Source organism: Peromyscus californicus, unplaced genomic scaffold (genome assembly GCF_007827085.1).
Source record: "Peromyscus californicus insignis strain IS unplaced genomic scaffold, ASM782708v3 Scaffold_6__1_contigs__length_162567912, whole genome shotgun sequence".
Classification (NCBI taxonomy): domain Eukaryota; kingdom Metazoa; phylum Chordata; class Mammalia; order Rodentia; family Cricetidae; genus Peromyscus; species Peromyscus californicus.
Genome location: NW_026294584.1, coordinates 39,253,887 through 39,398,065, shown reverse-complemented (window position 1 = coordinate 39,398,065; position 144,179 = coordinate 39,253,887).

The following is a 144,179-nucleotide window of genomic DNA, read 5'->3' as shown; positions in this document are numbered from 1 at the left end:
TGAGCTGTTAAAAGACCTCTCTAGATTGAATTGACTTAACTTTCCATTGACCTTCAACATAGGTCATGATAATACCAAGAAAAGCACCAAAGAATCTTGTATCATCCATGGATACTCCTTCTTGACTTCTACCAGTAACAGGTATACATGAAAGAACAGAGTAAGATCAACATGAAAATCACAACCACAGATGATTCTTGATTTTAACCTCCTCACTCCATGAACATACTATATAGTTTCATTTTGTCAAAATCTTCACAAGTTGAAATTGTAAATAATAAATAAACATTATTTTATCCTGCCCTAGTTTTGATACTTTCCTGTACAGTGATAGAAAATAAATAAACATAGTGTGATTGTGGCTTACCATCTATTTTATTAAAAAGCAAAAGCAGTTACTCATCAGCTACATTTCTGGATATCACTTGAATTGATAGGCCTAGTTCACTTCCATGCATGTTCCCAGCTGACAGACCAGAGTCCATGAATGAATTAAAAAATGTGTCAAGATTGTCAATTTCTGAACTTAAAGATAAATTTGAAAATGTTAGCACTATAATGCAAAATCTCATAATCCAAAGCCTATGGAAATCAATATGTGAAGTCTATTTTTGAATGGTAGATTATAAAATTAATTTTCTTCTTTATAAATCACAATTCATTTTTTGTTTTATTCTATAGCATTCATTCCTATACTTAGTAGTTCAATTTTTAAAAATCTTTTTCATTAAATTTTTAAATTTTATTTTACATACCAACCACAGTTTCCCCTCCCTCCTCTCCTTCTGTTCCCTCCCCCCACCTCCTTTCTAGACCCCCCAATCCACTCTTCAGAAAGAGTAAGGACTTCAATGGGGTCAACAAAGGATGGCATATTAAGTTGAGGCAGGACCAAGCTCCTTTCGCCTGTATCACAACAACAAAATTGAAAGCAAGGATTAAGCTAATCCAGACATTATAAAGATACAAGGTGGTAATTTTTAATACTAATGTAACAATGTGAATCAATTCACCAGTCAATGACTTTTTGCGGTTTTAGGTACATGAAAGATATGCTCGAAGAAGCTAGAGTTCCTTAAACTGCCTTATCAATAAGATTCTTAAAATTCTTCCAAGAGCTGAAGCGAATGTCTCAGAAGCATATGCTTGTTCCAAAGTCATAGGAAGAAGTAAATGAGCACTGGCAGTTTGCCCCATTAATCCATCAAACAGACTCAGACATGTCAGGATCAAGTGATGAATGCCTAAGGACACACACAGCAGCTCAGTCCTTCAAAGAGAGAAAGTGACTTGAAGGAAAGAGGTCAAAACCCTGAAAATCAGTCCAGCCTTTTTTGAAATTGAGATGTAAAATCAAAGCAAAGCAGATCCATTCTTCCTAACAAGTTCTTATTTATAGAACACAACTCCCTTCCTTAGCACATTCCTCCTATAATTTATTATTTAAGGAAAAGTTCTCAGGGGAATGTTTTTAAGAAACATACCTTTGAGTGAGTTACTATAGGGAATACTTAACCTCAGAACCATCTGCAGGCTTTTTAGGCTTCTGTTTCCAATATCACAAACCACAAAGATTATACAAATCTCTGGCATAACTCTGAGGAGGCTGCATCATGAATATTATGAGTTTGAGGTTGGCCTTAACTACATAGAAAGATCATATCTCAAATGAAAGCAAAACTCTATGAAAAAGCTCTATCAAAAATTGTTCCTGCCCTGCAGTGGTGGCACATGCTTTTAATCGAGGAATTCAGGAGGTAGATGCAGGCAGATCTCTGTGAGTTCAAGGTCAGCCTTGTCTACAATGACCATTCTAAGACAGCCACAGGTACACAGAGAAAGCCTGTGTTAAAAAAAAAAAAAAAAAAAAAAAAAAAAAAGAACAACAACAAATGTTCCTGATTCTTTTCTGGTCCAGTCTATTTGTTATTCTATGTTACTTATACCTTGGTAGACATCCCATTCTTTATTCTAAGAAAATTTTCTTCTATAATTTTGTTGACCTGTGCCTTTGACCTGAGTTTCTACTCCTTTCTCTATCCCTGTTATTCTTAGGTTTGGTCATTTAAATGTGTCTCAGTTTTCCTGCATGTTTTATGCCTGAGTATTTTCTATTATGTCAAAATATCACTTAGTTGACCATATTCCTGAAGCCTTGTCCTGATTGCAGAAGAGTTATCTTGAAATAAAATTGAGTAGGTGATAAGTTTTTATTTAAGAAAGAATAGAAATGAAGTGAAATTGTAGTAAAAGCACAAGTAAATCTATAAAATACATTTTATAGAAGTAGCATCAATGGTAATTTTTCACATGTGATAAGTAACAAAGGAGAAAGAATGTCAGCTCAGACTGCTAAGATTATTCAAGCAAATGGACTTAAGAAACAGGCTAGAGTAGCCACTCTAATATGTAACAAAATAGACTTCAAATCAAAATTAATCAGAAGAGATGTGGAAAAACACTTCATACTCATCAAAGGAAAAATCCACCAAGATGATCTTTCAATTCTTAACCTCTATTCCCCAAATGCAAGATCACTCTCATTTGCAAAGGAAACACTACTAAAGCTTAAATCACATATCAACCATCACACACTAATAGTGGGAGACTTCAGTACCCAACTCTCATCAATGACAATGCCATTCAGACAAAAACTTAACAAAGGAAAAAAAATGGAGCTAACAGATGTTATTAACCAAATGGACCTAAAAGATATCTACAGAACATTTTACCCAAACACAAAAGAATACACCTTACTCTCAGCACCTCACATAACGTTCTCCAAATTGACCACACATTAAGTCAGAAAACAAGTCTCAACAGATACAAGAAAATTGAAATAACCTTCTGCAACTTATCAGACACCACAATGATTTAAAGTTGGATTTCAATAACAACAAAAAGCCTACAGACTCGTGGAAACTGAACAACTCTCTGCTGAATGACTACTTAGTCAAGGCAGAAAGAAATAAGAAGGAAATTAAAGACTTTTAGAATTCAACAATAATTAATATAAAACATACCCAAACTTATGGGATACAGCGAAAGCTGTGCTAAGAGGAAAATTCATAGCACTAAGTGCCTACATAAAGAAATTGGAGAGATCTCCCACTAGCGACTTAAAAGCACATCTAAAAATTCTAAAACAAAAAAGAAGCAAGCTCACACAACAGGAATAGACAGCAAGAAATAATCAAACTTAGGGCTGAAATCAATAAAAATAGAAACAAGAATGATACCCTGTTTAGCCTCTATGCAAGGAGGAGGGGCTTGGTCCTATTTCAACTTGATATGCCAGACATTGCTGACTCTTCATGGGAGCCTTATCCTCTTGAGGACTGGATGGGGGGTTGAGGAAGGGGAAAATAGGGGTGAGAATGAGATGATGAGGGAGTGGGAACTGTGACTGGTATATAAAATGGAAAAAAGAAACTTTTAAAGAATAAAAGAAGAAGCAAAGAGAACAATACAAAAAAAATCAATGAAAGGAAGATTTGTTTCTTTGAGAAAATCAACAAGATAGACAAACCCTTATCCAAATCAACTAAAAGATAGAGAGAGAATACCCAAATTAACAAAATTAGAAATGAAAAAGGGGACATAACAACAGACACCAAGGAAATCCAAATAATCATTAGCTCATATTTCAAAAGCCTGTACTTCAAAGAGTAGGAAAATCTAAAAGAAAAGGAAAATTTTCTTGATAGGTACCACTTATCATAGTTAAATCAAATTCAAATAATATTACTTAAATAGATCTATAAGGCCTAAGGAAATAGCAGTCATTAAAATCTCCCAACCCCCAAATGTCCAGGATCAGACACTTTTAGTGCAGAATTCTACCAGACTTTCAAAGAGCTAATACCAATACTCCTCAATTATCCCAAAAAACAGAAAGAGAAGGAACATTACCAAATTAATTTTATGAGGCTGCAGTCACCCTGATACCCAAACAGCACAAAGATTCAATAAACAATGAGAATTAGAGATGAATTTTTTTCATGAACATAGAGGTAAAAATACTCAATAAAATATAAACTGAATCCAAGAACATATCAAAAAGATCATCCACCATGATCAAGTAGACTTCATCTCAGAGATGTAGGGATGAATCCACATAAAAAAAAAAATCAGTCAACGTAATCCACCACATCCACAAACTGATAAAATAAAAATTTAAAGGTTAATATTTGCAATGTATTTTGGAGATTTGAGTTCAAGTAGGATAAGTTTGGTCCTGTAACCAAACACTGTGTATTGTACAGAGGTTATCTTGATACTTTTGTGGATCAAATCATTATTCAGCAGCTTCAATATTGAATGGATATTTATCAAGAATGTTTGTCTCCAGTTTTCTAAGGTCATTGCAAGCTGTATGCATTTGTTTATTATAGTCAAAATAAGAAGCATCTTTGGTTATCCAACACTGAGTTAATTATTAGATCTACATTTTCATTCTCATTTCATTAATTAGTTGTATAGGTCTACTGAATTCCTTTATAAATTTAAGTATTTAGGGTAGATTTTTCTCTAAGTAAGTTCCATTACAGATAATGTTATATCTTCAATATACTTTTTCTGTGAGCACATAGAAATCTGCCCTTCTCAGGAGTTTTTCACTTGTCCAAACTAGATCATTGCTTTTTCTCAAAAACATCTAGACAAAGGGACCATGTGTTATTTCCAAATGAAAGAGTCAATGTCTGGTGCAGAGGGACCACCTTCTGTGTGTCATGGTGCATAGCAAAATCTTATGAGGAAGGAAGGGGTGAAGGCATAGGTTGCCATGGAAGGTTTATGAGACATATTGTGGACTTGACACAAACTTCAAACACTTTATTCCTGTGTAATATGAATAAATAAATAAATAAATAAATAAATAAATAAATAAATAAATAAATACAATTGCTACTGAAATATTACTCGTGATAAATTGATAAAATCATAGACTGGAAATTTTTGTGATAATATAAGAAATAGGAAGAATTTCAAGTTACTTTAGTTTGACAGCATTGTGTAAAAGTTGTGTTGGGTTTACAGGTAATATTCACCCTTTGCATTTTTTTTCCAGCGTTCCCCATTTCTTTAATAAGTGACATTATCCAGGTCCCATATCAAGAATTTTCTTAAATAATCTGGAAGTAATCATATACACATTCTTAGAAAAGTATTTTACTTTTATACCAAAACCAGTAACAAAGTATGTTTCATTTTAACTTATTTACAAATCATAGTTATGTTTTCACCAGTTACTAACAAAATAGTGTAAAATGGGTAATTAATGAGATTTTAAATGATACTTCCTATCAATTTATATTCAACATTCTTGAAAATAAATTCTGGAAATACTAGTTGCTGAAGTAAACAAAGAAGACATGTCTAGAAAGGTCAAGTATTTTATTTTTATCAAAAATTGCTATGTACACAAGAGAAGCCTTTCCTATACAACAGTGATTGGTGTAAATAGACCTCAATTATGGTGCATTAACTTGCAGTATTTTATGAAAGTTGTTTTCTTTCTCTACATCAGCATCTGCTTCCTTACATCATGATGGCAGATGTGTTGTTTGTATTCTGTGTATTATTTCTGGAACATTCTAGCTAATCAGATAATAATAACAATAATAATAATAATAATAATAATAATAATAATAATACCATCTGTTTTAAAGGAATTACACATACTGAAAATCTGGTGTGCTTTACAACCATTCTATGTGTTAATGCTGTAATAATGTATACCTATCATTTATATCATCTTAAAGCCTATGCTTATTATGCATTTATTTATTTAAATTTGAAACAAGATCTTTCTGTATAATGGAGGCTTTCCTAACTTAGAATCCTCCTGCCTTGGCATCCGGAGTTTCAGGAACACAAGCCTGTACTACTACATCCTGTTCTGTATTTACTTATCTTTTAAAAACAATTTTACCTTATTTTTAATTATGTGTCTATGTTTGCATTTGTGTGTGAGCTTGGGCACATGAGTTCAATGCCCAGAGAAGCCAGAAGAAGGCATTGAGTTTACTGGAACTAGCATTACAGATGGCTGTGATCTGTCAGATTATGGGTGCTGGGAACTGAACGCTGGTCATCTCCATAACCAGAAGTCCAAAATGCTGGGTCATTTGGCCCTAGTTCCCATATCAACTTCTTAAAGGAACTTAAAGTATGACAATCCAGTTGTCTTTAATACAACATACATCCTCCTTAATTGTATTAATTCTTTTTTAAAAATCACGTATATTCATTCCTAACACCGTCACTTATGATGAACAAAATAGAGACTAAATTTTGTAATTTGACGACATTTGCTGCCAAATTTTCTAAAATTTAAGTGCACATGCTAATTCCAGTTTTACTATGTATTTGTAGAACATAGAATTCTTTTACATTAAAAGACGGTATAAATAGGATGGAAAGAGAAATTACAAGTAGGAATAAAACTGTTTGTAGCATGAACCAAAATCATCACTACATAAGATACCTTAAGATACTACAATTTCTATAAATTAATGATTAAAATATCAAAAGTATATCTTCATAATGATAAAAAGACAATAAATGGGTATTATTCAGAAGAGAACCAATATATCAAAATTGGATAAGTATACATTAAAATCATAGTAAAGTAGGATTTTATCTGTCAGTTAATAAAATGAGAAATTCTAAAAATACAATGAGTAAATGAAGAGAAGAAACTGACTTTTCTTTAAATTTAAATCCAAGAAGTCATTGTTATATGATTTAGAATAAATAATTTAAATGTTAAAAAGTAACTGAAACAGTTAAAATAATTAAGAATAATGAATTAAATAGAATAAAAGGTAAACTACAATTAGAGTAATCTGAGACCTTTATTGCCACAATGAATACAGATCACTGTTGTTCTAAAATATTTTGAAGAAAAAAATAAGAAAAATTACTTTGGGTATGCAGTGGTGTAATAAATACACATTCTCAAGCAGCTCAAAACATTTTTTTGTACAGCAAGGAAGAGAAAAGATAATTCAATATACAAAGGGTCTGACCCAGGAAATCAGTGGCCATGAACTCTCCAGCAATGTTCTCCGAAAGGTGTGGAGAACAACCAGCCCCAAGTAGACCACAAAGAAGGATGGGGTGGAGACAGATCATGGACTCCAAGGTAAAATGGTAAACTCTTAAACATAAGTAATAGGTCTTTCGCGTATAAAAATGTGTTATCTAATAAAATCAAAATAATTGAAATTGTTAAGGTGAGGGGAAGAAACACTATGAAAGATAACAAATATGAGACAAATGATCTATCTGAGTCATGGGGTATTGTTGGTTTCGTCTCTAGATTCTGATGCTCACAATGATGGCTCCAGTTTATCTTAATACCAGTGACTAATGAGGTTTTATCTTTCACTATCTCCTCATCAGCATTGTTGACATTTGTTTTCTTAACAATAGCTATTCTCCCTACATCCTGGGGCCTAGAAGGTGATGGGATCTCAATATATTTTAAATTTTATACTACACCTGGTTCTAGACACAAAGAACTCTATACTGTATCACAGGAATACCTATTCGCACACCCATGTTTATTGCTGCTTTATTTACAATTGAAAAGCATGAAATCAGCCCAGATGTCCAACAACAGATGAATGGGTGATGAAAATGTTATAAACACAATGGACTTTTGTTCTTATGTAATAAAAATTAAATTATGAAATTTTCAGGAAAATTGTAGTTATTATATTAAGTAATCCTCAGCTGAGAATTAGAAATGCTATTTGTCCTTATTATGCAGATCCTAGATTCTAACTTTTTTGTATATGCACTAATGTGGAAGTGAGCATGGATATAGGTCATGAATGCAGAAAGGTCACCAAGAGAGGATAAGTAAATTTAAGTAAAAAATGTGTAAATAGTAATAGAGTAGTAGAATACTCAAAACTTGAAGGTAGAAAAGAGAGTACTGTATGCAGAAGGCTACAAGCAGGGCAGAACAAAGATCAGTGACAATGTGTCTAAAAACATTCTTCATTATTCCACTCTGAGTGTGTTAGTAATATGACAGTGGTACTTCAAGAAATATACTGATGTACAAACTGAATATTAGAAATTCTATTCAATAGGGAAACTTCAAAATAATACTTTTCATAATCTTAATCATAAATGTGATTTATTAGTTTTATTACATGTGAACATAACTTCCAACAAATTTGATAATGCTTTTATTCATCCTACTTAGAACTATACATCAATATATAAAAACAATATTACAAAAACATATGAATTATGAGCTGACTATTTTGTGAACACAAGCAAAATACACATATGAGAATACCTACAGAGTTATTAAATAAAGAAAATTCAACAGTGTTCATTGTTCAGTGCAAACAAATAAAATGTCAATATTGGCATATACAGTAGACAAAGAGCTTTCTGAGCCTTATGTTTTGATTATGGACCAACATCACCAATTTCTTCCTCTGATAAGGATACTGAAGTATAGCTCTCCACAGTAGATGGCTACTGGAGGAGTGGGAGTGGGGAAGGATTCACCTTTTTCTAAGGGTCTGGACACCGCGAGTGTGACCATGCTCAACAAGTATAGGGACAGCACAAACTAAACTTTATTTTTAATAATATTTTATTTAAAAAAAAAAGTCTTTCCATTTACATACCAATCCCTGTCCCCCCTCCCCTTCTGCCATTCCCCACCACCTATCCTCATCCCACCCCCATCACCTCCTCATAAAGGGTAAGGTCTCCCTTGGGTAGTCAACACAGGCTGGCATACCAAGTTGGGCCTGGACCTAGCCCCTCCTTGCATCAAGACTGAGTAAGGCATTGCACTATAGGGAATGGGGTCTAAAACGTCAGTTCGTGTACCATGATAAGTTCTAGTCCCACAAACACATCAAGACACATAACTTTCACCCACGTTCAGAGGGCCTACAAACTAGACTTTTTAAAATATCTTTTTGGTAAGGTGAAGGCTACAAGGCTCGGGGCTGACCTGGGACGACTGGGAAGTAAGACTAATCAGGATCCATTATGTGAAATTCCCAAATAATCAGTAAAAAATATTATGTTAAAAAACAAATTCTAGGCCGGGCGGTGGTGGAGCACGCCTTTAATCCCAGCACTCGGGAGGCAGAGTCAGGCGGATCTCTGTGAGTTCAAGGCCAGCCTGGACTACCAAGTGAGTTCCAGGAAAGGCACAAAGCTACACAGAGAAACCCTGTCTCGAAAAACCTGAAGAAAAAACAAAACAAAACAAACAAACAAAAAATTCTAGACATTTTCTCTTGACTAATGCTACTGAGAACTGATTAATTGATAGTTCCTAAACTAACATGATTTTCCATTCTAAGGTTACCTCTAAATTCCTTTTTGTTTTGCACTAGCACACAATAAAAACTCAGACTGAAGAATCATATCTTCCTGCCTCTAACAGTAAATTCCCCATGTCATTCTTTTCCCTCATTTCCTACATCAACTCAGTCTGTCAAACCCATTGATTTCACTGCCTTTATAACCCAAACAATTCATTTTATCCACTGGTAGCTGCTACTCCATTCATATTCTTAGTATTGTCACTTTGTACATTTAGTTTTGAACAAATCCTTTTTTCTGGGAATATCAACAGGACAACTTATTTCTTAGAGACACAAATGGAGAGGATGGAGCTATAACTCACTTGTCAATGTGCAGGCCTTGCAAACACAAGAACCTTATTTCCCTTCCAGAACTCAGTACAAGCAATCCAGACTTGGTGGCAGCACAGGTAATCACATTTTTGGGGAGAGAGAGGCAGGTAGATGTCTGGGGCTCCCTAGCCAATCAGCCTAGCTTACTTAGTCAATTCCAGGCTAAAGAGCTAGACTTTTCAAAATAAAAAAATTTTATTTCAGTAACTCATTGGATGGAAATCAAAACTCCGACGTGGTTTTCTGGCTTCCACATGCACATGCACACACATGCACATGTACCCATACACATGTGCACATGCGTGAAAACAAACATACATGCATGCATTTGCACACATATACATACAAATAATAAAGTATTCAAATGAATGAAAGTAATGATATCATCTTTGTCTGAAACTCTGTGATGATGCCTTGTTTTGCTATAGTCTATTTACCAGATATTAATTCTACTATCCCAAGGCTTAAGCTTTGATCTTCTTTACTCTTTAGGATTTACCTGGTTATCCAAATATTCCATGCTGCATCATTACAGTCATTACTATCTTTGCCCTCAGTTCACAATGACCTCGATTGTCTAACTCCTGGTTAACATTTCCTCTTCTAAAAGAAAGTGTGTGTGTGTGTGTGTGTGTGTGTGTGTGTGTGTGTGTGTGTGTAGTGTGTGTGTGTGGTGTGTATATGTGTGTGTAGTGTGTATGTGTATGTGTGGTGTGTGTATGTGTGTGTAGTGTGTGTGTGTGGTGTGTATATGTGTGTGTAGTGTGTATGTGTATGTGTGGTGTGTGTATGTGTGTGTAGTGTGTGTGTGTGGTGTGTATATGTGTGTGTAGTGTGTATGTGTATGTATGGTGTGTGTATGTGTGTGTAGTGTGTGTGTGTGTGTGTGTGTGGTGTGTATATGTGTGTATAGTGTGTAAGTATGTGTATATGTGGTGTGTGTGTGTGTGTGTGTGTGTGTGTGTGTGTGTGTGTGTGTGTGGTATATCTTACAGGGGGGATCCATTATAATAAATGGTAATGATCACAAAACATCAATTAAATATATTCATTTCCTTGCCCAGTTGTTCAACTTTCAAATTTGAAAGTCTTCAGGGTTGTGCACATTACTTCATATTTATAACTCTCCCCCATGCGGTTTCTTTCCACTGTTAAAAGATTCATTTCTATTTAATTACCTTTCAAAGTAGTTGTTTTGAGAGAACTAAATCCATAGCCCAATTAATTTAAATGAAACATATTCTTCAGATGTTGAGGACTCTAGCTCCAGGTGGTCAGTACATTTTTATAGTACTTTGCAAATAAAAGTCTATAAAAAATCTAAGAAAATATGAAGTTAAGAACAAAGTAACTCTGTTCTCTATAAATATTGATCTGACTGACATAGATAATAAAACCTGAGCCAAGGAAACTTGATAATACCTTGTATTTTTGGCATGTGGCCTTTTATAGGAAAAGTAAAGGAAGTCAGTAACTTGTCAGCCTATGTGACAGGAAACCAAATGTCCATGAGGTGCACAAATTGAAGAACCAAAGCACCCCCATTTCAAGCAAGCCCCTCACCCCAGCTTGAAACAGGCCTGAGTTTCAAAATTCTCAGAGTTGCTGACATAGGTCCCAGGACAAAGTCAGGATGTTTGAAGAGCCATCTGGTAGCAAGTGATTAACCATAGAATGCCCCAATGCCGGAGATGGTCAAAGTACAAAGTCAGGATGTTTGAAGGACTATCCAGTAACAATTGATTAACCACAGAATGCCCAATGCCAGAGGTAATCTATAAAGTTTGACAAACAACCAATTAAAACTACAAAGTAAGATAACACAGAAATTCTGAAAAGTCCCTAAAACTTGAGCCAATCAGAATTGTACCCATACTAGCACCCCTAAATGATGTAACGTTGTGGTTTTTGCCTTTAAAAACTGAACTTGCAGAGGGGCGGGCACCTCCTCCAGCCTCTACTGTGTTGGATGGCTTGACGAGGGCCCTGATGTGGCTTGAACTGCTTCAGCAAACCTTGTTTTTGCATTTTGGTGAGTTCGTGTCTCTGGTGGTCTCTCTGGGGGTCTCTTGCCCAGGGCACAACACAAATAAGTTTCTGTAATCTTTCAAAGTCAGAAGAAAAGATTAGACTATGCTTGTGTCTGAATTTAATTTCTATTGCTGTAATAAACTGCCCAGATGAAAAGCTACTTAGGTAATAAAAGTGTTCATATGACTTATAATTCTAGGTTATTGTTCATTATTGTAGGAAGGCCACATTAGCAGTAACTTGAAATAGCAGGCCCCATCACATTCACAGTTATGAGTAGGAATAGAAAGGAGTGTGTGCGTGTTTACTTGATTGTTTGTGCTCAACCCAAATTCTTTTTTCATAAATCAGGACATCCCTGCCTAGGAAGTGTCACCACCCACACTGGGATAGGTCTTGCCACATCATTTAACTTAAGACAATCCCTCAGAAAAATGCCAATAGGCAAGCATAGTATAGACAATCCTTCAGTGGGACTTACTTCTCCAGGTTGGGTTAAGATAATAATTAAAGTTAATCCTCATCAACTGTCATAAACTTTTACTTTTTTTTATATTTCTCCACATATAATTCAGGGATGTTAATTAAGTGGCCTCATTTATTATTTGAAATTTACTTAAAAGCTATTTGTCATACTTGTTCAGTGACTCTCCAAACAAAAGGTAAATTCACAAATATGTATCATAGGCCCTACCTAGGCATTATATGAAATCCTCCCAAATTTCTTACTTGGGAATCCAGTTATTTGTATTTCCTGTCTAATCATGGCATCTCATCACAACGGACTACTTTAATTCTACTTTAACAAACTTGTGTATTAGGCCACACAAATCAACAATTGTCCTTTGGGCTTTGAAATTCCAAACTCAGTTAATACACACAGAAATCTCCTTGCCGTTTATTTGTTACTGGGCAAAGCTCATGCAGAGCTGTTATTACCCCATATGCTTAGCTGCAAGAGCGTTTAGTAGAATTTGTTTGGCCTTCTTATTTCCTTTCCATTCCTCCTGCACACAGTCAATTTTATTAACCAAATAAGCCTACCTTCATGATGCTTTTCCTTACCATGCTCGCTCACCCAGTAACATCTATCCTTCCTTTCCTGCACCTGTTGACTTTCAGACAAGCTTCTATTCAGAACTCAGAGCTATTTTTGCTTGCAGTTTGTCCCTACTAGTCTTAGAAGTCACACTTGCAGGACTTTTTAACAGAAAAGCACCAAACTGTTCTGTGGAACATACTAGATTTCAAAGACACAGAACACCAGCTCGATCTCAAAGAAAAGGTTAAGAGAAACCATGCATAATTACAGCATGCTAGTAGGCTTGATGTTGGTACATAAGAGGTTTACAGCAGCACCTCATCCTCACTGGGATGTCTGTCACAAAGCCATTCCTAAAGACAATGGCACCTGAAATAAAATCACTATCAACAGTCCTTAAATTAATATGGAGTTTTATAAACTCCAGAAGGAGCAGTTATTTTTGAAAATTTTACCTTTAAGTAGAATATCTCTGAAATAATCACTAACTGTGAATGGTGGCTATGATCTGGTAGGGCTCAGAACAATTGTAATAAAAATATTAACTATATGGACATTTTGTCTTGGAGAAAAATAATTGTAGGTTTTGAATGAGTTAAAGCTAATCTGTGTAATTTAAAGCATACGCTTTTGAAATAGACTCCTCATGTGACACAGTCTTCTAACACTTCATAAAATATAAAAACTCTTCTTGACTTTGCAAATACTGATTTATTTCTATGTTGATTTTTTTCTTACTTGTTTATTCTTTCTTTCAAAGAATAATTATTCCATACACTCTCCCACAGACTCCTCAATTCCCCACCAGACTGCAATGCATCATGACAAAAAGCCTCTAATTAAAACCTCCATGACCCAGATTGATGAGCCACGCCACTTCTCCAAAAGTCTACTGAATCCTGAATCATAACTGTTGTTTGTCATAAAAATGCTGACATGTTGATGAAGCTTGACTAGGTAATTCTATCTCAATTTAAGACAGTGGCAACATGTCAATCTTTGAAATCATTCATTTATTTAGTTTCAACCATGAATATAAACATACACTCAAAATTGTTATATTATTAAAACTGTCTCTAATACTCTTCTGGTAGATTCATCCACTCATGACATGGTTGCATCATTATTTATGTGTTTCTGGGAGTTGCAGTTCACCTTCTCTCCTGGAAGCTCATTGTACATGACTATCTAGTGCACTCAACTTCTATTCTGTTCTACAATGTCCATGAAAATTGCAAAGGAAAGAAGAAAGCACACAGATTAGTGGAGAATGAAAGAGGAACAGTCATTAATTAGCTTTTGACAAGAAAGTAAATAACAATCCTAACACTTGTAGCATACCTGATTTGTCTTCAGAGAAAGGACGTACTTATCTAGAAAGAGCTCTCCTCTGTCTGTCTGTCTGTCTGTCTGTCTCTCTCTCTCTCTCCCCATTCATCCTCTTTCTTTCTGTGATTCATTTAATATTTTGTCATGATTATCTTGTTCTCTACTCAAGGCATGGTCTTTTAGAACATACTGTAAGACACTGGACAATTTTAACTAGAGGTGATTAAATCTCTCCCCTGAGCAGTATACAGGGCCAGCCTCCTTGTTTTCTAAGTGAGAATTCCAGTTATAACTCTTTGCTATTTTGAAGAGAATGTGGGAGAGTACCTATACCAAATTACAAAATATTCTATTGGTTAAGACCTAATCATTACATTTGGGTCTTAAAATAGATTTCTATCATAATGTTTGGAAACAAAATAACATTGAACATAATGTTCTTATTATTAAGGACCATATCCAAAAGCAACATATGCCAATGAAATCTAAATCCTCCAGAAACTCTTACATTGAAACTAGGATAGAAACTCCAAATTACAAGTCAGGAATAGACAGTGAGAGAAAGCTGAGTGGGGCATGATAAACCTGGAGAAGTAAATGGATCATTTTTGTTTCTGTCATTGTAGTCTGGTGTAGAAACAGGATCCTTTCCTCCAGACTCTGTAAATCCCACTCTATAATTTCCAGGAAAGTGTCAAGCAGATGCAGGGAGGACCTGTCTTATCTGTAGTTCTGTGTGGTTTAACACAATGTCTGCCACACAGAAGAACCACAATACAATATGTGCTGAGAAGTCTTCTGCAATAAAATAGAAGGCCAATTCATTATTTCACTGGCATGTTGAATTAAATTTATTTTATCAGTGATTTACTGCTTCGCCTAGTAATTAGGAACTGACTATAATTTTTCAACATTTCTTCAGTATGCCAAGAGGGTACTTTTCATCAAAAACTGGAATGCTTTAGTTCTTTGAAGTATCTTTTTAAGAATTTCAAAGGATTTGATATTATAAGTTCAAGGTAGTAAAAACCATATGTGCTAATCATTAATTATAAAAATTATGTTATGTCTTTATAAAATGTCAAAGCAGTTGCATGAGAAGTATAGCCTATTCTTTGGCAAAGATAGAGAAAAGCATTTTATTAATATTGTAATCCACACAATCATATAAATATTGCTGATCATTATATTCTTATATTTGGTCTGATAATAAAGGACTTCAAATGGTTGAGTCTTTTTGGATACACATCAGTAGGACTACCTTATACAATTATATGGTATATTTTAATTAAATCTAGATAATTTAAAGCTAAATTAATCTTTTTGGGGGGTATTTTAAATTCAGACATGAATGAAATTAGATGGAGGAAGAATGATTTTAAAATATGCTAGAAGCCAGGTTATGGTTGCACAAGCCTATAATCCATGTATTTGATAATCCAGAAGCAAGGTGATCTGGATTCCCAGGCCAGCATGGCCTACACCCTGAGGTGTTGTCTCAAGAAAAATGAAATAATAATTAAAATAAACAACAGTGAATTATATTAGAAAATTCCATACTTTTGTCTCACACACTTTTTTTATAATCACCTGTAGAACTACTGTATTAGTTTAAATTCTCACTGTTGTGACCAAAACAGCTTAAAGAAGAGAGGTTTTATTTGTACTCACTTTGAGGATACAGTATGAGATAATGAGAGCATGGTGGCAGGGTCAGGAAGCACCTGGTCATATCACTTACATAGTCAAGAAGCAGAGAGAAATGCCGGTGATCAGCCTACTCTCTGCTTTTTACTCAGTCCTGTCCCCAACGTTAAGTCTTTGGGACACTTCTCAATTCAGTTAAACTTTTCTGGACATATCTAAAAGGTATATTTTCAAAACATTCTAAATCCATGTGATTTGAAATCCAGTCAATACTCCAAGAAATATGAATTAGGTAAGATTAAAAGTAGAGCCTTATCAAGTATCATTTAGATTAAAATATTTAAAATATTCAATATTGATGATATTTCATTGATAATGAATAAGGAAAATGTTAAAACTAGCTTTTATTCATCAGTGTAATGTTCATTTTCCCTCTCTTTCCCAATCTCTAAAATATTAATACCTTAGTGTATTTTTCTTTTAAAAAAAAATCATTTTTGAACTATCCTTAAAAATTTTTTGAAGAACAATATACACATTCTGATACACAGAAAAATAAGAATTTTAGCTGATGGTTATAGCTGGAGTTTTCCTGTGTCCCTCTCGGTCCACAGCCGATCAGACCCAAGTAAACACATAGAGGCTTATATTAATTAAAACTGTTTGACCATTAGCTTGGGCCTACCACTGACTAGCTCTTACACTTAAACTCGGCCCATTTCTGTTAATCTATATGTCCCCACGGGTTCTGTGGCTTTACTTGTGTGCCATTACATGCTGCTCCCTGGATGGATGGATGGCATCTCCTGACTCAGCCTTCCTCTTCCCAGAATTCTCCTTGTCTGCTTATTCCACCTATACTTCCTGCCTGGCTACTGGCCAATTAGTGTTTTGTTAAACCAGTGTACAAAAGCATTATCCCACAGCAGATGGTGATTCAGGTCCATAAATCTGGGAAATGAAAGTAGAGGTAGCAAGATGTTAGGGGTTTCTTGGCTGCATAAGAAGTTGGATACCAACCTGGAATATACTAGGTACATTTTCAAATGAACAAACAAGCAAAAAAAAAAAAGAGAGAGAACAAGGAAGTTCATATCTTCCCTGTGAGTACCTCTTTATGGTTTGTATTAAGTCCTGTGCTTATCTGTAGGTTTTTTTTTTCTTATACACGTTAAGAAATCTCCTTTTATTTTTTTCAGAATAAATGTTCACATGTTCCATATACTATTAAATACACTTTGCTTTTGTAGTAGCAGAAGGGAGCTTCACATTAACTAGCTGTACTTTAACTTTAATTTCATAGACATGCCGCATTTCAAATAAATTTTTATAAAAATATTCTTTCAAGTTCATCAGAGAAATAGTCAATTCACAATTCTTTGAAAAAGAGAGATAAATATAAGAAAGAAAACAAGAACATTAGAAAATATTTTAAATGGTAATAAGCCTGTTAGTTGTCCCTCATAGAGTTGGAATTTAAAATGGCAAAACCCTTCAGTATCAGCCTCTGTCTGACATAACGAGTTTGATCAAAGGCCTCATAAATCAAGTGGAAGACTCAGAGATTTCTACCATTTTCATAATCTTCTTAATTTGGACTTTCAAAGCCCTCTGAAATATTTCTATCATTGATTGCTCTTGCAACCATGTGTAAATGCATGTTAAAGGCTAATACATGTTTTATTGCTTTCTTCTCAGCCCTTGATAGAGGAATATCTTGTCTTCAGTAATACATGATGACTAAATATAAAGTAAAATCATAGTTTGGAGTGTTTAGAAAAGTAGGTCATATCATTCATTTATATTTATTATATCCTTATGGTAACTTAGTATGGTGTGCTGAGCACATTCCTTTCTGTTCCTGGTCCCATCATTTTAATGTCACCCTAGCTTTGGTGTTTACCTTTGATATTTACCTTTGGATGTTAATGGACCTGATTACAGGATTCTTAAGTACTTGAAAAAGTGTAAATTTTACAAGTGGAGTGGGGACAGATGAGAATGGGAGTGGGAGACATCAGGTGGGAGTTGGGGAGAGTGCAGGGAGAGACAGCTAGAATTAGGGAGCATTGGGGGGGTTGGTAGGAGAATGTCTTTCTGTACACTGTGAATATGTGTTGCTCTGATTGGTTGATAAATAAAGTTTTGGCCTATGGCAAGACAGCTTAGAGGCAGGCAGGAAATTCAAAGAGAGAGACAGGAAAAAGGCTGGGAGAGACACCAGAGAGCTGCCCAAGGAGCTACATGTAATGGAACGTAGGTAAAACCACTGAACCATGTGGTGATACATAGATTAATTGTTATGGGCCAATTTAAGATATAAGAGCTAGTTAGCAAAAGGCTTGAGCCATGGCCATGCAGTTTTAATGAATATAAGCCTCTGTGCATTTACTTGAGACCTTGGGGTCACAAGTAGCTGGGCAGGACCAGAAAAACTTCAGCTACAAATGGCACCCTTGTCCTGCCTATACTTCCTGCCTGGCTACTGGCCAATCAGCACTTTATTTATCAACCGATCAGAGCAACACAGCCACAGAGTACAGAAAGACATTCAGCCATCAGGGTGGTATGAAACTAATGTAATGGAAACTTCCTAGAATCTGTGAGAGAGACCTTAGTGAGGACTCCTAGTAATGGCAGACATAGAGTATGAACTGGCCCTCTTCTGCAGCCAGGGAAAGCTTCCTATGGTGGGTCAGGGTTGCATTACAATGAGTTGTTGGCCAAGGGGGTCCTGAAGAGGTCCCTATTCAACACAGGCTGATACTAGGACAAAGGTAGCTCTGTGAAAACTGACAGCAGGGGTGGGGGTGGGAGATGGGGGGTGTCCTAGAGGACAACACCCACACATTGAGCATAGAGAGGCTGAATCAGAGCCTTCATGGAGTCTTCATCTCTATGTTCTAGTGTCTTTGGTGAGAGAAGGTACTCTGTAGGCTATGGAAAGAGAAAAGTGGACACGAACCTAGCCACAAAACCCTCCACCTACAACCTGTCCTGCTTACAAGATGTGCTGGGGTAATGGTGGCACACAACTTGTGGGAGTAGCAACCAATGTTTGGTATAACTTGAGGCCCAAAAATGACTGGCAAAAAAAAAAAATTCTCAGTGCATGTATGAGAGTATTTCTAAAAGACAAGTGTATGTCTGCGGAATAAACACCATCAAATTGGCCAGGGCAAATGGAGTGGAAAAAAAAAACAAAAGTACCTTCCCTTCTAGTGATGGAAGATGTTTCTCCTGCTCTGGATTGTCAGAACTCTGGATGCTAGGGACTGAGGGGCTTGATGAAGTGGCCAGCCAGGTACCCAGACCTTCATCTTCTAAGGATTACAACCTTTCTTCTCTGTTTCTGGGTCTTCTATCCCCGGTTTGCTGCCATTGTGCCTTTTGTTATCTAGATGTCTTCAAGATATTCTCTGTCTTTGTTTTTCAGTGATGTAACTGTGATGTGCTTAGGGATGCTTTACCTGACCTCACCTATTAATTCATTCATGAATGTCCTGTACTAGAGCTACTAGATATAGCAAAAGAGAATTTATTTTTAAAATAACTCTGACACATATTCTAGAAGCTCTAAGGTAAACATATCCAGCAAAGAGAGGGAAAATATAACAGAATACATAGATTCAAGAAAGAGGGTGTAAATGAAAATGTGGCAACAGATAAGAACAATGTCTTTCCAGCAGAATTAACACAGGGGAAACAAACATTAATAAAGAAAAGCAAAAAAATTCAAAACTAAAATGTCAATAGGGACCTAAAAATAAATCAGAGGCTTGAAATACATGTGTTATGACAAAAATCAAATGCTCTAGCATATTCATTATAGTAATCCTAGGGGAACCGGAAAAGAAGCAGAATAACAATTTTGATGCTTTGTATAGCTTGCACACATGCAGACAGTCACAAGAACTCTTAACTCCTTTACCTTTTTATCTAAAGCATGACATTTATTAAGCTTGACATGACCATTTTCACTGTATGTTGGTTTTCTCAGTTTTTATCCCCCCAGACATTTTGTACTCATTTGCCTATTTTCCCCTTGTTGTTCATTTTTACTGCTGGTCTCCTCTTTCCCTGATTAAGAAGTATGTAACTGTAGCCAAACTTGATTTGTAAACACCTTGTTGAAATCATTTAACATCGTTCTCAAAACCATGCTTTATATTTTTGGCAATAGTTTTGGACGTTTTCCTTCCCATATCTGGCCACAATCACTGCAGACCTGACTGCTATAGAGGATCATTTTCAACAGTCCTGACTTATAATATAGGAAATGTGGGTTAAAGCATTATTTCTGGCAGTGAACTGTGATTATCTGTGGATTGTCTGTTTGAAAGCATGAGATAGATTTTCTCAGCTTTTTCTATTACACTACATAAGACCAAGGTTTCCATCTTAGATATCTGAAGTGTAGAATTGCTACTGATCACATTACTCAAAAGGAAAAAGAAATATTTTCTCCTTTCAAGCCAAAATATTATTAAAGTCACATCCATGAGTACATAAGATTGCTTCTCTGCTTGCTCCTAAGACACTAAGCCAGATAAGAACTTTCTTCATAATACTGCACCATACATTCAGATCCGGGGTTTTTGTTTACATGTTTGTGTCTATAATAACAATTCATTTACATCAAGCTAAGTATTCGTAGTATGCTTCTTTTCAGGTAAAACCTCAGATTTTTGTTGAAGGACTAAAATCCAATTACTATGTATATAAGGGTTTGCTCAAAGAGGGTAAAGAGAACCCCCAGAGATAGCAAATAATTGATTTTTCATGCCTAAAATCACTGAAAATTTATTTACAGTTTAAAACACAAGGACAAAGTATCCTGATTTGTAAATTCACTTTCAAGGATTTAAACAGGATTTTATATCATAGAAGCATTAAAAACAGATTTTTGTAGTGGTATACTCCCACAGTCTCAGCATTCAGGATGTAGAGTAGAGAAGATCAAGTTTAGGACCAGCTTCAACTACACAGTAAGTATAAGGGCAGCCTGGGCTACATGTGTCTCAGAAAGAGTAATCATAAAATAAACAATTAATTAGTAACATTTAACTTGGACTATTTTAATACTATGTAGGATTAGGGTTATATGTAACAAAAGTTACATTGTCTGATCATAAATTATATACCAAGTTTTCCAGACATACAGATACTCATAATTACAAATCTCAACTATTTCTGATATAATTCAATCAATTTATGGAGAAAACGATATTAAAGCATTTACCTGAATATAATTTTTACATATTTTCTTAAATTTGCTCACAGTATTAAATTAAGCATATTTTTATTTTGAAACAATATTAAATATTTATAGTAAACACAGTTCCATATATATAACCTAAGTGTTCAGTAATAATTTTGTGTTGTACATGTAGTTGGACAAGAATATAAATAAAAAATCCTACCATGAACAGGCTTAGGTTTTTCTAGATAAGATGGAATACACAATTTAAAATCCAATAAAACCTTATCCATGGGGAAGCATCCATAAAAATACTCCTAATATGATTAATCACAGTAATGTTATCTTTAAAATTTTGTAATTTGAGGAATAAGTGCTAGTGAAGAGAAACTATCTGTCCTCCAGTTAAAACAGATTAATTGTAAGGGCATGCCTTAGTCACCTGTTGACACAATTATCATGTGTACTGAATCCTTCTAAATTTCTCTGACTTAAAACATCAGACAGCTTCCAAGCTTAGGCATGGAATGGGATCAGGGGTCTAGTTCAGACAACAGGTCGACCATAACACTGTGGCTTCAACACAGGCTCACAAGTTACTGTTATCTAATTCAAGCAACATCTAATTAAGGTGTCTTTCATTCACAATCACAGGAGTCTCAGCAGAGAAGTGGACACTGGGGAAACACTTAATGCCTTTGCCAAGTTACCAGTGACCCTTCTCCCTATTTCCCATTGACAAAATGGAAAAGTGATGTCCTCCTGTGGACAAGCAATATACAAAGATCTAAGGAGCTTGAAGTGAGACAATGACTGACAAATGCCATGCTTTCCTCTACAGTTCTTGATAGAAGTACAATGTGTAAGTAAATGACCCTTTGAATAAGAATGGATTTTGCTAATTGGAAGTGTGATTTCTAAAGAAAATATTTTCTTGAATATTATACTTTATAAGAGCATATCTGAATGTCATCCAGTGCATTTGTTCTAAGATACTCTAGAAAGTGGCCTGTTGGGAGAACAGTCTCTATCTATCTATCTATCTATCTATCTATCTATCTATCTATCTATCTATCTATCTATCTCTGTGTGTTGTGGGTTCTATAATATATGTATTAGCAAAAAGTGGAAGAAATGGAAGATAAAAAAGCTAAATGATCAAATTCTGTTCATGAATTCCCAGGAAACATCAAACATAGATTCTGCAACATTTGGCATTATCCACCGACAATTCATTTTGTACATGTTCTCAATCTGTAAGATATTTCTTTTCTTTACACATAGGTGGTATGTCTAAAACAATGGCAAACCTATTATAAGAGAGACGTTGGTGATTAAATTCACCTGAAACACCAGAAAAAAAATATAAGAGAAAAGGTAGAACATAAAATTAAACAGCACCTATATAACACTTGTGATTTGAACTTGCATAGGATGTTGTACACACACACAAAAAAAGCATAATGATATTAATTTTAAGTAGGAATGTAAAGTTTTTTGAGGAAGAAATGTCTTTTTCTGTGTTCCCTGGTAAAGAAAAATACTGTAATAGAAGTACAGAGCTCATGGAGATGGCTTATATTAATGCACCAATTCAGAATTGCAGCAATTTGAGCTAGTTTGTAAGGCATATCAGAAACACAATCTTTCTCAAAGTCTAACATTAAAAATGACAATAAGTTAGAGTGATAAATAACACTGGCATATGGCCAAGTTCAGGCTTCACATAGGAGAAAGCAGTTTAAAGAAAGGGAAGTGCTCTGCCTTGCTGCATTAACCTTTATCTTTCCCTTCCAGAACCACTTGTCAACACATCCCCCCTGGTGAAATTTGACATTTGAGGACTCATCACAGGATTTTCACATTTGTGAAAATAATTCTCACTGTAGATCAGACAATCAACTTACTCAAATGAATTTGCACAGCCAAGTATACACCAGGGAAAAATTTGCATGCCTATCTATTTCGACTGAAACTTACTAAAAACGTTTTTTTTTTTTTTTCTGAAGTTAGATTATGGATTGCAACATAAGTAGTAAAATGTACGGCTTTGACCACTGAGTCAGTGTAAAAGACTCATGAAAGGAAAGTATCATTCTTTTGAAAGCTAAAGAATAAACATGCTAAAGACGAATGAGTAATAGAAGATTGCCATACCCTCCCTGTGGGACATTCTTGTGGGCTGCAAGAATATATTACAGAGATCCAGCTGTGTGTTAAAGCTATACTTTGACTGACCAAGGGTCTGTCAAATGGGAAGCCATTTATCACAGAATATTTGGTGTTCTACAGCCTTAATATTCAGTTGTGCATTGCTATGAATTTTTTGTGGGCCCATATATTACCAGACCATTTGGCAAACAGTTCAGCTTCTCAGACCTGGGGAATCTCTAGATAACTCACTCCTCTTGAGCCTAGGAGATAAGCAGGCTGCAGATGCATAGCTTTGTTTCTTATGCAAATGAATCTGAGACCATCCCCTTCCTTCAGGCCTAGGGGCATGGAAGAAAGATTGACTGAGAACAATAGGGCTTTTTGCATAACCAGATGCAGTAAGGATGGAAGCAGAATTCCAGAGGTGGCCAGAGAGAAGAGAAGAAAACAGAGATTCAGTAGAGGGCAAAGCAGATCTCATGTAGAGATTTGGAGAGCCAGGAGTTAGGAGCAAGATGGAGGATGAAGGGTCTGAAGATGAAGGGTCAGAGGTCGAAGATGAGGTTAAAAGCATAGGAACTTACTAAAACTATGAGGACAAGAAAAGTGGGCACAGAGAGGAGCTGGATATGAGGATGGAGTTGAAGCTGTATAGATAGAATTTTGTCGCAGAGGAATAAAGTAAATGGACAAAAAAGCATGGTGTATGTAGATTCCTTTCCCCATGCTGGACATAATCCTTCCCAGGACTCTGGGAGGAATTTTCTCAGGGCTGTCCTTGGAAAAATTCCATTATCTTTAGGACATTTTATCCATTTTGCTGAATTATGATCAGGTGCTGAAAAGAACCCTCTGCTTAAGCTTATTTCATCTCTTGATGTTCATTCAGCTCTTGCCTTTCTAGGCTGCACATATAAATTTCTTATGTGGAGAAAAGGCTCTTTCTTTTTAATTCACTCAGTAATAGTGATTTATTAAACTCTTGGATGCAATAAATAAAATAGATAATCACCACCTATGTTTATGTTGCTATAGTCTTATCAGCAGTTGCATGCATGCTTTAACACATTTAATTTTATTCCTTTAATAAGACAGTGAGATGTTTTTATTATGTTGTTTATGAAAGTTGTATAGAGTAAACATGAGCAATGGACAATGATATGAAAATGCCATAATGGAATACATCATTTGAACTATAATAAAACAATTAATAAAATGTAATAGAAAGTTTGATAGAATTATTGATTTTTATCTACACATTGAGAAAGGTTCATAGAATCTTTAGTATTTTTTTTTCTGTCAAGCAAATTAGTTTGGTTTAATTTTTACTGGTCAGGATTTTGCTAGCTCATACGGGTGCAATAAATGGGTTAAGGAGTATTGTATACCCACTAATATTCAAGACAGGGAATTTTTAATGAATTCTTTCATTTGAGGTGTGTGTGTGTGTGTGTGTGTGTGTGTGTGTGTGTGTGTGTGTGTATGCAGAATATGTAAATGTGACTTACATATATTTTATGCTGATCATGTGATTTTTGTCTTTGGTCATTTTACTCTAGCATTGATTGAGGTAGTATAAATCTGTGTTATGACTTTGCACAAGAAATACAAGAATTAGATTCAGCTTAGTGCAGGGTTCTACAATTACCTGTAGTGTTTCAGAGGAGTACCTGAGAATTCATGGCCATTAGACCTGGACTCAGACCAGATTTGAAAGATGAACAACAAAAAAAGAAAGATGAATGAACTGGCATTCACATTGCAAACCATACACCTGGAAGAGAATAAAATTCTAATATTAGAAAACTGGTAACTCCTTCTGATTTTACTTTGTTAAAGGTCTCAGCTCCTGGAAGTCCCTGTGGTATTTGCTAACTTCTTCATCAGCCTCACCTTGCCACAAGAACTTTAAGTATTGGACATTCTGAATCAAGGAGTAGTTTTTATTCTTTTATCCTCTGAGAAACTTTTTTCAGCTGTAGGTTTAGGAAACATTTCCATGAATTTTACTTTCAATAGACATGTCCAAGGTAGCTTCTTGACATCCATGTTTAATTCCTTGTGATTATTCTTAAATGAGTGAGGTTTGCAATCCATGCATGCCTCTGTCTTATTAACAACAGGGAAGAAGCAATGTATATAATACATTCCAAAGGTTTGTTTTATAATAATATTTCCTTAGCTATTCTACTAATTTTTGTACCTTCATGTGAGAAAAGAAAGAAAGAAACATGGCTTTAGAAACTTTTTGTGTCTTTGTTTTAAAGTAATATATTCATTGCAGTGAATATTAGCAAGTGTCTACATTCAATTTCATACTGACAGAGAGATTTTAGATGTGTAAACACTTTTTGAGTGAGCATATATGCTCAAGCTTTCAGTACCCTCTTTTCATCTCTCTTCCTAACATTTTGTTCTTTGTTCACAATTTTTCTGCTTTTATAATAAAAGAACAAAAGTATAAGAAAATGGTTCTAAGTTCAAAGTGATAGTATCAAGTAGATTGTAAGTATATAATATAATTCATACTCATAAAAATTTAATGTCTTTGATTGTAGTGTTTTATTGAAAATAATGTGAACATATTAATGATCTTCTTAAAAAATTTCCTACAGAAAAATAACAGTAGAGAATGTGTCATTTGAACATATGTATGCAGAATATATTATAAATGTGCACACAGAGAATCAATACACATACTCTGTTACACTTATGTACAGAAATGTGTCTGTGTGATCAAAACTAGAATAGTGCTAAGATTTATTTATTTGTTTGAATCTTACTTTATTTTAGGGTTCTTTGTTTGTATGTTTGTTTTGTTTTTTGAGAAAATATTATTTATCCCAGACTATAGATGAATTTCTAAACAGTCTTAACAAATAAAGACACAGAGCCAAATATAGGAGTGACAGCCTTATAGAAAGATCAGAGGAATAGGACAAACCATGAGTTAACCTCACCTCACCAACTCTGCAGCTTCCAAAGAGAGCTTCTTCCTGTATACTCACATGTATATGCCTTTTCTGTTCTGTTCTCTCATTGACTCTCTTAGCCCAGCCACATCACTTCCTCTTCCTATACAGCTCTGTTACTTTCTGTCTGTCTGTACAGATCACCAGACTTTTATGGTTGGTACTCAGATTAAAGGCATGTATCACCACACTTGTTTCTGTTCCCTAGTGTAGCCTTGAACACACAGAGATCCTGCCTGCTACATAATAGGAATAAGGGCATGTGCTACCACTGCCTGACTTCTTTGTTTACTTAAATGGCTTGCTATTTCCTCTGATCTCCAGGCAAGCTTTATTTATTAAAGTACAAATAAAATATCACCATATTTCAGCACAAATAAAATATCACCATACCAGAGTGGCCTTAAACTTCCTATGCTGCAGAGGATGGCCTTAAATTTTTTGATTGCCCTGCCTTTACCTCCAAATGACTAACATTACAGGTTGATGTACTGGGCCTGGTATATGGGATACTGAACATTTTAACACAGAGCACTAAGCAAATATGCTCTCCAACTCATCGGCATTTCCTCACTAAATTTGCATTTGTTTCACAACTTAATGTTAATATATATATATATATATATATATATATATATAAAACTAATATTTTTTAGAATATCCCAAATGAGAACTCAAAAACTTACTGAGATCTATATGTATTTTTCAAAACATTATTGTTTATTAACATTTAATAACATGACTTATATAAATTACTATTTATGTTTGACATGAGGAAGTGTTAAACTTTCCTATGTTTTAATTTTATATATATAAAATGAAGTTAAATGTAACTGCTTCATAGAGTTATGTTAAGGCTAAAGGTGATATCAATATGTTAGAATAGGTTCTGCCCACACTGATAACTGTTTGTAAAGTATCTATTATTAAATTTGTAGATTCTTGTTTAGTACACAGCACTTTTATCAATAATTAATATATTAAACTACTAATATTCTAGTATACCTTACTGTATATTAAACCTTGATTGATGTTTTATTATCTTAGGGCTTCAATAGCAAAATCCAAATCAGGATGATCTGAAGAAAAGCAAAATCCAAATCAGGATGGTCTGAAGAAAAGAAAATATTTTTTCGTAACTCTAGAAGCTAGAATATTGAATCAAGATGATAACAAAGTTGTCCAAATGATAGTCATTTTCAATTGCCAGTGTCTTCATAGGGCCTTCTTTCTGTATTTGTATAATTGTCTCCTAGGCACCAATATCTATCGCCTATCCGTGCTGCTTGGTGTTTACCCCAAGCTTTTCACTATATTCAGCTTGATTTTTCTTATTAGGATGTATTGGATTAAAACTTACCCAACTGTAGCAAGGAGTTGTGGTGTATAGTTTTAGTTCTCAATCAGAAAGCCAAGGTGAAGTCTCAGGCCTAGCTCAGGAGCTACTGGCAATTGATAGCTGCCGCTGCCGGGAGATAACTAGCTTTCATTATTTGTGTGTCCCCTGGTAGTTTACCAGTGGATAGCCACACATTCCGGAGGAAATGGAATTGATTGACTTAAAAAACAAATAAGGACAAAAATTTGGGTGTGTAGGGAAGCAGGTTTGATGTTGGAGGAGTTGGCAAACGGGGTGAATATGTTCAAAATATAGTGTACTAAATTCTTTAAGAATGAATATAATCTAAAAAAAAACCCAAAAGCAAAATCTACCTTAATGTATTTATGTTAATTTAGTTTCCATTAAAAAAAAATCACTCTCCAAATACAGTCACATTCTGAGATACCAAGACTTAGAATTATTTTAAGAATGTAAAATCTAATAATGGGGGAAATATATACAATGGAATTGTATTCAGGTGTAAAGAAAAAGTCAGTTATGGAAGTTGCATGAAAATTAATGGAGCTGCCAAATAGTACACTAAGTGAAGTATCAAAGGCCCAGAAAGACATATGCTGCATGTTCTCTCGCATATGTGAATCATAGCTTTGTATATTTAGATGTATGTGTTTAATTTTGAGTATCTATGGAACTTAGGAAGATAAGAAGGGGGCATGAAAGGAAGAAGAAGATATTTTAAGGGACTAGGGAAATAGAATATATTTGAAAGGAAAGTGGTGCAGGTAGCTCTGGGGGTTAAAGTCTTTATCAGGGATTTGGGCAGGGGAGCGCGAAAAAGGGGTATGTGAGGTTAACCAACACTAAGGATGTGTAAAAAAAAAAAACTCCACAGAAACCCATTATTTGTAAGCTAATTTAAAAAAATATTTAACACAAGTATGCTGCTTAAGTTGAATATGTTTATCCAGGAAGACATGAAAATTTTAAATGAAAATCACAATTCTAGGCATGAGATACTTTCCTAAGAATTATTGCTCAGGGAGACCCACAAGAGCTTCTCCAAACTTCATAGGCTTTTGCCACTGGTTTTGGTTGTCATTCAGAACTAGATGGTAAGATCCTGTAACCAAAGACTCCACATTAATTGCAAGACATGTAGAAATCAACCTGGAACTCACATGAACACTTCCTCCATTCTGGCTTGTTTTCACAGTCCCAGAAGTTGCTACACAGGTTGTTGAGAGAGAAAAAAATATCAATGATTATAACCCATTTGTTAACTCTGCATGTTATAACACCAACTTGTTAAGCAAGATTTATCTACTCATGCAATAAGGGCATGACAATTATGAAGCTATTGGACTTGAGGCCTGCTCCATAGGAGAGAATTCATGCCTGTTACTGGAAATCATGGCTATGGAGGGTGTAGGTTCTGGGGGAAAACCTACTACTGTTTTCTTCTTACATACTGGTGTTGTCAACCACTTTCTAAATCTTTATGTTTTTACACACAGATTAATGCTGCCATTAGCCTTTGGCAGAGGAGCTTCTTTCTGTAATGTCAGCAGTTAATTCATAATGGGTCAAAGCATGGAGAATAACTGACTAATATATACTAAGCCTGAAATGAGACATTTATATCACCACCACCCCAAACCAAGGTTCAGGGAAAATTATGAAATAGAAGTTACCTTCACAAGATGAAGCAGAGAAGATCAGTCAATATTCCAAAAAAGTAACACTCAGTGGACTTTCAGTTGATTACCAATAAATAAAGGGAAAGATATGAATGGGAAGGGGAAGATGCTTTGTCACCTCCGGGAAATAGGATGGGGAACTAGGGTTACATATGATCAAAGTGCATTGTTTACATGTATGAAAATTATCAAAGTATTCATGAAAGTTATTTTTCAAAAGTGTACAAATTACAAGAATTATGACTGAAGAGAAAAAAGAATGTTGGAGGCTCCAGTTTAGTGCTTAAGAAGTCATGTTTCGAATCTTTATTATATCTTTTGGTAAAGTGCTATTCTTAATAATTTTAAACCATTGGGGATGATCACCACGCTCCATTTGATTGTCTTTAATGATCCTGAAGAGACCGGTCTTTGAAATTAATTTTTGCAAGTAAAACTGATTGGACAAAAGGGTATACTATGTGACTCACCATGGCTCTCAATGCCACCAGGATAAATGAAGAAGAATTGGAGAGACAAGAAAGATGGAGAAGCAAAGAAGTTCTTTTGCTTGTTTGGTTGGTTTGGTTTGGTTTTATTTGTTGTTTTTTGTTTGTTTTTGTTTGCTTGTTGGTTTTGTTTGGATTTTTTAAACTTTCTTTTGGGGATGCTCTATAGGGGAGAGGGAAGGATATTGAGGGACTGGGAGGTGAGCCGAATTAGACTACATGGTGTGAAAATTCCCAAAGGTTCTATAAAGAAATTATGTTAAATAAATAAACATATTTTTTTATTTATATACTAAGCCTGAAATGAGACATTTATATCACCACCACTCCAAACCAAAGTTCAGGGAAAATTATGAAATAGAATAATATTTGTATGTAATATAAAATTATATACATATGTGTGTGTGTGTGCCCTGAGCAATGGGCCACTTCATAAGAAATGTTATTAGACCTTTTTTTTTTCACTGTGAGGCCATCCTAGGACATATTTAGAGAAATGTAGATGGTATATACCAATCATTTGATTACATCAGAAGGGGTGATAATTGCAAAAACACAGTTGCTGCCTGTGTCATAAGGAATATTTTTAAATGGTGAATTTTATATATATATATAAGCAGGAATATACTCTAAAACAATGATTATGATTATAATAGTAAATGTATAGCCCAGATATACCACACTTGTCACCATTATCAGGCATCATGAACTATATGTAATTCCATGCCTGTACTTTCATGTGTCTGGAAGTGCAGCAGCTTTATGCCAAGACATTGTGATCACCAGGTTAATGGAATTGTCCATATCCTTTTCAGTCTTCTGAGAAGAAAACCATATATACTGTTTGTTGTTGAATGAAACACAGTTATGCATCATGGTCATGTTTCTCAAAAGATTTTATTTGCTTTTCCACAAATAAGAAAGAAGAGGAATCAATGTTTTCAATCCTGAAATATGCAAGAGTAGGAGAAAGCTAAGGATGAGGCCAAACAGCTCATCGCTATTCCAAACAACAGTGAAATTGTTATTGCCTTGCTATTGGTTAGGCATAAGACAACGGCTTCTATAGAATATATTATTATTTATATATATAATGTTATTATATAATAGTATGCTATATATTATACCATTGTCATATCACATATCATATTATCAAATGTATTTCCACTTCAACAGAAATGTGCCTTTGTTTTTGTGGTTGATTTTGGTTTTTATGTTTTTGTTGATATTGTTGCTGTTTAAGACAGATCAGTCCTGACTCGCAATATATCTCAAGTGGTCTTATAAGTCATTACTCCTCTAACTCAACCTTTCTACTTTGGAGATAAAAGGTATACGCCAGGCCCGGAGCTCCCATCTGGACCAGAGGTGAGTGCATGGGGTCATACCCAGAGAGGCCTGCTCCTAGGTCCCATCCCTGGTCACTAGCCATTCCGGGGAAGACCTGCCCAACTTGGCCCCAGGTGCTTGCCATCGGGCAGGATCACTTCCACCGCGCCCCAAGAGGCTCCCCTTCTCCAAGACCCCCACAGAACCTGCAATCTCCACGCCATGTCCCCATGCCCATCTGCCTGAGAACCCATCCACTTCCTGAGACTTAGAGACCAGCCCCAGCTCCCATCCTGCCCCGAACCTCCCATCTGGACAAGAGCTCCCATTCTGCCCTGGAGCTCCCATCTGGACAAGAGAGAGAGACTTCCTGAAGCTATCAGCTCTGTCTGGACCAAGTGCACTGATAAGACCAAGAACAAAACCACAAGGAGATGGGCAGACGTCTAGGCAGAAGTATATACAACAAAATTGAAGAGCAATACAGCATCACCAGAACCTAGCCCTCCTCCAACATCTAGACATGAACATCAAAAAATGTAAGAAGTAGAAGAAACAGCTTTATGAATAACATCATGGGGAAGGTAGAGGCTTATATAGAAGGAATCACAAATGAAATTGAGGAAAAGACAAACAAAAAATGGGAAGAATGCTATAAAAAAAACTAGAGGAAAGGACAAATAAAGCAGAAGAAAACAATAAAGCCCTGGAAGAAAACAATAAAGCCCTGAAAGGAAAATCATGAAAAAGCAATGAAACAGATGAAGGAAACAGTCTAAGACCTGAAAAGGGAAGTAGAAAAAATGAAGAAGACACAAACAGAGGGAATGCTGGAAATAGAAAATCTGAGTAAATGAACGGGAACTTCAGATGCAAGTATAACCAAGAGAATGCAAGAGATGGAAGAGAGGATCTCTGGCGTTGAAGGTACGGTAGAAGAAATAGATTCATCAGTCAAAGAAAACACTAAAGCCAACAGAGTCATGACCCAAAATGTCCAAGAAATTTGGGACACACCATGAAAAGACCAAACCTACGAATAATAGGGATAGAGGAAGGAGAAGAATACCCAACTCAAAGGCACAGAAAATATATTCAACAAGATCATAAAAGAAAACTTATCCAACTTAAAGAAGAAAATGCCTATGAAGATACAAGAAGCCTATAGAACACCAAACAGGACTAGACCCCCAAAAAGTCCCCTCGCCACATAATAATTAAACAACTAAACGTACAGAATAAATAAAGAATATTAAGAGCAGCAAAAGAAAAAGGCCAAGTGACTTATAAAGGCAAAACCCATCAGAATAACACCCGATTTCTCAATGGAGACTTTGAAATCCAGAAGGACCTGGACAGATGTAATGTAGACACTAAGAGACCATGGATGCCAGCCTAGACTAATATACCCAGCGAAACTTTCAATCATCATAAATGGAAGTGAACAAGACATTCCAAGACAAAGCCAGATTTAAACAATACTTATCCACAAACCCAGTCCTACAGAAAGCACTAGAAAGAAAATTTCAACCTAAGGAAGTCAGATACACCCTTGAAAACACAGGCAATTGATAACAACACAGCAGTAAACCCCAAAGAAGAGAAGAACACACACACCTACCTACCACAAAAAATAATAGGAATGAACAATCACTGGTCATTAATATCCCTTAATATCAATGGGACTTAATTCAACTATAAAAAAAGACACAGGTTAACAGAATGGATCATGAAAGCAGGACCCATCTTTCAATGCTGCATACAAGAAACACACCTCAAATTAAAGATAGACACTACAAAGAATAAAAGGCTGGGAAAAGACTTTTCAATCAAATGGTCTTAAGAAGCAAGCAGGTGTAGCCATCCTAATATCCAGCAAAATAGATTTCAAACTAAAATCAATCAAAAGAGATCAAGAAGGTCATTAGATACTCATCAGAGGAAAGATCCACCAAGATGAAGTTTCAATTCTGAACATTTATGCCCCAAACACAAGAACACCCACATATGTAAAAGAAACATTACTAAAGCTTAAATCACATATAAAACCCCCACACATTAATAATGGGAGACTTTAACAACCCACTTTCACCACTGGATAGATCAGCCAAATCAAAACTTAACAGAGAAATAAAGGGACTTAACTGATGTTATGACTCAAATGGGCTTAATCGCTATCTACAGAACATTACATCCTAACAAAAAAAGAGTTTACCTTCTTCTCAGCATCCCATGGAACCTTCTCTAAAATTGACCACATACTAGACCACAAAGCAAATCTCAACAGATACAAAAAAATTGGAATAACGTCTGCATTCTATCAGACCACCATGGTTTAAAGTTAGATTTCAACAACAACAAAAACCACAGAAAACCTACAATCTCATGGAAACTGAATAATGCTCAACTGAATCACCAATGGGTTAAGGAAGAAATAAAGAAAGAAATTAAAGACTTCCTAGAGATCAAAGAAAATGAATACATCACATACCCAAACTTATGGGACACTATGAAAGCAGTGCTAAGATTGAAATTCATAGCACTAAATGCCCACATAAAGAAGTTGGAGAAATCTCACACTAGTGACTTACCAGCATACCTGAAAGCTCTAGAACAAGAAGAAGCAAAGTCTCCCAGGAAGAATAGATGCCAGGAAATTATCAAAGTGAGAGCTGAAATCAATAAAATAGAAACAAAGAGAACAATACAAAAAATTAATGAAACAGAGTTGGTTCTTTGAGAAAATCAACAAGATAGACAAGCCCTTATCCAAACTAACCAAAAGACACAGAGAGAGCATCCAAACTAACAAAATCAGAAATGAAAAGGGGGGCATAACAACAGACAATGAGAAAATCCAGAGAATCATCAGGTCATACTTTAAAAACCTCCACTCCACAAAACTGAAAAATCTAAAAGAAATGGATAATTTTCTGGATAGGTACCACATACCTAAGTTAAATCAAGACCAGATAAACTGTTTAAATAGTCCAATAACCCCTAAGGAAATAGAATCAGTCATTAAAAGCTTCCTAACCAAAAAAAGCCCAGGACCAGATGGTTTCGGCACAGAATTCTACCAGATCTTCAAAGAAGAGTTAATAACAATACTCTTTAAATTGTTCCACACAATAGAAACAGAAGGAACATTACAAAACTACTTCTATGAGGCTACAATTACCCTGATTCCTAAACCAAACAGAGATGCAACAAAGAAAGAAAACTACAGACCGATCTCCCCCATGAACATTGATGCAAAAATACTCAATAAAACACTGGCAAACAGACTCCAAGAACACATCAAAACAATTATCCAACATGATCAAGTAGGCTTCATCCCAGGGATGCAAGGGTGGTTCAACATACCAAAGTCCGTCAATGTAATACACCATATAAACAAACTCAAAGAAAAAAAAACACATGATCATCTCACTAGATGCAGAAAAGGCATTTGACAAAATCCAACACCCCTTCATGATAAAGGTCTTGAAGCAATCAGGAATACAGGGAACATACCTAAACATAATAAAGGCAATTTATAGCAAGCCAACAGCCAACATCAAATTAAATGGAGAGAAACTCAAAGCGATTCCACTAAAATCAGGAACAAGGCAAGGCTGTCTACTCTCCCCATACTTATTCAATATAGTACTTGAAGTTCTAGTCAGAGCAATATGACAACATAAGGAGATTAATGGGATACAGGTTGGAAAGGAAGAAGTCAAGTTTCTCTATTTGCAGATGACATGATAGTATACATGAGTGACCCCAAAAATTCAACCAAGGAACTCATACAGCTTATAAACACCTTCAGCAACATAGCAGGATACAAGATCAACTCAAAAAAATCAGTAGCCCTCCTATATACAATTGACAAAGAGGCTGAAAGGAAATCAGAGATACATCACCCTTTACAATAGACACAAATGATATAAAATACCTTGGGGTAACTCTAGCTAAGTAAGTGAAGGACCTATATGACAAGAACTTTAAGTCCCTGAAAAAAGAAATTGAAGAAGATGCCAAAAAATGGGAAGATCTCCCATGCTCATGGATAGGCAGGACTAACATAGTAAAAATGGCAATCTTACCAAAAGCAATCTACAGATTCAATGCAATCCCCACCAACACAATTCTTCACAGACCTGGAAAGAATAATACTCAACTTCATATGGAAAAAACAATAAACCCAGGATAACCAAAAGACTCCTGTACAATAAAACAACCCCTGGAAGCATCACGATCCCTGACCTCAAGCTCTACTATAGAGCTATAGTAATAAAAACAACTTGGTACTGTCATAAAAACTGACATGTGGACCATTGGAATCAAATTGAGGACCCTGACATTAATCTTCACACCTATGAACATTTAGTTTTTGACAAAGAAGGCAAAACTGTACAATGGAAAAAAGAAAGCATCTTCAACAAATGGTGCTGGCATAACTGGATGTCAATGTGTAGAAAGCTGCAAATAGATCCATATCTGTCACTGTGCACAAAACTTAAGTCAAAGTGAATCAAAGACCTCAACATAAATCCAGTTACTCTGAACCTGATAGAAGAGAAAGTAGGAAGTAGTCTTGAACACATTGGCATAGGAGATCACTTTCTAAATATAACACCAGTAGCATAGACACTGAGAGAAACAATCAATAAATGGGACCTCTTGAAACTGAGAAGCTTTTGTAGAGCAAAGGACACTGTCAACAAGGCAAACAACAGCCTACAGAATGAGAAAAGGTCTTCACCAACCCCACATCTGACAGAGGGCTGATATTCAGAATATGCAAAGAACTTAAGAAATTAGACATTAAAACACCCAACAGTCCAATTAAGAAATGGGCTATAGAACTAAACAGAGAGTTCTCAACAGAGGAAACTAAATGGCTGAAAGACATTTAAGGAATTGCTCAACATCCCTAATCATCATGGAAATGCAAATCAAAACAACTCTGAGATACCACTTTACACCGGTCAGTATGGCTAAGATCAAAAACACTGAAGACAGCTTATGCTGGTGAGGATGTGGAGCAGTGCTGTGGGATGGTCTGTATGTCAAATGTGTTGCTGATTGGTCAATGAATAAATCACTGATTGGTCAGTGGCCAGGCAGGAAGTATAGGCGGGACTAAGAGAGAGGAGAAAGGAGAGAACAGAAAGCTGAGTCAGAGAGACACTGCCAGCTGCCATCAGGACAAGGAAGATGTAAAGTACCGGTAAGCCACAAGCCACGTGGCAAGGTATAGATTAATAGAAATGGATTAATTTAAGCTGTAAGAACAGTTAGCAAGAAGCCTGCCACGGCCATACAGTTTGAAACCAATATAAGTCTCTGTGTTTACTTGGTTGGGTCTGAGCGGTTGTGGGACTGGCGGGTGGCAGAGATTTATCCTGACTGTGGGCCAGGCAGGAAAACTCTAGCTACAAATGGCGTCCAACGTGGTGGCAAGAGTTTCCACCTAAAAACTGAGAAAAAAAGATTGTAAAACGGAGCTAAAAACAGCTTCCTAATTGTCTCTCTCAAATGAGTGGCAGCTGCCGGTCTGAACTACTGCGGGTTCCTAGCGTGCGCGCTCGACCTGCGGTATGGCTTGAATGAGGCCTCTGCAAGTGGCACATTAAGCTGCATGGTGGATTTAGCCTTTGCTAGTACAAAACAAAAAAAGAGGTTTCTGGGCTACACGCTGCTTGGATAAAAGCATAGACCCACAATAGCTCCCAGAGCTGGTGGTAAAGTACCACACCATGTTGGGAAGCTGAGGTGGGCGGAGCCAGCAGCCACAGCTGCTGCAGCTTAAAGCAATAGATTCACAATAAGACAGATTCAGATGTAATAGTTTAAAATGTGTGTAAAATATACGTAGGCTTGAAAGAGACAAAAAAGGTGATATATACAGTTATAGAAACAAATACATAGTTTTAAAAAATAAAGTCTTTAAAGAGACAGTAAAATTAATATAAAAAATAAGCCACATAAAGATGAATATTACACAGAGAATCTGGATTGTGTTGTCTTTGGGATTTTTAACTGCAGAAAAACATTTGATTGTAAAGCTGTTGAGTTATGCCAAAATGTATATTTTAAAGGTACCTTGACTTCAAAATTTGGATATAAGGGTATGTTGCTTTGGAAAGGAGATTCTGCTTTTGTTCCCACAGAAAGCCAGAGGCTATGGATTTATTCCAGATTAAGATACATCAGGTTTGACCAGCCAAGACCCCCTGAAAGGTGACACCAAGGCCCAGATGATCCAACATCTAGAATGGTTTCAAGGCAACTGGCTCAGATGATACAGCCTCACAGACTACTCCATAATCCTAAAATTTTCTTTGTTTCCCCAGAAGATACAGCGCCCCTCTCCAGCAGGAAGTAGTAAGAGAAGCTACGCCCAAATTCCCAAATACACCAAGCTTTCTTTGGAGATGTGTAAAGATTAAAACCTTCGTTTTTAAGAAAAGAAAAGGGGAAGTGCTGTGGGATGGTCTGTATGTCAAATGTGTTGCTGATTGGTCAATGAATAAATCACTGATTGGTCAGTGGCCAGGCAGGAAGTATAGGTGGGTCTAAGAGAGAGGAGAAAGGAGAGAACAGAAAGCTGGGTGAGAGAGACACTGCCAGCCACCATCAGGACAAGGAAGATGTAAAGTACCGGTAAGTCACAAGCCATGTGGCAAGGTATAGATTAATAGAAATGGATTAATTTAAGCTGTAAGAACAGTTAGCAAGAAGCCTGCCACGGCCATACAGTTTGAAACCAATATAAGTCTCTGTGTTTACTTGGTTGGGTCTGAGCGGTTGTGGGACTGGCGGGTGGCAGAGATTTATCCTGACTGTGGGCCAGGCAGGAAAACTTTAGCTACAGAGCAGGGGTACTCTCCTCTACTCCTGGTGGGAATGAAAGCTTGTACAGTCACTTTGGAAATCAATATGGTGCTTCCTTAGAAAATTGGGAATCAATCTCCCTCAAGACCCAGCTATATCACTCTTGGGAATATACCCAAGGAATACTCAATCTTACCACAAGGGCACTTGCTCAGCTCTGTTCATATCAGCATTGTTTGTAATAGCCAGAACATGAAAACAACCTAGATGCCCTTCAACTAAAGAATGGATAAATAAAATGTGGTACATATACACAATGGAGTACTTCTCAGCCGAGGAAAAACAATGGCATCATGAGGTTTGCAGGCAAATGGATGGATCTAGAAAAAAATCATCCTGAGTGAGGTAACCCAGACTCAGAAAGACAAACATGGTATGTACTCACTCATAGGGGGATACTAGATGTAAAACAAAGATGACTAAACTGCTACTCACAACTCCAGGGAGACTACCTAGAAAACAGGACCCTAAGAAAGACACAGGGATTGCCCAATGACAGAGAAATGGATGAGATCTACATTGGCAACCTGGACATGATTGGGGGTAATGAAAGGCAAGGGTCGAGGGAAAGAGAGCTTAGGGGAGCAGGAGATCCCAGCTGGATCAAGAACAGAGAGGGAGAACAAGGAATAAGAGACCATGATAAATGAAGACCACATGGGAATAGGAAGAAGCAAAGTGCTAGAGACGTCCCCAGAAGTCCGCAAAGATACCTTCACAATAGACTACTGGCAATAGTTGAGAGAAAGCCCAAACTGACTTACTCTGGTGATAGGATGGCCAAACACCCTAACTGTCATGCTAGAAATCTCATTCAATGACTGAAGGAAGCAGATGCAGAGATCCACGACCAGGCCCCAGGTGGAGCTCCAGGAGTCCAATTGGTGAGAAAGAGGAGGGATTGTATGAGTGAGAATTGTTGAGACCAAGATTTGAAAAAGCACAGGGACAAATAGCCAAACTAATGGAAACACATGAACTATGAACCAATAGCTGAGGAGCCCCCAACTGGATCAGGCCCTTTGGATAAGTGAGACAGTTGATTAGCTTGAACAGTTTTGGAGGCATCCAGGCAGTGGGACTGGGTCCTGTGCTCATTGCATGAGTTGGCTGTTTGGAACCTGGGGCCTGTGCAGGGACACTTTGCTCAGCCTGGGAGGAGGGGACTGGACTTGCCTGGACTGAATCTACCAGGTTGAGCTAAATCCCCAGGGGAATCTTTGCCCTGGAGGAGATGGGAACGGGGGTTGGGCTGGAGGGAAAGTGGGGGGGGGGGGGAGAGGACAGGGAAATCTGTGGCTGATATGTAAAATTAAATTAAAGTATAAAATAAAAAAAGGTATATGCCAACAAGTCTAGTTTGCCTATCCTTTCAACAATCTTAGAAAAACAAAATAAAACACAAGTATATGATAATCAAACTAATTACTTTTAAAAAGGAATATAATTTTATTTAATTTTAATAATCTTAGATTTATTATTTTTAGAAGCTAATAATTAATTGGGAATAATTAAGAATTTAATGTTTTTAAGGCATTCACATATTATGCACCGAACAGAGACTTACTAATTTCATTTTTTGGTTGTTATGAAGTTAAATTTTGTAACATGCAGTAGAGTGTTTCATTTTCAGAATAATTCAAATTAATTAGATAATGTCCTCCACATTCAATGAATATGTGGTCTGTGAGAAGTTCTATTCCTTTCAAGAGTCTTATAGAACTTGAAGACAGGCAGAGAGCAAATGTTCTTATCTATACTTTGCAGGTAAGTCAAGGGCACTATTTTGAGTTGCATGAAAAGCCTAAAGTAACAGAAAGAACATCTCAAATAGTCTATGCCTTTCAAATTGAAATGAAGTTGTTTTTATTTTTTTGCCCCCTCTCCTCCTTTATGCCAGAAAAATTTCTTTTCTTTGCCAAATTGCTTCCAGGTGCAGTTCACTATGGAATGGTATCAAAGAAGCTTAATGCCACCACCCCAGTTCCAGGAGGAATTAAAAAACTACCATGGTTTATGTTTGAACATCGCTGGCCCTAGGCTGCAGAAACTTTACCTATCTCTATAGGCACTCTGCCACCAGAATTTGCTGAAGCAATTTATTTTAAAGTGGCATTTTATAATTTTTCAGAACTCTTTGATAATTGCATAAGTATATTAGTAAAACACCAAAATGTGCTGGTGAAATTGACATGCTATCATTGGATTCAAAGAGATTAAGAAAGTTTCAAAACCAGAGCTTCATTGAAGTCAACTTTAAATGTGTGGAATGATTCACCTGGCAGGCATTTGCTTGAAAACATTTCCCAAGAATCTAGCTCAAAATAAGAAGAAAAGTATTCGAAGAAATGATTTGTATGACCACATCTTACAATTCCATTCCACTTGCTATGCATATTGATATTGCACTGGCTTTGGGTTTTCATGTAGTGAATAGTGATTTGTGAAGTAACATTATTGATAAATTATTAATATAACTGAGGTACTGGGAAGTTAAGTGTAGAAATACATTATTAATAATCAGAGTTGACCTGGTAGGCCCTTTGTAATGGATGCCAAACACCTTAAATAGTCTACATCAAAATATATTATATTCCATTCAGTAATTGCAATAGCAGCCTTTATAAACCAGAATATTCCCAAGGTCAATCAGTAATAAAGGCTAAAGAGTGATAAATCTAATAAAAGATAGTAGGGATACCAATGCAATAAGCTATCATACTCACTTTTGTATTTAACTTTTTTGCCTCACATTGTCCTTCAAAATTAGCTGACAACTACATTATTTTTTTTATTCTTTTTACTTTCAAGGTGGATATCTATTTATATATGGTGAACCTTGGCACTGTTCACTCTTTGACACTGACCTTTTGCTGAAATAAGTCTTGAACAAAACAGGAACTGAAAAGTCAAATGTAGAGTCAGAGCAAAAATAAATATATAGTAATGTGCTCACTGAAAACCAAATGGGACATGCCAAAGGTCCGTAAATTTCTAAAAACCTAAGTTTAGATAACAAGAGTTGTCCATCAGTTTAAGTGAACTGTTTAAATTCATTACTGTGTCTACTAAAAGAATTATGTCTACAGCTGTAGCATGAATCCTAAAGTGTCTTATTAATAAAACAAACCTGGAGCTAGGTATTGGGGTGAATGCTGGAAGATCAGAGAAGCAGAACAAGCCACAGCCACCTCGCCTCACGAATTCCTCAGCTGATCCTGTTTCCTCAGACTGGAAGTCTCTGAGTCCTCATCCAGAATGAATCTCAGCCGAACTGTGCTGCTCAAAAGCCTAAAAGCTTAACCAGCCCTAGTTCCTGGTCCTCATGCCTTATATACCTTTCTTCTTTCTGCCATCACTTCCTGGGATTAAAGGCTCACTTCCTGGCATTAAAGGCATGAGTCACCATGCTTGGCTGTTTCCAGTGTGACTTTAAACTCACAGATATCCGAATGGATCTCTGCATCCCAAGTGATAGGATTAAAGGTGTGTTTGCCACCATTTTTTTGGCCTCTATATCTAGTGACTGTTCTGTTCTCTGACCCCAGATAAGTTTATTAGGGTGCACAATATTTTGGGGAACACAATATCACCACATACAGCAGACTGGCTTCATCAATTAATAAACATATAAATGCAAGAATATTATTTGTGTTTTACTCAAAACCATCTTGCAGACTTCTACATTTGACTTGATAGCTAAAAAGGCTAAAGCACAAAGTTGACTAACTGCAGTGAATAGTCAAATAAACTAAAATGCTGTAATATTCTCAGAACATATCTGAGAAATGTCATAGGGCAAGGCAGTACTTGAACTCAGAAAGAAGATGGCATCATCAGCAAGATGGGAGACAAAATGATCTGCCGAGGTAAGCACAAGACAGGGCAAGGCCAAGTTACTTGTGGTTACCATGAATTCCAATGTGTGAACTGAAGAAATTTTCTCTTCATCTTCAAACATATTTATCAACCTGGCTTATACTGTATTATGTAGACCATTGCTAGGACTATAGCTCTTTGATGATCTGTTTAGTTCCTTTAATTTACACTGTTTTAAATGTGGGGATTTGAAGGCCTACATTCACTTACCTGTTCTTTCTTCAGTTCTACTAAGCCTATTATCAAGCTTGTATCAGGCATTTCAATCTTATGGTTTCTAAAAGTGTCCATATTTTCTTGTGGTTCTTTATATGTTAAGGCACTTCACCTAACTCTTCTAGTGAAGTATTTTTCACATACTTTATATATTCATCTCTGATAGTTTCAGCACATAGCTGACATTTGTGTAACAGTTTATTACATTGTTTTAATAGATAGACTATTTAAATTTGCTATTTTGTTTTTTAATATCTAATATTTGTGTGTCATCTAGGAAAGTATACTGAGATAATATGAATATGAGCATTATTCATATAAAAACACAGTATGTTTCTACAATGGTAGAAGGCTGCTGTGGATGTTTCACTGAATGCAGTTAGAAGTAAAAATGGCAATCTTACCAAAAGCAATCTACAGATTCAATGCAATCCCCATCAAAATCCCAGCACATTCTGCACAGACCTCAAAAGAACAATACTCAACTTTGTATGGAAAAACAAAAAACCCAGGATAGCCAAAAGAATCCTGTACACTAAAACAACCTCTAGAGGCATCACGATCCTGACTTCAAGCTCTACTATAGAGCTACAGTAATAAAAACATCTTGGTACTAGCATAAAAACTGACATGTGGACCAATGGAACTGAACTGAAGACCTTGACACACCTATGAACATAATTTTTGACAAAGAAGTCAACACTATACAATGGAGAAAAGAAAGCATCTTCAACAAATGGTGCTGGCATAACTGGATGTCAATGTGTAGAAAGCTGTAAATGGATCCATATCTGTCACCGTGCACAAATCTTAAGTCAAAGTGGATCAAAGACCTCAACATAAATCCAGTTACTCTAAACCTGATAGAAGAGAAAGTAGGAAGTAGTCTTCAATGCATTGGCACCAGAGATCACTTCCTAAATATAACACCAGTAGCACAGACACTGAGAGAAACAATCAATCAATGGGACCTCTTGAAACTGAGAAGCTTTTGTAGGGCAAAGGACACAGTCAACAAGACAAAATGACAGCCTACAGAATGGGAAAAGATCTTCACCAACCCCACATTTGACAAAGGGCTGATATCCATAATATATAAAGAACTCAAGAAATTAGACATCAAAAGACCCAACAGTCCAATTAAAAAATGGGCTATAGAGCTAAACAGAGAATTTTCAACAGAAAAAGCTCAAATGGCTGAAAGACAGTTAAGGCATTGCTCAACATTCTTAATCATCAGGGAAATGAAAATCAAAATGGCTCTGAGATACCATCTTATATCCCTCAGAATAGCTAAGATCAAAAACATTGAAGACAGCTTATGTTGGAAAGGATGTAGAGCAAGGGGACTACTCCTCCACTGTTGATAGGAATGCAAACTTGTGCAGCCACTTTGGAAATTAATATGGTGCTTTCATAGAAAATTGGGAATCAACCTCCCTCAAGACCCAGCTATACCATTCTTGGGAATATACCCAAGGAATGCTCAATCATACCACAAGGGCACTTGCTCAGCTCTGTTCACATCAGCATTGTTTGTAATAGCCAGAACATGGAAACAATCTAGATGCCCTTCAACATCTAGGATAAATGGAATGGATAAATAACATGTGGTACATATACACAATGGAGTACTTCTCAGCAGAGGAAAAACAATGACATCATGAGGTTTGCAGGCAAATGGATGGATCTAGAAAAAATCATCCTGAGTGAGGTAACCCAGACTCAGAAAGACGAACATGGTATGTACTCACTCATAGGGGGATACTAGATGTAAAACAAAGATGACTAGACTGCTACTCACAACTCCAGGGAGACTACCTAGAAAACAGGACCCTAAGAAAGACACAGGGATCGCCCAATGACAGAAAAATGGATGAGATCTACATTGGCAACCTGGACGTGATTGGGGGTAATGAAGGGCAAGGGTTGAGGGAAAGAGAGCTTAGGGGAGCAGGAGATCCCAGCTGGATCAAGAACAGAGTGGGAGAACAAGGAAAGAGACACCATGATAAATGAAGACCCCATGGAAATAGGAAGAAGCAGAGTGCTAGAGAGGTCCACAGAAATCCACAAAGATACCTCCACTATAGACTACTGGCGATGGCCAAGAGAGTGCCTGAGCTGACCTACTCTGGTGATCAGATGGCCGAACACCCTATTTGTCATGATAGAACTCTCATCCAGTGACTGGTCGAAACAGATGCAGAGATCCACAGCCAAACTCCAGAGGGAGCTCCAGGAGTCCAACCAGTGAGATAGAGGAGGGATTGTATGAGCAAGAGATATTGAGACCATGATTGGAAAAAGCACAGGGACAAATAGCCAAACTAGTGGAAACACATGAACTGTGAACCAATAGCTGAGGAGCCCCCAACTGGATCAGGCCCTCTGGATAAGTGAGACAGTTGATTAGCTTGAAATGTTTGGGAGGCACCCGGGCAGCTGGACTGGGACCTGTCCTTGGTGTATGAGCTGGCTTTTTGGAACCTAGGGCCTATGTTGAGACACTTTGCTCAGCCTGGGTGAAGGGAGGAGGGACTCGACCTGCCTCAACTGAATCTACCAGGCTGGACTGAATCCCCAGGGGAGACCTTGCCTTGGAGGAAGTGGGAATGGGGGGTGAATTGGGGGGACGCTTGGGGTTTTGGGAGGAGGGAGGACACAAGCAAATCTATGGTTGATATGTAAAATTAAATTAATTATAAAATAAAATATTAATTAAAAAATACAAAGAATAAAAAAGAAGAAAATATCAACATGTTTTGCTTTTGCTTTGTGTTATTCTCAGTGTGCCAGAGGCTTCAGATTCTTCCAGAGGGTGTTGCAATTGTTGCAGTTTAAAAATTATACATCTTTAGCTTTTAAAACCTTTCTTTGCTCTCATACCTGAAAAGAGCCCTTATTTTTTGCCCTTTGTCATTTATATTAATTAGGTTGACATTGTCTTACTCAGTGCTGTATAGTTTTGTGGAGAGTGCACTCTCTTCTTATTATTTATTTTCATTATTAAAACAGTTTTATACCTCTGAATCTAAAGAATGATGTTTCCTTAATGTTTGCACTTTACTGTATCACAAGGAATCTCTTACAGTCCGAATCAGGATTTTAAAATAATTTTTGCTGCACTATCAAGAGGAGTTTGATCCTTACTCTTTACAACTGTAAATCCTTGTGTGTACCTTCTGGATAACAGAACCTTTTGCCTCCTCATATGGATAAGGGATGTGAGTGAATATGGCATTCTCCACTTCTGGCAGCTTCCTATAACAAGAATGCAGACAAAAGGGAACCTTTATACATTGGACGTGGAAGTGTATAACAGTCCACTGTGAAAACCAGTGTGGGAGTCCTTAAAAAAACACTGAAGAAATAACATCTTATATAAGACAAATCCATAACACTCTTGGGTTTACATGAAGAATTCAAAGTGAACATATCATAGAACTAAGTAATCAAATGTTTATTGCAGTATGTTCCACAAATGAGTTATAGAAAAAAACATCAGCACAGAGGTGGATAAAGAAAATATGATTTATATGCATAAGACCCACAAGCCAGATTTTCAAGGAGCCAACTGTGTGCTAGAATGTGATAAAGGATTAACTAAGCTGACATGCCTGGAAAATGCATTTTCATGATTTCTGACACAGACCTACACACACACACACACACACACACACACACACACACAAAATCTGATCATCTGTGAGCTCAACCTGTGAAGACCCAGGGTCAGCATCTGCAGCTGTGAGTTGAGGACCACAATGGCTATGTTTTGCCCAGAAGTTGGGATTTCAAAGCCCTCATCTTCTGCCTCTTATTTTCTGTCCCCCTCCGTAATATTCCCTGAGCCTTAGAGTACTACCACCACTGCTATACCATTTGCTCCTGATCACTTTAGGGACAGGGGAAAATGTGGGTTTCTTTTGCATACTCACTGGTGACCCCACTGCGCTTCAGTGGATAGTTCTAGTTCAGTGGTCACACAAGTGTCCCTGGTTCAATTAAAAGGGTCACAAAACAAATTCAAAAGTAATGAATCTGAAAAGAGGAAAAATAGGAGTCAGGGGAAGTGTTAGTAGGGATGGGATATAAATAGGATATCATGGAGAAAAGAGAGTACTGAGAATACATTGTGCACTTATATGCATTATAAAAATTAATAATAATAAAAATAGAGAGTGGGGATTAATATTCTATGTACAGCATAGTTAAAGTAGGAAGTAAGTATTGAATATTGGGACTGGAAGCCAAAGGTGTTTTTTAGGTGACTCAACTAATATGTAATTAAATATTTATTGCTAAACTATTTTCACATGTGATTATACAAAACAGCAATTGTATAAAAACATTGGAAATGACAATTTAAATAATGAAGTAAATCTGCAATGTAAAATACTTAAAAGGCATCTTTATGCAGGACAAAAGCTTTGGTATGCTTGAGTGATTTGATGGACATATAACACCTTTAGCATTAGAGTCTTCAAAGAAGATAAAAGAAGTTGGATTCATTCTAACTGTCATCAGAAACATTTCTGACACATCTAGGTAAAAGTAGACTTACCAATAAGGAAAAGGGTGGTCAATTCCATCAGGAATATAGGAATCAATGGTACTAGTGGGTTACTGGGTTACTGTACCTGCAATACAATGCTAAACCTTTGTAATCAATTTATAACATTTTAAAAGGTAATGTTTAAAATAAAATTCTGTCATTTTTAGCATGCCATTCTACTAATAACATTTATCTATTGATAAACATTGTAAAGCATTTGGATAAACTGTATATTGTTAGACCTCTATAAAACTCCAGAATGATTCATGGCATGCTTTCATGTTCATGCACCACTTGTTTTCCTCTCATTGTTTTTTAACCTCAGACAAGAACGCTATTGAGTTTGCTGGCCATATGCCCCATTTCCAGTACTCTTACAAATGGCTTCCACCCTTCATCTTCCACCAGCCTCCACTGCCCTTCCTAGCCTCACCACACTGACTTCCAAGCACTTGGCTTAACATTGATGTTCTGAGAGTCCTTGTTCTAAATGTTTCTTCCAGATAGAATACAATAAATATTTCCAGATAACTGTTTGGCTTCAATTGAGTTTTTCTTTTTCTAAATTACATTGACACTGGCATGCTATTTTAAATGCTTTCTGGGCCGAAACTCCTCTTGTTTCCTTAATTTTTAGTCTTACTTTACATCATAGATTGCACTTTTCACCAACATAAGTTACCATAAATTTTGCATAATATGCATAATATATATTATGCAGTGTCTAGCCATCCTCCCAATATACACATTTGAGAATATATTATTCAAGGGCAACTATCTTTGCCTATTGTGTACCTCATGCAGAGATTTTCATTAAATCATTCTGTATGTGATCAAATTGTTATGTGGGTGATGTATGAATGTGTACGTGATCGTGCAGGCTCATGTGTACAACTGTGGAGGTCATAGGTCATATCTAACATATTCCTCTATTGCTCTTCTTATTTGAAAAAGGTTCTTTTACTGAACCTGGGGCCAATCAAATGGTGAGACTGGCAGGCTGGTGAACTCCAGGGATCCTCCTGTCTCCACTTTCCAGCACTAGGATTACAGGTGCATCATGCCACATCTGGCTTCTACTTGGGATTTTAAGGATCTGAACTCAGTTGCTTGTGCTTAAACATCAAACACTTTCCCACGGAGCCTTTTCCCCAGCCTGAACACTTTAATAAAATAAGAATTAGCATAAAATTAAGCCTTTAGGATCCTTGTCCATAAAATGTCGATCACAGTTCCCATAATTCATTGACTATAAGAGTTCAATTCTCTGTAAACATTTAACTGTAAGCAGAGCCCCTACAGATATACCAGATCTTACAAAAATGTTAATGAGAAAATGTATTCTTTATCAAGAAGAAACTGGTGAAAACGTGCTACTGGGTTTTCCAATCTGAATAAATGTATTTAAAATGTTATAATTTAAGCCAGCTCATGATGTGACAATTTGAACTGAGTCTATTTTTATGTTTTCTTTATATCAAGCGTCTTTGCTATGATAAAATTGTAGGGATCCAACTCCATATTTGTACTTTGAGAGAAAAACCAAAATGAAAACAGAATAATCTTCCTTTTCTTACATTAGAGTTAAATGATATGAAAAACCCTCTTCTCTGGATAGTAGACATGGTACTTTGATTTATGCTAATGATACTACTGCAGAGTATTATATTAAAACGAAAGATAGGACTCAGTTATCTCTTCCACGGATAGATATCATCATTAATTCTGCAAGTTTTTCTTCACAGAAAATGTGTAAGTCCATTTTAAACCATTTACTTTAAATTGTTTTAGTAGCTTCTCTCTGTCAATAAACTCATTTTGTGACAAAAATCTTTCTTTGTTTCATATCACACAAGATTCTTATGCTTCTTATGGCCTACAGAACCCCATATGGACAAGGAACACTGTCTTCTCTTACTCTATGAATCACCTGGGCCAACCATCAAGGACTCCAGTACATCCATTATATGTAAAAACAGAAGCAGGGGCTGGAGAGATGGTTCAGCGGTTAAGAGCACTGGCTGTTCTTCCAGAGGTCATGAGTTCAATTCCCAGCAACCACATGGTGGCTCCCAACCATCTGTAATGAGATCTGGCTCCCTCTTCTGGCATGCAGGCAGAACACTGTATACATAATAAATAAATAAATAAATAAGTAGATAAGTAAGTAAGTAAGTAAGTAAGTAAATAAATAAATAAATAAATAAATCTTTAAAAAAAGCAGTCAAACTTATAAATTCTAGCATCACATGTAATCACTTAGTATTGAGACTTTAAATTAATAATTATTTCTAAAATTGTTGGTCCACAATTAAAGAATGAATACTACACAAACTAGTGCACTTAGAGTTTATAAATTACAATATTAAACATTTATGTGCATGCTTAATTTTACAGATGTGTAACACTGGTGTAAAAACATTTCCAAATATTATTTTGTGGTATTAAAGAAATAAATATAGGAAGGCAATACAAATCACTTGGTAAATAAAATTAATTTGGATGATTGCATATAAATTTTGAGACCATCTTTTGATTTTCCATGTGTAATAGAGCACAAAGTCCACAGAGGACAAAGAAAATCAGTAACAAGACGTGAATCAATAGGTCTTAATCTTGAGGCAGAAAGAGGAGAGGATCATAAGTGATAGTGAACATTTCGAGTGTGGTTTTCCCTGTAAGAAATGGATAAGACTGAATGATTAATTGGACTATCTAATAAGAACTATTTCAGTCATCTCTAAGGAACGGAGATACTGCCTAGATAGTTAGCATCTGGTCTTAGGATGTCGACGAAAGTTATAGAGTGGTACCAAGCGTTAAAAAGTAATAAAGAAAGTGGAAGGTAAGGTGGACTTAATGGACTACTCAAAGTGCAGAAGGAATTGGATGCTAACCAGCAGCAAGTCCCCAAATTGGTGAAGATGAAGACAATATCTTATAACTACATTGGGTTCTATAGTTCTGATTTTCTGTGATACTCCATGCTCTTTGCATGATTCTGACATCTATATGTTGTCTTCTTAAGACAAACTGAATTAACATGGCTTGCTTCTCTGACTGTTACTTTCATTGTGTTCCTCGCCCTAAGTGATAAAACAGATGAAAGATTATTTCTATTTCTATTGACATGTCTTGTATGCTCCGTCTCCTATTTCATATAAGTTGAAATACATCAATGGAAAAATATCACTAAGTCTAAAGATGTAATAAAGTACTAAGGTAAAACAAAACAAAAATGTTTTATTGATCTTTGAAAAATTTTAAAATAATATTATATATAATACATATTACATTATATTATAATAATATTGTATAATATATATTATGATAGTGTGCTGCTAGTTTTTATGTCAACCTGAAATGAACTATAGTTATCTGAGAAGAAGTAGATCCAAGAGAGAAAAACACTTCTTTAGGATCAGGTTGTAAGCAGGCAAGCCTTTAGGGCATTTCCTTAATTAGTGATAGGGGAGCCTCTTCCTCTAATGAATGGGGTTAACTCTAAGCTTGTGGTCTTGTGTTCTATAAGAAAGCAGGCTGAGCAAGCCAGTAAGCAGCATTCCTCCATGGCTTCTGCATCAGCTACTGCCTCAAGGTTCCTGCCCTGACTGCCTTTGATAATGAATTGTGTTATGGAAGTGTAAGTAAAATAAAGCCCTTTCTTTCCAAGGTGAATAAAATATATGTTATTTTAATTTGACATTTACTTTTAAAAAGTGATTAATGAAGTAAAGTAACAAATATAGGAAGTTAAAAAGTTGTGAACAACTTGTCAAATTAGATATTTGACAAAAGAATGCTTTAAAAATCCATTGATTAAAAACACAAGAATTATTTTAAATTAATATGATTGGATGGTCTGTGTGTGGCTGCATGTGGTGTGTGTGTATCTGTCTGTCTGTGTATTCAATATGCAGGTGTCCACCACATGTTTATATTATGTAGTTTTCAAAAAAATCTCACCAGTTTATTATATAGCATAGGCATCAATTATCTGACAATTGAACTATCTTAAAAGCTATTTCTAAATTTCCTATTACTTAAAAATATACTGGCTTAGGAAATATACCTATTTGTAAATTTGTTAGTATAGATAGCAAATTGTTTGGAATCAATATTTAATATATTCTCTGTTGAATATCATGTGATTATATCAAAAACCAAGCAAAGGGGTGAAAAATAAAGGGATTATAACAAAAGGTTGAGGTATTAAAGATACTGAGAGAATATTTGTGATTATTTTTTTGAAAATTTAGTATGGATTTTGTGTTCATTGAAAATAGTTGCAATAAAAGAAGATGTCAGACAAATGGGATATTTTCTAGAATGGATGACCAAATATGCCATGAAAATTATAATTTCTGAAGAAAGTCATTATTTGATTCCATAATGACTAAGTGAGAGAACTTTTACATATCAAAACACGAAGCTACAGGAAGAAAGAATAATTGTTAAGCAAATTTTGGAATACTATAATTTTATTTTGTGGAATAGTCTGCATGTCAGTTTGCATTTGTGTGAAGTACCAAATTTAAATCACCTTTGTTCATGTAACTGCTTCAGAATTCACCCAACCTTTCAAGTAAGTAAGCTGAAATATTAAACCATGAGTACAGATACAGGTAGTACTTATTTCTTTGTATTCATGTTCATTTTTTTTTAAAGTGACAAATTAATATTCCAATTCACATGGCGTTCAGTGAAAACAAAGAACTGTGGGAGAAAATTAAGAATCTTGTCGCCATTTGGTGGTGGAAACCATGGACTGCTCCTCATTTTTTGCCTTCTTTTTCTTATTGAAAAATAATATTTTGGAGATATGCCCAGGAGTGAGTGGTATAACTGAGCCTGAAGTTAGATCTATTCTGATGACTTAGAAATGTTCAGATTGCTCTTCATAGGGCTGTACTTGTCTTATACTCTTACCAACTATAACTAAAAGTTTTCTTTATTCCCACATTCATGAGAGCATTTCTTTTTGTCATTTGTATTCTTGTTTATGGTCATTGTGACTAGAACATAAGGGAATATTAAAATAGTTTTGAGTTCTATTCCCACTTATAGCTAAGGATATTGAACAAATTTTTCGATGTTTATTATCCTGGGTATTTTCTCTTTGGAGAAAATTTTCTCTGTGTTGTTGCATAACCATTGTAATTGAATTGTTCATTATTAAAATATTTAGTGTCTTGAGTTAGCTGTATATACAAACAGCAATCCACTACAATGTGAATAGTCAGATTCTGTATCCTACTATAGAAATACCTGAATGTCTATATTCATTTATGATTTGTTCAGAATAACTAGAACATGAAATTAGCTTATGTATACATCAATTGATGAATGAATAATGAAGATGTTGTATATATACACAAAAGAATTTCATTCAGCTATATTGAAAAATTAAATGTGAAGGTAAATGGATAGAATTTGGGAAAAAAATTACTGAGTTGGATAAGTCAAGTTCAGAAAGACAAATACCACATGTAATGTCTCATATATGTATCCCAACCTTGAATCTTTAGGTTGTGTGTTCAACATAAAGTGCCTGTAGAAGTCAAGAAACTACAAAGGGGTCATTTATAGAAAATGGGTAAAAAGAAAGTCAAGCAAGGACACTGAGAAGAGAATATTTTAAACAGGGATAGGATGGAGGGATTGAGGGAGATGAGGAGTCAGGAAAGAGGGTTAAACAAAACAAAGCATATGTGAAAAGCCATATGGAGACAAGCTATTTCACAACCCAATCAATAAAGACTTAGAATCCTGCATAGCTGGTTGATGCTGCTTCTAGAACACATGGATTAACAAACAAAAACCAAAGCGCTAAGTGTGGGATACCACCATGAGATATAACCTTGGCTGTTCCATGTTGTTGCCCATTAGAACTAGATCACAAGACTATATTGCTTACGACAACACAAACGATGGTTAAAATATAGGCGAAGCTCTAGGAATCCTGCTGAAGAGAGGGAGGAAGGATTATAGGTGCTAGAGAGGTCAAGGACGTCACAAGAAAATCCACAGAAACAACATACCTACCTCATGAGAACTTAGAATCTGAACCAGCAACCAGGGAACCAGCATGGGACCAACCTAGGAACTCTACATATATATGATAATGTGTAGCTTGGTCTTCTTGTGGGACTTCTAACAATGGAATCAGGGGCTGTCCCTAATGCTTTGCTGGCTCTTAGGAACCTATTCCTCATACTGGGTCGCCTTGCTGAGACTTAGTGCATGGGGAGGTGCTTAGTCTTACTGCAATTTAATATGCATTGCTTTGTGGTTGCCCATGGGAGACCTGCTATTTCCTAAGTAGAAACAGAAAAGGAGCAGATTAGGGGTGGGAACAGAGGGTGTAGAGGGAAGAAATGGGAAAAGAGAAGGAAGAAAAACTATGGCCTGGATGTAAAATAATAAACAAACATATAAATAAAAAAAACAGAGATGGTACTAATACTTATCTGGAAACTTTCTCCCTCCAGTTAACTTTCATAATGCTGGAAGCTCCTATGCAGGCTGCTGGGAGAGAAAAGGTAGCAACAGTCTTACCTAGGTGTGTACCCTATAAACTTCAATATCTGCTGCAGGATATTTTATTATACTGTGGAACTCAAGACTGTGTTAACAAAATCAACCTTGGGTCAAGAGGTTGGGCCAGCAACTAGTTGGCAGGAATTAGCCAGAGTATGGAGGAGCCAGGAAGATATATAGACTGATGTTCAGAAAGGAGTAGGGAAAGGCTCCATGTTTTGAGGTCTTTTTGGTTTGGAAAAGCTAGGTCTTTGGCCAAAAAGGAAAGTTGCCTGGTTGGTTTTTGGCCACTCTGAGCTAGCAGGTTTTCACTACAATATTGGATCCTCAAGTCTTTATTGGTAAATAGAACATAGAGACCTAGTTAAAAACTACATTTGGTGGCAATGGCAGAGCCAGTCCCAGAGGGATGAGAAATCATGTTCAGGGGTTTCTGACTTCAGGGCTGTGGGCCTGCAAAGGTAGTTTCAATATCAGTAGATTCAGGTGCAGCCACCAAGCCAACAGAAAAACAACAAATAACAGCATGTCAGACAAGATGTGCCCACTAGCACAATGACTGTAGTGTGTTTAATGAATTGTTCTGTGATTGAGTTCGAGTCATTTCAACAAGCAGAAACCAATACCTGGTGCTCTAAACCCAATAAAAAACACATGACCCTAGGGGCAAACTTTCTAATGTTGTATGGCGAAATTGACATACCTCAGACTGCCTTCTAAAAATAACCAGAGAAAATTTACTCTCAGTCTTAAGCAGGAAAAAGTCTTTCTTCTCAGTAAACAGTGGAGAATATGGCTATTAAAAGTGATGAGAATAAGTGATGGTTGACTGCTTATTTCTGAAAAATAGACATGTATATTATCACCTTAGGAATTAGAGAACATCATAGAAAGTAGAAAGAACATTAGAGACAGAAGATTGGTAGAAGAGTGCTGTGGAATAATCTCTTGTACACTGTGAATGTGTATTACTCCCATTGGTTAATAAAGAAGCTAACTGGCCAATAGCTGAACAGGATAAAGTTAGGTGGGAGAGCCAAACTGAGAATGATGGGAAGAAGAAGGGCAAAGACTGGAGTTCTCAGACAGACGTAGAGGGAGCAGGGGATGAACGTGCCATGTTAATGAAGATACTACCACATGGCAGAGTGTAAATAAGGAATATGGGTTAACTTAAATTGTAAGAGCTAGTTAGTAATAAGCTTGAGCTATTGGCCGAGCATTAACAATTATTATAAGCCTCAGTGTGCTTATTTGGGAGCTCATGGAGGGACAGAAAATTCTACCAACAGAGGGCTATATTATTCTACCTTAAGAGGAAAAAAAAACTAACAAAGCCTTTGCATTGTAAACTCACAGCAGTGGTGGTTTCACGCAATAAGTTGATTTTTGTGTATGCTTTAGGATAAAATTCAGTCTTATATTTTAAGGTCCAGTTTTATCATCATGTATATTTCTAAGGTTATGTTTCCCTATGCTCACTGTGTGTCTTTTGTATATTTGTTGAGGATTAGTTAATTTTATGTGTCTACTTTTAAGTTCCAAGTTACTTTGTGTCAATTGTTTGTATACAACTTTATGGAAGTGATGAAACAGTATAAGCTTCAATAATGTTAGCAACAAAGTAAGGACAACTTATACTGAGACTGAGTCACTAGCTATTACATCCAACTTGATGCTAGAGTCTTTCTAGTCTAATTTATTATAGGTGTTTATGTTGAAATAAGGAAAACTGCAACTTCTAGATTTCTGAAGATTTCTTTAGCAATTTTGATGGTTTTTTTTTTTTGGTGCTACATGCATTTTAGTCTTTTGATATCTCTAACATTACCATTGGGGCTTTTGATTTTAACAGAAGCATTAAGTATAGAATTTCTTGCTGGTAGCCAATGCTAACTGCATTATTGTCTATTGCTTCCATTTGCTGCTGGAAGTTCATCTCTTTCATTTATTAACTGCAATAGACCAATTAAAACAATTGTAAATGCATGTTTGGTACAACAATTTTCATAAGCAAAAATAAAATAAAATAATTAGGCTGGTGGGATAAAGAAATTGAGGAGGATCAGAAGTGATATTTTCTCAAACCATCAACATCCTAACCAAAAGAAAAAAAATGAGGATTTAGACTTCTTCTCCTTGAATTATCAAAACAAATGAATAACCTAAAAAAACCAAAGCGAAACAATAAAAAGAGCAAAAATAAGTATGCTGGGGATGTCTTTCTGTATGCTATGAATGTGTGTTGCTCTGATTTGGTTGATAAATAAAACACTGATTGGCCAGTAGCCAGGCAGGAAATATAGTATAGGTGGGATAAGCAGAGAGGAGAATTCTGGGAAAAGGAAGGCATTGTGAGGAGTCGCCAGCCAGACACAGAGGGAGCAAGATATGAAGGCAGAACTGAGAAAAGGTACCAAGCCATGTGGCTAAGCATAAATAAGAATAATGGGTTAATTTAAGTGTAAGAGCTAGTCAATAGTTAGCCTGAGCTAATGGCCAAGCAGTTTTAATTAATATAAGTTTCTGAGTGATTATTTTATAAGCAGCTATGGGGTCCTTGGTGCCAGGCCAGCACAGGAAAACCTTCAGCTACATAAGTATTTCCAATTTCCTTCCCTCTTTTACATATTTACTTAATGTATTCAATCATCACATTAATAAACTTACGAATATTAATTTTACAATTTGAGTTGTAAGGTAATATTTCTTCATTTGTTGCGAGAATAGCTGTATCTTAGGCCTTTGAGTGTTCTTCTAGTAATTTCTAAAATCTCTGACACATTCTTATTATTGCAAGTGACTGTACCTACTTTTTTATTGTTTTATTTTTACATTTATTTTGTTTTGCTTCTGGCAATACTAGGGATTTTACCCAGAGCATCTGCTTTTAAATAAGGTCCTGTGGCTCAGCCAGGGAGGAGGGGACTGGACCTGCCTGGACTGAATCTACCAAGTTGAACTCAATCCTCAGGGAAGTCTTTGCCATGGAGGAGATGGGAATGGGGGTGGGCTGGGGGGGAGATGCAGCGGGAAGGGGGAGAACAAGGGAATCTGTGGCTGATATGTAAAATTAAATTAAATTATAAGACAAAATTAAAAAAATAAGGTCCTGTATCACCGAATTATAAGCTCACATAAATTTTCACTATTTTTTATTTTCAGAAAGGATGTTTTTCAATTACCCATGTTTACCTTAAACATACCTATTTGCAAATGCTGACCTTGAACTTGGAAGTCCCCTGCCTCAGCTTCCTAAGTGGCTAATATTACAATACTATACAGACAGGTCCAGGATTTTGCTATTCCCTCCTTAATTAAAAGCCAAAATTGACAGAGAAACTAAAAGAATTCCTGAGTAGTTTCTTTATGACAAACAAAGCTGTATTATCCAACAAAGCATAACTTTTAAGTTTTTACATTTAATAATATAAGTTTGAAATACATAGTGCAATCTGTGTCATACAAAATATGACATATACATATGTTACTAATGTCAATGTTTTCTAGGTCATATAGACAAAAGAATTAGTAAGAATAGAAAGATTAGCAACATGTTTTGAATACTGAGATTACACTACAGAATACATATTTTTTCCATTGTGTGAACATTTTAAAATGGTCATAAAATTTTCCATCTAGAAATTAATAAACATTTCAGTGATGTTTTATCAATAATGGCTAATTTGTTTCCTTGATATCTTTTCTCTCCCTCTATTGCTCTCTCTCTCTCTCTCTCTTATTCTCTCTCACTCTTGATCTCATGTTCACTCTTTTTTTCACCACATATACACACAAACATGCACACATAAACACACACACATGCTTTTCAGACCCTCACCTTCTTGCAAAGACCTCCCCCAGTTGCTTCTAAAAAGAAAAGTTAGAATCTTTTAGAGAGGCAATGTAGATGTAACCAAAGGTCTTATAAAATAAGAAACACAGAGCCAATTCAGAGAAGACAGCCAAGAGGTCAGAGCTAAGAGCCTCACCCTTCCTGATTCAGGGATCCTCTCCAGCCAAGAGAGCTCTCCGAAAAAAGGACCTACTTCCTGTGTGTCTGTCTTTAAAGTCTTCCTGTTCTGCCTTGTCATTGGTTGTAAACCCAAACATGTGACTGCCTCGTCACTGCCTGAATGTACCGCCCTCCAGGTCCTTAAAGGCGTGCGCCACCTCCGCCATGCCTTTGCTATGACTCTAATAGCTCTGACCCCCAGACAACTTTATTTATTAACATACAATTAAAATCACATTTCAGTACAAGTAAAATACCACCACAAGGCAATATCATTAAAAGAATCCACTACGAGAAAAAAAAAATCTGTATTTCTTCTTTAATTCAAGCTACTTGTATTATTTACACTGGAAGTACTATACCTGAAATAAACTGCAAGAAAACAATGTTCAGATTCTAATGCTAAGCTCTGTGGTAGGAGTCGTACAGTTATTAAAAATCTCTACGTTTTCATGATTATTCATTTTGGCTATTCAGAACTCAGCTGTGATCTAGTTAATTCCCTTAGAGCATTGCCCCAGGCTCCACAACATCTCTGAAAACATCCTTATAACCACACATCAAATCTCATGGTGCTTCAAAGTACTAATAGTTTCCTTTGGAAAATGCTCATGATTTTTAAATTGCCTCCATTAGAAGGGGAGCAATTGGTAAAAATCACTCAGGGACATGACTGAGAAAAAAAATATGTCATCAGTAATAACAGGGGATTTTATTAAAATACTAGTAAAACTTCTCTTCATAGAAGTGAGATGTGCCGGGTGGTGGTGATGCACACCTTTAATCCCAGCACTCAGGAGGCAGAGCTAGGCAGATCTCTGGGAGTTTGAGGCCAGCCTAGTCTACAGAGCGAGATCCAGGACAGGTAAAAAAACTACACAGAGAAACGCTGTCTTGGAAAAAAAAAAGAAAAAGAAGTGAGATGCAGCTGAGGTATAATTTTAATGTATGTTGATGCCTACATACATGATAGAGAAGCACAATGCATAAGAAGCTTGCCAAAACACATAAAATAGTCCCATGTTTCCAAAATTTGACTTTAGAACAGATAATCAGCTTTCCAAACTTTTAGAGGAAGGCTATGTTAGATAAATTAATGATGGACTGGTTTTGTCTAGATCTCCAGGAAACCTCTTCCCAGTGCAGTAGCATTAACCAATGAAATTAATTAAAAATGCCTGATCATTTGGAGTTCTGAAAAGTGAAATAGTACAATAAATTGACATAGGATTGTTTAAACAACAACAACAACAACAAAAATCCTACTAAGTTATGTTAAGAACAAGAAGGGGGTACAGTATTTCAACTGTGACCTAACCAGTTTTCCCTATTTCCATAATGATAGAAATTCTAGAATATCTAATTTTATTTAACCAACGACATGTGGCTTTCTAAGCTCCTAATCGAAGGATATTCAAAGATGAACATCCTGAAATAATTCTAAGATTCATAACTATACAGGATATCATTTCCAGGCAAGAGCACCTGTAGGTTATGGGGCCTTTCCTTCTGTCCAGCTTGCAAAAGCAATGTGGATAAAAGTTGAATCAAGAAACAAGGTTAAAGACAGAAAAGTCCAATAAAGTTGCTACTGACATCTGGCAGAGAGGTTTCAATCTATAAAAGGAGGGCTGAGATTACAGAGCATACAAGGCAGAGGATAAAGACACTTAGACTTCTAAGGGGAGGGACTCCCAGTCTAAAACATGCTCATGGATGTGTATACACACACACACATACATGCATGCACGCACATTCATGGAGTAGAATTCTACAACTGGGAATAATTTTCAACAGTGTGTTACTTTTGTTTATGTTGCATCTGTTTAATTCTGTGAAGTTCTGTTACTGTGCCTGTCTAAAACACCTGATGGTCTAATAAAGAGCTGAATGGCCAATAGCAAGGCAGGAGAGAGGATAGGCAGAACTGGAAGGCAGAGAGAAGATATAAAAGGAGAAATCTGGGAGGAAAAGATAGAGGAATGAGAGAGGAAGGAGGAAGACTTCAGGGGCTAATCACCCAGGCACCGAGCTGCTCAGCAAACCATGGAGTAAGAAACAAAGAAAGGTATATAGGAATAGAAAAGTAGAAGACCAGAGGCAAAAGATAGACAGGGTAATTTAAGGTTAGGGAAGACTGGCTAAAAATAAGCCAAGATAATGCCCTGCATTTATAATTAAGAATAAGCCTCTGTGATTTATTTGAGAGCTGTGTGTCAGGTCCCCCAAAAGAGCAAAAATGAATATATATATGTATATATGTATATATATATATGTATATATATGTGTGTGTGTGTGTGTGTGTGTGTATATATACATATATATTTGCTTTGTGTGTGTTGTGCATGTGTGTGCCCTACAAAGGAAGACCTTGGAGTATTATCAGACAGAAGAAAACTGACTGTTGGTTCCAGATGAATTTTGGGTTTATGTTCATGAAAGAAAACCACTGAGAAAAGTTAATATGAATATATGTAGTATAAATCATCTCTCTAAAGAGAATAATGAGATTTTGATCCCTAGCAATTGTGATAAGATGCTTTCTTGTGGCAGCAAGCACGATTGTGAATGCACTGGAAACTGAAGAAAGAAACCAAAATGTAATTAAACAATGCACCACTGAGGTCAGAATAGGCCTCCAATATGGGCCTCAAGGATGTCCTGCAAAAGTTCCTAAATTTATGCTCCAGAGCCTGCTTGAAAACAGCTGTATGTACAATCAGCTGATAACAACTGAGTATAAACTAAATAAAGGTAGACACCTAGACATATAACAGAGGAGGCAAACACCCAGATATAGCTGAGGTAAATGAATCCTCATCTCTGAGATATGATCTGTGTGTGATCAGTGCTTAACCCTCTTCAGAGCTCACTGTAGCTGAGGCAGTCAAGAGAGCACACAAAAGAGCAGGTGACATAGATGTGGAGGTGAAATGAAAATAAATCTCCAAAGTTTCTGTGCCAATTACCTAGAATTTCCATATTACAGCCAAATATTCTGAGGAATGCAAAGAAGCATGAAAATGGCTCACACAAATTTAAAAACAAATTTAAAAACAAATCAGACAAAGAAATTCCCTTTAAGGGGACCTAACAACAGACTAGAAAATACTGTGAAGGAGGGAGGAGGATGTATATGAGAAAGACAAGACAATGTGCAGGGCTGTGAAGTGCCTTTCTCTAGACTAAATGCAGCCACTGTAATCACTAACTCACAGAAGCTGTAACTTGCAGTGTGGGAGAGGGGCAAACCAGAGTCCTTAGTTTTATACTCACTCTTGAACCTTCCAGGCTACAAAATACAGAACCAAATTTATGTTCCCACAGACAGCCCTTGTTAAACCCAATGATTCACAAAACTAAACCAATAGTCTTGAACCCAAGCGAGAGAATTGTGGGAAGAAGGATGTGATAATGGAGATGTGAGATGGTTATGGACTGAGAACAGTCTGTATGGGTATGCATTGTGAAATTGTCTAAAAAAATTAATTATTTAAAAATTTGTCAAAAATGATACTGCAAATGTATATTACAATAAAGAAAAACATGCTTAAAATAAATGAGGGTATGGATATTTTGACTTATTAATATCAAATATCAATACCAAAATCAAAATTAAAGAGTGAAACTAATTAAAATCCTGATGTTAAAAGGAACAATGACCTCAAAAGGAAAAGTTTGTTTGAGGATCTGCAGGATTGGAGAATTGGCACCTGTGAAAACAATTCTATGGAGATGATTTAATCTGGAGAACAGTGAGGATAAATGAAAAAAAAATAGCATGGATACAGAAAATTTTGAAGTCATAAATTACTAGAGATAAACAAACCAATAATATAGAAGAAAATAAAATAGAATAAGTTACAATATATGATAACTTGCAAAATTGCATAAGAAAACCAGTTATTTGTTCACCCAAGATGCTTAGTCATCTTTAAGAATATAAGATGCAAAGAGAATCAAGCTTTGACAGAGAAAGTCAAATGTAGAAGGACAACCAGGAAAATAAAATCACAGCAGCAAGGAAGTAAAACTAAATCAATCAACCAAACAACAGCAAGAAAAATCACAGGATTAGTCTGACTTCACCTCTGATAAGAAATAAGAAAACCCAGAAGGCCTGGTAGACACATTCAAAATACTGAAAGCTTTTGTAACCAAAAGTAGCTGTATCCACCAAAACCACTTTCAAAATTTAAGGTTAAATATAGGAATTCTTGATAAACAATGAGTGATATAATTATCCTCCTCAAGGACACTGTTAACAAAAGTTCCAAAAATAAACAAAATGTAAACTTCGACCTTCTGCAAGGCTACTTGACTGATTAGTCATCTTCAGTGACTGTGGAGTGATTGGATTGTGGCAAGTCAAAAGCCTTGTCACAGTTTGTCTTGGGCACCTTTTGCTGCCTTATAGCTGTTCCACTCCTTCCTCTAGGTCTGAACTAACATCCTTGTGACGATTGGCTCAGATATTTGGCAATTATTAGGGTAGAAGCCCTCTAACTTCCATGAACCCAGAGCTAAGATTGTCTTCAGACAGCATTTGAGGTCAATCATAGAGGCGTCCCTACTTTGCTGTAACCTACATACCTGACTTTTCTACAAATGTTTTTAAAGAATGTTAATTTATGGTTCTGTTGATTCTTTTAGTATAAAATATTCATGAAATTGCTGACATGTTGGAACATGAATTTTGTGAAAACCTGAATCTGTGTTCCTGGGTCTTGGTTGCTTGCATTTGCTCCAGAGTAAACAGTCTCCTAGCCACTTTGAAGTGAGAAGTGTGTTCTGTACATCCAGTAATGACAAAGTAGTATTGTAAATACTGCATCTCTTCTGGTAGAAAGCACATGATAGCACAGTACAATATAAACACACATGGGCCCAGAACAACAATCATTTTAGGTTCCCATTATAAAAACCCCCACAGCCTAGCTTAAACCAATACAAATGTACTAGTGCCTAAGAATCAGCATTATAGAGGCAAGGGTTTCATGAGTTAGAGGTTAGCCTTTGCTATACAGAGAGTTTCAGGCTAGCCTGGAATTCATGGATGACTTTTTCAAAAACAGAACTAGATCTTAAAGATAGCTGTTCTATATAATTCTTGCCATCCTTTACTTACTAGCATTTGTTTTAATATATGAATTTTAAGTGACAGATTCCATTTAAAACTCAAAATCACGGCTGGAAAGATGGCTCAGTAGTTAAGAGCACTGGCTGCTTTTCCAGAGGACCCTGGTTCAATTCCCAGTACCCACATGGCAACTCACAATTGTCTGGAATTCCGGTTCCAGGGGATCTGACACCTTCACACATATAGTTAAATAAATTATTTTTTTTAAAGTAACTCAGATTCATGTGGTTGTGTGGGAAGTTATTTATTAATGAAGTCATAATATATTAATGACCAATATGAAAGTATGAAGCCATTCTTGGGATGTGTGCCCCTCCTCCATAATGCCAGTTGGGAGGCTAAGGCAGGAAAAAACTTTGAGGCTAGCATAGGCTATACAGATACTATCTAAAAAAATGTATAGGTATGAAAAGGAAGGTAAAAATCAAGGCTTTAAATGTGAGTAAGTGATGGAAGATTCTAGAGCAGAAAAATGGTGTTGTTTTGCAACAATCATATAGAAGTAACAATTCCACAATATTCATACAGAGAATGTAGTCTCAGGAAGCTGTTTTCTTAATGCTTCTGTAAGAGCAATCAGTTGCTGAAACAGATTTCCAGCTATTAGAATAAAATGTAGTAAAAATTTGAACGGTAACTCAGCTAAACATAATAGTATAGTGCAAATTTTATTAACATATGTTCAATGCACATATAAATAAGATACATCAATATTTTTTACATGTAAACTTGTTCTAGCAGTAGCCCTGGGCTTTCTATTTCAGTGTTTCCCCAAGAGATTTCACTCCATCCAATCAGATAAAGATTTTCATTAATCATTTGAATTTTAACACTAAAGATTAGCCTTGTTAAACTTGAGGGTTTTTTAAATATATTTTGGAAGATATAAGATTAATGTGCCTTCCCAAACATGTAAATATCAGTAAGATAAATACTATTGATTGCCTATTTATTGACGGAATAATCCTTAAGTTTGGAGGGAAAAAGCTATAATTTAAAGATCAGGGGTGTTGTAACTAAATAGATCCTCAAAATCTATCATTCTAGAGAAGACGATGCAAAGGTTGGAAGTCAGTGAATTAAAATGGGAAGATGTTGTGTGTTCTTGGATTACTGAGTTTACCAATAGCCAGGCTAATACCCCTCATTCTTCTTAATCACCATTTTTCTGTGTTGATGGGCAACACATTTTCCATCCCATAGCCTCTTATCTGCAGCATTAGAAACCTATCCAATTCTCACTTATTTTTTTTATCACTACGGCAGTCATGCAAACACCGACCAAAGTCAATTTCTATTTAATCTGCCCTGCTGTAAATACAAAACCTTGCTTGACAAGCAACCTAGACTTTATCTTTTTCAGACACTATAAAATCCACATGTATAACAGCTTTCAGGGATCAGAACAGAAATAGCATATGAAAATTGCATATGTGCAAGAAGATGTGGTTCAATTACAATAAATGTAATGTCTACTACCTAAAAGAGAGAATATAAACAGAAAACTACAACTCCAGGGAATAGTGTCAAGGAACCAGTGTATAACAACTGCCATAAACAATAAAAATTACTATGGAAAAGAACAAAGGAACATCTCTTGAATTAAGTTTCATGTAGCACTATCAAATAAAAATAATGAGTTCTGACTTAAATTCTACAGAAAGAAACTCCCTTACCATAACAAATATAAATGTTACATGGAAAGTATTTAACAATAATAACTGACAAACAATCTTAGCATTGTTTGCAAAAATTGTAGTAATCTGTATTAACATACATAAACTTCACTTTCAGTTGACATATTGTAATTGCATATTTATTTGATTAATAATGAATAATTTTTCTGATGAGAATAATGGGTATAACCTAACTGATAAATTTTGAAAATCTAGCTTTCTGTTATGTTTCTATTTTAATAACCAAGCTCAGTTCATTTTTGGAGAGTTGTTTACACATCCATGGAACATATATAGAACCCAGTAGTACCTCATGGTGGAAGTTAATAAATAAAACACTTGATCTAAAAACAAAGTTTGAATTAAGTCTCAAAGCATTTACTTATACTTTTTGCTGTGCCTTGGACAACAGCCCTAAAGACATTGATAACAACACTCTACCTACATTTTTTAAATCACAGGGACTCCAATGCCCGACTTCAGATCTTTATCACAAAAAATCAATCATGCAGTTCAAGATCTGCTAGTAGGAGAGTGAAATATATATGCATTAAATTAATTTCCCAAATTAATTTAAACTGTTAAAAGATGCATTGAGGTTAAATTATTCATAATTTATTCATTATCAACACATTTAAAATATGATAGCTGATACTCTTGTTCATATCTACATTATAATTATAGAATCTTTGTACTTATGATAGATACATCTTCTCTGGAAATCGATATGACATAATAAAACAAAATTCTTATTCTTTATAATATTTTCACTGACTAAAAAACAGCTTTGAGAAAAAATGACAGCCATTGGATAGACCCAGCCACTGGGTGTAATTTAATGTGGTAGAAGGAGTCCTTTTCATGGAATTAGCAATTTGAATACTCTAACGATTTAAAGAACATCAATTTATCTCTATGTAATCTTTGCAGATTACTATTGCTTTTAAAAGTAAAGCCTATTTCCACAAGCTAATTCACTTTTAGCCACTATGGAAGATCTAAAATCAGCTATTTCTTACATAAGTTTAGGTATACCTATGTTTGCCTCTGTAAAGTGAATGAGGAGAAAAATGGAGAAAAGAGGTTGGGACAGGGGAGACCTCATGTCAATTACTGTACTTCCTTTTCAGTCACCAGAATGACAGTAGTATAAAAATGCTAGTGCATGTAAATAATCAGTGATAAATACTTGCTATTTATTGTGCATAACACCACTTGAAACACAATATTCATATAACACATAGAACTCATTTCTCTCAGGCAACAGGGGTCACTGAAAGTGGGACTGCCTACTCCTGAATATAGTAGATTGTCATCTGTGCTCTTGTGCTTGCTGGCCCTGGTCTTCACTATGCTCTTCTCCATTTTGTCACCTTTTAATTTTGTTTTATCACTAATTGATGATCTCTGCTGAAAAATCAATAACCGGTGAGAGTGCACTTACACTTGCTCTCTTCTCATTCACCATTTATCTGTTTTGTGTTTCTTCATAGTTCACCCACTGAAGAGTTCATGTGAAGTTCCATCCACTCCATGTCTTATCAGAATAGGAGACAGAAATTTCATGAAGCAATGTGTGCTGGGCTCCCACTATGATTCAGCACAGTGGTTCTCAACATTCCTAATGTTGGGGCACTCTAATACAATTCAGGATGTGATGACCCCATCCATAAAATTAATTTGTTGCTGCTTTATAACTGTAATTCTGCAACCATTATTGCAAATTGTAAAAGACATTATTGTAATGTAAATATTTGTGTTTTCCAATGGTCTTAGTTAAGCCTATGAAAGGGTGTTTTGTTTCCCAAAGATATCATGACTCATAGGTTGAGAACCATTGATCCAGCCTATTCCATTCTTCTGTTTTACTAAATTATTATCTGAGCTTAATATTAAAGAACTACTATCACACTCCCAGAATTCCATACATTATCTTTCTTTAAACCTCCATGCCTGTAAGTCAACTGTTCCTTATATAAACTATAGTTCCCTTCTTCAGTGCCTCAAATCAGAAATAGTATCTTGCATTGAGTCTTCTATCTTTTTTTGTACTATAGTACCTCACCTACAACCTTCTGCAAGACCTTGTGTCTTGCTTTTCATGAAATGCTATTCTTTCCAGATCAATAATTTCACATTCAATTGTTGCCACAGATCATTTGCTCTTTGCTGTATATCAAACTGCTTTGTTATTTTTTTCTCAATTTGTAGCTCTTTTGCTGATTGTACATAGGTTAGGGGTGAGAGAATACATGGTTCATTTGAAACCCTAGGAAAGCAGAAATTTGATTTCACATACTGTTTGACCACATATCTCTTATGCTAGAGAACATTAGTCTCTGTAATTCCATTCGATGATACAAACAATTTCGTCCTTAAAGAGCCAGCATTACAATATCAAATGTGTTTTTAAGCACTCAAATATATTGTATGCAAGGTCAAACTGAGAAAAATCAATAAATTCATTGATCCTTTCCCATTCTTTTCTCTGCCACTACATTCTAATCAGTAAACCTTTTCCTCCACGTTAACTCGGAAACCTTTACTGAAGAGATTGTGTGCTTTTGGGCATAGTTTCATTAAGTGAATGCAGTTAATTTTAGAATTCTTCCATTTTTTCTTTTTCTTCATGAGTTTATAAGTTTGAAAATCATTTAGGATGTTACCAAGTTGGACAATATTCTACTGAATTCCAGAACACTTGTTCAGAAAGATGGCCATTGTGATAGCAGTATCAACTAATTACACTTTTATTATACTCATATTTGTGTAACTATTTGTTACATAGTAACAAAGTGGATATCCTGAATCTATATATTTGCTGATAAAGCAATACACAAGTATTACTTATGCTGCCAAACTTGCCTTTAACTTCTTCACTGCTAGTTCTAAACATTAGCACATTTCTAAGATGTTTCCAAGCTACTTATTCCTTTATGAACTAGTAAGGACTCACTTTGTGCCAGATTTTTCAAATCATCTTTTGAGGCTTTTGTGGGAGACCAGATCCCACATTTATTTGCCCCAGGGACTCTTGAGAAGTGAGGAATAAGAGACTTAGATAGAAATATAGAGGGGGAGAGAAACAGATAGAAACAGAGGATAGCCTCAGGTGGGACTGGATCCTTGTCCACCAGCCCAGAACTTTATTCAAAAGTGCTTTTTATAACAATTATAACAGAAGGGGCAAAAGACCTCTCACTTGCTAGACACAGCCAAGTGTAGACCCTTTCAAACACCTGGTACTCAGGCCTGTGGTCCTGCTGGCTAAAGTCACTAGGAAACGTCAGTGGACTTCAACAAGTCCCCCTTTATAATATTTTAAAAAAGCTCCCCATTAAGAGCTTACAGCAATCTATATAACTATCACACCTCCCAGTGAAGGAACAGAGGATGATAAAGATGGAATCTCCTTTTTGGAAATGGTCTAGGATGACTAGCTTCATTAAGTTCTTTTTTTTTTTAATGAAAAACTCTTGATGCAACCGCATCAAACTCCTGGTGCAAATGCATCAAACTTAAAGATGCTCTTAGCTTCATCATTAACATTAACAGGTTAACATAATTCTAACATAAATATTGCTATAGATAGTTACAATTCTCTCAAACTTTCATCCAAAAGCAAACTCTTAATAGAATCACTTTAAAAATTTTAGCTTGCTAACAAAAGATAGGAAAAACTTCTGATGCATCTGCATCAAACTTAAATACTTCTTAAACTTCACCAAACCATGGTGCATCAATATCAATAGGTTAACATAATAACTCTAACATAAATATTACTACACACAATTATAATTCCTACAAACCTACATTCAAAGGCGATTCTCAATATAACCATTAACGCTTTAAACATTTTAGCAAAACATCCAAAAACAATTTCTTAATAGAACTATACAAACATAACATTAATCCACTCAAGTAAGAAGAAAATATTTTTTAATTAAATTGATTGAGAAATATTAACTCTCCCTTTTCTTTATAATGTTTTAAACTAAATCTCTAGCCTAGTTAGAAAAAAAACCCCAAACTTCTCCATTTGAACAGTTTCATTTTTAAGACAAAACCAGTTCATGAATCATCACAGTTAATAGAGCCTATGTGCATAAGTAAATTCAAAATTGTCCCATTGGTATGAAATCCCTCCTGTCCAAACCATTTCTTAAGTCTGAAAAGTCAAAAAAATAAATAAATAAATTCTGGTACCAGGTCTTCCAAATATCAAAAAAATAAAAATTAAAAAAAAAAACTTTCTCACAACCAAAAACTTTTTGCATTAACAATTCTAATTCAAGCAAGCATCTCTGCAACTTTCATTCTTAGGCACAGAGGTACTTTCAATTACAACAACATTTAATGACAGTCTCTTCCTAGCAACCTTGCCTCAGACTATTAGGTCCACAAGAGCTGGTTGGTACAAAGTCCTCTCAAAGGAGATTTTCTTACAGCCAGCAAATAGAAACTGCAAAGCTTTTGCTGTTAGCTCTGTTCAGGCTTTTACAGCTTTCACAGTCTCAGTCTGTCTGTGTCTTCCATAACCAGGTCATTCCCAGGACCTCTGTGTCCTAAGGCTAAAATGTTCTCAATTGCCTCACAGCACAGGGCCTTAAGGTTCCTCCAGCTGCTGCAAGCTGAGCCATGGCTTTCCTACAGCAACCCTGGCTCTGGGAGGAAACCCAGTCACTATGAACTGTGGCTTTCTTGGGTCCTATTACCTGCTTCACTGGTGGCCTTGTGCTCAGCACCCCAGGATCTGGAAAGCTCCATATGCTGTCCTGTTGCACAGCTGAATGTAGCCCCAAGGTAACTCCATGGTTCCAGCCACACCCTGCTTCTGGAAGCTCAGGCTGCAGTAGTCTCAGCAGTTCCTGCAGAGCCTCAGTCTGGCTGTTCAACCTGGAGCATGACTGTTACCTCCACAGCTCTCTGGGATCCAGCACATCTCAGCTGCTTATCATGTGCTAACACCGCTTCTCTGCGTCTGGCAGCAGTCTGGTCTCCACAGTCTCTGCTGCTCACCACTGCTTGCTGTTCACTTTTCCTGAGGTAAGGCAAACCACTGGGCTCTCCAAGCTGCTGCCTGCTGTTTGACTCTCAGGGCACAGCATCTCCAGTCATCACAGCAGCTCTTTCACAGCAGAAAACTTACCGACTCTCACTGCTCCCACTGTCTCGGTCATCTGCCATCTGTGCCCATGTCTCCTGGGTCTTAGCTGCTGTTACCTGGCTCTGGTGTCTACCAGTGTTGGTGGCTTCTGGAGCTTCTGAAGCTGGTAGTCTGCTATTGATGCTACTTTCTGTGTCCAAGGTTCTGTTTGTACTTGGGGTGGGGGGGTGGGGAGACCTACTGTACTGTAAATTTCTATTATATCTAAATTTACTTAAGTCTACATAATATCCTTCTGCGTAAAGCTAATTCTACCCTAATATCTAAACCTACATTTCTCAAACTAAACTTATGACTTACTTTACTATATATATTTACATGTCTTATTTAAACTTATATTCTATAGGACTTCTTTATAAACCTTAATATCTAGAAGAGATCTCTGGAACTGTTCTCACTATACATATTTACACTTTTTACAAACTTGTTTAAGAGAAAACCATAGGATTATTAGAAAGACTCTCTTAGCATAACTAACTTATGCTGGAAAGAATCTCTTAGCAGAACTTAACGAACATTTATAAGAGATTTTTTAACACCTAGAAAAGATTTCTTAGCTAAACTATTAATAAGACCATAGATACACAAATCATTTCTGAACTTCAGAGTTTATAGTAAAGTTCAGAGTTTATAGTCAGCTTTGATATCATTCTGAAAGTTCTCCTGACAGTTGGAAACAAGAGCCTAATTCATCAATGACTCTCCCTCAACCCTGGAATTCAGTGAGTGCTTTCTCTATGGAATTGTAACATTTGTTGCTAGGGGGCTGTAACACTCTCAGGACATTGCCACCCCCCCCCCAAAGTCACCTTTCCCATTGAGTTCTCTCAGCTGTTCCAGAACTGGCAGAGATGCGTTCAGTGGAAGATGGTTTCTAACTATAGGCTGTCCCTTTACCCAAATTCATAGCATCTCCCCCGAGTGACTTCACTCAGTTGTCACAGAAGCCTTACCCCAGGGGAAGGATGAAATTATCACATAGAGCTGCCACAAAGCTCTTAGCAAAAACTTCGTGTGCAGCTATTAGGCACGGTCTCAAAGGAGCCTATATTGATTTGCCACTAGTTAAAAGTGGTGTGGCTCCAAACTTTGCTTCTTTTTCAGCTTTAAAGCTGCTTTTTAAGTTTACCATTAATGATACCAATGTTTTTCTCTTGAATCTTAAGCCCAACTCAATCTCGAAAGCTCCCAAAGCAATCTTCCAGAGTAAGGACCATTTTCCCTTGGTTTCTTAAGGTTTTCAAAGTGACTTATTGACAAATGTTACTAGCACTTTAATTATCTCTTTAGAGGCAAGTTTTTCACCTGTTTTTAGTTCTCAGGAGGTAAGATTAAGCTTTCTAACATTGCTTTGCAAACAAACTTCACTCTTAGCTGAGAATACCACAATTTTCAGGCATTACCTCCATTTTTAAATTAAAACTACATTTCCCAGACCACCTTTCTCTATAGTGCCATGCTATTACTACATTTCCCAAGCTATTTTTTCTAACTACATTTCCCATGATGCCTTTTAAGTATGCCACTTTTGTTTCCCTTTACATGGCTAAAGTCAAGTTTCTGCTTTAAACAGGTTGGTTTGAGTAAAGCATTTGCTTTTTCACCACAGGAGATCGAGAGATTTCTGTTCTCCCTTAGCTGGCATTTCTAGGTGTTTTTCTTTGCTGATACTGTCCCCAGAAATGAATCATACCCGCCCTCTAGCATGGATGGGCAGGTACTTTTGTGCCTGAAGCAAAATTCTCTTGGGACTTGCTCTTCCTTATTACCGGGCCAGTGAGGGAAAATGAAAGTACTTAAGATAAAGCTTTTTCACAGCCCTTTCAGAGAGACTTTTCCCCTGATAGATCTTTGTCTCATCCCTGCTTTTCTCTTCCCCAGACACAGAGTCCCTCCTGGCAGGTCTTCCTAAAGATGTTCACACACCAGCAAACTATCAAAAAAAAAAAAAAAAATTTCAAGACACAGAATAAAATTTGCCTCATGTCTCCCAGACTTTCTTGACATCAGGGCTATGCTTAAACATCTGGAGAGCAGGGCCCCCGAACCCCACAAGCAGAAGTTTCAGCTGTGGCATTTAAGGTACTATTGGAGAGATGAGAAAGCCCATCAACAAATTGCCAAATGCTGGCACACACCATCCAAGTGGCTGTATAAGGGTTTCCAGGTCCCTGTTTTAAATGTGTGCTAGAAAAGGCCACACAGGCTGGTGTGCTGACTGCCCTCTGGCATCTCGTGGCATGGGGACATCAAAGATCTCCAGCAGACCTCCTAGGCGTGGCCACGGGCTCACAGGGAACCCAGGATACAGCATGGGGAGATCTGTTTCCTTCCTGTTGGACACCAAGTCACCTACTGAGTCCTGAGGGAGTTTTGGGGGTCCCATCTGTCCTTCTCATTTCCCTATTTTTGGTGAAGGGGAACAGCCTTATCCACCTTACCAGAACCCACCACTTAATTGTCCTTTCAGGGGTACCTAATGGGAAGAGATTTTCCAGCTAAGGTAGGAGCTTTCATTTCACTTGCCCCCTCCATGTGCCTCACTCCAGACTGGTCAGTGGTGCTTCTCCTCCTCATGCACAGTGACACAGACAGGGCCCTGCTCTCTCTCAAGTTCCAGAGGACATCAGGATTCACTGCCTTGTCACCAATTACAGAAGAATGAGGTCTCACCCCATAAGCTTTTCTCTTCCTGGTTCCCTCTTCTAAATAACTACTCAGCTAATTGTTATAGGATCACCATAGAGCTGGAGTCCAAGGAACATCAAGTATATAATCAGGTGGTAAGGAACAGTAACAGTCCAAGGGTATTTGCAACCCTAGACCCAAAAATATCTGGGCTCTGCCAAAACAGACTTTAATATAACAATCTATTACTGTTAAATGTGCTCAGCAACTGATCACCCATATCTCCTGGATGCTAAACTAATAAAGGATACAGGTGACTTAAAATAATCTGTCTCTGATAAGGCTTATCTCAGGTAAAAATTGAAAGCATGTTCCAAATCTCTCTCTCTCTCTCAATAACTAACTAATACAGCAGAGTACTAAAACATTACAATAATATGGTCATCAGCTCAAGATTTTAAATTTCCCATGGCTGCTTCTTAATATGTTTAAACATTTTTCCAAGCTCCAGAGAATCCACCTGGACAGGTCAGCGAGCTCCGAAATGAGCTTGAATCCATCTGGACAGGTCATATCTGCTTCAGATAGGTGCAACCCAAACTTTCCTGGTCTTGGGACCCCCTCTTTCACCCTGGGGACCCCCCAAAGGAAAAAATAAAAATAATAATAATAATCCTTTTTTCTAAGCTTTTCTTTGTCTTACCAGCACTCTCTCAGACTCAAGCAGCCAGAGTTCCAAGCCAAGAAAGGTGGACAATTCCAAGAGAGCAGATGACAGCCCACCATCCCAGGATGCCTGTCTACCTCAGAAGCCCCTTTCCCTACCCCGCTAAGAGTCAACCTAGGCCCACCAAGTCAATAGGAAGCAGATTTTTGAAAGAAACTATGCCCCTATTCCTGTTCACCCGCTTTTTTATAATAAATAAAAAGTTTGGAACATTAGGATTCTGCCACTCCTCCAGCTGCATGACCGAACATGCGCAGTTCAGTAGCTAAGCAAGTGGTCCTACGTCTTACATTATCTGTGCACTGTGATTACATAATGCATGCAGCATGGTCATGCAATCTGTGCATGCATGGCATAGCTCCATTAGCTCACATGTGCATCTGCAGGGGAATCCTTAAAAAGCCAGTCACAGACACCTCCTCTCTCTTCTGCTTTCTCCTCCTCCCCCCTCTCTCCCTGCATGTATCTTTCACAGGTCTGGTCACTCTCTTCTGTCCCCCCTCCTCCTAATAAGGCTCTGATATGGTGGTATTTTACTTGTACTGAAATGTGATTTTAATTGTATGTTAATAAATAAAGTTGCCTGGGGGTCAGAGCTATTAGAGCCATAGCAAGAGCTATGTGGTAGACAGAGCTAGGCAGATCTCTGTGTGTAAAAAGATACAGCCAGCATTGGAGACACACGCCTTTAATCTCAATCTCAATACCATAGAGGACCTGGAGGGCTGTACATACAAGCAGTGATGAAGCAGTCATGTGTTTGGGTTTACAACCAATAAGAAGGTAGAACAGACAGTCTATATAAAGATGAACAGACAGGAAGTAGCCCCTTTTTTTGGAGAGCTCTCTTGGCTGAAGAGGATCGCTGAAGCAGGAAGGGTGAGGTTCTTAGCTCTGACCTCTTGGCTTTCTTCTCTGAATTGGCTCTGTGTTTCTTATTTAATAAGACGGTTGGTTACATCTACACTCTGATACTGGGTTTTGTCATGCCTCATGATCTTTCCTCACAGAGTAAAAGTGCCACATTTAAAACCAGCAATTAGCCCCTCCCATCAGGGAGGAATCTGCCTAGCTCAGCTCTCTGCAGCTCTCTGCCTGTACTTTCCTGAGTTGATGGCTAGCTTCTAGCTGCAGGAGGATCTTTGGCTGCTTTTTTTTTTTACTGGCTTGAAGGAAGGACTAGGAGAGAGGTTTTGCCCAGTTCCAAGACATGGGTTTTTTGTTGTTGTTGTTGTTTTTTCTTTAAGTTTTTCTCAAGAAAGATTTCAGGTTTGGAGAGAGAAAGACCACCAAGTTTTCTGAAAACTTCTGTTCTCTAAACTTTGGCTTCATGGCAAAGAGGAAACTAATTCTGATGGTACAGTGTTTCCAAACAGTGGCAGCATCTACAAGGTAAAAATTTTATTTCACCTGAATTTGTGTTAGGGAAAATTCTTTCCCCTGCCAATGAAGATAAAAATCTTCCCACAAGAATCTTTTTCTACCCGTTTTTTTTTTCCTCTGATCTTTACCAGTTTGTCTTCATAGCCCCATAGTTAAAAATTCAAGGACATAGTTTCTCTGTCTAGTTGCTTATCTTATCCTACTTTACCCTAATTTTTTTTCTTTTCAAACTATATTCCTAATCCAATATTTCTATATTTTACCTTACTCTAGATTTCTTCCTGCACTATTTTCCTATATTCTACTTTGTATTTTTTCCTTAATTTTTATAGATAGAAATTAAGAGAGAGAGAGAGCAAGAAAGAAAGAAAGAAAGAAAGAAACCTAGATAGAAATCTACACTGCAGCCTTGTGACATTTCACTGCCTAACCTTTACACCCCAGAATAAAAAACCTTTGCCTTTATCAAATCCTTTCTCGGCATGCCTTACACTCGAGATGTCCCTGTCACCACTTTTGCCAAGTCCTTAAGTCCTTGTTCAGTGGCACCATTTGTGGGGAACCAGCTCCCACATTTATTTACCCTAGGGACTCTTGAGGAGTGAGGTATAAGAGACCTACATAGAAATATAAAGAGGAGAGAAACAGATAGAAACACAGGATAGCCTCGGGTGGGACTGGATGCCAATCCACTGGCCCAAGACTTTATTCAAAGGGGCTTTTTATAACAATACCAAGGGGAATGGCAAAAGACTTCCCATTTGGTAGGTACATCCAAGTGTAGACCCTTCCAAACACCTGGTTCTCAGGTCCATGGCCTAATCATCCTATTATTCAGGCCTGCTAGGTAAGGCCACTAGGAAACCTTGGTGGGCTGCAACAGGATTTCTTTATTATTAAATATCCTTCAACTTTTAAATGGTTCTGACTCTTGGGGATTTATTTTATTCATGAGAATACTACTTTTTTCTTACAAATATTTCAATTGTTCCATCAGGATAAGCTGCTTTTCTTTAAGCTTTCTAAAATACCAGAACTATTAGACAATGATCCTGATCTCAAATAGTTTATTCAAGTATTTTCTTATCAAGGAAGAAAAAGAACTTGTAATGAAAGAAAAAGCAGTACGCAATATCCAATGGTGCTATTATTGTAGAGTACTTTTGTTGTTCACGGGAGAGATTACTAAGTGACCCAAAAATTTAGAATGAGTTTTGAGTAACTGTAGGGGACAAGCAAGGTAAAAATGCCCATTACAAATATTAAAGACAAGGTAGATGAGTAGACTTGAAGGGGATTTGCAGAAAGGGGTGGAATGTGCATTACTGGAATACAAGGCAGAGTGCAACAAGATGCACTTTACTTGGCAGGTAATGCACAGATCAATCTAGTTAGACAAATGATTTCTATTACAACAGTATTAGAAAAAAATTAGAGAGATGGATTCATCTACCATATTTTAGATCCTCATTGATTCATGTCTCACACCATCATTAGTCTTCATTTCATGACCATTACTCTTAATTCTATTGCAAGTGTGAACCTTCTGGACAGTCTCAAAGGACACCATTCTATTCTGTCCTTCTGTGGATTGGCTTTTCTTGTATTCTCTTCTTTCTTTTATTGAAAATAGATTTTTTTCATATACTATATTCTGATTATGGTTTCAACTCTCTCAAGTCCTCTGTGATCCCCACTTCTCCTTCCATCCAGATCCACACCCTTTCTCTCCCTTTAGAAAGAAAGCAGGCATCTACTGAATAATAATACAATAAGATAAAACAAGACAAAACAAACAAACAGAAGAAAAAGAACCAAAGAAAAAGGACAAGAAACAAATAGAGGCAAAGACACACATTAGTACACACAGAAGCCCATAAAAGCACAAAATTGGAAGCCATAATCTATACACAAAGGACTTGCAAAGTTAAAATAAAATTTCCTGACAAAACACTATTAGACAGAGAACCTCCAGAAGCTGCATTGAGTTATTTTGTGTTAGTCATTACTGCTGAGCATGAGCCTGCTCTGAAGTGCTTGTGTGACCAGTGAGACTGTTAGAGAAAACAAATTTTTCACTTGCAAGTCATTATCAATTGGAGATTGCTTCCAGGTTAGGCATTGGGGTTTATGTCCCCTTCTCTCTGTGCTGAGATACAATCTGGGGAGACCCCCACAGGCCCTGTGTATACTTACTCAGTCTCTGTGAGTTTGTGTGTGAGCAGGTCCTGCTGTGTTTACAAGGCCTTGTTTCCTTGGTGACCTTGATTCCCTCTGGCTCTCAATATTTTTCTGCCTCCTCTTCCACAGTGTTACCTAAACCCCGAAGGGAAGTTTCTGATGGATACATCTCCTTTAGATTGAATGATCCAGTATCCCTTATTCTTCCAAACAATTTCCAGCTATGGATCTCCATGTTTGTTTCAATCTCCTGCAGGAAAAAGCTTCTCTCTTAATGGCTGAGCAGTGCACCGAGTAAGGCATAATTTCATTTGGAGTATTTGGGTTTTCAATTTCGCATAAGAGTGTGGTATGGGTCCCTCAGTATTTATGCTGGATTGATTCTAGGACTTCTGATAAACACCAAAATTTGAAAATGTTCAAATCTCTTATATAAAATCCATGCATATTGCATAAAAAAGTCATTGTGTGCATATTAAATCATCTTTAATTAGTTACAGTACATAAGCCAGTGTAAATAGTTGTTACAGCATGTGATTATAGAATGAGGACATGGAAATTCCTGTCTTCAGAGGTATAGGTTCATAGCTCAGTTTTAAAATGATTGTAAGGAGTTAATGTTTTATAATCAGTACCACTAAAACAAGATACAACGTTGAAGAAGAAAACATATTTGTGTATGTTTGACATACAAAATTTTACTAAATACTTTTTTTTGTTTTTTTGAGACAGGGTTTCTCTGTGTAGCTTTGGAACTTGTCTTACCACTCGCTCTGTAGACCAGGCTGGCCTCAAACTCACAGAGATCCATCTGCCTCTGCCTCCCAGTGCTGGGATTAAAGGTATGTGTCACCACCACCTGGCTACTAAATAGTTTTGATTTGTGGTTTTTTGAATGATTGTATTGCTGTAGGAGTAATAGATATGGAAGGCCTAGTGCATATACATTTCATCCATCATGTTATAAATAATTATTTAATACAACCTTATGTTTTAATTATGCATAACTAGAAGCATGCACCATTGGAAGATATTTGCTTTAAATTAGTAGATCTTTGAAATTGTGAATTAAGCTTTTAATATCCCTGCTTGTTTAGTAGTCCTTAGGTTGTGGTGTTCTGAATGTGCCTTTTCTACAGTGATCTTACACAGCCATCGCCTGTAATTGCCCCAACTGTGGTAAGAAATGGATTCCAAGCTTGTTCCCCATAGGAGATGATGGATTTATTGAAACTGTTAGAAACTTCTCAGCAATAAAGCTTGTGGTTGAAGTAATGAAGTGTTAGCTATGGTTCACATATTGTCAAGAAACTGAGAAAAGTCACTGAAGATAATACATGCATAGTCATTTTTATTCATGTTAATCCTATGTATCTTCTAATTTTTTATATTATCAATGTTATCATTACTACAGTTAAATTCTTTGATATTAAATTTGAAAGCATATATAAGCAGTAGAATTATTGCACTGTATTATAATAACCAGTATGTTTGGAGCAAAATTTTTATGCAATGCAACATTTAGCAATATAAATGTTAGTATTGATTTTGCAGTAGGATTACAGTTATAGGCATACCTTTAATAAAATATATGGAAATAAATATTTGTAGTTTATTATAACATACTTGGGTCTATCAGCTCACTGAATGAAAGTTTAATTCTGTTACATTTCCTCAGATATTTTTGCTTAACCTTATTCATGAGCACAGATAGCTTTTTCCTCACTATTATAAAGTAAAGAACACATATTTTTATAAAAACTTCTCAAAATATTTAAAGTTTTCTTCACATTTCCAAATCCTCCCTTGAATGTTATCTTAGAAAATATGAACATAACAAAGCAGTTTTTAAAAAACTACTTTGCAATTTTGAGAGTTTCATAATAGCATAGCTAACAAAAAATGCACTTCTGTCTATCATCTATCTATCATTTACTTATGTGCCTAACTACATTTATAACATACAGATGAGAAGTTTATCATCTATGAAACTCATGATTTAGGCTTGGCTTATTCAAATAGTAGGCTAGCCAACCAGCGTTGGAACTGGTATTCAAACTTTTCCTTTCTGCTTCCAAAATTAAAAACTAAAAATAGAAATAATAAGTTCTTTGTGGACTTATGATAATTATTTTTAAATAATGTAGTATATACAAAGGATTAATACATAGTTATTAATTAATATCAATTAAATTAACTATGTTAATATTGTCACATGCTGAGTGCTGTTTTTCTGTTTTTAAAGTTACCCACTTTTACTTTTTAATCAAAATTTACTAGACCATTAAATATTCTTACCTAGTTTTAAATAATTCTACCTCCCCTTCTGCCCAGTAATGTTGCTCTCCCTGTGTGGCCCATGATCCCATATTGGCCTGAAAGTAGACTCATAACTCTAACTTGCAATTTCTCAAACCCAGTGTTCTGTTTTATATGTCTGCTTCCTTTCCCCAAAAAGATATAAAGATGCCATCGTTTCCATTCTGTAGTATGACCTGACTCTGCACAATTCAGAGAAACAAACATAAAAAAGAGTGATAGACACACTCCAACTGCCTTGTACATAAAATTGTTTGATTCTTTTTACAAAGAAAATGCCATTTTTTTCTTCTGGAAAAAAAGCACCACATACTGAAATCCTGACGTTGAGATTTTTATTCAAAAAACATAAGTGAAGACACTTGTGAAATAAAGATGTAAAATAAACAGTTACAAAATGAGACTATCAGAACAACTTAGGCAAATCTTTTATATTGAAGTTGCACTTTAGTATTGTTTCAATTACAATAGCACTTACACTAGAATCATTTACTGATACACACAGTATTTGTCTATGTCCACAATTTCATCCCTGCCCTAAATTTTAATTTATCATGAATGTGTTACATGGTGCATTATCTCTATAGTTAAATGCTACATATTTTAAGTAAAGCAAATTGTTGATGCATGACTGGCTCTCCTGTGGCAAAGCCCTAGAGACCCTGACCAACTTGGCAAGAACCTGTGGACAGTTTGATGCATGAATCTGGGCATGATCCCAGGAGCATGTGTGCTATGTGCTGTCCTTGCTTTCACCATGCTAGCTATACTGCTGGTCTGATGAGTCTCAGTAGGTCATGAAGCTTAATATTACATATTTGTATAACTAATGTGCAAAGAATGATTGTTACCATAAGAGGTTTAAAGAAACATTCAAGGAACAGGGAATGAAGTAGAAGTACAGAAACCCACAGTTCCCTCACTTCTAATAACCGTGTCAATATACTAAGAAGTTGAGAGACAGAAATAAGGACAAGGGATAAACAGTGCCAGCTATTAAGAGTAAGTCTCCAGGTTATGTTGCCTGTAGGATAAATGAAAAAACATGGTACATCCCCATAGGATAAATGAAAAAAAAAACAAAAACTGGAATATTGCCAAAGTAGATAAAGCCGTACAGAACATAGAATGAGTTGATCCAGCTTTGACTGGTGAGTTGATCATGAGAACTCAGACCCCACCAGATGTAAAAATTAACCACAAGAGAGAAAACTGTCTCTCACTCTGCATGATGCTGTAACCACATATGCTTGCAGCTGGGTACATGGTTCTGCCCGTAGGTGTGCCTCATTAGAAAAGTTTCTTCTTAGCTTACAAGACTGCTTATGCTTCCAACAGTAGAGATATAGATAAAACAGGTAATGGCTACTGGTGGGAAACATGGGGGATGAAAGGGGAAAGAAACAAGGAACCAACTGATAATTATGGCAACCACTTTTAGAAACTCAGGAAGCAAAAACTGATTGTAAAACTGCTCCTGCAAATCACTGAAACTATAAATAAAGCCATCACAGGATATCCAGGGCTACTTGTTTGAACAACAACAGGTGGTCACAGTCTTCTTGGTGCTGACTTCACACATCCGTCCCTGGTGATCAAACCCATTTCGAGCAAGGCTTCCAGTGTGTGTGTGTGTGTGTGTGTGTGTGTGTGTGTGTGTGTGTGTGTGTGTGTGTATGTATGTTGCTCTAAAAATAATTCATACATAATTTTTTAAAACTTTAGATCAGTAACAGAATTTAGAAAAGATTTTATGAGTTCTCCATATGTTTTCTTAAGAGACAGCCAATCATTATTGCTCCTAAATTATTCCTGACTAGTTATTTGGTTTACATCCTCTATAAAGTTTTCCTTTTGTAACTAAAAATGAATACCCAGAGTGTGCTATTGGTCATTCACAGGCATCCAGATTAGGTGAGTGACAAGTACATGTCATCATTGTGTGTGTGTGCAAACAGCTGAGGTTGAACCAAATGATTCTCTAGCCTTTTGTTTTAGCTGCAACCTCTAAAGAGGTCAATTTTTTCTAATCTAGGGAGTATCATGTTTTTCACATTTTTTGTGTGAGTTGGTTTTTGTGATTTCACTGTTTAAATATGATTCCTGATCACAGTGTTAAAGCACTGTCCTGGGTTCCTCAACTTTAAAACTTTATGCTGTCACACACACACACACACACACACACACACACACACACACACAAATAAAATAAAATAAAATAAATGCATGTCTTTGAAGCATTGTTTAGGCATGCAATATATTGCCATCAACTGTGAGATCTATGATATTAATCAATAATATGTAATGAGTAAGGTGTCCTGAAACAGAGATGTGAACATATTGATCAAGGCCATGTGTTGTTAGTTGAGGAGAAATGTTTCACCTGGGAACAGTGGCTTAACATTTGCTGATTCAAAATTATGGTGCCTACAGGAAAATTAACTGTGAGTAATGACGAATGGCAGAAATTTGGTAGGACAGCCCAAGATTTAACACAAAAGGAAAGGAGATAAAGGACTAATAAATAGAACTAAAAGTTACTTTGCATATAGCTTGGTGCTTCTGACATTAACAGATAAGGAATAATGAGCTACTTGTGCATGACCACAGATTTAAAACTATAGGCTTATCTCATAAGAAAGCAGAAGAAATATTTGAAGCTAAGTTATATAATGTGCTGTTGCAAAGTAACTGGATATTTGACCCTTTCCTGACGAAAAAAAAAAAAGTCTTTATACAAAGGAGTCAAAGGCAGATGGGCGGCATCTTTAATGCCTGCCATTTCTGAGAAGAGGAGAATCTTTACAGCCATCTTCAGGCAACTTCTAAATAGAAATTCCAGATTTGGCAGTAAGGAGGCTTGATGATGGCTAGGAGAGTTCAAAGGAAGGCCTGACAATCTCAGCATCTGTGGATCCGAAAATTGGCTTCGGCTCTTTTCTCTGTTAACACTAGATTTTAATTTTTTTGGTCCTTTCACTTGTTTTACAATCTTGGTACTTGTGGCTAAATTAGAAATTAGGAGATAGTAGACACTGAACTAAGTCATATTTGCCTTAGGAAGGTGTCTCCTCCACTATTCTGCAAGATTAATAAGCATTTGTCAGTGACTGGTTTTTTCTAGGTTCTTGGTTTGCTTCTCACTTGATGATCTTCACCACCCATAATTTTGGGGAAAAGAGATGGCATCACTAGTTTCCCTTGAAGGCAGCCTAACATCTGAACCCTACTGAGTCTCCACCAGTTCTTTTACTGTTTACAGTGTCCTGGGAGTCTGACAAATCTCAAATCTCCTCAGTTCCCTATGTCACAGGAAGCAGAGTATCCATAGCTCTCCAGCCCTTCAATAAAGGGTACATTATTTTCAGCATCTTCTTCCCCAGTCACATCTTGCTGTGGCAGTGGGCACCACTTTTCAGTTGTTTATCATTATTATCTTCTGTCCTCAGCCTTTGTTAACTGAAATTTCAGAATGCCTAGAAAGAAGAGAGTCCTTCCAACTCTCAACTCTCAATAGTTCTCATTTCCAGGAAGACCCTATGGGGAAAAAAGAGGATCCACAATGTGTTTTCTTTCATTTCTTGTATCCTTCATTGTGAAGAAAGAAAATCTTGAATTTTTATAGAAACCCACATGCCTTATGAATATGTATCTGGGATATCATTTGCTGTTCCCTTTGGTGTATTTCCACCAAAAACATGTAGCAATCCTTAGAAAGACATCACTGATGGAGTGCAGAAGGGTTCTAACAGAAGAGCACCTCTCTGCCCTACTGATATGTTAACACATGGAGGACTTTAAAGGTTGGTGATATGTCAGCTCATTACCACATCCCCTTAATGACTCCTTCATTTGGACCCACAAGAGAACTTCCTTTTGAATTTCATCAAACCTAATAGCCTTGTCTTTTCATGACAATCCTTATAACTTCCAGAACACTGGACATGCAAGAATTTTTGTGGTCTCAATGAACTGATATTTTTGTATGTGTATTATAGTTACCATCTATGATAAACACATGAACAGTATATAACAGTCTTTGTAAGTCTATTTTCAAACATGGAACCAAAGCATTATTGGTTTTAAACATCAAGATCTTTACTATTGTGAGGGATTGATTATGAAAAATCCTTCAAACTCTACAGAAGGAGAGCTATAGCTATTCCTTCACAGTTTTTCCTAAGGATCTGTTTTAAAGGTTGCTTTTCCCTGTTATTTATTTTCCTGTCAATACAGATGTCTAGTTCTCTGAATTGCATGCTTTTGATTCTTGGCTTGACACTAAAATCAAGACAGACATAGCCTCCAAGAGTTGCTTTGGCTATTAAATGACAGCTCCTTGAACACTATTAGCTTAGGTTTAAGACCCATGATGAAAGCTTACAACTGATCCTGCTTCCTGTATTCAACAAAAAAAAAAAAACAGTGCCCATAAGGTTCTGCAGATCCAATAATAGAGATCACAGTGATAGTGTCTCCCTTCACCATTATATGTGTTTCTTCTAGCTATAGAGAAAGAAGTCTTTAAAGAAGGAAATTGGAGAAGATATCAGAAGATAGAAAGATCTCCCATGCTTGTGGATCAGCAGTATTAACGTAGTAAAAATAGCCATCGTTTTTTATTTTATAATTTAATTTAATTTTACATATCATCCACAGATTCCCCTGTCCTCCCTCCTCCCGCCCCACTGCTCTCCCCCCAACCCACCCCCCATTCCCAGGGGATTCAGCTCAGCCTGGTAGATTCAGTCAAGGCAGGTCCAGTCCCCTCCTCCCTTCACCCAGGCTGAGCAAAATGTCCCTGCATAGCCCCCAAGCTCCAAACAGCCAGCTCATGCACTAAGGATAGGTCTTGGTCCTACTGCCTGGGGGCCTCCCGAACAATTCAAGCTAATCGACTGTCTCACTTATCCAGAGGGCCTGATGCACTTGGGGGCTCCTCAGCTATTGGTTCATAGTTCATGTGTTTCCACTAGTTTGGCTATTTGTCCCTGTGCTTTTTCCAATCATAGTCTCAACATCTCTCGCTCATACAATCCCTCCTCTTTCTCGCCAATCGGACTCCCGGAGCTCTACCTGGGGCCTGAACGTGGATCTCTGCATCTGCTTCCCTCAGTCATTGGATGAGATTTCTAGCATGACAGTTAGGGTGTTTGGCCATCTGATCACCAGAGTAGGTCAGTTCGGGCTTTCTCTTGACCATTGCCAGTAGTCTATTGTGGATGTATCTTTGTGGATTTCTGGGGATCTCTCTAGCACTTTGCTTCTTCCTATTCCCATGGGGTCTTCATTTATCATGGTCTCTTTTTCCTTGTTCTCCCTCTCTGTTCTTGATCCAGCTGGGATCTCCCGCTCCCCTAAGCTCTCTTTCCCTTGACCCTTGCCCTTCACTAACCCTCCTCACATCCAGTTTGCTCATGTAGATCTCATCCATTTCTCTGTCGTTGGGTGATCCCTATGTCTTTCTTAGGGTCCTGTTTTCTAGGTAGCCTCCCTGGAGTTGTGAGTAGCAGTCCAATCCTCCTTTGTTTTGCATCTAGTATCCACCTATGAGTGAGTACACACCATGTTTGTCTTTCTGAGTCTGGGTTACCTCACTCAGGATGATTTTTTCTAGATCCATCCATTTGCCCTCAAACCTCATGATGTCATTGTTTTTCTCTGCTGAGTAGTATTCCATTATGTATATGTACCACATTTTATTTATCCATTCTTCAGTTGAAGGGCATCTAGGTTGTTTCCAAGTTCTGGCTATTACAAATAATGCTGCTATGAACATAGCTGAGCATGTGGCCTTGTGGTATGATTGAGCATTCCTTGGGTATATGACCAAGAGTGGTATAACTAGGTCTTGGGGGAGGTTGATTCCCAATTTTCTAAGAAAGCAGCATACACGCCTTGAATCCCAGCACTCAGGAGGCAGAGCCAGGCAGATCTCTGTGAATTTGAGGCCAGCCTGGGCTACCAAGTGAGTTCCAGGAAAGGTGCAAAGCTACACAGAGAAACCCTGTCTCAAAAAACAACAACAACAACAAAACCAAAACCAAAGTGGCTGTACAAGCTTGCATTCCCACCAACAGTGGAGGAGAGTTCCCCTTGCTCCACATCCTCTCCTGCATAAGCTGTCTTCAGTGTTTTTGATCTTAGCCATTGTGATGGGTGTAAGATGGTATCTCAGAGTCATTTTGATTTGCATTTTCCTGATGATTAGGGATGTTGAGCAAGTAGTACAGACACTGAGAGAAACAATTAATCAATGGGACCTCTTGAAACTGAGAAGCTTTTGTAGAGCAAACGACACGGTCAATAAGACAAAATGACAGCCTAAAGAATGGGAAAAGATCTTCACTAACCCCACATCTGACAGAGGGCTGATATCCATAATATATAAAGAACTCAAGAAATTAGACATCAAATTGCCCAACAGTCCAATTAAGAAATGGGTTATAGAGCTAAACAGAGAATTCTCAACAGAGGAAGTTCAAATGGCTGAAAGACATTTAAAAAAAATGGCCATCTTAACAAAAGCAATCTACAGACTCAATGCAATCCCCATTAAAATCCTAACACAATTCTTTACAGTTCTTTACAGAACAATACTCAACTTCATATGGAAAAACAAAAAACCCAGGATAGCAAAAACATTCCTGTACAGTAAAAGAATATGCAGAGTATCACCATCCCTGATTTCAAGCTCTATTGAAGAGCTATAGTAATAAAAATCACATGGTATTGGCATGTAAACAGACACGTGGACCAAAAGAATTGAATCAAAGACCCAAATATTAATCCGCACATCTATGGACACCTGATATTTGACAAGAAAAACAAAATTATACAGCAGAAAAAAAAGAAAACATCTTCAAAAAATGGTGCTGGTATAACTGGATGTCAGCATGTTAAAGAATGTAAATAGATCCATATCTATCAACCTGCACAAAACTGAAGCCCAAGTGGATGAAAAATATGAATTCAGATACACTGAATCAAATTGAAGAGAAAGTGAGAAATAACCTTGAACATTTTGGCACAGGAGACAACTTCCTGAAGAAGACACCTATAGCCCAGACACTAAGATCAATACTTAATGAATAGGACCTCATGAAACTGAAATGTTTCTGTAAGGCAAAGGATACAGTCAATAGGTCAAAACAACAGCCTAAAGAATGGGAAATATCTTCATCAACCTTACACCTGACAGAGGGCTGATACTCAAAATATATAAAGAACACAAGAAACCAGACATCAACAAACCAAATATGTAATTTAAAAATGGGGTGCAGATCTAAACAGAGAATTCTCAACTGAAAAATTTCAAATGGCCAAGAAACACTTAAAGAGATGTTCATTATTTTTAGACATCAGGGAAATGCAAATCAAAACAACTATGAGACTCCATCTTACATCTTTCTGAATAGCTAAAATCAAAAACACATATCACAGCTCATAATAGAGAGGATATCAAGCAAGGGGAACACTCCTCCATTTCTGATGGGAATGCAAACTTATACAGTCACTTTGGAAATCAGTGTGGTGGTTTCTCAGAACACTGGAAAGCAATCTACCACAGGACCCACCTATATCACTCTTGAGCATATCCAAAGAATGCTCAGTCATAACACAAGGACACTTGCTCAATATGTTGATAGTAGCTTTATTTGTAAAGGCCAGAAACTAGAAGCAACCTAGATATCTCTCAACCAAAGAATGAATAAAGAAAATGTGGTGCATTCACAAAATGCAGTATTACTCAGCTCTTAAAAGCAAGAACACCAGGAAATTTGAAGTCAAATGGGTGAAACTAGAAAAAAAAATCATCCTGAGTGAGGTAACCCAGATCCAGAAAGATAAATATGTTATGTATTCATTCACAAGTGGATATTAGCTGTAAAATAAAGGATAGCTGTGCTATAATCCACAGATCCAGAAAGACTAAGTAACAGGAAGGATTCATGGGGGGGAGGTGTGTGCTTGAATCTCCCTGGGAAGGGGAAATAGGAAAGATTTCATGAGTGAACTGTGGGTGCTTGAGGATGGGAGCATGAGTGATCAGGTTGCAGGGGCAAAGGAGGAGAGTACTGAAAGAGACTACTGGAAAGGATGAGAATTCTGGGGTCAGGTAGAAAGCTGGTGCAGGGGAATCTCCCAGGAATGCACAAAGATGAACCCAGATAAGACTCCTAACAATAGAAGATATGTAGCCTTAACTGGCCATCTCCAGTGACCAGGCTTCAAGTAGAAAGAGTAGGAAGCCAACCCAGACATATAACCTTTGACCTACATCCTTTCTTGCCTGTGGATGTGTTAGGGTAAGGGTGGCCTAGAGATTGAGGGAGTGACCAACCAATGAACAGTCTAGCGTGAAACCCATGCTAGGAGAATAAGCACACCCCTGACATTGCATAGAGAACAGAGACCCAGAGGCTTGATTACAGAGACCTAGGATAGAAGCAAATATGACTTGAGGAAATAATGTCAATGTAATGATGCCTAATGATATTCTGCTACACAACTGTCCATAGATTGGTGGCTACCCAATAGTCACCAGAGAGGCTTCAACCAGCAACTGATGGAAACAGATGCAGACCCACAGCCAAACATTAGGAGGAGCTTGGAGAATCCCACAGATGAAGGGGAGAAAGGATTGTAGGAGCCAGAGGGGTTAAGGATACCACAAGAAAACTCACAGAATCAACTAATCTGGGCTTATAGGTGTTCATAGAGACTGAATCAACAATCAGGGAGTCTGCATGGGACTGACCTAGACACTCTGTATGTATGTGACAGTTGTGTAGCTTGGTTCCCTTGTGGGACTTCTAACAGTGGGAACAGCAGCTGTCTCTGACCCTTTTACTGGCTTTTGGGACCCTACCTCTCATACTGGGTCACCTTTCCCAGCCTTCATACATGGGGAGGCACTTAGTCTTCCTACAACTTGTTATGCCATGTTTTGTTGATGCTCATGGGAGACCTGCCTTTTCCCAAACAGCAACAGAGGAGTAGAATGGGGGATGGGAATGGAGGGGGGATGGGAACAGATTGGGAGGAGAGGAGGGAGGGATGTAACATAAATAAATAAATTTTAAAATTCAGATGTTTCATTACACTAAATAACAAAAACAATTTAAAGATTAAAAAAAAGAAAAAAAAGTATAGAAATTGGGGGGGGGTGAACTTTGGGACTCAGCATTTTACTTTACCAGCAGCTAGCAATACAGAAGTTCTAATGTTTTTTAAGGACTCAGAAAAGATATTGATACCTCAAGTCTCATTCTGTCACATACATGTATATAATAGGACATTCTAATTCCTAGGTCTCTACTGGAAAATAAGGAATGCTTGCCTCTCCAATTTCTATATGCTTATTTGCTGAATTATAACTTGGAATTCCAGTAGCACTGAGTCCTATAATAAGGTACCTCCACATGGTATTCAGTGGGACCATTAAAGAACAGACTTTATCACCTACTACACAAATATACTCATTTCCAAGAAGCTATTCTGAAAGTGTGACCATCTATACATGACATCTGCTAAGAACTCTGAGGAAACAGAATTCTAGCAAGTTCCTCTGAACATTCCAGCATTAGGATGTGTTTTATGTTTGTGATAAAAGGTGACATTTTCTCCTTGGTTTTTCATTTTTTTAATGTTTCCAGGAATATGAACATATAGTGATAGCTGGTTGCAGTATACGTTTCCTAAAAATACAGAAACAGTTTTTCTTTAACTTAATGAAATTTACTATAGACAATTACCATGCAATGTCATTACTCCTCTGTAGGGTGTCACTCTACAATTCTCTCCATGGTGATTGTGACACTGGGCTCCAAATAGTAATGGCACATTTTAGTAATTTTATATTCCTTGATAACCACAGAATTGCACACTGTAGTCACATGAAACTTTACTCTCAGTGTACATCATGAGACTTTAGGAATTGAACAGAGAGGAGACAACAAAGGACTGTTGACTACACATCAGCACATATAGAATCAAGAACACGCCTTAGAATGGAACTTCTTACCAGGTAAAGGCAGCAACAGAAGGAATAGACTTTGTTGAGCAACATGAGAAGACTGATATCATTGGTTCCATGAGGCCTCCTATTACCACATGCTCTTTTACTAGACTTTTGGGTTTTCCTAGTTATTTTCCAAAAGCAATGATCTCCTTAAAACCATTAAGATCATATCACATCTTTATAACTATATTATTCAAGGATTTCTGCTGCTTTCTTCTGCATCATCCATACCCATTATACAAATTCTCAAAAGCTGTACTGCACACAGGTGATAACAAAACAAACAAAAGACAGGTGGCTAGAAGGACTGTGTCAACTTTTATATCATGGCTTTAGTACTCACCCCTAGTCAAATGCCCCTTCTCCTTAAACAAAAGGATTAGACATTCTGTTATGAATCAACTGATATTTTTCTCCCACTCTATGCAGTATTTTATACACTTTTCTAATGTCCTTTATCACTCTTGTGTGGCATATGTCTCTATAGAGTTAGATCTCGAATTCCATCAAAAATTTCATTAACATGGAAGAGGGTACTAACAAATACCCAGGAGTATTTAGTGTCAGTAAGTGTTGCACCAAGTGAAACTTAACAAGTCTTTTACCAATGCTGTCTGAATGAGATATATTACTGGAAGCTTCTTTGTTACACATCTAAATATTTATTTCATGATTGTAACCATATGCTGTTCATAGATAAGGCTTACAAATGCCTATAGCTACGTATATTTTTTTATATAAAACTTGCTTTTATAATTTTTTATCTTTCTTGGGTAGTCATAGATGAGGAGAGGCTCATGGGATACTATCTGTCCCTGCTGAACAATGATATACTGATGGATGTTGTCAGAGGGCAGTCAGTATCTTCAGATACGTACAAACTGGTTAGGCTGAATGGCTACACTGGATAGCTCCATATCCAGTTAAACAGATGACCTTAGCTAAATTTAGTGGGATACAAGACAAAACAAAAAGATGTTAACAAAGTAAAAGGACTTGTGGTGAGTATGTGTTTACAGGGGTTAAGGGAGATAAGAGGGGAGGGAGAGTAATTAGAATACCTTACATACATATAGGCAAATGTTAAAGGAAGATTTAATTTTAAAACAAATTAAGGGACATGCAAACCTTTAAAATTACATTTCAGGTTAATTTATTTCCTATGGTAAAGTATTTTGAAGGGAAAACATTTAAGAGGAAGAAATATTCAGAAAGAAGGCAAGTGAGACAAATAATAAATAAATATATCAGAAATAATGCTACCTGGGTTGGGAAATGCAATGCAAAAGTTTACATAATACAGTAAAAATCCCAATATAAATATTAATATTTAAAGAAGAAAACTAATTGTTCATGCCTATAACACAGCCCTGGAAATATTGGAACATTTGTTATCAAAGTAAAAACTTTCCACTTGTAAAACTAAATGTCACTGCAGAAAGAAAGCAATACAGCTTAGAAGTTAAAGCAAGAGAGAAGAGAGAGATCTTTAAAAAGAGAATCAATGACACAAAATCTGCCACAGCCTGTCAGATTCATGCTGTCTATTAAGAGATAAGTGCACAAAATGCTGCCTCCCATCCCTTGTATCCTCAGTCTGCTAACATTTAATAATTCAACCTGGAACACGGTGCCACATTGTAACCATTATTAAAGCTAAAAGCAAAACAGATGGAAGAATGTGGATGGGGACAGCTTTGAATCCAACACAGAGTTTTGTCATTTCTTTCTATATTATTTTAAAACTAATTTTGGGGCATATGGAAATAGATAGCCAAATAAACTATTGAGCAAATGGATCTATTCTCTACCCATCCCCAGCGCTGTGCTTTTCTTGAACACAGAGATAGCTTATCCCTTGGGCAATATAAGTAGCTAACGTTTATTACTTTCATCCAAAGGCTTATATTTTTATATGAATGCTATACTTATCAAACATGCCTCCCAGTGCAGACCAGTCATTGCAACCACAGAAAAATAAAAATTCTATATCCTGACCTCATTCACTACTCCAAAAGTTCCTTTCTTGGATCCTCATTTCATGTGCCTGCCATCATCGTTGCCTACCTGACAGTTAACATTTTGGTTAAACTCACCAGTGCCTCCAATTCAGCAATTATGTGAGTTCTACTTTCTAAATAGTAACCAGACATCACTGGTGAGTTATATTTGCAGCATGTAAGGTCTTAGTTCAACCCCAGTTGAGTATTCTAAATACACAAAATCACAAATCTGTGATCTTTTCGATGACATCTCTTGAAAAACAAATATCAGGCTGAGGAAAGCTCAATAGAATGTGTGTTTCTCTGTAGTTACTTACCTCCAAAACCTTTAGCTCTGATTCAGTCCAAAAACTGTTGTTCAGTTCTGTATTGTACTTCTCCAAAATACAAGTAGAACAGTCAGAAAAGGAATAGCACAGAAATGAAAGAATCACCCTTCCTGAACCCACTTGCAGTATAGTGTTGGATGCCTTTTCCTGTATAAAACATTATTCTTAAATATACACATGTAAAAGCCCATGTACAATAGCACAATCAAGAAAAAATGCAGATGATGCTTCTGTAGCATTTCATGATCATTATATGTCAAACAATTGAGAATAATCACAGTAAATCATGCTCAGGTATGGGCTCCTACAGTAACATGTTGAAAAGCTCAGAGACTTGAAAATACCTGACATTCCCAGGTTTGTATCAATAAACAGAAAAAGAGCTTGGTGTCAACTACTTTAAATAGGACAAACAATCTAACTACTTGAAATTTCATTTAGGAATCATTATTGCTGTAATAAGAAAGCACATCATTAATTCACAAAACTATACAGCAGCTAGAAAGGCCAGGGGAAGACATCAAAATATATGTGATTAATATACAAAATAAGTATTGTATTCTTTACTAGAAGCTTTATGGAATATAAATCACCCAACATTATCTTTTAGAAATCAGTACACTATTTCCTTGTAGTCATCCACCACTTCTGGCTCTCAATCATTCTACCTCCTCTTCCATCTAGATCCCTGTGCCTTGAGGGGAGGGGTTTGATACAGGTTTTCCATTTAAGATTGAGTGCTCTAAAGTCTCTCACTCTCTGTACATTGTCCAGTTGTGAATCTCTTTGCTAATTAACAACTACAAGCTGGCTAGTTACTGTCCACTTCCCTGATGACTATTGAGTGATAATCTGCTCTATGGGTACAGCAATATGTCATTAGCAATAATTTTACTGCTGCATTACTTTCCACAGTAGCTTTTCCCCTATGCCTATGAATTTTCTAGTCTCAGGTTCTTGGCCACTTTAGCAGTGTCAGGTGGTGTTAGTTCTATTTGATGGAAAGGGCCTTAAATTTAATTTTAAAAAGTGGTTGTTTACTCCCTTAACATGTGTACCACTATTGTACCAGTATAACTTACAGATAGGTCTCTGTTAGAGGATGCAGAGTGGGTGATATGCATAGTAGTTGAATATTACAGCAACTAAAGAATGTTGGAAGATTAAAGGGCTTCAAGGTGCTACAAAATAAAAGCCTGAACAGAGTCACATGCCTTTGCTCAGTAAGAGCAACTTGGTGACTCAGAACCCTTCCCCCAAATGACAGACATACAGACACTGACTTGAAAAAATTGCCCTTCCTGTGGCAGGTGTTGTAGAGTGTCCTGTCATTGGAACAAGTAGCTGAAAATTTAAGTGCATAATAGGTGCTAATTAAGGACTGTCAAAAGTGCTTTCCTCACCCCTGTTCTGTATAAGAGAGTCATCATTCAGCAACATGGAGCACATTACTAAAAACATGCAACAGTCACTTTCAAAACAGAAAGGTGTTTTCCTCACCACAAGTAGAGTATGAAAGATCCAAATGCACAAATACACTTTATACAGCGAAGCAGATTTTGGATCTAACTACTTAAAATTTTAGTGTATTTGGCAGAAATATTGAATTTATGTCATACTCATGTAATGTCATATGCTTATTTCATAACCACCAGCTGTTTAACTCATGTTACTCACAGATATTGCCCCAATGAGGACTCAGAGAATCATTCTTGACTCCACTTTTCAATATTATCATCTTCTTGGTTTGAAGTCCATTTGCTTCAACCAACAGATGGGGACAAAGATAGTTTTGAAAGATTAGTTCCTGTCAATGTAATCCATCATATAAACATACAGAAATGAAAAAAAAATAATTATCTCAATAGATGCTAAAAAAGCCTTTGAGAAAATCCAACATCCCTTCATGATAAAGGTCTTAGAGAGATCCGGAATACAAGGAACATACCTAAACATAATAAAGGCAATTTACAGCAAGCCAACAGCCAACATCAAGTTAAAAGGAGAGAAACACAAAGCAATTCTACTAAAATCAGAAACAAGACAAGGCTGTCCACTCTCCCTGTATCTACTCCATATAGTACTCAAGGTTCTAGCTAGAGCAATAAGACAACAAAGGAGATGAAGGGGATACAAATTAGAAAGGAATAAGTTAAAATTTCACTATTTGCAGATGATATGATAGTATACATAGGTGACCCCCAAAATTCTACAAGAGAACTCCTACAGCTGATAAACACATTGAGTAATGTGGCAGGATACAAGATTAACTAAAAAAAAAAATCAGTAACTCTCCTATATAAAAATGTTAAATGGTCTGAGAAAGAAATCAGTGAGACATCACCCATTACAATAGCTACAAATAATATAAAATACCTTGGGGATAACTCTAAGTAAGTGAAAGACCTATATGACAAAAACTTTAAACCTTGAAGAAAGAATTTGAAGAAGGTATCAGAAAATGGGAAGATCTCTCATACTCATGGATAGGTAAGATTAACATACAAAAAATGGCAATCTTACCAAAAGCAATATACAGATTCAATGCAATCCACATCAAAATCCCAACACAATTCTTCACAGACCTTGAAAGAACAATACTAAATTTTATATGGAAAAACAATCGTGTACAATAAAGCAACTTCCAAAGACATCATAATCCCTGATCTCAAACTCTACTATAGAGCTATAGTAATAAAAACATCTTGGAATTGGCATAAAGATTGACATGTGGACCAATGGAATTGAATTGAAGACCTTGACATTAATCCACACACCTATGAACACCTGATTTATGACAAAGAAGCCAAAATTGTACAATAGAAAAAAGAAAGCATCTTCAACAATGGTGCTGGCATAACTGGACATCAACATGTAGAAGACTGCAAATAGATTCATATCTATCACCATGTATAAAACTCAAGTCCAAGTGCATCAAAGACCTCAACATCAATCCAGTTACACTGAACCTGACAGAAGAGAAAGCAGGAAGTAGCCTTGAATGCATTGGTACAGAAGACCACTTCCTAAATATAACAGCACCAGTAGAAAAGACACTGAGAGCAACAATTAATAAATTGGACCTCTTGAAACTGAGATGCTTCTGTAAGGCAAAGGACAAAGTAAATAAGACAAAACAACAGCCTACTGAATGGGACAAGATCTTCACCAACCCCACATCTGACAGAAAGCTGATCTCCAAAATATATAAAAAACTTGAGAAACTAGAACATCAAAATACCAAATTATCCAATTTAAAATGGGCTACAGAGCTAAACAGAGAATTTTCAACAGAAGAATTTCAAATGGCCTAAAGCCATTTAAGGAATTGCTTAACTTCCTTAGTCATCAGGGAAATGAAAACCAAAATGACTCTGAGATACCATTTTACACTTGTCAGAATGGCTAAGATCAAAAACACTGATCATAGCTCATGTTGGAGAGGATGTGGAGCAAGGGGAACACTCCTCCACTGTTGGTGGGAGTGTAAGCTTGATCAGCCACTTTGGAAATCAGTATGGCAACTTCTCAGAAAATTGGGAATCAATCTACCTCAAGACCCAATGGCACTACTTTTGGGTATATACCTAGGGAACGCTCAATCATACCCCAAGGATACTTGCTCAGCTATGTTCATATCAGCACTATTTGTAATAGCCAGAACCTGGAAACAACCTAGATGCCCCTCAACCAATGAATGGATGAAGAAAATGTGATATATATACACAATGGAGTACTACTCAGCAGAAAAAAACAATGGCATCATGAAATTTGCAGGCAAATGGATGGAACTAGAAAATATCATCCTGAGTGATGTATCCTGGACTCAGAAAGACAAACATGGTATGTACTCACTCATAAGTAGATACTACATGTAAAGCAAAGGATAACCATTCTACAACTCACAGCTCCACAGAAGCTAGGAAACAAGGAGGACCCTAAGACGGACACATAGATCATCTTGGAAAAGAGAAATAAATGAGATCTCAATGAGTAAACTGAAGATGGGGGGGGACTGGATGGGGGATGAAAATATGAGGGAACTGGATGGTTGATCTGGGGGACTGACAGAGTGGGAGAGCAGTGAAAGAGGTATCTTAATAGAGAGAGACATTATGGGCTTAGGGAGAAACCTGGTGCTAGGGAAATTCCCGGGAATCCACAAGGATGACTCCAAATTAGACTACTATCAATAGTGGAGAGAGTGCCTGAACTGGTTTACCCTGCTAATCAGATTGGTGAATACCCTAACTGTCATCATAGAGCCTTCATTGAGTAACTGATGAAAGCAGATGCAGAGATCCAGAGCCAAGTACCAGGCCAACCTCTAGGAGTCCACTTGAAGAGAGGGAAGAGGGATTATATGAGCAAGGTTGGGGGGGGGGGTCAAGATCATGATGGGGATCTCATCCATTTCTCTGTCCCTCGGCAATCCCTGTGTCTTTCTTAGGGTCCTTTTTACTAGGTAGCCTCCCTGGAGTTGTGAGTTGCAGTCTGGCTATCCTTGGCTTTACATCTAGTATCCACTTATGAGTGAGTACAAACCATGTTTGTCTTTCTGAGTCTGGGTTACCTCACTCAGGATGATATTTTCATGATGTCATTGTTTTTCTCTGCTGAGTAGCACTCTGTTGTGTATATGTACCACATTTTGTTTATCCATTCTTCAGTTGAAGGACATCTAGGCTGTTGCCATGTTCTGACTATTACAAATAATGCTGCTATGAACATAGTTGTGCATGTGTCCTTGTGGTATGATTGAGCATCCCTGGAGGTGAGGGGGGGTAATAGAAGGCAAGGGTCGTGGGGGGAAAGAGAGCTTAGGGGACCAGGAGGTCCCAGTTGGATCAGGAGCCGAGTGGGAGAACAAGGAAAGAGATACCATGTTAAATGAAGACTCCATAGGAATAGGAAGAAGCAGAGTGCTAGAGAGGTCCATAGAAATCCACAAAGATACCTCACCTATAGACTACTGGCAATGGTCGAGAGAGTGCCTGAGCTGACCTACTCTGGTGATCAGATGGCCGAGCACCCTAACTGTCATGATAGAACTCTCACTCAGTGACTGGTGGAAACAGATGCAGAGATCCACGGCCAAGCCCCAGGTGAAGTTCCAGGAGTCCAACCAACAAGAGAGAGGAGGGTTTATATGAGCAAGAGATATTGAGACCACGATTGGAAAAAGCACAGGGATAAATAGCCAAACTAGCAGAAACACATGAACTGTGAACCACTGGCTGAGGAGGCCCCATGGAACTGGACCAGGCCCTCTGGATAAGTGAGACAGTTGATTAGCATGAATTGTTTAGGAGGCCCCCAGGCAGTGGGACCAGGACCTGTCTTTGGTGCATGAGCTGGCTTTTTGGAACCTAGGGCCTATGCTGAGATACTTTGCTCAGCCTTGGTGCAGGGAGGAGGGGACTGGATCTTGCCTTGGAGGAGGTGGGGATGGGGGGATGGGCTTGGGGGGGGGAAGGCTGGGGGGTGGGAGGAAGAAGGATAGGGGAATCAATGGCTGATATGTAAAATTAAATTAATTATAAAATAAAACTATTTTTTAAAAAAGATCATGATGGGGAAATCTACAGAGACAACTGAACCAAACTTGTATGAACTCACACTTTATACCTACAGTTGTGGAACCTACATGGGACTAGACTAGACCCTCTGCATGTGGGAGACAGTTGTATAGCTTAGTCTGTGTGAGGGGCCCCTGGCAGTGGGATAAGGATCTCTCCCTGGTGCATAAGCTGGCTTTCTGGAGCCCATTACCTATGGTGGGACACCTTGCTCAGCCTTGAGGCAGGGGAGAGGGGCTTGGTCCTGCCTCAACTAACTGTACCAGGCTTTGCTGACTCCCCATGGGAACCCTTACCCTTTTGGAGGAGGGGATGGGGGTGGGTTGGGATGGAAGTTGACGGGGTGCGGGAAGAGGGATGAGAGGGGAATCTGTGGTTGGTATGTAAATAAATTTAAAAATTCCTTAAATAAAAGAAGAAAGTTTAGCTCCATGTACAATTTATCAAAATCAGAATTTAGAATTCACCTTTAGTTTTACTCAAATTCCATGACATATACCAAAATAAATCTATATCAGGGAATATGATACAGGTTTGTGATTAGTAGGCTGGAGAAAATATTTAATACAAATACATCTAATTAGCTATAAAGAGCCAAATGAAAAATTTATTTTAAAATTATGCATCATATACAATAAATAATGGATTAGGTAAATTAATTCCAAATGATATAATGAAAACCATATGTATGGTTTTTACTTCATATATATAAATAATTTAGTTCAAATATGAAATTTTCCATTCTTTCCAGATATTTAGACCGATGGCTAGGATATTAAATTTTATTATTATCTACCACTAGTACCTTCTACTGCTTATACACAACTGGAGGTAACAAACAAAATACCAATATGTAAATTAAGTAAAATGTTAATTACATTTTAGAATACTACATTAGATGTGAGAATTAAGGAAATGATTTAGAGGGCTAGAGAGATTTATCAACAGTTAAAACACTATCTACTCTTGCAGAGGACCCCTGGTCAATTACCAGCACCCACACAGTTTCTTACAGCCACCTGTAACTACTGTTCCAGATGATCTGATGCCCTCTCTGACCTTCACAGGGACCAGGTAAACACATGGCAAACAGACACAGATGCAGGCAAAACATTCATACAATAAAAACAAAGAAAGATATAACTCTTAAAAGAATTATTTACCTTTTTCTAGTTGGTATGCATATATTTTATATTCTCAGCAATCTAAGTAAACTGAAGTGTAATTTTAGAAATACATTTAAAGAATAGTTTTGGATAAAGACCATATCAATAATAATTTATAATATTTAGTTGTCACATATAGATTAGACTAAATTTCTTTTCTCCACAACTAGTTAGATAGGCACATGTTTAAATATTTAAGTCCCAAATAGGAGTGTCCATTGGTTATAGTAGCAGCACACTTCAGGGAATTCCTTTTTTAAAAGAATGTTTCTAAACTCCTAGCTTTGGGAGTTTCTTTTTCCTTATGTAAACATGTTAAATGGGCAAGGTGTAGCAGTATACAATACTTCATTTAATTTGAAATGGGTAATGTGCTGTTTTCTTGAAAGCCTCTTAAAAGGCATTAAAGAAAAATAAAATATAAAAACCTCAGGCATGTGGGAAAGATTTGGGTTTTGGTTGCTTGTTTGTTTCTTGTTCTTAAAGATGATACAACACTGCTTGTAATGTCATACTTGGTCATTATCTTTCTGTTTTTCTCAGAGTAGTGTTCATTACTATCAATTCTGTATTATGTGATATTGAAAAACAATATAAAAGGAAAAAGGCTAGTCATAGTGAGTGGGAAACTGGGCTTCTTCTCATATGCCTCACATTCTCGCCTGTGACAGTATTATAGAGCATTACATTCATACAGGGGCTGTACTTTTTATTTTAATGTCAACTTGGCATATTAGAGTCATCAAGGAGGAATCTTCCATTGACAAAATGCTTCCATAAGATCAGGTTATAAAGCCTTGCAAATACCTGGGATCTGAGCCATCACCTGAAGCCAGGTGGGTATCTAAGGGTCATGCTGCAGCCAGGACCTTCCAGATCTGAGTGGCCTGTACTGCCATAAGATGCCAAGGTGATGTCCGGCCCAGGCTGCAGCTGAAGACCATGTCCGGATCCATAACCCTACTGCAGCCAGGGTCTCTGTTGATATTCCTGGATCCTGATACCACTGAAGGCCATGCTGGTGCCAGGGCTCTGGACTGCCACTTGGGGCCATGTTGGTGTCCAAGGGACCTCCTGCTATGGGTGCCATACTGATCTGGGTGGCCTGTGCTGGCACCCAGGCCCATGGTGACTTCAGCCCAAGCTGCTGTCTAGGGCCATGTCTGGGTCTGTGGCACTACAGCAGCCAGGGTCTGAGTTGATTTCCATGATATCTGTTACCACTGAGTGCTGAGTAGATGCTTGAGGGTCTGGTCAGCCACCTGAGACCATGTTGTTGTCTTAGTAACATGCTGCCACAGGGATCATATTGATCTGGGCGACCTATGCTGCCCCTGGATCCATGGTGACATCTAAGCCCAAGGGGCTACTGATGGCCATATCTGGGTTTGTGGTCCCACTGCAGTTTGGATGTGTATTGATGATCATGGCCTGTGTTACCACAGGGGGTGGTAGGAACCATGAAGATCTGGCTGTCAGGCATTTTCTTAATTAGTGATTGATGGGGAAGGGCCCAGCCCTTTGTGGATGAGGCTCCCCTTGGAATGGTAGTCCTGAGTTCCTTAAGAAAGAAGGCTTTGCAGGCCATGGGGAGCAAGGCAGTAAGCAGCATATTTCCATGGCCTCTACATTAGCTCCTGCCTCCAGGATCCTGACCTGTTTGAGTTCCTGTCCTGACTTTCTTCAGGGATGAACAGCAATGCTGAAGTGTAAGCCAAATATGCCCTTTCCTCCCCAACTTGCTTTTTGGTCATGGTGTTTCATTGAAGCATTAGAAACCCTAAGTAAGACAGGAGCCAAAAGGGCTAAGTGTGAAAGTGTGTAATTAGATTCATCAGAGTCTAAACTCAAGTAAGCAAACATCACAAAGTCAAAGAAAGCCCATGTTATTTGTAAGATTAAGACTGTCTCATTTTCATGGTTGTTCAAAGCCATGAACTGATAGTTGGTCAGTTTTATCACACAAGACTGATGGAACTAAATAATCATTCTAAAATGATTTTATGGAGCTATGTAGCACGAATCCTAAAAGGTCTTATGATAAAAAACCCAGAGCCAGATATTGGGGTGAAAGCTGAAAGATCAGAGAAGTAGAACAGCCAGCCACTAGCTTGCCTCTTTATCCTCAAGAGAGCGAGTTCCTGTTTCCTCACACCTTACATACCTCTGTGTCCTGCCATAGTACTTCCTGGCATTGAAGGCATGTGTCACCACTGCCTGGTTCTGTTTCTCTCATGTAGCTCAGTGTGGCCTTGAACTCACAGAAATCCAAATGGATCTCTGCCTCCTGATTGATAGGATTAAAGGTGTGTGTTACCACTGCCTGACCTCTATGTCTAATTTAGTGGCTGACTCTGTCCTTTGATGCCCAGGTAAGCTTTATTGGGGTATACAATATCACCACAGAGCTATGAGTGCTAACAAACTAGGATGTTATCAATTACAAAGTACCGTTGTATTTTCTCATGCCATCTAAGATGACTTTGGGTCTTGGGCCTGCCAGATGCTTTACAGAGTGAGGCACAGGCACATCTCCAATACCTTAGTAGAATTCCTGAGACACCTTGAGTCCTATAGTAATCCTTCCAGTCATCCTGACTCAGCGGAGGCTTGACAAAACTTCCCTGCCTGCTTATTTCACAGCACATAAAGGACACTTTATTATTTTTTTTCCCAGACATCAGATGAGTTTTAGTTAGAGAAAGTACAGCAGCACAGCAATGAATGTTGTTACTTGGGAAATAAAGAAAAGTGAAAGATAATCAATTTCTTCCAATCTTTACTTTGTTCAACCACTTGATTTGAAACCACATATTGCTTCTCCAGAATTAACAGTTAAGGCATCCAGTTGCAACTCAACACGCATTAAAAGGCAATGCTCAATTTTGATTATATTGAAAAACTTCATCATAAGAGATCTTCTGAGGCATTTATATTTAAAATAATAGCACTCTATAGTTAAGCTAGCAAATTTAAACACATGGAAGCAAAGGCATTTTCTGTAAATTAGTTGCATTGTGTAGGCTATGGGTAACTGTTTGCACATTTATTTGTTTATTTTACACATTCTGCTCGTTTGTCTCAAAGGCAGGCAGTCCAGCTTCTGTGTCCATCGTAAGCTCAATTTGTCTTTACTTCCTCACTATGTTTCCTTGGCATCTGCTTTTATGGATATATTGCTGGTCATTAACACAGCTTTGCATGCCTTGTGACTGGGTTGTTTTTCATGCAAAATAGACATTTGTAAAATAATTACAGATGGGAAATTGCACCCCATGGAATTTTTTTCTTCGTTATAAAAGTATCCTGTTCTGATAATTTTATATACACTTCATTACAAAGAGAACACACAGGGAAAATAAAAAACCCAGTTATGATAACAATCTTGAGAGTACTTGCTCTTTCCAAGTGAGAAGTGGTGGGTTGTGTAAGAAAGTAATCAGAGAGAAAACGACTTAAGGAAATTATTTCTGATTTTCCTCCTTCCTGCTATCCTCTCTATTCTACTACATATGACTCTATACCATACCGTGAGGCTCTTACAAAATTTCCAGATGTCACAGAGTGACCGAGCAGCTAATTTACAGAAGAAGAGGATTTTTTGAGAGTATTTTGGGACTTTGTGATGTGTCAGACAGGATTTCTTCATTTTCTGAAAGCTGGCCTTGAACATGCAGAGGAGCCATGGTTGGCCTTGAACTTTCCATCCTTCTGACAGACTCCCAAGTTCTAGGTTATAAGTGCCCCCCCATGTACAGCTATGTTTCATTGTACCCAGGATCTTTTAGTAAAATTACCCTGGGATAGATTATCGTCCTATATTACTCTATGCTCACTTTCCAACTTTCCCCATTCTGCCCAATTCCCATAAAACAGACACCCATTGACTGTCCCATGAAACCTCTTGGCTTGGAATCCTTTTTTAGTTATAACAAATAGAAGTCATTAGTAGATTACTTCAGAGGGGGAAGAAAGCAGGGGTCTGGGATGTACTGCTAACTGTATTTGCTTGTCCTAAACTGGCAGCATCTGCCACCTAGTCTTTAGGTGCCAGGGTTTACTGGCAGCCCCTTGACAGCTTTTATTCCTTGCAGGTTTAGGTAACTGAAGCTTCTCTTCACCTCTCTTTACCCTTAGCCAAGCCTACATGCTGAAGAGACTGAGGTCGGAGCTCTCTGTAGAATAGGCTCTCGTCATTCTTTTGTTGGTTTTCTTCACGTAGTTAGACAGTACCTGAGGATGGTTTGTGGAGTGGGACATCTGTTTCTTGAATTACCCCTGTCCATATTTGGTTTCTGTAGAAATGGAGGCAGAGAAAAACAGAATCTTTGAGGTGTGGAATGATAAAATGTTAGAAGATGAAAAGACTTTCATTATAAAGTTTGATAAAAATGACACTCATCAGCATAAAGTGTTTTGTGCAGATCCTACAGGGAATTAGCTGAAAAGATGAGAATTTAAAGTCTTTCAACCCATAATCAAAGTCAAAGGCTTTTGTTGTTGATGATATTTATCTTAATGACTTCCATATTGGATAATACAGAGCCTAAGCATTCATCAGAACCCATAAGTATAGAAACTTCTTAATTATTGACCCAATTGTATTCATTTTCAAAGATGTTCATGAAGTTCAGAAGAACAGTTGAAATAAAGGCAGATAAACAGAATATAGTGATGAAAGATTTTAGTACATAAGATACTTTGTAGAGTAATTGACAGTTAATGTCCTATTCCAGAGTTTCTGGTTTACTTTTTTAGTGTATGTTACAAGAAGAAACTCCTTTTGTAAAGTGTCCTTTGATTTCTTGCATCATAGTATCAGTCCCTGTAAGTCCATCTTTATCATTAAATACCTATTCAATTCACTGTTATATCTTCATAAAAATATACTTTCCTGTGCTTTTTGATAGCCATATCTCATCTTCTTAAAAATAAACTAATCAGAACAAAAACAGATTATGCTGCCTCTAAAATTCTGTTTTACTGTGTCTAAAGTTGCAGTCTGTTGCATCTCAAAGAATAAGGTTTGCTGTATTATTTTCAGTTTTTCCTTAATATAATTATAGTTTATTTAATTCGAAGAAGAAAGCTATTCACTCATCGAGCGCCCAGCAGATTTTAGTATAAATTTTAAAGTGAGGAGCCATTATTCTCAGAGCTTCCCTCTCTCATTCTCCTTCCAACCAAAACAGATTCGCTTTTACCATCCTGCTGTGGATTGGGCTAGCCTCTTTTTTCACAGTTCATTATTTCTCTTGACTTATGTGTATTAAAACTCACCTTTCTTTTGGAACAGTTTCTACTGATGACGTTTTTCTGTGGTATGTTTTGTGCTTAACCCAAGAGTTTAGAAACATGCTTTTTTGCTGTGTTTGAAGTTTAATGGGGTATCTTAAGAGCAGATCTGCCCAAAGTGGAGAAATGGATTCCCATGTATGCAATATGTTAATAAAGGGCTTGAAGGAGGAAGAGCAATAGGCAGAAGATGGGAAGAAATCAAGCAAGGCAAGTGGAAGCCATGCTCCAGCCTCTGTCTGATCCTGCAGCAAGCTGGAGCATCATGCAGCCTCAGACTTTGTCCAGACAAGGTATTGGCCTTTTATTATCCTGCAGTATCGAGTTATTGGCTAGAGATAGGGGAGTATAAACTTGAAGTATTTCCAGCTCAGGGTGGGTACAGGAAAAGCTGGGTCAGACCCTGTTCTGACAGTTCCATCATGGGCTAGCAAACAAGGGACACAAAGAAGTGGAGGTGTCCAAATTGCCCATTACAGTGGGCAAGATTACTGAATTGTTTCTCCCTAAAACATTCCAGTTTTTTCCATCAAATTTTTACTATCCATTTTTCTCTTCAATATTTTTTATACATTTATTTGTGTGTTTGTGTGTGTGTGTGCACATGAGCCAAGGGGCTCATATAGGGGTCAAAGGACGACTTGTGGGAGTTAGTCCTCTTGTTCCATCCTGTGGGTTCCAGGGATTGAACCCAGGTCATCATGTTTGGTGGCAAGCTGAATTTTTTTAATGAATTTTCTCTTTTTTATCACATTCAGCATCAAAAGAAAAATATTTGTGATTGTTTTTCTTCTAGGAAGGAAACATATCAAAAATAGAATGAGAACTACTAAATCAGAATCAATTTCATTTGCTACATCTTTAAGACCTTAATCATATTATCTAAAACCAACCTGTAAATAATTGCTAGATCGACAGATAAAGCTGTCACTTAATACACTTACTTTTGAAGGAGCATGTAATTACTAAAAGTCATAGAAAAATGAAACAGAAAAATAATAGTAAAGATAGAGATTGTGCTCCATGCCATATCAATATGAGTTTTGTTGTTTTATTGCAATTATTAGCATTGGATTGACCTGAGCTGGAATTTTTTTTTCTTCAAAATGAAAGTTTTACAATATAGATGTAATACTTACAGTGATGATAATATAAATGAAGTTTATCAGTAAACTTCATTTATCATTCAGATTGTCAATAAAAGGGATCTTCCCTCAGTTGAAATGCACACTTAAAACTAGAGTGAATTATAGTTGACCTGAAACAAATGGATGTTATAAGGCTAGAGCAATAGCTTCAAATAAATGTTATTTATCTCTTAACAAATTCAGTACCATTATTTTGCATTTATTCCACCATAACTTCAAAAGAAATGACAAATTTCTATTATAGTACACAATCAAACTTAAAGACATGTTTCTTAGCCTGTATTTAAATATAAATGTAAAGATAGTAGTTAGGGTTCCAAAACTGCAGAAGGGATTAACTATTCAAGATGATGTTAAACAGTTAAACAAGAGGAACAAAACTATTAAACATTAGCTTGACTCCCACATAGATTTAAAGTCACTGCAACAGCTTATTCACAGAGGCATTTCATCAAAGTCACCCATTTGTCAAGTGTATAGCCTCATTTTTCTTGGTAGGGTTTTCTGTAAACATACACACTGGCCCTATTTCCATTGTTTCTTTATGCCTAAAATGATGAGGGAGTGTCTTTCTATACACTGTGAATATGTGTTGCTTTGGTTGGTTGATAAATAAATTGCTAATTGGCCAGTAGCCAGGCAGGAAGTATAGGTGGGATAAACAGAAAAGGAGAATTCTGGGTAGGGGAAGGGTGAGTCGGGAGATGCCAGCCCACCGTCCAGGAAGCAGCTTATAATGGCACACAGGTAAAGCCACAGAACACATGGTGACCTATAGATTAATGGAAATGGGCTGAGTTTAAGTGTAAGAGCTATTTAGTAGTTAGCCTGAGCTAATGGCCAAACAGTTATAAATAATATTAAGCCTCTGTGTGTTTATTTGAGTCTGAGCAGCTGCAGGAGTGAGGGACACCAGGAGCTGGGTGGGACTGGGAAAACTTCAGCTACACTGCAAACCCTTGAAGTTTATCTGTCTGTTCTCTTCCATCAGTGAATAAATATCTTCTTGAACCCTAATGTGACCCTCTATGGTTCCCAAGAGGCCTTTCTGAGATCAACCCAAGCCTCCCTACATTGCTTGCTCTTCAACTGACAGTGCCTCCAAGCAAGTGCAGAAGCATACAGTTGCATTCTCTCTGCCCCACTATTTTACTTTTCTTGTTTCTGGAGTCTTCCTGAGGAAATAACATGTCCTACTAGTATTTTTCTTATTATTTGCTGCAACATTGCCATTCCTTATTTCACCTTCACTGTTTTTGTAGACATCCAAATCTCAAGCACAAGTAGTAAACACAATAATAGTTTTTGAAATAGGTAAATTCCACTCTGACCGTTAGATTTCCAGAATCTTTACAGAGTGGGCCTCGTGATAATCAATAATTTTTTCAGACAGATATTCTGCCAGGTAAGATGTGACCTGACTATGTAGCGCTAGGGAGGCAGATAGGTCTCTGAGTTTGAGGCCAGCCTGGTCTACAAGTGGGTTCCCAGATAGCCAAGACTACACAGAGAAACCCTGTCTTTTAAAAAAAAAAAAGAAAGAGAAAGAAAGAAAGAAAGAAAGAAAGAAAGAAAGAAAGAAAGAAAGGAAGAGGAGGAAAGAAGAATGAGTGTCACAGTGATATGGATATGGCAAATTCACACAAGGCCATCTGTATCAAATAGAGACTTCACTGGTACTTAAGTTAAAACTCTACTCATAAATATATTGCTGACTTTGTATGTCCAGATCAGACCTTTCTCATTTTTATTTCTTGTTCTTCTGGAGCTTGTGAAAAGTTTGCTCAAATATTTAGAGCATCAAAGTAAAACATCTAAGCAAAATAAAAAAATGTTGGAAATATCTTTATTACTGATAAATGAATATGAGAGTTTGACTTCTTATTTTTTTATTTTTATTTTCCTGTACATACAACTATCTCAAAACCTGTATTTACTACATATGATATGTCTGTATTTGGATGAGGCGATCTGCTAGTTGACTTGGGTATTAACCAAAAGCAGTTACAACTAGTAACTTGTGCAAAAATATTTGTTCATTTTTGTGATTTAGATATGTTTGAATATCTGTGAATGTGTGACTATTATGATGAAATATTATGGAGTACTAATAAACTTTAGAAGCATGTTATTCTCCATTTGGTTAAAAAACATGATCATAAAATAAATATTTAACATGAGAGTCTTGATTCAGTATTTGATATGTACTTTTAGTATTTGTCTAAAACATTGCTTTTTATAGAATATTTTATAAAAATACACACAGTATCTTGATCCTTTCTCCTCAGTTCCTATTTACCCTTGATATGACAAGTATTGCACCCTCCCCTGGCTTCATATATACTCCTCAGAACTGATTTCTCTGGCTTCATCTTCAATAAGACATTGACTACTTTCAAAATTCATCTTAAATGTCACCTATTTGCCTTTCTCTCTATTTTATTCCTGTGCTCATTTTAACTGCCCATATTGTTCCATTGTTTAAAATCTGGCATGTCTGTCTATATATTGATACAAATATGTATCTATATTGAATACAGGTATGCTGGATATAGGTACTACTTGCCACAATAAAAACAATGCCTTATATTCTACAGAGGAAGAAAAACTATTTAGTTGGTTTGTTCTACTTCAATTTTCTCCATATCTTCCCTTGCTTCTACAAATTTAAAACCCTGTGTATTATTGCCAGATTTTCCTCACTGTGATTTCGTTGTATCATTTTGTTCTTGAACAATGATTAGTAACTTTCTACTGCCTATGAAAACATCTCTAGATTTTTCTGCCAAATCTTTCAGTGTTGACAAAATGGAGCTCTACCGTGCCAACTGACACTTAGATTTTACAGCATCAGAGCTCTATCAAAGTCCAACCTACCTTGTCCATGCCAAACTCCATTTACTTTTGTCAAATGATTCATTCTTTAAGTTCATTTCTTTTAATATGTGCTAGAACAATTTCTCCAGATTTTGTTCTTTGGGAGCATCACAGTTAGATTTAGATTACCCTATAAGAATTTTTACCAAATTAGCCAGCTCTGAGGGAGTCAGGAGAGCTACTCCACTCCTTCCCATATGTCCTGTACAACAATCATGAGAAAAGGCCCTGCACCTTGCCTGGGCAAAACAGTAGAGCTGGCCCTGGCAATGTCAGTTTGTATGACCAAGATCTGAGGACTTGAGAGCAAAACTGGCCCAGCTACCTTTTGTAGGCTGCGTTGGGAGAGCTAGTTGAGGCAGTTCTGGAGAGATCACCTGGGTAGTGACCATGAGAAAAAGCTGGCAGGTTGACTGATTTAGCTACCACCTAGGCTCAGGACCAGGGTTATGAGTTATTACACCCAAACATCTACCAAATCTACGAACTGTTGGAGCATGTACAGAGGAGGAGCTAACAGATCCAAAACAGAAGGATCTCAATGACAGGACAAGAACAGGATTTCCAAGAGGAACTATTATTGGTGGTGTAGCAAAAAACCAGAGGACTTGAGCCAGATCAATGACTCAAGGCAATGAACACTTGCAAGTAAAGATGAATGGACTAAAGGGTAAACCATGTAGCTCAACAGGCCACACTACAGCTTCCACGACAAGATTCTCCTTCTTTTGTTTTGTTGTTTGTCTGGTTTGGTTTTAGGTTTTTCTTTTAAATTTGATTTTGATTGGTGGGAGGGAGTTGCAAGGACAGATTCAAGGGGACAGGGAGCTAAGTGGGATCAAAATGAATGATGTGAAATCCATAAAGAATCAATAAAAGTTAAAAAAAGAATCTTTTAAATTATTAAAGTTATTTGTCTTCTTTTCAATATTAACCCAACCCTGGTCTAGTTAGAATAACATCTATAAAAATTAAATATTTTTCACATCTAGTAGAATATATTAAACATATAAGAAAACCCATTCAATTATTGATTAAAATTTCTTACTGAGCAAGAAAATTGGGAATAAAATGACATGCTCTGAATAAAGTAAGAAATTTTTAAATAAAAGCTTTGCTTTTGGCACAGTGTTTTCAGACAGCTTAATGAATCATAAGAAGGTACTTTAAATGATGAGCATAATTTAGATGTGGTACAAACATTTCAAAACATGAACTATAGAGGGAAATCTTTATCTCAATTAATTTCAATATATTTCTTACCTAATGGTTCCATGATCAAACGGAACCTATTGATTGTAAAGTTCTGATTAGTTAGTAAATAATTCAATTTTTAGGTGGTAAAGTTCTGATTAGTTAGTAATTAATACAGTTTTTATGGTGTTGGCATAAACGGGGTTCTGAGAGAACAGCTCACACATCTCTCCAGCTACCAGTTGTACATGCAGTGATGTTTTCTCAAGACTCTGACATAAGTATATATCATTTAAATTTTAATCAAAGCTTTTAACTTATAATAAATCCATGCTATAAGATGTTCTAGTCTGTGAAATATTCATAGTTCAAGGCAGTTGTTTATTTGGAAAAAAATACATACTTAGAGGTATGGATTTTGATTAAAGTTGATGTATTTTAATCATGTGAAAACATAATATATTATTTTGATATTGTAACTTTAATTACCTTATAATTCTAGGGATTAGAAGTCCAAATTGCCTTATCAGGCTAAAGCGAATATGCCAACAGGGCTGAAATCTGTTGGAGACTTTACGGAGAATGATTTGGTTTCTGTTCAGCTCCTTGTTTGTAGCCCAACCTATTGCTTGTAAATCCAGATACCGAGCATCCTCAGATCCTTCCCATTCTGGCCCTCCATGTCCACTTATAACTCATAAGGTCACTCTGAGGTCACTGACATGATCTAGGATGAAATCCTTGACCGGCAGCTTCAATTACACCTGAACCCTGAAATTCCCTTTGCCTTGTCATGTGATATTATGCACAGATTCTAGGAATAAAAACTTGGCCGTGGTCATCTTCTGGATCCTACCAAAGTCTCTAACTATAAAGTATTCATGGTGCATTTTCAAGCTGATGTCTCACAGAAAGCTTCTAGGCCTAGAGGCTTATGAGACAGATTTAATATTTTATAGAACTGAATTTCTGTTGCTATTGTTAAAATTTCCCTAATATCTTTCATATTTGAGAGGACAGTGTATGATATCCCAAACCTTGGATTTATATTCACTGGTCAGCTCAAAAGACTCCCAGGTACCTCACTGTAAGATTCCATGACAAGTGAGTACCCAAACGGGAGACATTCTTCCTACACCTGCACCACCTTTGGGGCTATACAAATCATGTTGTAAATGTCAGAATCTGCTTTGTGCAATTCATTTTTTAAAGTTTCCTTTCCATGGTACTGAAATTTAACAACCACTGAGCCAAACAATAAACCTGAACCTTATAGGCAAAAGTAGCTTTCAAAATAATGGAATTTTGGTATTGACATAATAAAATACCACTATATTGTAGGAAGTTTTTATGATATTTTTATAATATTGTATTTCACATTTGACATTTATAACTTATAAGTAGAAGAACAAATTTATTTTCAGTTTTAGCCAATATTGAATTTATATAGTTCAATTATGTCTAAAATCAGACATTACTTTATAACCTCAACTGACATAATAACTTTTACAATCATTTATAAAATCTAGAAGGAATACTACATAATAAATATTTTATATGCTAATCTTCTGAATGTTCCAAAACACCTATTTGTGAATGATTGAGGTAAAAATATATTTGAACACTGATTTACCTAACGATATTTTGATTCTAAGGAGATCTAAAAGTATTTTCTTGAGTTATGCATATACATATTCTCATAGTGTGATATCCAGAAGCTGATTTGATATTATTTTAATTTTGTTGGGTTGCTAATTGAATGAGCTGTCGAAACGGGAGGACACTATAAATCTTATAGAAGCTGCTGTGATTTCTTGCATGTATAGACCCAGAAATACATGGACATAGGTTTCTATGCTGACTGTTGATTCCACGTTAGTTACTTCCCTTAACTGAAAAGAGCCACTGAGGATTAACATTGTCTGTACCTATGAGTATTTACCATATGTACCTCTATTTTACTTTAATCCATTAATAGTAGCAAATAATTAAACCAAAATTTCTATCCCCATTCTGCTGGTGTCATTTACTAATAAATGAGGGTAAATGAAACAGCTGGACTTCTTCCCTGTCTATGAGGAAGAAACTAGTCATGAACTCATCTGCCTGTCATGAATGAACACAAATCAAACAGAAAAAGACTATAAAGCTGTTCTATATGTGCTAATCTGTGGATTCTTGACTTATCTTTCATATCTCAAAAATGACTCCACCATTTTTAAATACTCTTGATCTCCAATATTTATATTCATACTTTTCTGTCTCTATAATTTTGGTAGATTAGTAGATATTAGACTATTAAAAACCAAGAGGCTTACCTTTTGTAAACTTTTATATCTGATATTTTAATTAGAACTTTTTAATGTCAAAGTATCAAATATTAACACCATAGCCTTCCAATGCTTCTTTCTAATTTCATCTCACAGTATCTCATTGTAATCATCTTTTCTGCGGTGCTGGCATTTACAATTTACAAAAACTTTCTGTTGTGTGTATTGTCCTAATGAAGCTATCCAGTGAACCACTTCTATTTCAAGTGATGTACTTCTCAATTCATTATTAGAGAATTTATATCTTCTCCTTTTTTATTTTTATGGTTTTTCGAGACAGGGTTTCTCTGTGTAGCTTTGGAGCCTATCCTAGAACTCACTCTGTAAACCAGGCTGGCCTCAAACTCACAGAGATCTGCCTGCCTCTGTCCCCCAAGTGCTGGGATTGAAGTCATGTGCCACCATGCCCGGCGAGACTGTATATCTTTTCTAGCATATTTCCCATACTCCTCATTTTGTACAAGTTCTATTCTAGAAATATTAACCCATTTTATTTAGTTGGTGTAACAGGTATTGAATATCTGTTTTTTTCTTTTTTTTTAAATCTGTGTTCTCTTTATAACAGATTTTTAATCCCATCATATATGATACATTTTTATCATGTACAAAGGTGCTTAAGTTTGGTTAGTAAAATGTTGTACTTTAAAACTTGGAACTTTGTATTTCCATGAATAATATTGTGTGTATTTCTAACCAGTCATTAAATTGTACATTTATTATAGTGATATGGGGAGACTTCATCTGGCACTTAGGGTGTTCTTACATTGGCCCTACAATATTTCTACTTCCTTGGACATAATCATAATTTCTAAAACTCAAACCTCTCTAAGGTTTTTCCAGAAGTCTGATGTATTAAGCTGTTTCCTCTAGGAACTAGAGAGATGGCTGAGGAGAGGTAAGAGCAATTGTTGCATTTTACAAAGTATCAGGTTTTGAGTCTCAGCCTCTACAGGTTGCTTTTAATCTTCTGTAACTCCACTTATAGGGTATCTGAGATTCTTTCTCTCCCCATGAGCATCAGGTATGTATGTGGTTCACATAATAACATACAGGCAGAGGCTGGAGAGATGGCTCAGTGGTTAAGAGAACTGGCTGCTCTTTCAGAGGACCTAGGTTCAATTCCTAGCATCCACATGACAGCTTACAACTGTTTGTAATTCCAGTTCTAAAGGCTCTGATACCTCACACCAATGCACATAAAATAAAGTTAAATAAATTAAAAAAAGAATATACAGGCAAATATATATAGTAGGCAATCCTTCCTTAAAAAGTAAGGTTTACTTCCTGAATCCATGAGGTAAGGAACTGCACATATATAAAATACAAATAAATGCTTCTCCTAATATGACCAATGACAGCTTTAAGATCCATATCCTCAATGCCTAGTAGCTTTTGAATGACCTGGTAATCCAGAATCAATAGAACTTCACTGAATAGTGACCCCTAATATATGCAAATAATAATAAAACAATAGATAATGAATTCCAGGACTATAATGTACAAAGTAACAATGTTATCTAAACTTAACAGAATATGAGGAGAAATTGCTGAGGAAAGTAGGGAAAGCTAAGTTGACCTAAGTAACTTTGAAAATTATTTGAATATGTAATAACCTGTGGACAGAACAAATGCATATCAGGATTGCACTCTGGGTGTTAGTGTTAATATGTATATATTAACATTATACACACACACATAATATGAGTTTGGAGCATTGTTTTAGTATTGGAAAGTGAGAAAATAATAAAATAACAACAAAATATAAACAAATCATAATGAGAACATTTGAAATAAACAGGGAAGCCAAGGTAGAATATTTCTAATAACTAATCCTGAAATAATTTGAGCAAAACTTAAAAATATAGTATTGATTATAAAGTCTATAGCTATGATTCCATATATATACATATATATATATACATACATGTATATCAAGTTTATGAATTAAATAAATGAGAGTAATAGAAAACATGCATACATCTTAATATTGTAGAGAATCCTTCCTTAAAGAGTAAGGTTTACTTCTTGAATCCATGAGGTAAGGAACTGCACATACTTACTTCCTTCTCAAAGATTAGAGTTGGAAAATATGTGGTAGTGGGGATGATTAGAAAACAATTGAGAAATATTCCTTTCAGCCAGATAGTCAAGTTAATGTGCTGTTTGTTCGTTTGTCTGTCATTCATGATATGGTCTCTCTTTGTAGCCTTGGATATCCTAGAACTCATTATGTAGACCAGGTTGGCCTGAAACTCATAGAGATCCTCATGCCTCTACCTCCCTAGTATTGGGTTTAAAAGCAAGCACCACCATGCCCAGCTAACCATGTGCTTCTGAAACACTGGTAAGAACAGAGCTTTGTCTCTGAGGTCATTCTGCCCCAAGCATGACAAATGTCAAACCAAGAAGACAAAAATCAGACAAATCCAAAATGAGGAATAAGTATTAAGCCCCTGACCAAAAATGCTCAAATCTCTCAAATTGTAGAATAATGTAGAGATCTAGAAGCTGCAACCATGAAAAGTACTCAAGGAAACACTCTTAAATGTGGTACAGTAATCTGGATATATCCTGAAAAGGGAGAAATGGAGAAAAATTAAGATTCTAGGTAAATATGTGAATATGTTATAAAGAGAATATTAATATAGATCACTATTGTCATAACTTGGCTGTAAACCATCTCTCATGGATTCATGTCTTTCACCACTTAGATCCTTTTTGGCTGTAGGACCTTTGATTACATGATATAGGATTCTGCACACTGGCCTTAAGGGTAATATCCACTTCAGATTCTGGCATGAGCACTCTATTTCCTGTCTGCCGATCATGTCTTAAAATTTCATACATAAAGCTCTAAAAATTTACTCTGGGAACAGTTATCAGACTACAAACATTGCATCCAGTGAACTTCCATGCATGGGAAAAATCTTGCATGGAAAAACATAGGCAAGATCAAATTGTGTGATTCAAGAATAGTCATATTTATTTTTCATTTATTTGTCATTAATTCCATGAAAAAACAATGTTTCAAACTGAAAAAAGAGTATGCATGGCATTGCCTATATTGTGAATTGGAAATATTAAGAAAAATATTGATCTTAGGCTTCTGATACATTAAAAAACAAATCATTCATGTTGACTTTTAAAAACTTCTTTAACTTAGTTATTTGACTCCCTATGATAAATTCTACTGTCTTCCTATATTAGGAAGCCTGTATTTCTGGGAGGCAACCAAGAGGAAACTGAAAGTAAGACCCTATTGCTGAAGGCACCGCACACTTATGACACAGGACTTGGATGAATTAAGCTGAATCACACCTGGCAGCCTCATCCTTAAGACTACCTCTCACAGTACTAAAGAGAGCTATGCAAGCTGCCAGATGAGAATACAGTAAATAGTCCTGCTCAATTGTGATACCTAGAACCATAGCACAAAAGATGCAATAGTGGCATTTACATACTGTGGGCAACTCACAGCCATCTAATTGGACCACAGGCCTCTTCAATAGGTAATTCATTCTTAGTACTGTAAACCCAGGCAACTACCCATGGCCAGCGAGGCCATGGACCCTAGGGGGATTGACTACTATCATTTTTGTAAACCAGTATAATTTCTTATTATATTCTAAGTACTTCTACCCACAGATAAGTTGTAGCAGACAGAAATCATTACAGAAAGACACAAATTGCCAAAGTGTAGAGAAGAGATGACTATTCAGGACCCAGTCGCAATTTATACATCTGCAACACAAATCCTGTACCTAAAGCTCAAACAACACCATGTTAGAGGGTGTAGAACAATTATAGAAGTCAGAGGACAAGGACATCTTCTGTAAGATTGTGTCTTCTGTATATGACAGGAAACCTTCACCCATAAAAGCTCATCAATACAGTTGCTTAAAGAAGACATGAAAAATGACAATACCATCTGATGTGATAATTTGGATGGGAGAAGTCTCACAAGGCCTCACAACTATATGAAGAGCTAGAAACAATCAAGGACTTTTAAGAGAGTGTGATTCACTCTTCTCCAAGGAGAGCCCCTCAATAGGTTATATAATTGCAAGTAGTCAGGCCTAAATACATATGCACATGAGCAACCATAATGGACTCAGCAGGTTGTATGTATAAATTTATATGTATACATATAGATATGCATGTGGGGGGATGGAGAGGAAAGAGAGACAAGGAAGGAAGGAGGGGCAGATGGATGGAGAATGAGAGAAAGAGAGAAAGAAAGCGAGAGAATTATGGAATAAAAGGTCATGAATTTGAAAATGAGTGTACAGCCACAGAAGGAGTAAAATGATGTTAATACAATACTCTTACATGATATTCACAAAATAGTAATGTAAAAACTAAAATTGGAACAACCAAGATCTATATTATTTTTGAAACACACACCATAACATTTATTCATTTTATTTCTAATATTTTGTGTATTTCATAAGATACTTATTTTCTAATATGTTACTAATTTTGTCATACACAAAATTATTCTTCCTTTGTGCGACCATGTTATTGCCTTATAAATGTAAATTAGCTTGATATTTATTGCTCTGTACATGTTGGGTGAGGGTCCCCCAAAGTTTCATGTACTGGAATATAATCTCTACTAGTCATTGTTCAGAGGGCAAAATCTTAATTCATTGATACTATCCAAAATAAGGTCTTAGGGAAATAAAGAGTATTATAGAAAAATTTGAGGATTCCTCCTGATGAGATCCTCCTGGATTTATAATAAAAGGGAAGACCACATGAATATACATGCACATGCACATTCCCCATCCTTCACCTTGTCATGTTCTACAATTTCTGCACTTTTCAAGCCAGAAGCCCAACACCAGACACAAACCTTCAATCTATACCTCAAAATGATTTTTAAAAAAGGGGGAGAGCCCAAATAGCTGTCTTTATAATCTAGTATTCAGTTACTGTTTAAGTAATGAAAATCAGCCTACTATGCAAGCTATGATATATATATCCATAGTTTCTCAAGCAAGTGATTATTACTACTAACATGCATTTAAAGGTCATTTTTATTTAATTTTCTTGAATGCATTTGAAGACATAGTATGTTAGTGATAGCGTTTGGCCTTGAAGGGTTAGCAGGTATGATGAGCATGAGTTGACCATAATTCTGTGAATTCTCAGGTATGATAGAAATAGAAATTCAAAGAGAAAGTTGCTAAACATTAATTGTATTTCAATAGGTGTTCTAGTCCTGTTATGTCAGAATTACCGAGGGTAGTAAGCAAAAAATTGCTCAGCCTAAATTATACAGGTTTGATAGCAATTCATTCTGATGATTATTTTTCTTTGTCCATTAAAACTTTTATTTTCCCTTCTTCCTCACAATGATGACTTCTTGTATGTCATTTACTTGTTCTGAAGCAGGAGATTAATCTTTCAACTTGAGTAGAATATATACTAATTTAGAAATACTGTGACTTACACTGAGTGATAATCATTAGTATTCTTTTATGTAGCAACTACACATTTTGCCTCTGTTTAGGAAGACTCTTCATATTCACTTTTTTTCCTGAAAAGATAAGATAATATGGAGGAACAACAGCATCCATGTTTAGTTAGTGAAAATAAGGATGCTACATAAAACAGAAGAAAGCAGCAGAGTTACTAAGCACAAACCTGGCTCTTGCCAACTCTTGCAAGGTATCAATCACATTCTGCTACTGCTTCCACATCCCAGGACCAAGTCCTTGTTTGATTCCGATTTGCACATATTACAAGTTCTATCTTGCTTTAGAATTTTTTTTTTACTGCTCTTACCTACAGGTAAAGAGATATACACATCTTATTTACAGGAAAATTAATTGTTCCCCTCTTGTAGATATAAATGGGTAGGAGTATTTGACACAAAGCCAGATGACTGGTCTCAATCCCTGTATCCCATAAGGTAGAGGGTGAGTGCCAAGTATTACAATCCTTCAAACTACAGGTCTAAGAGATGTCTGGGCAGTTTTGATGTATTCTGAAATCTGAAAAGGCAGTTTGCAACATGCAAGAAAGGGTATCGTATTGATAATGGCTAAGAAAGAAAGCAAGGTAACTAGACGGAGCATTTATACTCAAATAATGATGTCTGTGAAGTTCTATGAGATATGAGGCAGAACAGTCAAAAGAGACTATTGGTTAAACACATATACACATACACACAATGCACGCACATGTACACACACACACACAACACACACAAACACACCTCCATCTCTATTTGGGCACAGATGAACTTAAGTGCATTTACAGCATTTATATTTTCTAAGAGACAGTTTGAGTTAAGGGAAATTGGGAGGTTATCAAAATACCTTAAATGTTCCCATCTATGCAGAAAACTGAGTATAATCTAATATTTACATTTTTTGAAATATATAAAATGTGGAATCTGCTCTTCCAGAGAATAAAATTCAGTTACGAATCACATCAAACAACCAAGATATATTTCTATCACATATTGTTTTAGATGTAAGGATAAAAGAAAAACAAAATGACAACCTCAGCTGGTTCCAAACACCCAGCTGTGGGAATTGTTAGATAGTCAGGCAGCAACCGAGTTGGTCCTAGTGTGAGAAGTCTGTGTTAGGAATTCCCAGAGTTATTCATCCTCTCCTTGCAACAACCTTGAGTCTCTTTCCTGCTTTCTGAAATGGAACCTTAGTGTCTTTATTCCCTGGGGTTCCTTAACCCCGCCCCCTCCTCTCCTACATGTTAGAATGTTAAATCTAAGAATAGGAAAATGTTTTAAAAGTGTGCTGTGCTTTCAAATTGTTAATATCTTAGCCACAAAATATGATACTAACCTGAGCTATGTCAAATTATCAATGAGCAGTCCATGCTGCTCTTGTTTTTCAAGCATCTTTCATTCACTAATGTGTGTGTGTGTGTATGTGTGTGTGTGTGCGTGTGTGTGTATGTATATGTATATTTACTGTATCTAGTAAGTAGTTGCATACACAAAAATACATACATATGAGTACATCATTCTTAGTGCAGCAGAAAATTTTCTATCTAAAGTTATCAGAGGAAATCTTTGAAAATATTCTAAGCAATGCTTAAGGAAAAAAAAGAAACAATTTATGTAAAGTTGTTAGAGACTCCAATTATTTTTCTTTTCCTGATTCACAGATGCTATTTCAATTTGCTGATTGTTTCTTTTCTATTTCTGTTTTACAATTGGAGTTGGGCCTATTTGAATGTCAGTGATCTGGGAGAGAAAGTACTTTCTGAAGGGGAAATAAAGTCGGGAAGATTGAGCACGACATCTCAAGTCTAGGTGTTCCCATGACAACACCAGTGGCTGGGTTCTGAGTATGCTTAGGAAAGAAATCCTGTTGGTATGGGAGAAAGAATAGAGAATAAAACTGCATGAGAGAGGAAGAGAAGGGCAGTTCCAGGCTCTACACATGAAATATAAGAAGGAAATAAGTATGTCATGGTTTTTAACTAAGCCTTACAATAGAATGAACAAGTATAACAACTCCTCTTGGTATTGATTATACCTTGATTTAACAAAAGTCTTAATTCTGTTTTACATGTTAGGCATGTTAAACCTAAGAATAGAAAAATGTTTTAAAAGCATGCTTTGCCGTCAAATTGGTAACAACTTAGCCAGGAAATATGAAACTAACCTGATCTATGTCAAATTATCAATGGGCTGTTCATGCTAATCTCATTTTCCAAGCATCTTTCTGATTTTTTTAGAGTATCTCTTTATTCACCAATGTTCATACTCATATATTTTATGTATTAGTCAATAGAGATCCAAAAGTTAATACAAATAGCCATAGTTTTTTTTTTTTTTTACATATTCTCTCATCCCTTTAAGAGAGAGAAACAAATAAACAAACATCTGAAAAAAATCAGTAATCAAGGTTACCACAAATTTGTCCTTTTCTTCTTTAGGTATCAGCCCTGCCTTTAAAAAAATACATATTTTTTTTTAATTTTGTGTATGTGTGTCTGTGTGTGCATATTTTCATGTGAATGCATGTACCTACAGAGACCAGAAGAAGATGAATTCCCTGTAGCTAGAGTTACTGCTGGTAGCCATGTTAGAGAAACAGCAGATAGCAATTGACTTCAGGGCATCGGCCACAAGGAGAAAAAAAAAACGGTGATGGGTAAATCTCAGAGAGGCAAGGCCCCAAGACCCCAGGCCCCAGAATGTCTTTTGCTTCTGCTGTGCCTTCACATGTTTGCTGCTGTCATCTTTCTTTGGTATCCGGCATGGTGCGAATGGGTGTGGGGAGACCCCCACTGCCTGTAATGTAGTGTGTTTGTCTCATGGAAATATCCCTTTCACTTGGGCATTTTTACCTGTGGATTATTATGAAGATGATTTCCCCCTAAGCTGTACTATCTAATTGATACTAATAATGTTACTTTAAATAGAGTTTTGATGATAAAAATAAAATAAGAAAGTGTTTCACAACTAGAACACATGAGTTTCCATTGAGGAGTCATATAGACTGTGGCTTTGGTTAATGATTAAGAAAAACAGTTGAGTCCCAGTAGCCCAGCTAGCTTAAATTCTTTTAACCTTAATTTTGGGAGATGTGTCCAGAGGTTTCAGAGTGCATTATAGCTGAAACAAAGCTTTGAAAACAACTTAAAGTTAGGCTAAAATGTTTTTGTCAAATAGTTTTGAGGTTTAAAAAAAAAACCCAAGAAGACAATTTAAAGTTTTAGAAAGGCACATAGTTGAGTGAGGAACTCTTTAAAGTCAGGGAACAAGAACAAAGCAGCCCAATTATTATTAGCTGACATAACTTTCTTGCTATGGTTGGTTGATGACCAAAAGTTCCTTGTACCCATTTCTGCACTCAATCTCCTGATGTTTATATATATATATATATATATATATATATATATATATATATATATATATATAAACTATTAATGAGTGGGTATGCACCCTAAAGATTTAAAGTAGAGCTAACTGGTTGTTTGCCATGTATAAAACTTTAGGTTTGTGATTCTTTTAAGATTCCCTATAAGATGACCTTTTAAGATAAATAATAAAGTGATTAGTCTTTTCTTTGTAACCATAATATGCAGCCTGCCAACAAAAGAATTGGTTGAGAAAAAAATACCCTCTGCTTGCTCATATTCTGTTAATCTGTAACAAGTTACTTAGATGTAAATGTATGTGGATTCTTGGGATGACTTTGTTTTAATCATGTAAGAGAGATGAAAAATATGTCTTACCTGTATTCATTGTCATCATTCACTTGCAAAATAGAATATAACCACATTGTATCTCCTATATTGCCTAAAAAACTTTGTTGGGGTGTATAAGCTTTAGAAAAGTATACATTAGAAGAACAGAGAAGAATAAAGAAGGAAATCGAGAGACCGTGCAAATGTCTTTGCCCTTAAGACCTCAGATAAAAACTGTCAGTCTGCTGACTCTGTGGATTCCCTTTGAGCCCTGCACTTCTGGAGGCTGGTCCCCAGGCAGCAAATAGTTACAGATAGTTGTGAGCTACCTAACAGGGCTTCTGTGAATTTATCTTGAGTTCTCTATAGCAGTATGTGTTCATAAACATTGAGGCATCTCTCTAGGCACTCTAACTTCACTCTTTACCATCAGAAATAATTTTGATAGTGGTAGTATGTACCTATAAGTTATAAATTTGAATGTGTATGATGGGATGAATATGTGTATATATACAAAGGAAATTTCCTTCTCCAAACCATTGGTAGTTAATTAGTATTCAATACTATCACACAATTCATGAATGCTTTGAAGTCTTTCTTGGGCAATTGTTTTCACTGTTCCCAAATGATATATATCATTCAGATACGATGTCATGCTGATACTGTCATCTTCCAGTCAAATTTACTTTACATTCTTCAATTTTATACTTGCTTTTTTCTTGTGATCAATAGTCACTGAGTTACTATTTTATTGAATTATAACACTTGTGCTGGGTGTTTGGGCAGATCTATAATCAATGCATACTGAGCCTTGACAATCTAAGCTCTTGATCTGGTTGAAAAAAATAGGAGTAAAATAGATGTTAAATTATTAATAATATCAATTATTTAAATAAAATTTTGTTAAGTAACAAGAAGGAAGTATATAAGGCTGGTATATATTATATAGGTTATAGGGGCCTGCTGACTTACCTTGGAAGGAGATAAATAAAAGTCTTCCTTGATACAGTGCTATTTAAGCGGAGACCATAAAGAAGCTAGCTGAACATATAGGAACATGACCAGCAATAACTCTCATTAGCATTTCTTATGTATGCTCCCTGCACCCTATTAGAAAGGTCTCTATGAACCTCTGCCCCAACCCTGTTGCTTTCACTAATAATAACTTCAACTGAACTTCTTAAATGGTTGGTGCAAATAAATATAAATTCAAGTGCTTTGAATCTTTGTTTGGTGCTTCCAAAGCAAGTCACACAGAATCTTGATGAACTAGTTTAAATATCCAGAGGGAACCGGGGTGATGATTCAGTGGTTAAGAGTGCTTTATGCTCTGGCAGAACACCAAGCTTCATTTCCAATAGTTATGATAGGCACCTCACACTTATGACAGACATCTCATCAACCATCTCCAGGTCCAGGAAATATGACAACCTCTTCTGGCCTCTATGGGCTCCCAAATACACATGGCAAAAGTACACACACACACACACACACACACACACACACACACACACACACACACACACACACTAAAACTAAGTGAAACTAAATCAAGAACAATGAAAAATTTAACACTTTAATACATTGTGATGCTTCACATAGCATGTTAAACACATTCCACTTTAATCAGACAGGACAAGAATGCTGTTCATCAAATACGTAGGAATCCAATTACATGAAAGCTTGCCCTACCTGACATTCACGTCTCTAAAAGAAGTATTTTTGACTAAACCTAAATCACTGTTCTGTGCATATTGAACAAATTCTTACACCCTTTCACCTTGTAACCAGTATTAACTAAGGAATGACAAAGTCGGTTTATCTTCTCCCAAATCTTCTTATTCGGTTGACTATGTAGCCATGAGTTTCCTAACCATAAATATGAATTGAAGAAAAAAATAACAAATTCCAAAGAGTTTAATCTGAGAAAAAGATTAGGTTAGAGCAGTAACCATGACTAAAACAAGCATAGGAAGGCTGAAGGCAGACTTCCAAAGCCAAAAGAAGGCACAAATATTCACAGAAATCACATGTCTCCTGCAGAAACTGGTTTTAGGAATGCACTTTTCTATGCTTCTTCATGAACAGACTTCCTTCCATGCAGCCCAACCACTGCTTTCCTGGTCAAAGGTGTTCTCTTATTTGACATGTCACAGTAATAAAACAGGAGGACCTGTGCAGGGACTGTAGTGCTTTAAACTGAGATGGTTTTTACCAGGCTTAGAAATAAGTTATTTTGGTAGAGGACTATTGCGTATGCCAATGAGGTTGTGTCAGTCTTGCAGTCAGGACCAGTGAGTTGAATAGGTAGACTTCTCTTTTTCTGATACTGTAGGGATTCTGGGATGGAGCCTTTTACAATATCAATTTGGGGTAGGTGAGTCCCAGTGTTAAATTCAGAAATGTTATTCATCATCCCTAGGAAGCAAAAGCAAAAAGGTTGTACTGCACAGTGCTCAGCTCTTCTAGTCTCCATATACACCACCATTTGAACACAGCCTAGTATGTTTTTAGGTAAAATATGTCTAAAATCTACCCTCATCATGTCAATTCCAGTTTGAAAAAAATCTGCCTTTGTAGTAATAAATTTTCTCAAAGAAAGGATCAGCTTTTCCCCAAATCTTTCCAAGATAAGGCGTTTGTAGTTAATTTCCTATCCATATATTACATTTTTCTCTAAATAGAAATCATATATTACCTACCTAAATGTAACTGAAATTTTACTTTGGTCTATATACAGACACACTGAGATTTCTCTTGCCAAACACTTTCAAATATTGAAATGAATTAGTATATATTTGTCTCTGTAAGATTACACTTAAGTTACTGAAGCAGATTAAAGGGGAGATAATTGAATATGGAGAGGGTGGCCTCTGAATAATTTATGTATATTCCATTTGTAAATGGGCTGAATTCCAAGGGAAATACTTAAATGATACATATGAAAGAATAATGCACTAGAAACGAGTATATATATTTGAAGCAATAGAATAAAGGCACGTTATCACCTGTTTGTAATAATACATCTTTTCTGAATTTTCCATTATACAGTAAGTTCCTTGATGGTGGTAGCCATTCAATCTTATCCTTGTTAGGTTCCTAGAAGATAACCCAGAACATGGAAAGTAGTAAATACTCAAATCACTGCCAGATGTATGAAAGAGACAAAATTCAAAACCAATCTGGAATCCTGCATTTGTAATAGTGTGTTTAATTTTTATCACTATAACGAATTCCCAAGACTATCCTTGAAAAGTAAAAATGGGTCTCTTTGGCTCACAGAGTTTGAGGTTTCCATTTATCAGCAACTCATCATATTGCTTTGGACTTATTGAAGCAATGGGTGACCCAAATGCATGACAAAACAAAAACAAAACAAGCAAACAAACAAAAAACAACCTATTTGCCTCGTGACACAGAAAAAGAAGAGACTGACGAAGCATTTTCCCTTCAAATGAATACCCCAATACATAAGACTCTCTCACAAGATTCCAACCATATCTTAAATTTTCTACAACTTCTAAACAGACCAACCCAACCTGAGGACTAAGTATTTAACACATGGATCTTTAGCAAACACAGGAACATTCCAGATTCTAACAGTAGGATATGAAGACATAAAAATAAAGTAGTGAAAGTATGTAAGTATTAAGACAGACTCATCAAGAATATTTTGTGAAAATTTGTCCTATGGAAAAGGACATACTGATCAGTATAGTTGGGATGGTTAATCTCATTTGCCAAATTGGTCAGAAAGGGAAACTGATTTCTTTTTTTTTCCCATTTTTCTTAATTAAGAATTTTTCTACTCACTCTACATACCACATACAGATCCCACCTCCTCCCTCCTCCCATCTCCCAGCCCTCCCTCCGAAGCCACAACACATCCCCACATCCCCCAAGGTCTCCCATGGGGAGTCAGCAGAGCCCGGTACACTGAGCCTAGGCAGGTCCAAGCCCCCCACCCCCCAGTGTACCAAGCCTGTGCAAGGTGCCACACCACAGGCACCAGATTCCCAAAAGCCTGCCCATACACCAGGGACAGGTCCTGATTCCCCTGCCTGGGTGCTCCCCAAACAGTTTGAGCCAAACAACATCTTCCAAATACAGAGGGCCTAGTCCAGTACCATGGGGGCTCCACAGCCACTAGTCTACAGTTCATGGGCATCCAATAGTGTGGCCGGTCATCTCTGCACTTCTTCCTCGAGGTTCCTTGCCTGCAGGATCCCTCCTCTCTCTCATCATTTGGATTCCCGGAGCTCACCCTGGCACCTGGCCATGGATCTCTGCATCTGCCTCCATCAGTCACTGGACAAAGGCTCTATGATGATAGAGTATTCGCTAGACTGGTCACCAGAGTAGACCAGTCCAGGCACCCTCTGGACCACTGCCAGCAGTCCAAGGTGGTGTCATCTTTCTGGGTTCCTGAGAGCCTCCCCAGCACCCTGCCTCTTCCTTTTCCCATGATGTCCTCATCTATCCCTGCCCTCTCACTCTGTCCCTGTTCCAGCTTGACCCTCCCATTTCCCTATGATCTCATTCCCCACTAATCACCCCTTGCCACTCCCCCACACCCAGTCCGTTCATGTGGACCACATCCACTACTCCTTCACTGGGTCATCCATGTGTCCCTCCTAGGGTCTTTCCTTGTTAGCTAACCTCTCTGGAGTTGTGGGTTGCAGTCTGGCCTTCCCTGCCCTCACATTTACTATCCACTCATGAGTGAGTATATACTATGTTTGTCCTTCTGAGTCTGGGTTACCTCACTCAGGATGATATTTTCTAGTTCCATCCATTTGACTGCAAATTTCTTGATATCATTGTCTTTTACTGCTGAGTAGTACTCCATTGTGTATTTGTGCCACATTTTCTTTACCAATTCTTCATTTGAGGGGCATCTAGGTTGTTTCTAGGTTCTGGCTATTATGAATAATGCTGATATGAACATAGTTGAGCATGTGTCCTTGTGGTAAGATTGAGCATTCCTTGGGTATATGCCCAAGAGTGGTATAGCTGGGTCTTGAGGAAGACTTATTCCCAATTTTCTGAGAAGCTGCCATACTGATTTCCAGAGTGACTGTACATGTTTCCATTCCCACCAACAGTGGAGGAGTGTTCCCCTTGCTCCACATCCTCTCCAACATAATCTATCTTCAGTGCTTTTGATCTTAGCCATTCTGACAGGTGTAAGATGGTATCTCAGAGTTGTTTTTATTTGCATTTCTCTGATGACTAAGGATGTTGAGCTTTCTTTAAATGTCTTTCAGCCATTTGAAATTCTTCTGTTGAGAATTCTCTGTTAAGCTCTGTAGCCCATTTTTAATTGGATTGTTCAGTATTTTGAAGTCTAGCTTTTTGAGTTCTTTCTATATTTTGGATATCAGGCCTGTGCCAGATGTGGGGTTGGTGAAGATCAGGAAAACTGATTTTTAAGGAACACTTTTGGGTGTGTCTGTGAGGCTCTTTCTAGAAAAGATTAGATCACAAGTGTTCTAAACTAATAAATAGAATAATTCTATGGTAAATATGTAATCTGATGACTCAATCAAGAGGTGGTTTAAAGTAGAAAGTGGGTCCTAGTTAGAGTAAATTACTTAATGAGGAAGATGTCCATCAGGCTTTTATTGTATCCTGGCCTGTTTCTGCTATGGATCTACTCTGCTGTCTATTAGGCATGATGTGAGCTGTTCTACCCTTTCTCTGCTTCCTGACAGCCATGATGTGGGCTGATCTGCTCTGCCGTGTTCTCTCCCCACTATGTTAGATAGACGCCTCTGAAACCTGAGCCAAAATAAATCTCTGTCTGCAATGGTTAATCTCACTTGTCAGCTTGAAAAGTATTAGCATCACCATAGAAACACCTCTCTGAGCATGTCTGTGAAGGAATTTTCTAGATTAGTTCATGGAAGGCGAAAGACCCACAGTGAATGTGGGTAGCAGCATCCCATGCGCTCAGAGTCCTGGACAGCTTAAAGATGAGAAAGTTAACTGAGTACAAACCTCCATTGCTCTCTACTTCCTACCTGAGGATGTGTGGCAGCCAGGCCTACTGCCATACCTCCTGCCCTGGTGAACTGTCAATCAAACTATAAGCTGAAATAAAGCCTTCATTCCTTAGCTCAGGTCAAATATTTGATCCCAGCAATTAGAGTTGCAAATTCATCTCCCTTGTTTTGTTTCAGCTGGATCATAGCAGTGCAGTCCGACTGATAAAAGAATTGTAAGTGTTTTTAAATAAGTAAATATATTTTCTGTCTACTAGAAATAGAAATTTGTAGTTCTGGGAAGCAGACTAAAAGGATAAGCCTTGATTGTAGAAAATAGTCGGATATATAAACTTTTAACAAAGAATCATTATAATGAAAGTGAATGTTGGGGTAAAGACAATTTTCTGTAACAGACCCTGATTTAGGAAAGAATTAGGAAGATGAAAGGCCTTGTTCATATGTAAGTACTGTGGGAGACAGATAACAAAGATAATTTTGTGGGCACTTTTGCAATACAAATTATATAAAGAAGGCAAAACAGAGGCACAAAGTATCTAAGAACGACACTATTTATAGAGCATTGAAGGTCTTCTCATCAGGTAGGTGACAACTGAGCAGAGAATTAGCTGACTTTGTTTCATAGACTATCTAGAGGAATATTAAAGTGCTGGGGACAAATGCAAAGGCCCTGAGACTAGCATGAACTTAGTGTGTTTGGAGCATCTCAATAGAGCATGTAACTCAAGCAGCAGAAAGAAAATATATGAATCCCTGTGTAATGGTAATCCCTCCAGATCCATTCCCCACTGCATTCTTTGCCTCAGAAGGCTGACACTCAGGGATTGCCCAATGGACTTCTCTGCTCTCTGTCTCTCATGTCATCTTGTTTTAAGATGACAGAAGAGTGAGGTAAAAGTAATTTTCCTTTTCCTTCAGCCTCATGCCTTTTAGGCCAAGGGCTGGCAATGGCTATCTTTCTGTCAGAAGACATGATTTTCTACCTGTCCTTTCTTTTCTGCCTTGATCTGTGCTTATAGATGCTTTTCAGTACTCTAGTAATTGGATTTCTCAGGCATATGTAAGTTCCCTCTTAACATTCTAAACACTTAACTAATCTCTAAATACCAGATGTATGTGTCAAGGAACAAGTGACATAATAAATTTTAAATGTTTGTCAAGAAGCCTATCGCATTAAAGTAATAGTCAAATGACATATGAACTATTATAAATTCCACCTTTCATATGAAATATGGTATTTGTAACATAAAATATTATGTTAGTAATATCAACATCTGTTATCAAATTGATTTATTAATGTTGTAAGTAACCAAGCTTAAAAAAAAGAATGTCTTTGTAAACACATATAAGTAAATTTATGTATGAATACGAAATATTTGCTTTTTGAATTTAGAGTAAGAATATGAAAATTATTACATTAATTCAGTATCAGACAATATATTGAAGCTATTATGAATAAGAAAATAGTATCAAATTATTAGAAGTAAATTATTACTGATTTTATGATTACCTTCCTCCCAATGGTTATGTTAAAATTTTTTTTTTTTTTTTTTTTTTTTTTTTTTACAAAGAACTTGGTAATCCTATCCCTCAGATCCAGGGAAGACCATTCCAGAGGAAATTTGTCTTTGAACCTGTGACATCAGCACATGCAGGGACATACGGATGCTATGGTTTTTTGTTTTTTTTTTTTAATTTATTTTGCAATACAATTCAGTTCTACATATCAGCCACGGATTCCCTTGTTCTCCCCCCTCCCGTCCCCCTCACCTTCCCCCCAACCCCCCCCCCCCCCATTCCCATCTCCTCCAGGGCAAAGCCTTCCCCACAGACTGAGGTCAACCTGGTAGACTCAGTCCAGGTAGGTCTAGTCCCCTCCTCCCAGGCCGAGCCAAACAATCCTGCATAGGCCCCAGGTTTCAAACAGCCAACTCATGCAATGAGCACAAGATCTGGTCCCACTGCCTGGATGCCTCCCAAACAGATCAAGCCAATCAACTGTCTCACCCATTCGGAGGGCCTGATCCAGTGGGGACCCCTCAGCCATTGGTTCATAGTTCATGTGTTTCCATTCATTTGGCTATTTGTCCCTGTGCTTTATCCAACCTTGGTCTCAACAATTCTCGCTCATATAAACCCTCCTCATTCTCGCTAACTGGACTCCCAGAGATCCACCCGGGGCCTAGTCATGGATCTCTGCATCCAGATCCCTCAGTAGTTGGATGAGGTTTCTAGCACAACAATTAGGGTGTTTGGCCATCCCATCACCAGAGTAGGTCAGTTCGGGCTGTCTCTCGACCATTGCCAGCAGTCTGTTGTGGGGGTATCTTTGTGGATTTCTGTGGGCCTCTCTAGCACTTTGCTTCTTCCTATTCTCATGTGGTCTTCATTTACCATGGTCTCCTATTCCTTGTTCTCCCTCTCTGTTGTTGATCCAGCTGGGATCTCCCACTCCCCCAAGCTCTCTTTCCCTCAACCCTCGCCTTTCATTACCCCCACTCATGTCTAGGCTGTTCATGTAGATCTCATTCCATTTCTCTGTCATTGGGCGATCCCTGTGTCTTTCTTGGGGTCCTGTTTTCCAGGTAGCCTCCCTGGTGATGTGAGTAGCAGACAAGTCATCCTTGTTTCATGTCTAGTATCCTGCTATGAGTGAGTACATACCATGTTTGTCTTTCTGAGTCTGGGTTACCTCACTCAGGATGATTTTTTCTAGATCCATCCATTTGTCTGCAAACCTCATGATGCCATTGTTTTTCTCTGCTGAGTAGTATTCCATTGTGTATATGTACCACATTTTGTTTATCCATTCTTCAGTTGAAGGGCATCTGGGTTGTTTCCATGTTCTGGCTATTACAAACAATGCTGATATGAACATAGCTGAACAAGTGCTCTTATGGTGTGGTTGAGCATTTCTTGGGTATATGCCCAAGAGTGGTATAGCTAGATCTTGGGGGAGATGGATTCCCAATTTTCTAAGAAAGCGCCATATTGATTTCCAAAGTGGTTGTACAAGCTTGCATTCCCACCAGCAGTGGAGGAGAGTTCCCCTAGCTCCACATCCTCTCCAGCATAAGGTGTCTTCAGTGTTTTTGATCTTAGCCATTCTGACAGGCGTAAGGTGGTATCTCAGAGTTGTTTTGATTTGCATTTCCCTGATGATTAGGGATGTTGAGCAATTCCTTAAATGTCTTTCAGCCATTTGAGTTTCCTCTGTTGAGAATTCTCTGTTTAGTTCTATAGCCCATTTCTTAATTGGACTGTTGGGCATTTTGATGTCTAATTTCTTGAATTCCTTATATATTCTGGATATCAGTCCTCTGTCAGATGTGGGGTTGGTGAAGATCTTTTCCCATTCTGTAGGCTGTCGCTTTGCCTTGTTGACCGTATCCTTTGCTCTACAAAAGCTTCTCAGTTTCAAGAGGTCCCATTGATTGATTGTTTCTCTCAGAGTCTGTGCTACTGGTGTTCTATTTAGGAAGTAGTCTCCTATGCCAATGCGTTCAAGACTACTTCCTACTTTCTCTTCTAGCAGGTTCAGAGTAACTGGATTTATGTTGAGGTCCTTGATCCACTTGGACTTAAGTTTTGTGCACGGTGATAGATATGGATCTATTTGCAGCCTTCTACATGTTGATATCCAGTTTTGCCAGCACCATTTGTTGAAGATGCTTTCTTTTTTCCATTGTGCACTTTTGGCTTCTTTGTCAAAAATTATATGTTCATAGGTGTGCGGATTAATGTCAGGGTTTTCAATTCGATTCCATTGGTCCACATGTCGGTTTTTACCCTCCTTGTTTTATCAAGCATTCTTGTTAGACTATCTTTGGACTACTAGCCTTCAAATAATGACCCAGAGACATTATTACTTATGAAACGGCCTTACCTTAGGTTTTTTTCCAAACTAGATCTTATAATATAATTAACCCATTTTTTAAAAATCTATGCTGTGCCATGTGGCTTGATTACCTCTTTTTAGTATGGCACATTCAACTTGCTCCAAGTCTGCTGATGAATTCACATGCCTAGATTCCTCCACCCAGTCTTTTACTCTCTCTCTGCTCGAGAGTCCCACCTATTCTCTCCTGCCTAGCTATTGGCCATTTAGCTCTTTATTAAACCAATCAGAAGGTGCCTTAGGAAGAGACATGTCTTTACAGTGTAAACAACTACTCAGCAAAACATTGTGTTTTGGATGAAACCTTTAAGGGGAGAATGAGTCAAGAATGAGTTTGATGACTGGAGACTGTGTTTCATACAAAAGACTACAAAAGTTTCTCTAGCTTGTTCCTCAGGTCTGCTTTTTATGAGCTGGAAAGCAGGCACCCAGCACACACCTAACCTACCAGCCAATGTCTCTGGCACTCTTTCCCCCCAGAATTATGAGACATGTATGTTGCATTTAGCTCACTCACCTGAAGCACTGAAGCACCTGAAGAATTTTGTTAATAGCAACTCAAAAGGATTATGGAATCCATCCATCTTTTAGACCAACATAGGAACCCTAAGTAAACACTGGGGGTTAAATCTGCCGTTTTCCTGAGATGCTCACTCTCCTTACTCTCCATACTATAATTCTAAATTTCTTGTCAGCTCCTCATTAGGGAATAAGGAGGTGAGAAAGGTTTAGACAGGTGTGTTGTCATTTCTCTAGCTTTCACATTAGAAAATATTGATGTTTTTCAGGCAATTAATAAATGAAAAGGATTTTGTTGGTTCTCTCCTTGTGCTTCTGAAATATGTAAAATATTTTTTCTATTTAACTTTTAGCATGAATAAGGGACTTTATTAGAAAACATGGTATATTAACAACAAAATACATGCATGCAGATCTGAGTAACTAGAAATGGATATTTTGCTTTAAAACATTTTTCAATTCTCCTCAGAAATATTCCAAGTTTATTTTATGTAGAACTAGTGAACAGTCCAAGAAGAGAGCTGGAGATCTGCAAATAGAGAAGTGGGCAAATTATATTGGAATGTCTTGGCTTGAATGATGGATGGGATTCCTATGCAGAGTCTCTGTGAACTAGGACACTATGGTTGCTGAATGTGAGAACAGTGTTAGTATTAGCAAAAGGAATACCCAGTGAAGAAAAAAAATCATCACAAAGCACAAAATGATAGTCACATAGATAGTACTTGGTGACTTACAAGGGTTGGCAGAGTTAGAACTTATAACCTATTCAGGATTTCTATAAGAGTTTTTTTTATAATAAATGGATATTTGTAAAATGGCTTTGGTGCCTTTCATAAATTAGAAATAAGGTTAGGCACTGAGGTTAGAACAATGAGTGAAGAACAGATTAACAAACAGTAATATGTTAGTATTCTCAGACAGGAAACCACTGTAAAAGTTTTGCCTAATTCAAATCATATTTTTTATCAGGACTTTACACATTTAGAAATGGTCTTTATAATGATAACTGTCCTTAAAATATCAATTACTTTAATTAAATGCAGTAGATGTATTTTCAACGATGTTTCAGTAAATATGATTCAACAATGTTTTTTTAAAAAAAAACAAGCTGAAGTCTAGTCTTCTTTCCAATATTTCCTTTATCAGAATCATAAAGATGAATTTACAAATTTGCATCATGTATTTGTGTGTGTGTGTGTGTGTGTGTGTGTGTGTGTGTGTGTGTGTGTGTGTACAGGCATGGCACAATGTGTGTGTGAAGGTCAGTGGACAATTTTTGTGGCTCCTGGAATTTAAACTCAGATGTCTGGCCATCCAGGACAAATAACATCATCTACTGTGCCATCTTGCTGACCCACAAATGCATATTTATAAAGATAGCTGAACTGTAGCAAAAGCCTCATCACAGTTTTAAGGAGTGAGTTATTGGGAGAAGAGATGGCAAGGCCATGCTGCATAAGGCCTATCACTAACTTATATGGCACTCGATTCCCTTGTCTCATAAAAATCAATGTTCCTTGTGAAAGATTTTCTCCCTACCAGATTGAACAATGGATTGGGAACAGGGAGGACTGAGGGAACATAGACAGGCAAAAGAAACTGGCCTTTGAGAGCACTGCTCCAAAGCTGCCTGGAATTACTACAGAGAAATCAAACGGAAAAGCTACAATCTGTCAATTCATAGTCTCATTCTGAGATCTATCACACTAATAAAGACCCTCAGATATTCTCAATCAGGATTTGCACATGGTCTGGGCAGCAGCCTTTTCATCTCTTGTTCCAAGGCTCGTAATGAACCAAAGCTGGAGAAAGAGTTGAGCGCACACTCTGCAGCTACTCTTCTGGAAGATTCTGGGTACCAGCAGAACTGAGATCCAGAAGCCCAGAGCAGCTACAGTAACTGCAGCAGCCTCAAGTCCAGAAAAACACACTGGAACATTCCCCTTGACAAAGGTATTTTACTTGTTACCTGAACAGGCAACACAGAAGATGAGAAGAAAAATGGGCAATAAGTTCCAACAAATGATTTTTTTGTGTTTTTGTTCTAAAGTACAACATCACATTAACATATTCCTTCAATTACTCCTGCTATTATTTTTTTTTCACTTACTATAAAATAATTAAGGTGACCAAATAACCCTAGATGAAAAGTCAACCTTATTTTTTAAAGAGGTGACTTAACAACTTTAACAATCATGCAGAGCTATATGTACATCTCAGTCACACAAATGTGGCCAATGGGCAGGTCCTAAATTTTAACCATTATTTAAAGAAAATATTTTACAATTCCCTATTCAAATGTTCTATTAGATAAATGAGATTTGACTTGAACTTGGATCTTAACTAAACAGGTTCTACATGTGAGTAAAAGGATTGCACAGTTTGCTGTACTGCATGAATGGCTTGCTTCACGTAAATAGTTGTCTTCATAATGAGACCACGATGTTGTCAACAGAACTCAAATTATAACTGACAGTATGCAGTATTAACTCATACTCCTATTTGGACTCCTGTGATACATTTCAGTGGTATATATCCATGTCCCTTTGGTTACAATTACTACATTTATAAACATAGTGAAAATAGTCTATATCAAATTAATTAAGGTTAAAGTTAAGTTATAAAATATGGGAATTTGGATTTTGTGAGATCAAGCAAAAGATAAGGGAAGGTATAAAGTTCAGTTTTGTGATAAAAAGCCTGTAGCTTAAATATTAAGAGGAAGAATTCTAATCTAATGCTCACTCAGGCTGTAAGACATTAGCAAAGACTTTAGCAGTATTCTAGATAACTAGCATGCTTTTTGTTCTATGATGTAGAAACTGGGATAAGAGATACTGTGAATCTCAGTTACGCCCATTCAGTCTTTCCTCCTTTTCTAGTTAAGGTGACTTTCATTTCCACTTGACTTTACCTTCCCTTGAATCTGTCTTACCACATTCTCTTCTGAAAAGACTATGAAAGAGAGAGAGGGAGGGAGAGAGAGGGGAAGGAAGGGAGGAAGAAAGAAAAAGAAAGAAAGAAAGAGAGAGGGAGGGAGGGAGGAAGGGAGGAAGAAGAAAGAAAGAGAGAGAGAGAGAAAGAAAGGAAGAAAGAAAGAAAGAAAGAAGGAAGGAAGGAAGGAAGGAAAGAAAGAGAGAGAGAGAGAGAAAGAAAGAAAGAAAGAAAGAAAGAAAGAAAGAAAAAATTTTATGACAACACAAACAGGATTCTGTAATGTATCAGTATGGTAGTTTGAATGAAAATGGCCACCATGGATTCATGTATTTGAATGCTTAGTCTCCAGTTGTTGGAACTGTTTAAAAAGGATTAGGAAGTTTGGCCTTGTTGGAGGAAGTGTCTTACTGTGGGTGAAATTTGAGGTTTCAAATGCCCACATCAGGATCAATCTCCATTTCTTTCTTCCTGCTGCCTGTGAATCAGGAGGTAAGCTCTTAACTCTACTCCAGTGCCATACCTGCCTTCCTAGACACGATGTAAGCAATCAGGCTTCCTTTATAAATTACCCTGGTTATGTTGTCTCTTTGAAGCAATAAAACAGAAACTAAGACAAGTAGTTTTAAATTTATTGAATATAAATATGGTTATTGATTATGTCATGGTATCACTTTCATTGGCTTTGGAGTGAAAGTTACAATGCAATTGATTGTAAAATCCTTCACATGCTCTCAAAAGTAGTATCAACAGTCACAGCAGTGACAGACAAAAACAGCCACAAAATGTTTGGGGGAGAATATTGTTCATACTTATTACTGCTCTAAGACAGATCAAATTTGAAAAAAATAGATTTCATGAAAAATTTTTGATATTGAGTAAGCCTGATTTTTATGCTGACAAAGAATTAACTTGTACATTTTAATCCCCAACTTGTTCCACCAAAAAATTGTTACATAATCTCTCTTTATTTTATTATAATGTTGCCCCTTATTGAGAACAACTTTTGTAAAATTGGTATAGTCCAGAGTACTGCTGGCTACCCCTGAGCTGGTTGTTGTAAGGGCTTTTTTTTTTTTTTTTTTTTTTTTTTTTTTTTTTTTTTTTTTTTTTTTTTGGTTTTTTTCGAGACAGGGTTTCTCTGTATAGCTTTGCGCCTTTTCCTGGAACTCACTTGGTAGCCCAGGCTGGCCTCGAACTCACAGAGATCCGCCTGGCTCTGCCTCCCGAGTGCTGGGATTAAAGGCGTGTGCCACCACCGCCCAGCTGATTGTTGTAAGGGCTTTCTATCCCAGTCCTTTTGTCTATATTCAGTCTGCAGAGAGAAGCTGGCATGTTCTCAAGGGCAGGAGGGCTCAGTTGAGGCTGGAGTGAGGAAGGTCAGGCTAAGAAGCTGCACTTAAATGTCAGTGCATGTGGCTTGCTCTCCTCTGCTCCCCCAGTAGGGCTTTTATTTCTGCTCTTCTCAGATGACTCTGAGCTGGCTCTGTTTCTGATGGTCCCCAATGGTTAAGTTTTCACCCTACATCTCTCCTGTGTCTCTATTTTCTGGCATAAAAGTTTCAGAATCATGAGGAGTCAGTCAGGCTATTTCTTTGAAGTACAATAGACTGCCTGTCTGTGTATGAGAAGAAATAGGACAGTGTTAGCAACTGTATAGAGGCCATGGGAATGTGATTTGGACTCTAGGCAACCATCTTTCATGTTCTGACAGTTTATTGCACTGCACATTCTGGACAATTTCTACTCTCATTTGAGTTGGTTCATAAAAAAATGCTTCATGAGACCTGGATCTATCTCATTTCCTAATGAGTCACTCAAAACTAGCCAAAGATGTAGCACTTAATAGCCATCTAAATGTTGCTTCACAAGTGGAGGGACAGTCTTAAATCCCTAATTCTCTTTTATCTAGAGTTCTCTAGTATTAATGATACTTGAGAATTTAAAAGAACTCCACAAATATTATTTTACTAATTATCAATTGCAGATCATACAACTCCTATGTGTCGCATGAGGATATGACTTTACTGGGGATGATGGTTAATCTTTTATTATTTATTTGGGGTATGAGTGTGGGGGTGTTTTTTGGTGGAGGGGTACAATCTTTTTGTGAATTTAAAAGAACTCCACAAATATTATTTTGCTAATTATCAATATCCATGAGTGATGGCAGGGAAGTAATGCTATTCAATTCAGTTCAAAAAGGCAAACACAGAGCACACTTTAGTTAATGAGTTTTTCAAGGTCAAATCTGGAAAATGAAGTAGGTATAGGGAGTGGCATGTGATGCCCTTCAATTGATTCTAACCTCAACTTGTTCTTCCAATCCATTATGCTTGAAGCAAAAGAAAATTGATGATAGGAAATATATATGTATATATATATTTCCTATATTTGTTTTTGAACTGGTTTTGATTTTATGAAATATCCTATTAATTCTTAGATTTGTTTTTTAATCTAACCCTATCATAAATATCATTACTTAAAAGGAACTATAAGTAAAGTTAGTAGAAAATTTAAGTGAAGAAAGAAACAAAGATGGCATGCGTGTGTACAAATTCTGTGTAACTAAGTACTATCACTGATTAAATGAAGGTACAAGTGAATACATACAAAATACATGTTAATTCCTGTCTTTAAAAAAGACTGAGTCTAACAAGGTTATTATTTTTTCCATTCTTGATTCCATTTCTAACTAGAAAAAAATTATATGCTACTATTAGAATATGATGAGTCCCTTAAGGGGAAAATGAAAGAACAATTAATTAAGTCAATTTCAAAAGTATCTTAGCGTAGTCTAATGAGTTTATTGACTTTAACTATTAGAGATAAACGTGGAGTCAAAAAAGGTATTATCCATATACAGTTTTGTCTTATGCCTTTGCAAACTGGTCTCAATAGAGTAACATATAAAATAGTTATGTGAAAGTCCACTTGAGAAAAAAAAGTTTTAAAAGAAATGAAATGTATGTATTTTATTTGAAGAACAAAACCAGTAATTTTGTTAGGAATATAATGTCATTAACCAAAATGTGTCAAAAAGCTGTCAGTTTCAGGAAGTCATATAAATTATCTTCCTACAGATACTATTTTTCAACATTTTTTCACTGACTGAAAATTTCATGTTTTCAGCATATTCACCTTCATTGCCTCCCTTTTATCGCCCTTCACTTTCCGTCCTTCCTATCCTGACTTTGAGAGTACTCTCCAGGTTGTCTCTTTCCCCCCATGAAGTCTAGTTTGTGTAGTCTAGCTGGTTATGGGAGTGGGGCCATAACTATACTTAAATGGGATTAGCAGACCAGGGATCACACAATTAGAGAAAACTTATTCCCATTCTCCCTGCAGCTGTCAAATGTCAATAGCTTCTCAGCTAAGGGTGGAGTTACATGTCCACATTCCCCAGTCTAAGATTGGATTTTTTTTAATATTATGGATGGAGATTGTAAATGTTTTGCTCATGCTGTCTAATCATTAAGAGTGCATATGTTCTTCTGCCCTACTGTATCTGGAAAATACAGCTTCCTTCATATTTTCAATAACGCTGCCTCTTATACGCTTTCTACCTCCTCTTCTGCAATGATCCCTGAGCCTTCAGGAAAGAGATGTGATATTGATTTGATTTAGAGTTTTCACACTACACAGTCTTTTGTTCACTGCAGCTTGACCAGTTAGATGTCTCTGTGTTGATTTTTATCTGCTGCAAGGATAAGTTTTTCTAAGGAAATTTAAGACACGTTCTGATCTATAGATAGCACTAAGTCATTAAAAGTAATTTCAATACTACAGTCATTCAGCTGAATAACGCTACTGGGTTGACCCACAGGCTTATGACCTAACTAGCCATAGGTTCTTGACTCCTTAAATACTGCCCGATATGGCTTCCTTCAAAATCTTTCAAAGCTTCCATTTTATAAGCATCAAGCTACCTTGTGATTGGTAAATATTATAGGAAATAATGTGGAGAGAAACTATCTCCAACCAAATAGCATGAGAACTTAAGGCTGCTATCATGTTAAGAATGAACTTGAGGTAGTAAATAATTAAAATTAGGAATGAAGGACTATTTTTTTTATTTATATAATTGATACATGGTTTAAGAAGCATAGAAATTGAAAACAGCAGATAAAAACAATTACACTTTAAGGAAATCTGAAAGTAGAAAAGACTGACAATGAAGGAGGAATAGCAGTGAAGGCCTGTATGATAATATTAAGTAGTTCAGCAGAAAAGGCACTGGAAGGAGACAAGGCACTAGAAAGAGACAACCAGAGTACTAGAAGGAGTACAATCGAACAGAAGTCAGGAAAGGCCAATGTCAAGTATGCAAAAAAAAGTCACTATACAGAATCAACTCAAAGACATTAATTGTTGAACTTACAATGTAGACTTTTCCATTTCTTTTCTTGAATTCATACAAGCCTCTTCTTATTTTAAATCTGAAATACTTCTGTGTTTGTGAACAGTTGCTCCACAATATCTATAGAATTGCAAAAGATATTCAGAAAACCTGTCTAATAAATATTCAATTAAAAATGTGCACTATTAAAAAATAAATAATGACTTTTTAGAGAAACTGTGATGAAATAATTATAATTGGAAAATAAGATACAAATGTATTAAGAAATTCAATAAAAAATAATCTGTTTAATTTCAATCAAAACCTCTAATCTTCAAATTGTGAATATGCTATTGTTTCTACTCTGATTTGAAAATAACTTTATTTTGTGTTTTAATGAGATAGAATCAAATAGATAATGCCTTCATTTGATAAAGTTTAACAGATTATTGATGAGATCTTCATTCAGTAGTTCTTAATTTGAATGAATAAACCATCTGCTTGAATCCTAATACAGTGCAAAATATCAGGTACCAAACTGTCAGTATACTAAACTACAATCTGCTTTTAACTAGGGAAATCTTTTTAAACAAATATTTTTCTTTTTCTGAGCACTCAAGATGCCTCAGAACTCTTCTGCAAAAATTCTCAAAGTTGTACACCATCAGGCTGAGATTATGTTCAAATGTTCAAATTAATTCTACAGGCATCAGCCTATAATCACAGATATTCTAAAACTTTTCAAAAAAGCAATATGGATCCGTGTCTTTACAGCAGCTAGGGTCTATATTGACGTCCATGGCTTCAGTAACCACTGAAGGCTGTTTGGATCCCCAGAGTCTGATCTGAGTGGCCTGTGCTGGGACCTTGGTGACTTCTCGTCACTGACTGTGGCATAGGGCCATGTCTGGGTTTGTGGCCCTGCCTTAGCAGCCAGGGTCTGTGGCTCTGTGGTCACCGACAGCTCCGTGGATGCCCAGGGTCTGGTCATCCATCTGAGACCATGCTGGTTTCGAGAGCCATGCTGTAGGCAGGACCATACTGATCTGGTGGCCCACGCTGCCACTGGGGTCATGGTGACATCCAGGCCTGAGCTGCTACTGAAAGCCATATCTGGGTCTGTGGTCCTGCTGCAACTGGGGTCTGTGTTGATGTCCATGGTCCGTGGTACCACAGGTGACTGTAGGAAATGTGTGTTAAAATCTGAGGGCCATACTGAGCAGGCCCCACCCTTCACTGGCCTTTAGGTAGCTGGGACTGCCCCTCACTGGATATTGAGGAGAGCTGGCCTTACCTCTCATGAGAGATCAGGCCCTGGCACTTAGGAGAGATGGCCCCGACGCTCACCAGGATGTGGGAGAGCTGCCCCTGATGGAACGGGCCTAGGAAAACTAACTCTGTCCCTTTCCTGAAGGGAGGGGTCTCAGCAGCCTAGACTGACCAGTTCAGCAACCACCCACAGCCACATCCTGAGCCTCGGGATGTCCCACCCTAACACTTACCCTATCTATGACCTGCTAGAGTACATGAAGCTCCTGCAGAACAAGAGCTACAGGAGCTCCATGACTCAGGGCAACAGCAGGATATCCTAGAGGAGTTCCATTGAGGGTCCAGTGATGATGGTGTGCTAGAGCAGAGACCTTGAACCTGACCCATGACTAACTGAATTGAACATTTGCGGGTGGAGCTGAATGAACAAAAGGATACACTCTGTGACACACCTCAGCTCCCAATGTCACTAGAACAAATGAAGAGGTGTTGGAGAGGCAGAGAGGTGAAGGAGGTGTGATTTTTGTATGTTTTAGTTTGTTTTTAGTTAATTTTGGGGTTTTTCGGGGCGGGGGACACTGCAGGGGTGAGGGGCAGATATGGAGGAACTGTGAGGTATGCAGGACTGTGATGCCTGATGTGCAATTTCCATAGAATCAATTAAGAATTATGCTATAACAAAGCAATATGGGAGCCGGACGGTGGCCTTTAATCCTAGCACTCAGGAGGCAGAGGCAGGCGGATCTCTGTGAGTTCCAGGCTAGGCTGCTCTACAAAGCAAGTTCCAGGAAAAACGCAAAGCTACACAGAGAAACCCTGTCTCAAAAAATAAACAAACAAACAAAAAGCAATATGGGAACTACCACTGTAATGTACATATACATTAAAAAGTGTCAAATAGAGTTACCCCAATAATGGGGCAACAATGCCTATACTAACGCCAGATGCTAATACATGAATAGCTGAGGTTCATGAATGGTTTTTTCTTTTGGAGTTGTTTGCCAGAAAAGTCCTAAGGAGCCCCAGACATGACCAGCTACTGTCAATGTTGTTAGTTATCTTCCAGAAGTTAAGTATACTGTTTTAAATATATATTTGGAGTGCATCTCATTTAGTCATGCAGAATATTTAGTTAGGAACAAACATGGTACCTCAGAAAACAGTTGATCAAAATGCTTACTTTGACAACAGAAAGTGGAAAGATGCATTTGAATTGTAAAAATAAGGGTAACGGAAACCAAGTTCTTGACACATAAAAGCAGTATACTGCATACTTTGGAGGCTTGGGAAGTGATTGATCATGTCTGAAAAGGAAAAGAATTGGTAGAGATCAATAGTTAGAAAAGGCAGAAAAGTTGTATGTTCTGGAGGCATAGAAGTAAGGAAAGAAAACCAGAAAAGTCCATAGATGAATGAGAATGCCTGGTGATTTCCAGAGTAGATTATATTGCTATAGATAAAAACCAAATGTGTATTAAATCATTTAATATTCTGTTATGAATTATAGAAGACCCATAACTGTAATGTGTTGTTTTATAAAATTATATGTTCCAGAAAAGACATTCATAGCTTTCAGTAGGCTTTCTCAGGGGTTTCTGTATCAATTTAAAATATTCTCATGTGAACCATAGTGAGTATGAAGTGTCTCTCAGAAGCATGACAAATCTTGCATTCTTTAGAATGGTTGATTATAACTTAGCCATTAACAGACATACTGATTAATCATTAGATCACTGTAGAAATCAAATTGTGAGGTGAAAATATAGTTGATATAGACATTTTCCCTTAAGTATAAAAATAAATGATAATAAATATATGTGAAAGAATTGAAGGCAATTGTTGAATAGAAGGAAACAAAATTTTACATAAAATAAAGCACATGCAGAAGGAATTATGCATTTAAACGTTAAAAATCTCAGCTCACATGTAAGCATATTGAGGAACAGTGCATATCAACTGAATTTATGCACAAGAAATAGGAAGTAATTAGTAATACATTGATTATGTATTAATGTCACCAGAAATGGTATTAAGTTGAGAAAACACCTGACAACAGATTCAAGGGTATGAATTTAAATTTCTGTTTTAAAAATTTAAATGTCATAAATCTTATTTACTTGACACCAAGAAAAGCTAATTAAATTATGATGGACATTAATATTATTAATACACTTAAACTAATTCTGGGGACTATTAAAAATGGAAAAACGTTTTGATCTGCTTCACACAGAAAGAATTGATCACTGAGATTAAATTGTGCAGATACTGTATCACATGACACTGTATTTTTATATATGAGTACCTCAAAAATGAATAGCAAACTTTTCACGAGTATATTAAAAAATGCAAGATATGCAAAAGTATTAAAATATGCATTTTATATAAGCTTCAATTTCTAGGTAGCCACTATGACCTATTCATAATTTTTAGATTTATGGCAGATAAAAATTCAAACTGTATTAAAATTAATTAGGCAAGTCTATTCTCCAAAGATAGAATATTAGATTGGAGCTGGGAGATGGCGCAGCTGATAATGGCAATGGCTATCAATCCTGAGAGCCTGAGTTCAATACCAAGGACCCATGTGGTCAAAAGAGATAACTGACTCATGCATATTGTTATGGATCCTCTGCCCCTATACACATGCCTTGGTACACATATTACCAAGTACATGCACATATGCACATACACACTTGTGTTCAAAATAAATAAATAAATTTTTTCAGTTACTGATTTCACTTTTTTGTAATGTTTTGGGGAGCTTCATGCATATATTGATAAATTCTAGCCATTTTTACCCCCATTGCCTTGCCTCATCTCCATTGCTCTCCTGCTGAATTCCTACTTCCCAAGAATTCCCCATTGTGCATTCATGTCTTGTTTGTATGTGTGACCCACTGAGTTTAGTTAGTTTCATGAGCATGAGTGGGAAGTTATTCACTGTACCAAAGACAATGACTATACCACTGTAGAAAGGCAGACTACACTAATTGTCAATGGTCCCGTAGAAAAGGATGGCAGTGCTCATGAGCCCCAGCACTTTTCATCCACATTGAAATAAATGTTCTAGTGCTCAAACTTTATTACATATCATAGTTGTAGTGAGTAAGTTAGTTCAAGGACCATGTCCTGTTCAGAGACACTTTTCTGAAATTCATCTCCTGATTCTCCTGATTTTCCATTCTTTCTTCCCTTTTTTGGTGATGTTCCTTGAGTCTTAGGAGAGATGTAGATATCCAATTGAGTATGAAACATTCCACCATCTTATCCTGTATTTTTAGCAAAACATTGACCAGGTATGAGTCTGCACTAACTACTGTCTACTGCAACAAGAAGCTTCTCTATCAGATGCTATAGAAATTAGTGTGGCTATCCCTCATAAAGCTAAAATTAGAACTGTCAAGTAATACCTTTAACACAATTATAGGATGCCATGACACAGGGTTCTTCAACTTACTTTGAATTTAAATACTACAAAGATTTTTATTTTGCTAAAATGCCAAGTACTTCATCAATTTTCCTAAGAATCCCTCAAAAATCATTAGGAAGTAATTCTCTCTTTACCTTATTATTTTATCATCTTTTGAGATTTTTTTTTCTCGGTTGATTTTGGTTGATGTTAATTAAATCCAATGAGTCATATCATGAAAATAATTTAAATTTAAACTGTGTTACTCTATCATGCTCTTTGACTTCACCAAACATTCCTTTTCTTTTCTTTTTTTTTTTTTTTTTGGTTTTTCGAGACAGGGTTTCTCTGTGCAGCTTTGCGCCTTTCCTGGATCTCCCGCTGTAGACCAGGCTGGCCTCGAACTCACAGAGATCCGCCTGCCTCTGCCTCCCGAGTGCTGGGATTAAAGGCATGCGCCACCACCGCCCGGCTCCTTTTCTTTTAAGATTTAAAAATACTTGCTACTTATTTGCATTGTACTGAAAACAAATTAAGAGACAATGTGGTTGATATAGTTAACAGAAATGTTTTAAGTAGGATTTCATAGTAGTCAGTTTTCAGTGAGCATTTTCATGTTTTATTACTTTTCCTTTCTAACATAATGCCATAGATTCAAACATAAATCCAGGAGAACAAGAAATCCATGTACAAGAGCCTGGAGACCACATATTGATTTTATTGGGAAACAGAGCATGGGTTCTATTATAGTTAGTGCTTGTTTCATGATGTTAAGTAAAGACAACCAATCTAGGCCCTTTTCTGGGAGAAAATAGAGGTATGTGGAATTTTCTTTGTTGGGTAAGTGCGGGAGTAAGACACTGTTAGCTTTTCAACTTCAGTTAAAGAATGTTTCCTATTTTTGTCAAAAATCTTTAAGCCTTGGATTCTCCTGCACTGGCCTTATGTGTATAATACTGTCTCTTCAATCTTCAATAACATTTAATTGGCAATAATTGGCTTGAAAATGTATAAAGAAATTCATAAGAATTAGTAAAGTAGCAGTCTGGTGCCTGAAAAAGTTATAAGGAATCACACTATTAACTATCTGTCTAAAGAAGGCCTATAACACTTGTTAGTCCATGTATACATACACATGTGTAATTTAAATGAATTTTTTCCATTTGCAATGGCAATGCTCCCCACAAGAGCTGTAAACGCGCAAAAAACCTAATATGTGTGTGTACGTGTGTGAGTGTGTGTGTGTGTAAACATACACACAAATTAAATAATTAAATAAACAGAGGCCATGGAACAAGGAAGTTCCATTGGTGGCTTTGGAGGGAGGAAATGGAAGGGGAGAAAGTTTCAAATACTTTACAAGGTGTCTTTAATCAGTTGAAGAAACTTATGATATTTAATGTTAGCCTCCAACTTGATTGGGTTCAAAATTTCTAGAAAACTAGTGAAGCAAACCCCGTGTTGTCTGTGGTGGTACTTTTACCTGGGAACTGATCATGAGGGATTTTTTCCTTATTAATGGATTAATCTCTTTGCAGATTCATAATAAGATGGCACTGTTGTGGAGGAATGACAGCTTGGATATGCTATTATTTTTGGAAGAAGTAGCTCAGTGGGGCAGGTCATTGGGGCTGTCACTTAGTCTGGTCCTTTCACAGATGACTCTGCATCATTAATGTAATAATAATTGTACTATAAGAAAATTCGGTATTAAAAAATTACAGTAAAGACAGCAACCAATGACTCATGTAGCACATGTTTTAAGTGGAAATTGTGGACTCTTTTATTCTTTACAAAAGCAAACAGCAATATTTTTCAGTTTTCAAAATGCAATTTAATTGTTATGTATATAAGCAAGTAAGCAAAGCAAATAAATAAATTTATTCAATGGGTGCTGTGGGATGGTCTGTATATCAAATGTGTTGCTGATTGGTCAATAAATAAATCACTGATTGGCCAGTGGCAGGCAGGAAGTATAGGCGGAACTAACAGAGAGGAAAATTGAGAGAACAGGAAGCTGGATGAGAGAGACACTGCCAGCCGCCACCATGACAAGCCGCATGTGAAGATGCCGGTAAGCCACGAGCCATGTGGCAAGGTATAGATTAATAGAAATGGATTAATTTAAGCTGTAAGAACAGTTAGCAAGAAGCCTGCCATGGCCATACAGTTTGTAGCCAATATAAGTCTCTGTGTTTACTTGGTTGGGTCTAAGTGGCTGTGGGACTGGCGGGTGAGAGAGATTTGCCCTGACCGTGGGCCAGGCAGGAAAACTCTAGCTACAAATGGCGTCCAACGTGGAGCAAGAGTTTCCACCTAAAACCTGAGTAAAAAGATTCTAAAACGGAGCTAAAAACGCCTCCTAGTTGTCTCTTTTAAGCTAGCGGCAGCCTGCGTGTTTGAGCTACTGGTGGGTTCCTAGTGTGCACGCTCGACCTGCAGTATGG